General features: G+C 42.0%; 5 protein-coding genes and 3 long non-coding RNA genes across 13 annotated transcripts; 4 read left to right on the top strand and 4 right to left on the bottom strand.

Annotated features, from left to right (window-relative positions):
- Positions 1 to 1,755: 1,755 nt before the first annotated feature.
- Positions 1,756 to 24,715, bottom strand: LOC134174309 (dual specificity protein phosphatase 13B-like). 3 transcript variants are annotated; one of them, XM_062639203.1, is made up of 5 exons: positions 24,246 to 24,715; positions 21,338 to 21,537; positions 5,361 to 5,565; positions 4,017 to 4,237; positions 1,756 to 2,912 (listed from the first exon to the last, which is right to left on the bottom strand). In XM_062639203.1, exons 3-5 carry the CDS (start codon positions 5,516 to 5,518, stop codon positions 2,686 to 2,688), a joined length of 606 nt encoding a protein of 201 aa, XP_062495187.1. In that variant the 5' UTR covers positions 5,519 to 5,565; positions 21,338 to 21,537; positions 24,246 to 24,715; the 3' UTR covers positions 1,756 to 2,685. The 3 variants fall into 3 exon arrangements, with proteins under 3 accessions (XP_062495187.1, XP_062495204.1, XP_062495196.1); XM_062639220.1 differs by lacking the exons at positions 21,338 to 21,537; positions 24,246 to 24,715 and adding an exon at positions 17,050 to 17,289; XM_062639212.1 differs by lacking the exons at positions 21,338 to 21,537; positions 24,246 to 24,715 and adding an exon at positions 11,787 to 11,958.
- Positions 2,686 to 8,433, top strand: LOC134174344 (uncharacterized). The gene is made up of 2 exons (XR_009968613.1): positions 2,686 to 2,938; positions 7,585 to 8,433. It is a non-coding gene; the product is annotated as an uncharacterized LOC134174344 (long non-coding RNA).
- LOC134174337 (uncharacterized) lies at positions 19,314 to 24,183 on the top strand. The gene is made up of 3 exons (XR_009968612.1): positions 19,314 to 19,395; positions 21,092 to 21,210; positions 22,940 to 24,183. It is a non-coding gene; the product is annotated as an uncharacterized LOC134174337 (long non-coding RNA).
- A 3,646-nt stretch (positions 24,716 to 28,361) lies between the features above and the next one.
- DUSP13A (dual specificity phosphatase 13A) lies at positions 28,362 to 30,705 on the bottom strand. The gene is made up of 3 exons (XM_062639229.1): positions 30,387 to 30,705; positions 29,881 to 30,098; positions 28,362 to 28,576 (listed from the first exon to the last, which is right to left on the bottom strand). The coding sequence occupies exons 1-3, from the start codon at positions 30,545 to 30,547 to the stop codon at positions 28,377 to 28,379; spliced, it is 579 nt and encodes a 192-aa protein (XP_062495213.1). The 5' UTR covers positions 30,548 to 30,705; the 3' UTR covers positions 28,362 to 28,376.
- A 6,363-nt stretch (positions 30,706 to 37,068) lies between these two features.
- On the top strand, positions 37,069 to 55,491 carry SAMD8 (sterile alpha motif domain containing 8). Of its 2 annotated transcripts, none has more exons than XM_062639191.1 (6): positions 37,069 to 37,241; positions 45,174 to 45,778; positions 47,479 to 47,574; positions 48,309 to 48,426; positions 49,070 to 49,220; positions 50,104 to 55,491. In XM_062639191.1, exons 2-6 carry the CDS (start codon positions 45,201 to 45,203, stop codon positions 50,406 to 50,408), a joined length of 1,248 nt encoding a protein of 415 aa, XP_062495175.1. In that variant the 5' UTR covers positions 37,069 to 37,241; positions 45,174 to 45,200; the 3' UTR covers positions 50,409 to 55,491. The 2 variants fall into 2 exon arrangements, with proteins under 2 accessions (XP_062495175.1, XP_062495166.1); XM_062639182.1 differs by lacking the exon at positions 37,069 to 37,241 and adding an exon at positions 37,465 to 38,775.
- Positions 55,492 to 71,125: 15,634 nt separating this feature from the next.
- On the top strand, positions 71,126 to 83,733 carry VDAC2 (voltage dependent anion channel 2). 3 transcript variants are annotated; one of them, XM_062639343.1, is made up of 9 exons: positions 71,126 to 71,228; positions 75,258 to 75,329; positions 76,385 to 76,434; positions 78,600 to 78,752; positions 78,836 to 78,888; positions 79,324 to 79,551; positions 80,736 to 80,886; positions 81,866 to 81,923; positions 82,638 to 83,733. In XM_062639343.1, exons 1-9 carry the CDS (start codon positions 71,141 to 71,143, stop codon positions 82,727 to 82,729), a joined length of 945 nt encoding a protein of 314 aa, XP_062495327.1. In that variant the 5' UTR covers positions 71,126 to 71,140; the 3' UTR covers positions 82,730 to 83,733. The 3 variants fall into 3 exon arrangements, with proteins under 3 accessions (XP_062495327.1, XP_062495337.1, XP_062495319.1); XM_062639353.1 differs by lacking the exon at positions 71,126 to 71,228 and adding an exon at positions 71,276 to 71,403; XM_062639335.1 differs by lacking the exon at positions 71,126 to 71,228 and adding an exon at positions 71,710 to 71,938.
- A 6,519-nt stretch (positions 83,734 to 90,252) lies between these two features.
- LOC134174435 (uncharacterized) lies at positions 90,253 to 94,364 on the bottom strand. The gene is made up of 3 exons (XR_009968645.1): positions 94,173 to 94,364; positions 92,294 to 92,494; positions 90,253 to 90,834 (listed from the first exon to the last, which is right to left on the bottom strand). It is a non-coding gene; the product is annotated as an uncharacterized LOC134174435 (long non-coding RNA).
- Positions 94,365 to 98,004: 3,640 nt separating this feature from the next.
- On the bottom strand, positions 98,005 to 105,295 carry COMTD1 (catechol-O-methyltransferase domain containing 1). Its single transcript, XM_062639367.1, has 7 exons — positions 105,137 to 105,295; positions 103,690 to 103,820; positions 102,496 to 102,601; positions 101,596 to 101,714; positions 101,289 to 101,343; positions 99,145 to 99,278; positions 98,005 to 98,388 (listed from the first exon to the last, which is right to left on the bottom strand). The coding sequence occupies exons 1-7, from the start codon at positions 105,216 to 105,218 to the stop codon at positions 98,236 to 98,238; spliced, it is 780 nt and encodes a 259-aa protein (XP_062495351.1). The 5' UTR covers positions 105,219 to 105,295; the 3' UTR covers positions 98,005 to 98,235.
- Between the last annotated feature and the right edge of the window lie 16,601 nt (positions 105,296 to 121,896).

Here is a 121,896-nt window from a genome sequence, read left to right as displayed (position 1 = left end):
CCCCGTTCCCGTGCCTCACCACCTTCGCAGGGAAGAATTTTTTCCTAATATCTAATCTAACTCTCCCCTCTTTCAGTTTAAAGCCATTCCCCCTTGTCCTATCCCTACCTACCCTTGTCAAAAGTCCCTCTCCAGATTTCTTGTAGGCTTCCTGTAGGTATGGGAAGGCTGCTATAAGGTCTCCCTGCATCCTTCTCCAGGCTGAACAAAACCAGCCCTCTCAGCCCGTTTTCCCAGGAGAAGTCTTACCACGCCGTATGCATCACTGCGGGGTTGGGGTTACCCCTGGCACCAGGGCGGGGGGGGGGGGCAGTTTTACTCTTGACACATGCCGGTGGGGCCGCGGGGGGGCTGGGCTCGGACGCACGCCCCGCAACGACTGTTCCGTTTCCCTCGGGTTTATCCGCATTCGGAACAAACGGGGCGATGCGGGGCTGAGGCCCGGTGGCGCTGGGCAGCACCGCACCGCACCGCACCGCACCACACTGCTGGTGCCGCGGCCTGGGCGCCGCCCGTGCCGTGCCAACGGCGCCACCTGGCGGCAACATGCGGTGCCGCGGGCTGTGGGGAGGCCGCCGGGCCGCGCCGGGGCTTCAGGGGAGAACAGCGTGTGTCACCTCGCAGCGTGAGGCATTACGCTCTGTGTGTTATTGCGCAGTGTTCACAGTGAGTTACCGTCGGAGTAAGATGCAGATTTTCCAACAACCCGTGTTTTAAAACCGCGTTTTTATCGCGTGAAATGGGTTTAATTTGCACGTACTGTTGTACCCACAGCGACTGCATCCTCAGCGGTGCCCTTCACCCTACAGCTGAAAATGCCTGGTGGGCCTCAGTTCTGCTGCTGCTTAAAGGCAACGGGAGCTTTCCTATAGTGAGAAGCACAAGGGAATGGGATAGGGTTCCTGTGCTCAAGGCTGGTTCAGATCCATAGCCCCATCCATCGTTTTTTGTTTCTTGTTTTTTTTCCCCCAGCTTGTTCTGTAAGTTGAAATCAGTTTCCTAGAATTAATTGGTAACTGAGACACATATGTTAAGTTTTGATTTGGGTCTCGAGCATACCATAAGCTGACCATTCCTATTTGCTGTGGTTTTGTTGGCCTTGCCGAGCCACCCTTGGAGCTCATGAGCAGGTTTCCTTATGCATGGAACTAAAGCAAAGAAATGCTCCAGCACTGCTCTCCTGCTGCTCAGGGATGTCCAGTCCATAGGGTTAGTCCAAAGCAAAACCTTCTGAGATGCACCCTTGGGGTGAGGGTTAGGTCTTCAGTGCCACCTGCTCTGCCTTGTGCTCCCGCTCCTATAGCCTGGCCCCTGTGGCAGATGTAGATATTGCCAAAAAGCATTATAAAAGTCATCTGTCCTGGAGGTAAAAATTTGCCTTGTACATAGCACTAGGAATGACAAGGAATGTTTTCCCTTGTTGCTGTGCTCTTCTTGACTAGCCAGCTCACACGGTGGGGAGTATTCATGCCTCTGCATTCCTGAATTTGGTACTAGGAATGCAAACAACTGCAATCCCTCAGTTGGCTTTGTGCTGGAGTGTTTGTCCACTGGGAACCAAGAGCCAGATGTGCTTCACATAGTTTCCAGGCAGCACTGATCCATCAGATGACAGTAGCTATTGAGTGCTTTTATGGTGGCCCAGAGACACAAAGATGAAAGCCTGATGCCTGTCAGCACCTCCCTTGCCATTTCTGTGTCCCTTCAGTTTTCACTCGAGTCCCCTCCCAAAAGCAAATGCCACAGAACACGATGTTGCAATGTTAATGACCTTTATTCTGGGGAAAGAAAATCCCAAGTTTTATAATGTTGGACTGTCAGACAAATCTGGGCTAGATTCAAACTTGTTGTCAAATGCTTTTCTGCACCCCCTCCCACTGCCCATGCAGCTATTTGGAGCCTCAGCTGGGAACCCACCTTCTTTGTCTTTGGATGCATTTTCCACATAATCTCCATCTCCTGGATGATTTTTACCAGGAAAGATGAACAATATTTGAATGGTTTCTCAAAAAAAAGGCATTTTCATGGAAGAAGAAAAGAACAAAAAACCCCAAAAAATCCAAATCCAAACTGATGAACAGTCAAAGGAAAAAGACTATAGGGAGACCTAGAATAATTTCTTGGAGTGGCTTGTGTTGTTTCCCAGCTGCTCTGCCTTTAAACAGCCTCTTACCACTAAATCGGGGGCTCCACCAATTGTAAAAGCAAGAACTAAGCAGTACCAGACTCAAGTCTCAAAATACCAACCATCTTAGATATGGGGAGAGAAGGGTTGGGGGGCTTATTCAGAAGAAAACTTCTAAGCATTATCATAGCATAAATAATATGGCATCTTTCACCTCAAATAGCCTAACACTTCATAAAATGATATGAGCTTTACTAGTTGCTGAAACACAGCTATTTCTGAAGTGGAACCTGATATCTTTTTCTTTCTCTCTTTTTTTTTTTTTTTTTTTAACCAGCAGAGAGCAATGTTTTAAGGTGGAGAGTGAAGGATGCAGTACACAACCAACCGTAAGTATAGTCTGGAAGGCTTTGCAAAATGGACACATCAAGTAAAATCTACTTTCAATAATAACATGCATTCTGGTGTATCATAAAGTTTCATCCTCAATTTACAGATGAAATTCATTAAAAAGAAATACAGGAAACTCCAGTAACATTTGTCCTCTCAGCAATGCTCTCTTACAGCTCTTTGGTAGCAGATGCTCTGGTTCCGTTCCTCTCTTCGTTCAGTTTAATGTCCAAGTCCCGGAGCTGGCTGAGGAACCCTGAATTTGGGCAGATGTCTCTGTGAGCACTCACTGTTTTCAGAGCATCCACGATTGTCATGTTTTCATGGATCATTAAGAACGCAAGCACTAAAGATGCTGAGCGGCTCACCCCCATGGCACAATGAACAAACACCTTACCTGCCAAAACAAAAGAGGCAGAGCAGGTGAGTGGTCTTTAGCATTTCTAAAGCGAGGACAAAAAAAGCACTAGAAACACCGGAAAACAGCAGTGACAATTAGCGGATACTCAGGGAGGATTAGCATAAAATCATGCCATACATTTTAGGCAATTCGTACTGACCTCATGCATCTAATTTAGGCCTCAGATTAAAATAGCTGGAATTTTCTGTGGAAGGGAGAAGCTTTCTGTGACTAAACTTGTTAGTGCCGTTCTCTGTGGGAAAAAAAAATCTACAACAGTTCTGGCAGAAAATTTTGGCCCAGCCCTGGCCGTGATCACTGACAAGTCCCATAAACTCTGTAGGATAGTCTGCCTGTAAAACCGGGCTCATAATTTACAGTATCTCAGCAGCCCAGTGTGAGCTATAACTGGGGATTTAATAAAGCACTCCAGTGAAAGCAGCAGATCTCGCAGCCAGTCAGAGTCGGAGCAAACTCTGGAACAAATGGAAATTATGATAACTAAGCCATAATCCAAACTCTGCTGACAAAAATTCAGCAGGCTCTGGGTCAGGCTCGTAGTTTTTGACTTAGTTCATTAACTGCTGCTGCTTCTCTAGCTTAATAGACAGCCCGAATAAAGCTCCAATTCTGTGAAGCACTTAAGCATGTGAAGCATTTAAACCAACACTGAAGTGCCGCTGCTCCCATCTGAGTGCATCAGGAGCAAGAGCAGGGCTGCATTATGTGGGGCCAGGATGAAGACCCTGCCAGGGTGCGAGGTGCATGTGAAGGCACACGGATCCTGACAGTTCCTGCAGGAATAGGGCAGGAGTGGGAGCACCCACAGTGCCATAACCTCTGCCTTTGCCTCTCACTTCCTCCCATCGTGCTGGGCTTGAGGCAGCCAGCCTTCCCCAGCTCTCCAGGGCCTGGCTATGGCCACCTTCTCTGCAGTGTGTGGCACAGGTGCCCTTCTCCCACCCTGCATGCAGTGGTTCTGCTCGTGTAGTCTTGAACTGTGGGCTGAATATGAGCTTTGCTGACTGCCTGTTACTGCACTGAGATGCCATTTGGCTCGTGTTGAAACTTCCTCCCAAAGCTTCTTTGCCTCCCTCTTACCTCCTGTGGTGTTTAAGGCTTTGCTGATGAAATTGGCAGCATCGTAGAAGAAGATACTTAAATTAAAGGAAGGATCATCAAATGCTTCTATTCCATAGTACTCTATTTGCAGATCTTCGTAATATTTGGCTCCTGTGTTGATGTTATATGGCCCATCTGCTGCATTAAGGATATGAGTAATGTTGAGGCTTTGAAGAGTAGTTTTGCTCCTAGCAGCCCACCTGTTTAAAGACGCGAAGAGCTCATTGGCACCACTCCTAACATCCTGCTGACATAGCATGGTTTAAAGTTAGTGCCTGCTCCCACTAGGGAAGGATACAGGAACTGCATCTTGCTTACGGAGTAGCAGATTTTGAGAAGCCCATAGTGCTTCACACTTGAAAAACATGCTATGGTGGTGTGGAGAGAAGCAGGAGCACGGACTTGCCAGTGGGATACTGTTAAGAAAATGCCTCCCAGCATGTAATTCCTGGGAACATGGCTTAATGTATAAAGTGGTTGAGATTTTCCTGCAAACAGTTGTTTAGCAAGTTCTGATCTCTCTTTCATAGTGTGCATGGGTCACAAGGGTGAGAACAGATGCAGCAGCACCTCATTCCTGGTTCAGAAATGAAGTGGCTGCATCACATCATGTTTACCAGCCAGGCTCTCTCCTCTGCCCAACATGAAATGAGACTAAAGTTATTTCATAAAACTGTGATTCTTAACTAATGAATTCATGAGGAGGAGGAACTGGGAAAAAATGAGCTGATGAGCTATGTAATCTGCAGCAATCCAAATAGAAACAAATGGCAATAAATGGCAGTTGTCGCAAGAATGAGGTATTTGCATGAGAATTCCTGTTTGGTATTTTCAGTTTTACCATCCTTGAAAGAAAGTTTGGGTTTTAACTGGAAAAATCCCTATTATATAATTCCTTTAAGTTCTCCTCCATCTGGCTGCTGATCCTGCTACTCCTATTTAAATGTAAGGGCTACTATCCTCATCTGCTGTCTTAGAGCACAGTTTCCAGGGTAGATAGATAGTGCATTTCAGACTTTACACCAATGTGAGATGGGTTCTTTAAGACTTTTGTCTAGAATACAAACAATTCTTACCCTGCCAAATCCCCTGCAGTACACAGAATATGGAAAACTGAGATGCCATTCAGACACACAGTGAGTATGACACCATTTTGTATGTCATGTTTTTCATGACATACAAACTCCTTCTGTTACCAGTTTTGGAAGCCTGCATAGCAGAAGCATTCCTGCAGACCCAAAAGCTGCTCCCCAATGTACCACACCCCTTCCTCCCTCTCCCAGGGACCAATAATAGTTCAACAATAGGACCATAGGTTCTTACGCATCTCCTAGGTAAACATTCGGCCAGACTTGGTCCACGTGATTATCAGACCCTCCTCTAAACCAAAAGAGCCGCTGGAGGTCTGATAGCGCTGGTGTTTCATAGGAAGTGCTCCCTGCACTGCTCGTGGGAGATGAAGAGTCTCTGGTGTGAAGCATCTGGCTGCTCTCTTGCACGCACTTGGGCTATATCAGAGACAGCTTTTCTGAAATGAATTAAGAGGAGATTTCCATACAGAAATAATATTCCCTAGAAAGCAGTCCTGCCCATTACCCTCCAAATAGCATTACATTATTCTAACTAGTGTGTGTAGCAGGGCCTGCAGGTGTTGCTAAAAGCATCCAGAGAGCAGGCCTGACTCTGTGGTGGGACTACAGGCATGCAATTCATCCCCTGAGAAAGCAGCAGCAGCAGCAGACTATATGATTTAATTTCTTGACAAGTAATGCTGTTGAAAAAGAACATCCTGTGCCACCAAAATGCAGCACTGGCTGTATCTCGTAGGTGCAGGTATTATTTCTGTTACTATAGCGCTGATGAGTGTGTGCAGGAAAGCTCTAATACTTCATGTTGGAGAGTTACCAAAGCATTTGTGCACACTTGATTCTGATTAGTTAAAACTGGAAGTTTTTGAAAGAATGAACCATTGGACTGACTTATACTTACAAAGCTCCTAGAGCCAAGGTGAAAATCTTATGATGTGTATGTAAGACATATATTCATATAGTGTATATATATACATATATCAAATGTATGTGCATACAGTTTTCTTTCATTTATGGGGTGTATTTAACACATATATATGCATACATGTGTACATATAAATGGATTTTCACATGTATATATGCATATCTATATATGTGTCTGCACATATATAAATTGGACAAAACTTGAACTAGTTTTTTCTGTCTTTCAGGTGAATACCCCTGAACACTCAGCTATACTGGTATGCTTGCATCTGTCTGTCTCAGTCTCTCCTCTGGGAGCTGTTCTACTTTGTATAAATAATGTGATAGCTGTTTGCCTCCAGAGAGAGGCTGTTTCTCTCATATGAGGGTTATGGTCCTTACCTGGGATGTGAGAAAAAAGAGCATCTCAATTCTGGGAAATTATAGAGCTGAAAGTTCTGGCTTTGTTGCCCTGTTGAGAATCCCATCTAGGACCCCATACAGCTTTGTTCCCATACAGATCATGCAGTAGAAGATGAGTATCCCTTTTGCAATGTTGTTTGTTGGTTTAGATCCAGGAAGCTCGGACTAGTCAGTCCAGCCTAAAGCAGAGCTTCAGTCAAGAGCAAGAGTTCAATGATATCTAAGTGGTCCCTTCCCTGAGACTTTACGAGCATTTCTCATTATCCTGAGTTGCTGTTCTCACCCCCAGAGAATACTGATAAACTTTGTTTGGTTGCTTGTTGGTATTAAGGCTATAATAGCACTCTTCCCAAAGCGAGGTGGCCAGTTTATTCTGACATGGCATCAACTTTCACTGTAGCGCCTGAACGCCTACATCTAGAGTTTGGCTTTATTTTCCCAGCAATTCTAGAAAAGAACTGCAGATGGGACCTTCAGAAGTCATCTAGTCCGACCCCTGCCCAGCAGCAGCAGCTGCCAGATGGATGTTGCTCCAAACATCCAGGTACCTTACTTTGAACAGCATATGTTGATTTGGGGAATAGGCAGAGAGCAAGGGAAAATGTCTTGTTGCTTATGGAAAAAGAAGTAGAGATGATGCAAGGCATATTACTGAACACACCATATATATTTCTGTGACCTCAGCCTAAATTTGCTTCCTCTGCCCCCTTTTCCCTCCTCCTCCCCAGGAATGTTAAGAGCACTTACAGCTTTTTGTATGTTCCAGTAAAAAGGAAGTCTCCCTAGGGTAACTACTTAATAAGGAAAATATGAAAAGCACAATAAAAATGATGGGAGAGATGGAAAAAACCTGACTGGTTTTACTTTTAATGATGAAGGAAAAGAACAGCAGGGAAGTATAGAGCACTATATAGGTAAAAGCCTACAAATTTTTCAGGGCACATAATGCCAAAAGCTGTGGTAAAAGAGTATGTTGTGCAATCCCAGCACAGATTAGCATGAAGAGCAGCACAGGAAAAGGTACTGTGCCTTGCCCTACAAGTTTTACTGCCTTGCAGCAGAAGTCATGCACTGTGCTCAAGAGCTACTGCCAGCATTGTCATGATGACCTGTTTGTACTTTCACTGACACAGAACATTAAGCTGAAGCAGAAAAAGGAAACCAAGAAAAAGATAATAAATACAGCTTCTACATCAGGAGATTCATAAGATCACAGGCTCATTTTCAAGCAGTGTGGTTGACTCTCAATTGCTGCAGATGTTTAAAGGCTGAGGTTGTGCAGGTAAGCAGACGGATATTAAACTTGCAGTTCTCCTAGCCCCCGCTTCTTTAAACTTCTGTTGCAGCCTGTCAGCTAGTTACAGTAATGGAGATGATTAGCAGAGAGAGGGAAAGGGATGTTTAGCAGAGAGAATTACATTGCGAAGCCTTTTGTTCGAGACCCGACTTTGAGGGGGTTCTCCAAGAATTGAGTCGTTCTGGTGCCGGTGAAACTTAGCAGGCAACTCCAGCCTTTGTAGCCAGGGAGGTGTTTTGCAACAGAGCTCCCTTTCATTCAGCAGTCCTCTTTCCAAAAAGTGTGTCAACATCATTCGCTTCACATGACTAATGCCAGACAAGTGAGCTCCTCATGTCAACACCAAGAAGCATAGCTCCTCCCAAGCACACCGCTCAGTCCTGCGTTGCACTGGCTTTGAAATTGAATTGCTCTGCCGGGCCTTTGGGGTAAGCTTGGAAATAGCTATACCAGATGATTGAACTAATGAGGAAAGTAATATGAAATTTTTAATTGAAGGCCAGGGACTTTGCTAGAAGTGTCGTCCCCCCTGCCTTCCACTGTAAGATACTGCAAAGCTAGCAAAAGTGCTGCCACTGATTACATTTCTCTAAGCTTCTCCCTCCGGGTGGCTCCCAGAAGCTGCTCTAGTTGGAAAGAGCCAGTGACTGCAGGAGGGCAGGAGCCTCTGTAACTGGGTGGGGGGCTGGGGAGTGGGGGAATAATTCTATATTACAAGGTCAATAATGTTTCTGCAGAGAACTAAGCCATGCAAGTTGAATAGGATTACTTTTATTTTAAACTGTAGCCTGGAAGTACCTAAAGACCATCTCATTAGATTGTTTCTTTCCATCTTTCCTTTTTTTTTTTCTTTTTTCTGGTTAAAAACAAAACAACAGGAAACAAAACAATAAAATAAAGCCTTCTACCTATAGTAGGCATTTGAGACTGGATAGGAATTTTAAGGGCAATCCAGATGTATTAATCTCTTTGCTTCCCTGGGAGAATACAAGGTAGCACAAGCTCTAAAACAGCTCTGTCATTACACATCAGTTTCCAAACTGCACCCCAAATGGGCAGGGCCTGCTCAGCCTCCTGTCTGAGGTGTGGAGCCTGAGTCATAGGGGCTTGAATTTCCCTGGTGGGCATGAGAGCCAGGCTGGAGGCACAGGCAACTGTGGTGCTGGCATTGCTGAGCAGCAGGAGCATGTAGGGCTGTGGGTGAGTCTGCACCCTTGTTTGCATGCAGCTGTGCCATTCTGGGACCTCACCTACAACATCCTAGTTAAGCTTTGTATCTCCTGGTTATTACCCACCACTTGAATGCTACAGTCTGCAAGGCTTTTTTTCCTACACTGGAAACAATTGCTGTTTTCTACTGAATATTTTTCTGGCGAAGAAAAGAAGCAACCACACAACCCCCACTGACTTCAACTGGCTAAAGCATTTAACAGATTTGTGTTGCATTTGCAGATTCCAGTGAAAGAAAACTCAGCAAAGTTCTGTGAAAAAAGCAAACACTCCAGTATTGTAGGTTTGAAAATAGTTCAATAAAAATGACCATTTCTGGTTTTCTAGTCAAAGTTACTTCTGTTTTGGAATTTTACTTCAGCATTGTGTAAAATCTATTAAAATATTAAAACAAGATAAAGTGGCTTGTTCCTGGTTGAGAAAAACATGTTTTGTTTAACTGAAAATGAACACAAAATAACTGAGCAGCCACCTAAGTTTAACTTCTGTATCAGGTGCAAAGCCTCTCACCATTTTGCTGTGCTTGCTACCTTGTCGGCTGAAGACTGAACTGGGCTATAGAGAGGTTAATGACTGTCTGAAGAGGAGACAGTGGCAGGGCATTAGTTAGGCCCCAAGTCATCTTTCCTCTATCCCTTTTCCTAGCTGGCACAGCTCTCCTTGTGATTCTAATGATAGCTTGGATAGGGACAGGCATCTTTCAATAACAAGGTCTTACATGAGATTATTGATGGCCTTGGGCACAGCAGGGCACTAATTTTGGCTGGACCTGTGGTTACTACAATAACACAGACAACAGCTAACAATAACATGATACAGAAAGCTCCTGCAGTCAGACACCCTAAATTTCCCGAATCAAAACCTGACAAACTAAATGGTTCAAAACAGCAAAGCATGAGATCAAAATATAATTAATGTGGAAAAATAAAGAAAGAAAAAAGTAGCAGCCGCCTCTCGATGCATTTGAAATTGCTATCTACTCTGTTTTTCTTCTCTTTTCACTCAGCAAGCGTCTCTGCATTTATCTTCTACACTCCTTGCTCTTTTCTCCCAGGTAGTGCTTAACACTATGCCTCTTTGTCCTCCTGATGGAAAAATCCAGATGGAAAGAAGTGTGGTTCACAGGGAAATGATATGTAAGTGGAATTAATCTTTCAGATACTGTAATGTGAAATCTGATCTTCCTTTTTATTAAGAAGACCCAATCCATGTCTCTACATTTTGGTCAGAATTCGATGCTAAGAGAACCCAGGAGTCTCCTGAGGTAGAGCTGAAAGCCTCATGTGCAGAAACAGGCACATTTAAAAGCAATAGCAAAGTTAAAACAGCCAGATGGGAACCTAGCAGGCAACCGAGAGGGGAACTCTCTGTTTTCCTTGCAAGCCTACAGGGGCTTGTTTGCAGGAATTAGAATCTCTCACCAGCAGTTCACTGCAGCTCTAATACCAAGTGGTATTGAAAATGAGAAGCAGGTTATGGCTGATGGTTTAAATGAGGCACCTATGGGAATTCAGAAATGAGATCCTGGACTTGTCTCAGTGTAGACTGTGAACATGGCAGAGCAATATTGCTTTCTTGGCTGACTGCATCATATATTATGGCCTTTTATTTTGCCCACACTCAAACAGCAGGGAACAGTAGAAGTTCATTGCTCCTGCTTGCTGTTTAAACCCTGATCTGCCTCACCAGAGGCAGAGCCCCTGAATAATGGAAAGCAGAATCAGTCCCTCGGCCTCAGTGCGGGTGCATGTTCAATGCAGCACTGTATTAATGCCATTGCCATTATTCCAGAGTGAAGAGAAAAGCAGAATGTACAATTAAAGCTCTGTTTGGTTCGGGTTTTAAGAGAATTTACTACCCGGGAAAGATGCCAGATCGAGGGCTCTGGAAAACACAGCCCTCTCTTTAACCGCAATGTCGAGGAGGAGCGGGAGCAGCCCTGCACGCCTCCTCTGTGGCTACCCCCTCAGCTCAGCTCGCAGATGCCCCTTGCCCTATGCTGGCAGCCGTGTTTTACTGGGTGAGAGAAAATCTGAGCCCTCACACCTCTTCACTGCTTGGTCTCCCTCCTGACACCTCTCTTCACATCCGGCCTTGTACATTCATGATGGGGCCCTCTGACTCCTCCAAACTGAGCTGCAAGGTACCAACTTCTGCTTGCAAGGAGCCTGAGCTGGGCTGGAGAGCTAAAGAATCCTTCCACCGTGAGCTCTACAATCCCTACGCAGGGCTGCCCGTGGAGCTGGAGGAGCTGCTGCAGGGCAGAGGCAGCCTGCTGCTGCCCCACGGGAGCTGCATGCATCTAGGGATGGCAGGAACATGAGAGGCTGTTCCAGGAATGGAAGCAGTCAGAGGGCAGGGCAGGTGAGGGTAACCAGCCTCAGCCGGGGGTTCAGATAGCCGGGAGAGCCGGTGATGGTGAGGCAGGTCCCAGGTGGGGGGAGAAGATGTTATTGCAGCTCATGGGAGTGCTCCCGGAGAGCCTTTCCTTTCCTTTCCTTTGCAATGTAACGGATCTGCACATATTTTCCCAAGACCCTATCTTTCTAATGGGAGAGAACCTCTGTGCTGCCTCCAGCCCCCGACTCCCACCCTACCTCCCCAACCCTCAAACTGCCCCATTTAAGAGCCACAAAGCTTAGGCACAGGGCTCAGGGCTAAAGCTGCAGGAAAGCATGCTTGAAAAATGGGGGCAGTGGGTGGAAAACTGGGAAGTCCTCCGTGCAGTGACAGGCCATGGCTGTAGCAGGGCGACAGCTTTTACATCTGCAGCTTTCAGATTCAAAGGAGATAGAAAAAAAGTATTACCTTAGCAGCTGGTATTTCTGAGCTATTCAATGCACCATCCCCAGCAAGACAGCGCTGCCCTCCACAGGCTCCTACCATGATTTCCGACTCGTTGGTGAGTATCTGTCAAGCCTAGGATGACGATAATTCCCTTTTGGGGCCCTCTTGTCCAGGGTACCACAGGTAGGAATTACACCCCACACTACCCCCACTTCCCCCTGAAAAAATACTGGTTTTTGTGACACATCTTGACTACACTCATGCTTCTCCCTGAACTAAAAATAGCTGTAGTTCTAAGTTCTGCTGCCAGCAGCCATAACTGTGCTATATGCTATATCAGGAGAGCACAAAATCACCACGCAGCTAACTGCTTCTAATAGTAGAAACTTCACTCTAATCTTATGTAACGCCAGTAATGGAGCAGAGAGGCTGTGACTTGTGAGCAGCTTAGACAGAAAGCTTTCTTGGGCAGCCTGTGCCCTCAGGGCAGATGAGCTCCAGCAAGAGCAAGAAAAACAAAGTGACCTTGATATTGATAACAGTTCAGTGAGTGCTGTCACAGCCAGCGCTCTGCCGAGATTTCATCCGTGTCACAGGCTGTCGATAGGAGTGAGTTATGAGCAGCTCTGGTACAAATTATGTCAAAAAGACCAGACTGGGGGGGAGGAAGGGGTGCCTTGCAAGCTTCAGGAAAGACAAACAAGGATGTTAACATATTGCTATTAAAAGAGGCTCCAAAGCACTTGCCATTCTGCAGGCAGTATGGATTTGTGTGACTGTGGATTAAAGAGGTGGGGGTTCTCCTTGATTTACTCCTCAAATTATTTTTGTCTGACTGCTGCTGTCAATACAAAATTGAAAATGCTGTCAAGCTTGTGGGATTTCAGAATATTTGAAGGCACGAGTAAGGGGTTTTGATAATCCTCAGTCTTCGAGCTGTCTGTCTCAAAGTGAACATAAGCAGTGAAGTGCTCTCCTTGCCTTGCCTCACTTGAAAGGGTACATACAAAAAAGGCACCTCTTTCTGAGGTTGACAAAGCTGTACAAATTCTCTGCAGTGGAATCAAGTGCAAAAAGACTTCAAAATCTGCAGTGGAAGATCTGTTTTGTCACTTAAGTTTTTTTTCCAGCACATCACAGAGATTTCAAGGGACATTCTCAGCTTGGCTGGGGCAGAGTGGACTGGTTTTCCTTTACGCTTTTTTTTTTTTTTAATTGCTGACTTTAAAATCACAGTTTGTTTTTCAATTAAGTTGTATTTTAAGTAGGATGATTGTATGTCTCAAAGGAATTGACCAGTGATGAAGTGCAAGAGAACAACTGAGAGAAGATACTAAAACCTAGAACTGAGGTTTACTTTCTATTGCAAACTTTTGGTTATGTTTCTGATGACTATTTGCTCTTATCTTGAATTTGAAGAAATAAAAGTGGGGGTGATTTTCCTGTTGCTCCTCCCTGGTTTTGGGGTACCAGGTAAACCAGGGAGCTGCTCATCAGGGGATGTGGGTAAAGTGGCGTGTGCAGCCACCTCTCCAGGCTGTGATGGAGGAGGAGCCAAGGGCAGCTGGGGGGATACTGTTGGTGCACTGTGGAATATCCAGTCCCAAGGTCACTGGGAGAGCTTGTCCTGCCTTTTGCTAACTGGTGGGAAGTAGTTTCCCCACCAGGCCCTGCTGTGCTGTCACTGCGAGGAGCCGGCAGCATGGTGCTGCCCCACTTCCCAGATACCATGTTGGTGCTCCCTCAGTCTTGCAGTAGGTCAGGCTGGGCAGGAGCAAGGATTGTTACGTGCCAGGAAGTTTTTGGAGGGTCTTTTCACTTTTATGTCATCAGGTTTTATGTTGCTGTTTTTCTGATGCTGTTTCCTGCTGAGGCTTGGTGTGGCTGTAGACTGATGCCAAAGCTGGTAGGGTGGTGGAGGGAGGAAGAGCCTCCAGCAAAGCAGCAGCCTCATGGCTCCCGAGAAGGAGAGGTAACAGGGAGGGATGCAGCCTTGCTGGAGGTTGTGCCTGCTGCAGGAGGTTTATAATAGACAGTTTGAGAACAGGCTGCAAGTGCAACAATCCCTTTTCCCAAAGCAAACCTCAGTGCCTCCAGCTCAGCCCTGGGCAGGCTGTTCTCTGCTTGAGAAAGTTGCTGTAAGCAGGAATACGTTAAGGACTGTGAGCTTCTCTGGTACAATGGTAGTGGGAGCCACCCATGAGCTATAAATAGCATCACCATCGTTTCTCTCCAGTGCCTGGCATCCCAAGCAGTCATTCTTGCTGGTGCTAGTAAAAACGAACAAAGCTTTGGACAGCTTTTATTCATGTTGTCTTTGCAGGCTAGAATTTTGCGGATAGTTTTTCTTATTGGCTCTGAATTTTGAGTCTATTTTAAGTGAAAATATTGTGCTTTCTCCTTTCGGATTTTTTTCTTTTTTTAATTTATAGAATCATCATGTATCATGTTCTTTTTTTTAGCACAACTACGTGGGAAAAGCTATTGTGATAGGAGAGTGGGGATTACAAGTCACTGTTTACAAAGAACTTCTGTGTGATTGCAGGAAAAAGGGGGGGGGGGGGGGGAATTCCAGGACCTAAAATTTAGCCTTAAATAAATCTTATATACGTTTTTAACAAAATATTGAAAATGTTTTCTTTTAGTGCTAAGCAAATAATGCAAGGTGTTTTGGCACGATTTGTGATGTTTGTATTGAGACATCAGATAGAAATAGCTGCTGCAGTAGAAGGAAAAGCTTTACATGGCTATCAATCAGATGAGATCTTCCTGTGGTTTAATAGGAAACAAAAATGTCTTTTGTCAAGAAGCTATAAAGACCTGAGAGCAAAACTGGCAAAAAGGACTCTTCTCAAAATATTTAGGGTGTACTTGATGAAGTCCTGTTATAAAATGATAAAGCCTCACATGTTATCAACTCTCATTTGCTGTTACAGGCATTCAAGAAACAGAACATTTTGTCCTGGGATAACCACTGAACCACTGCTACGAGATCAACAGGTAGAGCTGGAAAATTAGATGATTTTTTCAGTATGCAAGAAAGGTTATACTTTTACCAATGATATCAACTGATCTTATTATACACTGCCTTTACTGACAACCCCTGCCTGAGACCAGCACAGCAACACTGCTGTTACTGAAAGGCGGTGATTTTTCTTGTTGCCAGAAGATGGCAGAAGAAAGCAATCTTGAATGGTTTAAAAATAGTGTACTCATGGCTGGCCTTTAAAGGGAGCTGCTGCTGATAGGCAAGAAACTGCAGTGACTGGATGAAAGATAAATGTGAAATGTACTGGATAAATTAAACTGGTATTGACCTGGGTGTATATATCAAATGATGGACACTGTATCGTTTCCCGTGCAGGTTCTCTGTATAAGAAATGCTTGTAACAGTGCTCATTTTTAATCTTCACAGTGCTGTTTGGCCTGGTTTGGGGCTACTTGTCACCTCAGACAGCGTCTCTCCTGCTTGCTCTCCAGGGGCAAGCTGACCCTTCAGCCATACAGGTCTCACAGAGGGGACATTTCCACTGCCAGGACTGAGCTGTGGGGCTCTAAAGGAGGGCTTGGATGGAGAAGTCTATGCTGTTTATGCTCTCTCCCCACCCGCTTTTACTTCAAACACTTTTCTTAAAAGAAATAAACCCTCTTCAAGAATGGAAATTCTTTTGGAAAGTGCATTCAGACTGGGGGGACTTTAAGTTAACCAAAGGCATGACTCCTCTCCCCCATCTAGCGCAAAGCTCCCCTTGCATCCTCTGAAAGGTGAGAGAAAGCTGAAGAGGACTTGCAAAAGGTCGTGGGGCGCTTATTAACCTTGTTTCCGAACGGCAGCACAGCGCGGTGGCTGGGGGTCCGGATGGCGGTCTCAGCCGCGCCGCCGCTCCCCACCAGGTGTCTCCGTGCCTCCAGGAAACGGGAGGGAATGCGGCTCCGGCGAGCTTTCTGCACAAGCGCCAGCTTCCTCACCCGTCCTGCAGCCTCCCTTTTCTCTGGCCCCCACAGCCTGCGTCAGCATCCCTGGAGCTGATGGGGGCAAGGTGCTTGATGGGGGCAATTAGGGAGGTTTGCACTACGACCAGCCCTTCTGCTCATTCTGCAGTAATTAAAAGCATCATGAGGTTTAGGAAGCAGCCAAGCTATTGAAGCCTAAAAGCTGAAAGATACACAGAGGAAGAATCACTCCACAGTTGTCTTGTTTCTTATGCTGTCTTCCCCTATACTCTGCTCTGGGCTGATGGAGAATGACTGACTAGCCAGGCCTTCAGGTCTAACCTGTCTTGCCACCTTTTCCACCTTATGCATTTGGTGTTCACAATATCCATAACTAGATATCAGATGAGACAACATGGGCACTAGACATCCAGCATGTGCCTCCCAGGCCAGGAATACATTTATCAGTATGAACCAACATTCGTTTCACAGTGGCAGCAAGGAGGAGAATGACAAGGGATAAAGAGTGAAGAAGAAGAATATTTAAAGCGACTTTCAGCTGTTGTTAATGATGAGGAAAAGCAACTGATGATATAGACACCCATCACCTGGGCAGGAACACTTTTGATCCTTGAGATGATGCTAACATAGGCCCCAGTGCCTTCCCCTCAGGATTCCAATCCTACTTGGCTTTTTAAGGTACTGTTTCTTATATTGCTGCTTTTGATAAAATGACTTTGTACCCAGCTGGGTTCTGCAATTAGCAGCAGAATCAGCTTCATTTTGTGAAGAAAGAACGGAAGCTCTGCAGCTTCTGGCACACCACAAGAACACTGCCAACATCCAGCATCTTTCCTTTGCCCTTTGGCTGCCTACCTATGAGTTACAGGGTTCCACCTCCTATTCAGAAATAGATTAAGCCTTCCTGAAAATGGGTAAGTTTAACAGAGCACAAGATGGCTTTCAGTCTGCCTCATCCAGGACATACGACCACCTCAGTCCTTTTGCCAGGCTTCCAGCAATGATTCATCTAGGTCAAAGGAGTGCCAGGGTATGCTTAATCCTGTTCTGGACATGAGGTGAGTAAGCACATACCCTTTATACCTTGAGGTTTTAGTAGGTATGTGTGTATAGGGCTATAGACACCTGTTCCCCTTCCATGCTTGAAAGCAGAAGCTCCTCTTTCAGCTAATTCTCTCTTTTTTTTTTTTTTTAAGTGAAGACTATGGCAAGAAACTGTTCTGCACAGGTTTATCCGCAAAACAAAGACAAATTCGGAGCTGCCCAGGAACTGAAAGTTCTGGGTAAAAGGGATTTTCTATTTCTATTCTACTGGGTGAAGTGTATATACGTGAGAGGGAGCAGTGTGCAGGTCAGCTCAGAAAGGAGGATGTTCCTACACAGGTGATGTATCATGGTTGTGGTGCTGGATCAGGGCTCGAGGGTTCTGCTCTGAACTCTGCTCTTCTGCTGCTTGCTCTTGACCATTGCTGCAAGTAATGGCTGAGATTGAGTAGGTTGGTCCTAACCCAAAAGGTCAAATCTGGTCTGAAATGCCCAGAGCTATGTCAGCTCAGTTGGGCTCCTTTTTTATTTCTGCGACTGTCAGATACAGGAAGAGGGTTATTGACTTGCTGACTATTGGAACAGAAAAACATGCGGTAGAGCTGAGGTGCTGTCTTATCCTGACTGACTGTATGTCTGTCCCAGGTTTTTTATCCATGGTGACAGAAGACAGTGCTAGGATCTGTTGATCATGCCTGTCCCATTTTTTTCCTTCCTAGGATCATAAACAATTGTGATTACCAAGTAACTCCATTTCATCCCTCTGTTAGCTTAAGCATCCTGTTGATGAGTCAGAAACTGGCTGATGACAGGCAAGACCTCTCTGGTTAAAAAGTTCAAACTCCCTCTGCTAGCAGAGGTGCTGGCATGGTGATGAGGCTCTCATTTGCACACGCACAGCCTGCCTTCTGCCTGGTTACATCTCTTCCATGTAGGATGCTGCATCTTGACTTTACAGCTCCTCTACATAGCTACACATCGCTTTCACAGCGGGATCTATTAGCATCATCAGCCCCCCTTGAAGAGGTCTGAAAGCATGCCACCTTTTGGCACAGGAAGGCAGCCTGCTACCCCCAGAGGAAATAACGACAAAATCCTGGCCAAAGAGGGAACCATGAGAACAGAGCTAGGGTTATGACTTCCTAAATTTGTATCAGCAGTCTGTATTTGATGTCTGGATAACAATAAGGGGACCAGTCTCTTACAGAAACCTAGGGCAGGTTAAGCAACACAGAGAAAAACAGTGGTTTTCCTGAGCTGCAGGACAGAGGATGTGCAGGGTGTCACTATTCCCCACTTACAACCCCTGTGGCTGAGGATTTCATGCAATGTCTCTTCCTAAGCCCTTCAATCTGAGCTTTAAGCTGCATTTCTTTTTATTTCTGAAGAGAATGACTTTCCCTTTGTACTGTTTACATTTTGTCATGCTATGTTGGTTCACTCACCGTTTTCCTGAGTTTGGTAAAGAAGCTGTCTGTGAAAACAAGACCAGAAAAAAAGGAAAATTATGAAAGACTTTATATATATATATATACGTGGGGGAGAGATTTTTCAAAGGCAGAAAGCAGAGTCTATCAGGTTATGCACCTAAGTACTGTTCATGCCCTTGAAAAAAATCTTACAGTGTTTAATTGGTCTGTGCAAATCCATTGCCAGAAGAGGTAATTGACCATTTTTATAGAGGGATTAGTAACAAAACCACTCCAGGCTATTGTTTTAGAAATTAAAAAAGAATTAGGAATTATGGAAAGAATATGTTTCAGGGCATCAGCCAGTCTCTCCTAAAACTATACAAATTCACTTGGTGCTAACAACAGCAGACACAATGAAATGAGTTGTATGTGAAGAACTGAGATCTCGAACATTATATTATGCAGAAGGTAAAGATCTGTACGAGATAAGTAACAGCTCAATGTGTTATCAAGGGTGCACTTCGATTTTGATGAATGTTAAAAGAACCTTTAGCCTTGAAAATAAAGAGGATAATTTCTCTCCAGGCAATGGTTGCTCATGAAAGTCATAAAATAAGAGCACTGGAGCCCTAATTTTATAGTGCTTTTTAAATGGTTTTCAAATGGTCCAGCTGCTTTGTGCCACAATAACACAAGGCAAAGATATTTACGCCAGCGATAACAAGCATGCATCAGCCTGCCTGAGCTGCTCTCCACAGGCAGCCTGCATTAGGCGAAACACACATGGAAAGCTGGTACTTGCCAATGCAGATTGATCACAATTACACCGTGGCTAGAGCGATCCTGGGAAACTGCTTTTTCCACCAGACAACTTGATTGTTTTTCTTGTCTATGTCTCGCCTGCAAAGCATGAGATGTACGTGGCCAGCGATGCTGGTTCTATTTTGACACTTGAGAGCCTGCCAGCTCTGTGTGCCTCTTCGGCCATACCGTCCTTGGCAGGCTTCTCTTTTCGGAAATAGGAGGCCAAATTCAGCCCTGGGTTCCACCACTGGTTTTGGTGGGAGTTTCCCCAAGGATTAATTTGCCCCCAGTGTTGGTGTTCTGCTGTTGCACTGTGTTGTCTTGTATGGAAATGTATGCATGCGGCAAATGAGCTCTGGGCAAATGCTACATAGTTCTGCTGAGATGCTGGAATTGCCACCAGCAACTTTCCCCAGGTATTTACCTCTGCATGTCTAGGACTTCAGTCTAAAACTACAATTGGTTTACAGCTCTAAGATGACCTGCTCTGAGAACTACCCCAGGGTCATGGAATCATAGAATAGTTAGGGTTGGAAAAGACCTTAAGATCACCTAGTTCTGACCCCTCTGCCATGGAGTTGTCTAGCTTAACTTGCCAATTTGGGCAGTCATTTCAAAAGCCTGAGTAGTATTTTATTTTTGCAATCCCCTTTCCTCTGTGAGATACTGTCAGTAGACAGGGTACTGGGAGAAACCTGTCTTCTGAGGAAGCAGAGTAGGGTTGAAAGACCAGTTCCTTTACGAAATATCTCTGTAAATTTAAGAAATTCTGTGTTCATTAGTGCAAAAGACAGATCAATGTTTGTGTAAAAAAATTTTGATTGGAATGGAGAATTCTGAGCATGAAATGAAGGCTCATTTATGGCTGAAAATTTATTACATTTGCCGTAAATCTCAGGTTTATAAAACTAGACAGAGCTGGGCAGAGGGCATAGTAGGAAGAAGCCACCTCTGGGAAGTCCCTGGCCAGTGAGCATCTATTGTCACCAGGGTGGGAAAATTCTGTCCCACATATGGGTGACTTCTTGTACATGCTGGACTATGACATTTTTTTCCCTTTTCATTTGCTGATCCCAATACAGCAAAACAGGTTAGCATCTTTTTATGGCAAGGGATATCTTTAAGACCTTTAACTTTAAACAGGGGACTGTTTTCTTCTGGTGTTGAGTTCTAAGTGTTTTATTGAGCAGAATGGACAACAAACTGGGAATGTATCCTAGAGGAGTATCTAGCACTTTTGTTGCCTTCATTAACCAAATGACTGAGGAGAGACTGGAACATATGGAATTTAGAAACCTTCTAGCCCCTAAACAGAGAGGAAAGTTAGGTTTGATGCCAAAGCTTTAGGTCATGTTCCTTTCATCTTTATCTCATATTCAGATTGTCTGTCTGATGTTCCTTCCTGTTTCTTTGATCTTTTTTTATGTCATAAGAGTTTAGAGCTTACATAGGTGTACACTGTATCTAAGTTCGATACGTAAATCCTGCAGTTTGATAAAATTGCTCGCTACTGGAGAACTCTTGGGATAGCATTGCCTAGAGGAAAGTAACAGAAGATCATAAGGTGAGCCAGCAAAAGGGAAGCAGATCTGCTTCTTCTAAGAATACAATGGACAAAGATATCCCCTTCAAAATAGAAATAAATACACGTAGTGCTGTTCCAGGCTGCATGGAATAATGCCACGGTCATAGACTGCAAAGCTCATACTCCTGCCTCATTCACATCTCATCTCATCTCATCTCTGAGAGATCCAATTTACAGCAGCTGAGATAAAGCAGCCTCCAGGGTATTACATTCATCCTTCCATAAATCAAGAACCACTTCTTGTTACTAGAGATCCAAGTCCGGAAAGAGTGGAAAACACATGCCATTAGGCTTTTTAAATGGCCAATTGGCATGTCTCTATGATAGCTCTTTGCAGCTTTTGGCTGTTTCTCAAACCTGAAAGGAACAATTCTTGTGTTGTGTATGCTGATGAATCAATACTGAAAAACTTAAGAAATCAGTGGTTTCTGGCTGAGAACTCAGAACTTTCTCTGCATTCTCTATAATACAGCATCATTCCCTTTTATAATCGCCTTTTTTTTTTTTTTTCTTTTCTCCTGCTACAGAAATACACTCTGATGATTCCCAGTAAACCACTGTGATCCTTGCCACTGATTTGGACATTGGCTGCTCCTAATCTTTCAGGATCCTGCTGTCCTACCACCTGCCAACAAAGACAATGTCTGTAAGTGGATAATTAGGCTTACCCATGTGGTTGAGTGAGGTTTAGTTAATGCTGCTTAAGTGATTTGTGATCGCTTAATGAAAATGCTGCATAAGAGCAGTGGTTTACCACCGGGAGAGAGACTCACCATTTGGCCTTGTGAATGCGCTCAGAGGCAGTACAGAAACGTGCACCAAGGTGAAAGCCGATCAAGTTCTCTGCAGGTATTCCATCATAATGCATTTCCTGGCCGTGAAATGTTTGATCTCATTTGCTTCCCTACATGCAGCATCCAATGCATGGGTGACACCAAGCCTCTTCAGGACTTTCTTGTTATGGGCTATGGAGCTGTGGAGAATCATATGTGAAAACTCACAAGAGAAAGCAATTCAAGGTGCCTTGTTATCTTGCAATGTATTCCTATCTCTAGAGCCTGGCATCCACCATGTTTTGAGACATGTTGTGTAAGAAAGAGTAAGGTAGTAAAAGAAAAGTAAAAGGTCGTGATTGCTGAATATATGCAAAATATATGCGGAAACGCAGGATTCCAAGTTATTTCACTTATGTAAAGACAGTTTCCTGCCTATAATTTCCTAAATTTTTTTAACAAGTGTTACAGGCTCCAGCTGACTATAAAGTCGTTGTGAATTATTGGCCCAAACACCTTATGGAAATTCAGTTCATGAAGTAGCTCAGGTCCTCCTACAACTGGACTTGAAATATGCATGTTGAAAGAACACACACAGGTTTTAGCATAGCCTGTAACCATTTTGCCTCAGCCTGTAATAGTATTCTTTGATTGTTTTGTGCAGTTTCTTTGAGCAGTATTAGCCTTGCTAATCTGGCTAAACTCCAGTTGATAAACCTGCCTGCTTAAGATCAGCATGAAGTTTGATTTCTGCAGGATATTTTAAATCTTTTTCCCTTAGATGCTTATCTATCACTTTAAAAAAATTTTACTTTTCAAACCCAAAGGGTTTAATTAATTAATTAAAGGCCTTGGCCTTTTGTATCAGCAATAGCTGATAGACAGACAAATATTTAATAATTGGTTTGTTCACAACTTCAAAGTCCTCCAGGATGAAACACATGAAATTCATCATGTAAAGTCAGCCATTCATACTTTATTTTACAAGAGATATTTAACTTCTTTAAAGAAAGCTGACCATTAAATTTCTGATAAAGTCATGAAGAGAAATATTTCGTATAAAATACAGCATTAATTCTAGCTTGAACTTTGATTTCCAGGTAGCTCCATATAAACTGCACTTAACTGGTTCCACAAAAACAAGCAGTGACAATTTACCCTACTGCTTTGGGTTATTTTAGCTCTGGCACAAGTCCTGATGTTGGCATAGGTTTGCTCAGGAGCAGAGGCTTCCTCTGTTTATTGACTTCACTGAGTATTGGGTTGGGCTCTAAATGCAAATACCCTATTTATTCCGCGTCTCTCCCTCAGGAAGATCCCATGAAACCTTATTCTCAGGTGCTGTTCTGATTTGTCTTATTGATGTTGGCAAAGAAAATTCTATCTATAGCACTTGATAAACTTCCAGTTTCACTGCTTGCAGTCTGTAACTCATTGTACTTAAGCTCAATATTAGCAATCAGCTGTTGCATTAGCAAACAAGCCTGTTTACAATTTTATTCTTGTGAGCTGAATGTTCTTGAAGTTCGTCTTTTCGTTACTACATGTACACACTGTCTTGTCTGTACATTTTTCCCCACCATTTTTTTTTTTTCCCCCAAGAGACAGAATGATATTGAGAATAAACATCCAAGAATGCTTTGGAACATATATACCCACAGGGATTAAATGGAGGTCTTAAAACTGCACTTGGAAGAATGTCTACAGTCAAATGATGGTGTTAAGACAATACAATTTCAGTGATCTTTATAGTCTTAAATCTTTGCTTTTACTACCTGTTGGGCTCAATCCTGCAAATCCTTATTTCTGCAAATGGTTCTACTACAGTAAAAAAGTCAATTTCCAAGTATAGTTACGAGTTTCCTTTAACTGGAAAGGCGAAGGTTGGTTTCCCACTCCCATCACCAAGGCAGTTCACTGAAGTATTGCATGTTGCTGGCTTCTGCCTTTCCACATCCAGGCCAGGCCAACACAACTGTGTTTCTGGGTGCCCACCAGTACCTACCAGTGGGCAGCCACCCACCTGCTATGCACATGGCTCATCTGCAGGGTGTCACATTCCTGATTAGAAACACAGATTAGGAAGCAGGCTGTAATTTCTAAAACCAAGTTTTGTAAACGGAGATTATTTCCCTGTCATCTACCTCATTTTTAGGCTTGGTTTTTTCATAGCTAAAATAATGACCAATTAGCTTGTAATGTCTAATTGGCCAAAGGATCGTTAGTTCCTCCTGCTTCTCTCATATAGGAATTACTGATTATTGATATTTCAACAAGTTTGCAACCTGCTGGTGGTGGAAAGAACTCATTTTCGCATAACATTTGGTACTAGGCTTGTTGAGTGCAGGTGACTGCATGCTTTCTCCATGCTCCAGAGCAAAACAACCATCTGCACATGTACAAGAAATAAACAGTGAAGTTGGCTGTCGTTCAGCAGACAGCATATATTCAGGAGAATAACCATACATTTTTTTGTCATCAATTTCAACTGCAAATCAAGTTGTCATACAAACAGCAAAAAGTAGAATGCTTTTTTTCTGTGAAAAATTCTATTCTAGTTAAAATTAAACTCAAAAAGTTAGACCCAATCATAGTTCAATTTTAAGTCTACTCAGGATCATGAGTCTGCCTTGTGCTTTATATGGTAAATGTTGCAGCATTTATAAAATCTGTATGTTGAATAATTATAATGCAAAGCAATAAAGAGTCTTAGTCTCTTTAATTAATTTTATTCTGTTCTGTAGGTTATTTTTTAATAATCTTTTTACTTTCTTCTATGATAATTGTAAGCCTATTTTAAGGCAACGAAGTCTAACAAGCTAACTAAATAAAGTATTTGGACAGCATATGTTAACCAGTACTGTATTCCCCAGCCCTTCAGAGCAGCACAGCCTCAGATAACACTTACATATTGCCTATGTAGAGATTAGGCCATTCTTCACCCATGTGATTTAACTCCACATCGCAGCTGTCCAAAATATCTGGCAGTTCCTGGGCAGAAGGAGCACCAGGCTTAGAGCATTCCTGGGCTGACAAGGTCTGACTGTCTTCAGGCACTGACCCCTTTGGTGGCCACACACAGATTTAGGCAGGGGGGATCCTGCTGGGTGCCGCTGCTGCAGAATCCACAGGGGATATTTTTTGCTGAAGCATGCTCTTTGCTGCTGCTTGACGTTCCCAAGCAGGTGGCTGTCTCTAAATACAGCTCGCGCCTTGACGCCTCCCCGGATTAGCTCAGCGCCTCATCCCTGATGCAATGGGGAACAGCCATGAAAATGAAGATTCTCTATGAAGCGAATCTCACACAAAACCCCTGCTACTGCCCTCCCCACGTAAGCTATATTGGTGTGCCTGCCAGCACAGAGCTTTCCCTGTGAAAGAAATGTCGGTCAACGCAACTGAGATGCAATCCCAAATGTCTCATGTGACCCAGTTCTAATAATAAGCTACCGGGAAAGAGGGGACAGCTCATCTTAGGGGGGAGTTCAAAATAAAGACCACGACAGCAGCTGTCCTGGGCCTTCTTACAAAAGGTCCATTGAGTGCACTATCCTGTGCGTGACTGGCTGTAAGTGGATGCCTACAGAAAATAAGAACACACAAACATAAATTACACTGCTTTCTAGCACTCTCCCAGCTTCCAGCTGGCTGCAGCTCATGAGCTTCTTGATCTGGAGGGAGTTTCTAAGTATTTGGTAACCCTGAATGTATTTCTATCCCATTAGCTCTTCTAGGTATCCTGTGAACATTTATAGGCTTTTACCCTCTGCAACATCCTGCAGCAAGGCATTACACAGCTCACCTAAACCCCCTCCTCTTGTTTTAGACCTGGCTTCTACTGACTTCATTTGATTCCCTGACTTCTTGTACTGGAAAATAAAATTAAGAGAAGTTTCCAGTGGGCTTTTACATGGTTCACTTCAGGCAACACTGTGGTTTTGTGACTGCTTTAAGCAGGTATATGTCAGCTGTAGTTGGGACAGTCCCTTTCACTGTGCTCTCTGCTCACAGACACACACTCGCAGCCTCTGCTAAGCTGGCACTAGTCCTCATTACCCACTTGGTAAGGTGGCTCAGGAATTGGGTCTCAATGAAAATTGCTCTCAAAAGAATAAAAACCTGATTTTCAGATTGTCTTCGGAGGAGGTCCAACTTTTTGTTCTGGCATGGTCCTTTCTCACAGGAAGGGCTCATTCCTGGATCATATGCACTCCTCTGTGGACTTTGTCAGATGCATTTTAAAGCTAAACATAAAAACTAAATGAAGAAACTTGAAAAGGGATAAAGGAATTAAGAACAGACAAAGGAAAGACCCCAGGACAAGGCAAGTCTGGGGTAGGAATGCCTGTGTGCCTGTTTCAGAGGAGATGGAAAGTAATCAGCTCCTGGCCAGGCTGGATTTCCAGAATTGGTAGTTTCTGTAGGCTCCTCGGGGGGCATGAAGGCACCGCTGCATAAACCTAGGTAGTTTGGCCTATTCTGCAGGTACCCAGGCTACCTTTAGGTACTTCAATATCTTTCTAAGGACCCTCCCTCAATTAAGAGTTAATATTCAATTCCTTTAGTCTCCTGGGTTGCTTAGGCCCTATTGACAGATGTACATTTTCTGAAGTGCCACTGGTGAAGCAGTATTTTCTCTTGTTTTGGTTCCTTAGTCTAACTTGCCAAACCAATAATTGAAATACAAGTTTTCCCACTGATAGTGGAAAATAGTGAAGTACTAATGTCACGTCACATCATGACTTGAACTGTGGGTAGTACAAGTGACAGGTGAGAAGGCCCTTTTCCTCCCAGCACATCACAGCAGACAGTATTTTCTGGTTTAAGAAGTTACAGGACTAATTCTACTGCTTTAGCTTATGTTGACTGGATTTTTTTTTCCTGAGCAGACCTTTTGCTTATGTTGACTAGAGTCTTTTTCCCTGAGCAGACCTGGAGCCAAATTTAAACTGTATATAAGGAAGAGAGCAATACACCCAGGCAGGAAATATAGACAATACTAACTGCACAGATAAAAAACACTTCTGTGATTTGCCAGTGTCCTTGAAAAGAGTTTCTAACTAATTGATTCCCTCCACTGGGGTAAGTCTTGCTGTACAAGATCACTACCATGTCACTGGTGGCATAGATGCTATATTGACTCAGCTTCGCTTTGTACTCTTCTCCTGATGAAACGATCCTCTCCCAGGATGAGCAGTATCTCTGAGAGCAGGTACTAATTTACAACAGAAGCAGCTTTCACAGCTGTGGCTTTGTGGGACAGATGTTCAGGGGCATGCAAAACATAATCCTGGTGGGGGGGTCCATTAATCTTGCTCACACATGTCTAATTTTGCCCAGCCTAAGGCCATTAAGATGCATTATTCCACTCAAGTGAATTTCAGATTTTTCAATGCCATGTCTTGAAAGGGTTTCCAGACTAAAACCTACTGTAACGTGAATAAAGTATAAATTATAATGAAATATTAGCTCATATAAGTCCCTATTAACTCTAATGGAAAACTTCAAAGCAAACCCACCCCCTCCTCCACCACTCTGCTGCTTTGTGAGGTACAAAGATTGTCTTAGCACTGTTGGGCTTTAAATGTGATTTTCTATTTGATCTTTTTACACTACACTGTCTTCTCTTTCTCTCATCAGTGGAGCTCTTTGGCAGCATCTAGGAAAATCTGGACCATCAAATAGACCTCTGAAAGGATCTTAAATCTGCTTACTTTGGAAAGCATTTGTGTACACTGAAATAGGGAGGGAATTCTACATTCCTATATGTGCTAGGCAGTATCAGTATTCATGTTATAATCTCTCCAAGAATTAAGGAGTATAGGGGTCCTGGGAAGGAAGAGTTTTAACTCACAAGTTATCACTATTTAAGTTTTCAAAGAACCTTGCAAGTCTCTCTCAGGGGAGAGGAAAACGATCAGAACTGATGCTTCAAATGCAAACAAGCATAAATGTATTTATTTAATCTTGCAGGGAAGGTTTAAAAGGTCAGCTAATCAATAAATCAAACCAGTAGCAAAGTGCAAAAATAGATTTGATTATCACTTCATGGTTCATCACAAAGTAACAAGCTAATTTTCAGGCAGAGTAGTAAGTAGCATGAATTTCAAATACAGCTGTTGCTGCATGAACCATCACATTGGTTTAAGTACCAATTACCTGGTGATAGGAAAAGTGACATCCTCAAAACAGCTTAAAACTAATTAGTATCAATTAAGCCTAGCCACTGACATAAGCAAAGTTCCTACCTGATGATAAATCAGGGATGATTCAAAGCCACTTACACAGAACTGATTTGGGATAATTGTGAGGGATAGTGAACTAATGAGCTTACAAAACGCTTTGAAGAGTTGACATCTTTTTTTTAAATGTCCTCAGTATACTGCATAATATCCACTATCATGCTGAAAACATATTTACACAAGGAAATGTTTGCAGATTTGCTGACCCAGAGACTGCAGAGAGCTGCACAGAAGTTTATTCTGCTGTTGTGGGTCTTCAGGCTGTCTCAGCTTTCTGTAGTAACTCTGTAGTATTTAGAAGGCCAGTGAAAGAGCAATGTTTCTACAGCAATGCCTGTGCTTTTAAGAAATTTTCCTCACCACATCACCAGGCCTGAAATGCAAAAAGATTTTCTTATGAAAACATGCACAGAAGAACTGTAACCAAACGGAGGAAACTGGCTGTTATACTCCAAAGTAAAGGGCATGCAAGCATACTGTACAGATACATGCAATTACTGAACATGCCTCTGGCACTAGCACAAACTAGGACCAAACTCTGGCCATCTTAACCACTCCAGTGGAGTCATCTGGTTGCACTGTGTTAGGCACTGCAGCACACAGTGCTTATGGTGCTGATCTTGGCTGTACTGGTTTTGGAGAAACTGAGCTATCAGAACGAATCAATTTACAGTTCTGTTGACTTTTTTCTTTGATGCATAATTTTCCTCATTTTTTTCAATATGCATCAAGCACAGGAAGCACAATGACTATGAAGGTTGAAATTCAGAGAAGTGAATGTAAATGGTTTTGCCCTTTCAGCAGTCCTTCTTTTGCCGTAGCTGAACATCCAAATTTTGCAGGTGTTTCAGAAAGCCACGATTGGGTGAAATCCATCGATGTTCTTTCACTGTTTTGATGGCTTCAACCAACGGGAGGTGGTGATTTATCATGAGGTATGCCAGGACGAGGGAAGCTGACCTGCTTACTCCAACTGCACAATGGACCAAAACTTTAGCTGGTTAAGAAAAGAATAAAATACATATATAACCAGAGAAGACAAGCAGTACAGTGTATGTAGTTCAATTTACAGGGAAAGCAAACCCCTTCTGCCTTCTCCAGCTTGGTCAGAGTAACACTGCATACATGGTATCAATATTTCTTCCCCTTCTGATAGATCACATGAACTGCTAACAATTAAGTCTAATTTGCAATTTTTATACTCCTTGCATGAGAAGTGCCATGAGATTCCAGCCTGATCTCAGAGGTAAATCAAATAAAATCCTATTGTAATGAAGTTGTTCTGTTGTGAACAAGACAAAAATCAGACCCATTGGTTTCACAAGCGCTTACTTTGGTGAAGAAGAATGCTAAAATCTGGCTTGAAAGGATGGCACTAACACATTAGCCACCAAGAAAAAAGACTGGCCTAGTACCATTGCATAATAAGGCAATCAGCTGCCCCTATAATACTCTTTTGAAGGCACACACTGAGACAGCTCCATTAATGCCAGTTTGCTTATGCTAAGAAATGCTCTTTTATGTAATACATGTTAATTAGTATTATACTGCACCAGTGCCAAGAAGCTCAGTCTGTTGTGCAACACACTATAAATCTCTTTAGGTAAATGTAAATCTTCTCCTTGGGGGCACAGCCCTTCAGGCCCTGCTCATTCAAGAAGCTCACCTGCAACATATGAGCCTCTTCATGTAGTTGGTGGCTGTAAAAATCAGGACTTCTGTCTCTTTATTCATTTGTTCTTACAAATACAGTTGCCGTAAGAGGGTCTTAAAAGAGGGTGTCCATTTTAAATGGAGAGAACCATAGAATGGTTTGGGTTAGAATGGACATTAAAGATCACCTATTTCCAAATCTCTCTGCCATGGGAAGGGACACCTTCCACTAGACCAGGTTGCTTAAAGTCGCATCCAGCCTGGCCTTGAACACCTCCAGGGATGGGGCATCTACAACATGCATGTTTTTGCTTCTCCGTTTTTGAACCAGCCTTTCTTTCTAGATATTTTCCTCTCCTCTCCTCTCCTCTCCTCTCCTCTCCTCTCCTCTCCTCTCCTCTCCTCTCCTCCCCTTTCTGCCCCAGTCTCTTTCATACACTTTTCTCACACCAGCTTTCTGAGACCTAGTTAGAGCTACATCCATGTAGCCAGCGCTCCCTCCTCCTGCCACCCAACATGCAGGTGACCAGCAGCTGGCAGGATGGCAGGAGACCATGTAGTGACTTGTCTGCCACCAAGCTTGTGGAGCTGACCTGTTACTAGAGACTGCCAACTTGCATGAAAATGAGACCAACAATAATTGCATACCTCCTGGTGTGTTCAAGGCGTTGTGGATAAATTGTGCTGCAGAGAAAAAGAACTGGCTTATGTCAAAGCTTGGGAGGTCATGGGCTGGTACACCGTAATAATCAATGGTCTCTCCATAGAAGTCCTGGCCTCCGTGGCTGTATGATGTGCCATGGGCAGCATTTAAAACATGGGTCACACCCATCTTCCAGAGAACAAATCTGTTTTGAGCTGTTACTCTAAGGAAAAGACAAAGACAAATTGAGATGTGCGCAGAGATAATCACGGAGCAGGAAAAGTGCTGTGATTGCATCCCCCAAGCCATTTGCTGGAGTGTTGGTGCATTGCTTCTGAGGGCTAACCAAGAAGAAAGTACCAGCTTAGTCATAATTTTCTCTCGGAAACTGTGCTGTCTTCTGTGTAAATGATAGCAATTAGCAAAACTATGAGCTGTCTAAAGCTGCACCTATGAGGCATACTAACAGACAGAATGTATGGCAGAGGTATGTCTGTAAAGCTGTACTTACAGGTCTCCTAAGAAGAGATTAGGCCATACTTCATCAACATGATTGCAAGAGGGCCGCCCAGTGTTCAGGAGCTGCTCAATTTCCTTAATGGAGGGGACATCCTCCATGCATGTCCCAGCGCCTTCGGGTTCCTGGGAGCCCAGCTCCTCCACCCCAGACATGCCAAGAGCCAGGGAGAGATCCCGCTCCCACCAGCCAGAGGCAGGGCGCTGTGTGCTGGGGTGCTGCCAGCCCCTGGGACAGTCACGCGGTGAGCCGGGAGATGGGCTGAGGCAGGTGCCGGGCAGCAGCTCCTGCTGCAGAGCCACACTGCCCCTGCACTGTGCTATCCCCTGAGCCCTCTCCCCAGGACTGGCCGCTTGCCTGTGCATTGCCCTGGCAGGCACAGCCACTGGAAACAGATGCCATGTACCAGATCAGGCATTACTGGGTCCTTACTGGTTCCAGTCTGCTCGTCCCCAGAGCCACACTGCTCTGCTGCACAGCAGTCTTGGTGCTGGGGGTGTCAGCCACATGTGGCAGCAGCCCCCTGCCCACAGGACACCCACCAACACATGGCCATGACTGTTTTCAATGGTAACCTCAACCCTGCAGTAGCAGACAGTGAGATCTGGAGGCTCATCACAAGCAATTAAAGGTCTGATCAAGGAAAAATGGAAACCTATCCAGTGCAAAAAGAGTGGCAACTCTCTCCCAGTAACAACTGTCATTTATTTTGAGGTTCTTAAAAACTTAATAGCTGTGAAAGGGTCTGAAATACACCAGTGGGTCCTACTGACATGACCACCAGGAGGTTAAACACCAAGTGGATGATGAAATCTTGCCTATCACCAGTAATCTAGATAAATGTATTTCTTGAAGGTAGTGTTTTTTCACCAAGTAAAATTATCTGAGCCTAAATGTAGGTTATACATCTAATCTGTTCTATTGCAGTCACTACTTTCATCACTGTATAAATACATCTGCCACGTATTTTATGATACCTCCCTCTGTTGAAAAGAGAACAAAGGAGGTGAGTATAATGGTTGTCAGGTGAAACTTGTGAGCCACTGAGTTAGCTTGAATAGGATGGTCTGGCGAGCCTCGTGTTGGAGACCCATCATATCAAATTGTAATACTAGTGAGCCCTTTCAAGTGCCTGTGCTTCTGGTCTGCAGGATATGTGATTCCTGGCAGGGGGCTGCAAAAGTGTCAGTGGTGGAGCTACAGGGTGAAACACATGAAATGCTGATGCTTTTCCTTTGTAAGTCTGGCTGCTGACATGCTGACAAGTCATGGTTCTTCTACCAAAGCAGTGCAGAAGAGAAGGTGACCCGAGAGAAGAAACTTGCTGATGATACTATCCCCTGTAGAAAAAAAGGCAGTGAATGGAAAGAACCTTTGGTCAGGTGTGAGCCACCTTTATTTCACATGCATTGATTTACTAAGATGGAGAGATGATTTGCTTTATTTTATTTTAACAAAAGTCATATTGTGGAAAGCTGCTTGAAACCAGGTTAAAGCCTGGACTAATTAACTATGCTTAGGAGTACTTAGGGTGAGAGATCAAGGTAACAGTTTCTAGCATCAGAGGGCAAAAGTTATATGCAAGAAGAGAAAAAAAAGAAGTGATTTTGTTTAGAGTCTCTCACAAAGCAGAAACTGCTACAATTCTGGGAATTTAGAGAAGAAACTGTTGAAGAGCCTCCTGTATAGAAAGAGACTGTTAGCTCCCACTGCCATATATGTTCTGACCTAAAAGGTGAAATAAGAGAAATTACAAGCAATAGTACTGCAATGCTTATCTAGAGGAGCAGTGGGGCAGGCCCTGCTGTGAGCGAGGCAAGCAGCTGGCTGGATCCAGCAGAGGAGACCACTGCAAAAATGCTTAAAGTTATACTTCAAGCACTATGTATATGTCCTTAATATGTCACACTGTTTTTCTGTTTTGTTTTTCCTTCGTTCTTTTTTCATTTCCCAAACTGGTGCTTTTAAAGCTGACTGATTTGTGCTTATGGATGAGGAAAATTAACTGACTGAGCAGGTGAAGTTGATTAATTTGGTTTACTTTTCCCAGGTTTCTGGGTGGAGGCTCAAGGTGAGGCTTTATAAGCAGGTTTTGTTTTATTTTAATGCAAGTCCAGCCCTTTTGTTGCCAGTCAAGTTCTGTCAGAAAGGTGACACTCATGGTTAAGCCTGGCCCTTTTCAGCTCTAAAAGTTTTATTGGCTTCTACCCCAAACACACTAAGAATTCAGAGTTCATGAAAACTGTGGCATGAAGGCTGTTGAGCAGAAAAGCATGAATGCCAGAAGAGTGATCTCCAAACCATGTGTGCCTCCAACATTTGTATGACGTACACCTTCAAAACCCTGGCCTTCCACACCTAGTAGCTGCTAAACACTTCATAGTCTGCAAACACGACTGGTAAAGCTGTTTACTGATTTTTTTCTTTTTGCCAGGAGTTGCCTTTGTAACAGACAGGAAGCAGAGATATGGCTTTCAGATGAGCTCAGCGAGAATAAAATCATCTCTTCCTGCCCTATGTTCTCCCCTGCTGCTGTTCTGTCTGTGGCACTGGGCTTGGATGTCTCGGAGTGTACACCTCCTTCCATGTGTTTGCACAGGATTTAGCCGTCAGGTCTGTGGGTCAATACAAGACAGTCAGGCTCTCTGCTATGGAGATGTGCTTTGATATGAAGCCCTCAGGAAGCTGGAGAGCCTTCTCAGCACAACTGCTAACTCCCCTAAGTGAAGCTGAAGGCTTTGTTCCATCATCTCCTTGCTCCCACAGTGCCTTATTCTGTCCCTGCTTTATTTTGTCTGCGTGTTAACATTCAGGAAAAGGCCACAGTTCTCTTTGTGACGAACTGTATTTTAGTTTATATAAATGCAAACGCTAAGAACTACAAAAAACATGAACTTAGCATTGTCCTCAAAGTTGGCAGGAGAGCCCTTCCAGGTGGAATTTTTTTGTCCAGATGGATTTGGCTCTCTATAGCTTTGCTTCTTTCCTTGCCCTTTTAAAGTCACTAAAGATTGATGTAAAAAGCAACAAACTGATACATGGTTACACTGAACAGAGGCAGAATCAGCTTTCTGTGCAGTATGGACTTGACTTTCTGAGATTCTGAAGAGTTTGGATATTCTCCTGACTGTAGGGATGGTGGGCAGCTCTAAGCCAAACATCTGTGTGCAATTATGTACGCTCTTAAATCAGCTCCTGTTTAAGTTGATTTCAGAATTCCCAACAGAAGGCATCCTTCTAATCGGACTATGCCTTTGTGATTAATTTGTAGGTAGAACTTGGTGCCATAATCTACTGCAAACATTCCCTGGATAATAATGTACCAGGTGGCAACAGTGTAAACTGCCATGGAGTGCTCTAGTAGCACACAGCATCGGCAGGAAATTGTTCAGCAGTCAAATTATCTGGCATTACCAGGAAAATGTTCAGTAGTCAAAACCAAGATGTTCATGGAGGCCCTTCTATTGAAAATACTGCTATCAGTACTAACCGATGCCATGCCTGTGACACCTCTCCATCTCTCTAGTGAACACTGGGCCGAAATCAGACTCATATACCTGAAAGAAGAAGGCTTGAAATGAAAACATTATGGCATGAAGTTCAGCTAGATTCTATAAATACAGCATCTCCAGCTGCAACAGATCTACTCATTTCCGTCATGAGCCTGTTTTGAGGATTTGATTTCTGGGATGATTAGTTATTGAAGAAGAATCGAACAGAATTCTGGTGCATTTAGGTCAATATTGAGAGAGAATTTTCTGGTGTTCTACAACATAAATGTACTTTTAATGTATGGAACAATTATGTCCTATTAGCACATAGAGTTTACTTTTTTCCTTTCATTTTTTTTTTCCCCTCTAATAAGCTAATCTTCTGCCTTGAAAAAAAAAAAAAGATTATGCTTCACTAATTTGATTAGTTCTTAGGCATTCAGTCTCTTTTTCTTCCATTACGGGGGTAAGAAATTTGAAGATAAAATAGATGCTTGAAAGCTCACACATGACTGATCTAACCATGCTTTAACTGAAGTGCAGAGATTACAAAGAAATTATAAGTAATTTGTACAAAAATGAGATTACAAAAAAAAAAAAAGCCCAAAACCCAGAAAAAGAAAAACACATGCTTTAGATCAGTACCACTTCTTGTGAAAGTTTCCCCCTCCTCCCTCTTTTATGTTGTAGTCTTTGCTGCAATAGAGTTTTCATAAGTCATTCTCTATTCAGGTGGGGCCTTTCTTTCCTCTCTTGGTATTTGAGATTGATCATTTCAAATTATTAAATGCTAACAGTATTACTTAATGACACAGTGTTTAAAAAAATTACAAAAGTATTACATTGACACATCTCATTTTCCTTTGCTATATAATATATAACTGGAGCTACTTGGAATATTTCAACATAAATTTCCTTTCATTTTTTTTTGATGAAGTGTCAGCCTGAACATTGCATCAATGTAACTATGTGAAGTGAATATCTTGTTTTAAATCTAAAGATATACCCAGTGTAATTACACATTTTAAAGACTTTTTTTTCTTGGCAATCCACAGTAGTTTTAAAAATATCTGTAGCATATAATTTGTCATAAATTCTCAGACTGACATGTCAGTATTGCCACTGCCTGTCAAACTTATATCAGTGCCTTCATGTCACATGGCATGAAGTGACATAACTCAGAGTGATGGAATGAGGTTTACTGGAAATTTCTGTTAAATAAAGCATAAACTATTTAGATAATTCACCCTGTTAAAGAACATCAAATGTTAGCAAGGAGAAGTAGTTTTCGGCTTTGAAGTGCAGTGTCTAAGCAGCTATTACATGTCTACTTTCATTTAAGTTACAAGTTTTAAATTGTACTCTCTATCACTTTTCTGTGCAAGCTGATTTTGGTCATTTTCCAAATATTTGTTAGGTGATGAAACTAGACAGAGCAGAAAAATGCCATTAGCAGTGATAGCTTCAGATAGAAACTGACCATCGAGGCTTCCTCCGGTGCTGAGGTTGCCAAATCACTGCTGCAAATCAACCCAGCAGCTTCCACAGCCAGGCGCAAGGCTCTCTGCAGGGACACATGGCCAGGCTGCATAAGTCTGCTCTGCTTTTACTGTGGATGCAGCTCTTGGCCAGGGGTTCACTGCATGGAAATCTGTTGCTGATATAACATACCTTAGGGCCGGTAAACTTCACATGCATATATAAATGCAGCTCATTTCCCAGCCTGAACTTCTAAAATCTGGAGAATGAATTTGGGAATTGTTTGTGAGTGGATTGTTGGTCTTGCTATAAACAGTGTAGGGAAACAGGATAAGGAAACTTTTCTTTCATTTTTGCTTCCTTCCAGCAACCTGGTGAGGCTGGCTGCTACCAGGGGCACTTGAATACAAAATCAATTTATTTCTGAAGTCATCTGTTTCTAATTTGCCTGTCTCCTTCTGTCCTCTTCATTTGTATTATTTATAGGTTACGGAGCTCCTGAAGCTACAGTACCCACTTGAAGCTTTCATAAATCATCTGTGCTGTTCACATCTGTGCTTTATATCACCTTGGATAAATGACTGAGTGCTGCCAGACAGCTGCCAGTTCTTATTTATTTTTTTCTACAGACATCAGGAAAGAATAATGGTGCCAAAAATGGTGCATCTAAAGAGAAAAGTAATCTCTTGCAATGACTGCTTGATATGAAAATTGACAGGACGAGGGTCCTGTAACTTTCCCCTGCTATTTTGTCTTGACAAATGTCTTTGATGAAGAATGGAGATATTTTCATTACTACACTACGGGGTTTTTAAATTATGTCTTGATCACTCTATGTGTTAATTCATCTCATTCAAAAATCAGTGAAAAATCCCATTTAGTGTGGTTAGAAACCTCTCATCTCTTTCTCACATCCAGGCTGTACTAAGGTACTTCACAATGATGGGCAGAAAGATCATGCTGGAAAAAAATAACAGTATCTTCCGGGAATAGTTTTATACCTTTAGCCTGGTTTAAGCATGTTCTGTTCTTTTTCAATTAGAAAAGTAAGATACCCCTGCTTCCTCTTCTATGAAGACAGGCTGAGAGAGCTGGGGTTGTTCAGCCTGCAGAAGGCTTCGGGAAGACCTTGTAACAATCTTCCAGTACCTAAAGGAGACTCCAAGGAATCCAGAGAGGGGCTTTTTACAAGGGCTTGTAGGGACAGGACAAGGGGGGATGGTTCTAAACTGACAGAGGGGAGATTTAGACTCAATGTAGGGAAGAAATTCTTCACTGTGATGGTGGTGAGGCACCGTCACAGGTTGCCCAGGGAAGCTGTGGCTGTCCAATTCCTGGCAGTGTTCAAGGCCAGGCTAGATAGGGCTTTGAGCACCCACCCTGGTCTAGTGGAAGGTGTCCCTGCGCATGGCAGGGGGTGGAACTGGATGTTCTTTCAGATCCCTTCCAACCCAAACCATTCTATGGTGATTGTGTAATTCTCCCTTCAGCAAATCTCTGTGGGGATTCGGAGTCGGTTATTTTTATGCCTTTTAAACCATGTGTTGCCAACCATCTACACACGTTAGGGGTGTCTTACACAGCCCGAAGGAGCTTTCACTTCACTTACACGTAACAAACACTTTCACCGCAGGAACGGCTGCGGCCCCTTCCGGAAGCTGCCCAGCGCAGTACCCGCCCTTTCCGCGTCCCGGGGCGTGCTGGCGCTGCCGGCGGCCACTTCCGGCAGGGTGATGGGGTGGTGCCGGTGGTCCCCGCCGCTGCTGTCGCCGCCGCCGCCGCCGGAGCGAGGGACGGCGCCCAGGACCCGCCGCCGTCGCTCTGGGGCTGGGAGCTGCGGCACTGCCACTTAGCGCTGCTGCTGCTGCGGCGGCGGCAGGTGAGCTGCGGGGCCGGGCGGCGTGGGCCGCTCCTCTTCTGTCTTCTCCGCGGGGATCGTGCGCCTCCCCGCAGCGGAGCGCCGAAATCCCCCGGGCCTTGGGAGGGAAGCCCGCTGCTGAGCGGTTCCGTCTCCGGGCCGCCTCCGCTGTGTGTGCGGGCTGCGGGCGGGCTTCGCGGGTCTCGGGAGGGGAAGGGCAGGGCAGGGCAGGGCTGCGCCGGTCCGGTGGCTGTGTTGCGGGAGAGCAGCTGGGTTTGCCGCAGGAGCTGGGGAAAAGCCTCTCGAATTGCCTGTTGTCGCTGAAATCCCGTTCAGCGTGGAGGTGCGATCGCCACCCCGGGCGGGCAGACAGGCTGTCGACCTCACAGCCCTGCGGTTTCGGAGCTGGCTTTTGAGGAAACCAGTTTGCTCAGACAGTAAAAATCGTGCGTGTTTCTCGCTTCAGTTACTTCGTCCGCTGTGGAGCGGATGAAGTGGTTTAGTCCTGGTGCCTGGTTGGGTCGGTGTCGTTCTGAGCTTTGTGTATTTTCTATTCAACCGTGATAAACAAGGAGAAAGCCTCGCTAGGAGACAGGGCGTGAGAGTGTGTGTCAGGGAGGAGGCAGGATCCGCGAGTGGGCCACACACCGGGTGGGTTCGGGCGTGCTGCTACTGTGCAGGTCTGGGGAAAGAGGGAAGTCGTTTGGGTTCTCGTTACTGCTTCAGCCTGCACAGGAAACAGCTCATCTCTGGGAGAGATGCTTTGTGTCAGTCTTACAGTTTGATAACGAAACAGTTGTACCAGGTCGAAACTGATATTCAGCTATCTGATTTTTCTCTGCCAATGGTAAAAAATTGGTGGGTTTCCTGAGAGCAGAGTATTTAGTTCTGAGTAAAAGATTTTCTGAGCATGTAGGATTTGATAATTACAAGGCAAAGTGCTGTTACCGTGTTTGCATGCATGCTCTGCGAGGTTCGGGATTAAATGGAGGAGTGTGCCTGTGTGGAACAGACTTTGTGTGAGTTTAAGGCTTGAGTGTGCTCAGAAAGTTGAAGCTCTGTGGGAACTGTTATCTGCTCAGTGTCTCAAATCTACATCGCTAACGCCTTAGGTGGCCTTTTGTATTAATGATTCACTTAATGATTGCTATTTAAAAAAAAATAATAATTCAAAAGGCTAGGGTTGTTCAGCTCTGTAAGTTAATGGAAGAAGAGGCAAAGGAGGGGCAGTTTTAATGTTCACGTATGTATTGGTTTGTAACTGAAGTGGTCTCATGGTTTTGTATTTGATATTTCAGTTAGCAAAATTTGCTTTATAAAAACCCAATGCACATTCTGCATTGTAAGGTGACCAGTCTGTGACCTGATGGAAGATTCCACTTGTATGCTTCATTTCCAAAGAGCTCCCATGTACAGCTGGACATGGTGTCTGTACCACCTCCACAGAGCAGCTGTTCACGCTGTGTTCTGGAGTAGCAAGAGCTCAGTGGGACATTTCCTGGCATTTAAGTGCCCCTCAGGTTTGGTAGGGGGTGCCTCTTGCTGGATATCAAAGGTAAGGAAATGCCTCTGGTCTTGTTCCTCCTTTGGCTTTCTGTGATATAAAAAAAAGGTGGAAATAACTCGCAGGATTCGGGTGAAGTGATTTTTATACCCAGTGGAAGGAAATTCTTTGGGAAGTTTCATAAGCTTTTTGTTGCACAAGTGCTACTTAGATCTGAAGAATACATTCTGTATATTTGTAAAAAGCAAGAATTTTGAATTATGTTGTTTGCTATTTTGTGTGATATTTTTGCCAGCTGGTTGGGGTCTTTTTTTTGTAGCATAGAATTAAGAACACAGATTAGCCTAAAAGTTGCAGTCTTTTCAGGCTCTATACTATCACTTTGCTTTGTGCAGAGCTCAGTTTTGCAGCCTGTTGAGCTGATTGAGGTCTGTAAACCATACTATTTTCTAAATGTTTATTTGATAACCGCATAACTTTTAAAACTTTTTTATTTCTAATTTATTTTAATGCCTCTAAATGAGGAAGGCTCATAGGTTTTTCACTAGACCAGAAAGGTCAGGTTGTAAATGATTGTGGAGATTAAGAACAAACACAGTTTCACTTCAGATACTGTTAATGGAGAGTTTATTCGTGTCCTCCTCTGTTTCAATCCTAAAATGAGGGTGTGGGAAGAAAAGAAAGCAATAAAAGGGGAAAAGCAGACTTGAATTGTTTCACTGCTAAATTGTATAAGGATAAAGAGCAGCAGACATTCTGTTAGGAGATGGATATACTATTTCTTGAAGTTGGAGGAACAAATACTTGACACTTGACATTTAGCATGTGAAATGTTCAAGGTCTTGTACAAATATTAATGAAATACTGTGAATTACAGCCTAAGAGAAGTGGTTGGAGTACTTGATCAGTTGTTTAAAAATCACTTGAGTGTGTCTTGAATTATGGTGGTAGGATAAAAAATTATTTTGTTAGGTGGTTAGTAGATTAGGAGTTGAGCTGCTCTAAGTGTTCACTTGAGTGTAGTACAACCCATTTGGTTTAATGAGGTGTAAAAGTCAGGGAGCGGTTAGCTTGCTGCAGTATGTAACTGCACTTAGTGGTTCTTAAGACAAATATTTTTAGCTTTCAGGAGGACTTTCTGTAGTAGCTGCTGTTGGTTTTGCATGGAGGCGTTCCAACATAAGGACTCTTCCAAGTATATGGAGCTCGTCTTTGATTTTTACAGTATCAGTTCTATATTTTCCACAATGCAGCACTTCAGTAAATGGTTCTTGAAAAGCATGTTTTCCTTGATGGTTTAAAACTTAAGACATGCTGTAAACTAAATGAATGTTACTATATGACATTTCTTATCTTGCCTTCATAAATAGCATTAAAACGCTTGGGTACAGATAAAATACTGCTGATAATCTCAGTTACTAGAAATGTTACTGAAACAACTTGACAGCAAAGTCACTAAAACTGAATGCAAGTTTTGCAGAGATCTTTCTGCATTTCAAATTATTGTATGCTGGCTTCAGGAAAATACTTCACCAATTTTTCAGTCTCATGCTGGGCATTGTGCTATATTGGTTAGTTTAACACATAACATGGTAGTTATTGTATTAAAAGCACTTGAAAAATCATATATTGTTTTCGCAAGTGTTCTTTTTTGTGTTTACAAGATACTGTACTATATATGGTGGCATTTAGAAGGTAAGGATGAAGTCACTGTATACTGTATAGCAATGAAACCTCTGGTGCTATTTGCTTGAAATAAGCACTGAAGAATTGAGAGTTTTCAGGAAGAGCAAGTGACTAGCTTCTGCTGCAAGTCAGCAGAGCGTCCAAGGCTTTTGATGCATAAAAGGTAGTGCTGCATGTTCTTTGTCCAGCACAGCATTACTAAGTTGGTATGTGACAATAGCCGCCTTATTGCAGGCTGGCCCAGCACATGTTTTTGTGTATGGCTTTTTTATTCTGGGGATCTCAAATCTGGGTCTCGCCCACATTGCTAACCAGCAGGCTTTGTACAGAAAAACTTTTCCCCTGAAATGTGGGATGTTGTGCTCCTAGCCTAGCAGACCCAGCGAAGGAGGGGCTGAGTTGGAGTTGCCTGTATTTGAACTTCAGCTTGAAACCTTCTGCAAAGAAATGTAGGTTAAATCACTTGATATCTAATAGTTTTTCCAGTGTTCTTCCTAAAATTCCTCCCAAGGATAGTGAGAATTGAGCCTGGGGGTGGGGGGGAAGACAAGAGGCACATCAGCAAAGAGAGCCACAGGTTTTCCCAGGCCCATGAGGGCAGGTGCTGAAGCAGCGATGGTGCTGGTAGTTTTGCACACATGTCTGGAATAAACAAATCCAGTCAGCATTCCGCTAACTGCTGCAGAGTAATGAGGATATTATTTAACCCTTCAGCTATGGTTCTGGTGTAATCAAATTTTGTTTCTGTAACAAGATTGCAGCCTAATGTTAGTGTGATATAATTGCTACATCTGCTTGGGTAGAGTAGTGCTAACAACTTTTCCCACATTTTTACCTCGGTATACTGACTCAAAGTCTGTATGCTAGGAAAGTTAGTACTTAATGGTTGACTGGCAGTAATTCAGTAGGGGAAAACATGATAGAATTACGTGCAATCATTTTGAGAGAGATTAATTTTCCATATTTAAATACAAATCCAAGAAAAATGTCGTGCTCACGACTAGGGTATACTCAGCCTCTCAGAAGCATCTCTTCTTAAAATGCCCTAACCAAATTGTAGAAATGTTCATGGCTTCTACAGTAATGTTTTTTTCTTTAAAAAAAATAAATGCTTACACACATGTGCTTTAAGTTCATGTTCAGTTGTGTTCATGGTGTTAATTAAAAGGCTGGGGAGGGAAAAAGGGAAACAGGACACATGATATGTACTGCTGATGAGCTGACTAAGTATAACGTCACAGTAATCAACTAGCTAGTTACAGATGTTGCTGATGTCAGGCAAAAAAAAGTGTAGTTTGCCTTCTGACACTTAAGTTTTTGCTTGCTCTGTGTTACTCATGCACGTTATTCATCATTAAGTAATGTTATCCATTATCCGGTTTCACCAATGAAACCAGTAATGTAGAAGGCCAAGCAGTTATCAGTGCTGTTTTCTTTCAAAAGACAAGTATGGTTTTCTAGGTGGCTTGGTCTCATCTGCTGTGTTCATCAGTCTTGCTTTGCAGGCTGGTGGTGTTGGAGATACTACGTAGCATCCTTAAGCTTAAAAAACTAATGGGAGCTGTCGGCCCAGAGATCTCTGTTGTATTCCAGGTGCAAAGAATGTGAGGATAAGTACTTTTTACATTTTAAACTACAAAAGTGGCACTAAATGAGTAGTTTGAAGGAGAACGCAGTTTCTGAGTTAAAAGAAATTGCCTTGTCATCAAAACTAATCTATTATGTTACTGTTGAGACAAAATTAGCTACCCGCTGTGAGCAATGGTATGTGTTTTTTTTGGTAAGTGCTTGTTTCTTCTTTTGATTTCTTTATCTTTTCCAGTTGGTTAAATGTTTTTGAGAGCATTAGAAAACAGGAGCAGGTCTATTCAGGTGCATCTTAAGGTTGATGTAGACTCTCCCAGGTCCAGCCCATTCAGTAGTGACCTTTGATGAGTATGCTCATTCAGCGTTGTAAGGTTACTTCTATTGCATGTTTGGTAAGGGTTGATTTTTATTCCCACAGTGCCAGATGAAGAAACACTAGGCTGGTTACCTGACTTGTGACAAATGAACAGAATTCTTCTAGGTTAGGAAGAGTTTCCTGCCTTTGCCCTTTACTTCAGTTAGAAGTCAAAATCATAAGCTGAGTGTATTTTTGGTGAGTCTAAATTCACTGTTTTTGTAGAAAACTTCTGATTATTACAGTGTTATAAAATACACCATGATTAACTTTTTTTCAGTATTCCATCTGTACTTCTGAGTAAGGAAAGCTTTAAATCCAGACGAACAACTCAAGCTTTGTTTGCTTGTTTTACTGGATGTTTTGGATTTAGTGTGAGAATAATGGTGATAACACACTGATTAGTTGTTGCTAAGTAGTGCTGACCCTAATCAAGGACGTTTTGGTTTCCCATGCTCTACCAGTGAAGAGGTACACAAGAAGCTGGGATGGAGCACAGCCAGGACAGCTGAGCCAAATTAGCTTAAGGGGTATTCCATACCATAGGATATCATTCTCAGTATATAAACTGGGGGAAGTTCAGCAGGAGCCACCAACCGCTGTTTGGGGACGGGCTGGGTATCGGTCAGCAGATAGAGAAGTGCATCCCTTGTCTTTCTTGGATTTTATTTGTCTCTCTCTTCTTTCATTATCTCCCTTTTTGTTGTTGTTATTGTGTTTTACTTCATTTCAATTATTAAACTGTTCTTATCTCAATCCATGAGTTTGGGTTGAGACTCTTATCCCCAGTCCACTGGGACAGGATGCGGAAGTGTGCAAGCAGCTGTGTGGTACTTAGTTTCCAGCTGGGGTTAAACCACAACACTGGAGTAAAGTAAAAATATGTAGTACCAAAAAAGGTCAATTAACTGATCACTAATTACAAATTAAACTTCATAATTTCTTTTGTTAAAAGCTCTGTGAGCAAAGTAGTTGTTACAGTTGTCTTGAGCCAGACTTTCAAAAATAGTAAAATAACATAGAAATGAAAAAATACTGTTTCATATGGAGAAGGAAAAGTGCAGTAAATGCAGAGATTCTAGTAGTGGTTTATGGATGTTTTGGTAACTGTTTAAATCAAGATGTTAAAGCTTTAGACATATTGACCATGTATGGAGCTTTGACAAATTAAAACTATGCATTAAGTACATGCAGTCAACTCAAGAGAGAGTATCTTCAGAAGTATCACTCCCATAAATCATTTTTAAGAGCAAGTTTGATCTGTGCACTTATTTTCTTCTGAACTATTTCTTTTGCACTGCTGGGAAATATCATTGGACAAATTGAATCTTCTCTAATAGAGAATAAAATAGGATGTGATCCTGTTATAAGCTGGAAGAAAAAGTTTCATCCAATAATTAGGAGAAGAGCTATTTCTAACAGTAAGAGGTACAGTATCTCTTTAAAGAGAGAAATGAGAGGAAAGAGCTCCTGGTTTTGGAAGAGCTATGCCCCTGAAAAAGATATACAACTGTGCTGAATATTCATGATGGGTTTGAGTACCTGTTCACTGTATACAGAAGCTAAATAATAGATTAAATAGATCGTTTCCTTCTTTTCAGTCTGAAAACCTTGAGTGATGTATGGGGCAGTGTGTTGTACTGTCTTGTATTTTCTGAGATCTGGTTAGCATGATTGAAGCATGCTAGTTAGTTAATGGGGCTTTTTTTGAGTACAAAAGAAGAGTTGTGAAATGGTAGCCGTTTCTTGGATGGTAGCTGTACATAAGCCACCAAATATAAATTATGCACAAATCCATTCTGTACTGCTGTAGGTCTTAAATATTGGATAAGCTTTTTATTACTTTGACATCACCACTTTCAAGTTTTTCTGTGTATTCCACATAAAGTTCTGTGGTTATATTTTTTTCTGGTGGTTGTTCTAAATTGTTCTGGTGACTTGACACCTCCAAGTAACTAAAATGTTCCTGAGATGTCTTGCCTTCATCAAACAATGTACTAGAGTCAAGAAAGCAGTTATTGAGAAATCTGTATCAAGACAAAACATATTTTCTCGGATTTGTGTGTTATCTATTACCACATTACTTTTGAAGATACTTTGGAGTTAAAGCTAATGCTTAATTTTTAGTAATGTTATTTGGAAAGCTGAATATTTTAAAGTATTTGCAATATAATAAGCATCTAAATTACTGAGATCAAAGAAAGATATAAATGTGATGACTGCACCATCAGCATACAACTAAGATACCTCAGATCCATATTATTGTAGGTATCTAGTCTTAGGTTTACTGGGGAGAGGCTTCGGGGGAAATGTCATGCCAGCAAAGCTTTGGTGTGTTTTTTAAAACAGTGGAATGTATTGGACCTGTAATGTATTATTTTAGCTTTAATTTAGTTTTATGTGGTTGCTGGCTATACTTTCTTGCTTAGTTTATGAACTGCAAACAGTGGAAGAGACTAATGATTAAGCTGGTATTTAAAAAGAGTAAGCTTTGTTTTCCATCTCCTGGTGCAATTAATAAACTCAGTTTATTTTAACAAAATAATTTAAAAAAAAAGCTTAATAAATTAAGCTTTTTGGTAGCTTTATATTTCTATTTAGGAACAAGTGAGATAATCTTAATGTAATCTTAATTTATTCTTGTGTGAATAAAAGATGTCTTACAAGCATTTTTATATTACTTTATATGTCTGTGGTTTAGCTGGCTTTTCTATAAAAAACCTTTTGCTAATTAAGCATCTGAAGTCGCACAAAATACACTGGCATTTTGTTAAGCTTTGTTAAACATTCGGGTCTTGTCTTTTTCTCCAATATGTAACAGGTCAATTTTATTGGCGTATAGAGAAAGATGATGGCAGGCAGTAGCCAGCTTTGCATTCAACGTTGGACTACCAAGAACGTGGCCAGGTGGCTGAAGGAAGAAGGCTTCTGTGAATATGTGGATGTTTTGTGCAATAGACACAGGCTAGATGGAATTACGTTGCTGACACTTACTGAGTACGATTTACGATCGCCTCCTTTGGAAATCAAAGTCCTGGGGGATATCAAAAGGCTAATGTTGTCCATACGCAAACTACAGAAGCAACATATTGATGTCCTAGAAGAGCTGGGTTACAACAGTGATAGTCATGTTGGCACAGGCCCAAGTGTTGGTTCGCTGCAGGGCACAGATTGGTTTTGTAATGGTGAAGTACCTCGGGACTATGATGGACCAATTACTGACTCAAATGGTGATCAGTATCAATATGCAAATGGAAAAAACAAGCACTCTACACGAAGACTGGACCCAGAATATTGGAAGACAATTTTAAGTTGTGTGTATGTCTTCATAGTGTTTGGCTTTACATCATTTGTTATGGTTATAGTACATGAGCGAGTACCTGACATGCAAACGTATCCACCTCTACCAGACATATTTCTAGATAGGTAAGAAATTTTCCTTTAAAACAAAACAGTAAATTGATAATTAAAATATAGGCTTTTTTTCATTCTTAAAATTTCATGTCCTCTTGAAGATGCCTCTGAGAAACAGTAATTGGACTATACTAAACCCTTCTACTAAGATTGAAATGTGCATCAGTTGGATGCAGAGATGTAGCCTTCCTTAAGGGAAAATAATTTGAGCTGTTGATCTGACTTATATATATTTAATTCTACATCTTTAGCTAATCACAACACAGGCATTAATTTGTTTAACCTCTCATTCTAGTAGAAAGGGTGATGGTCAGCTGGCATAGATAAGCAGCCATATGCTTTTTCTGAAATCCAGGTGCTGCTATGAAGCCTGACTTGTCTTGATATAGAAAATCTTTCAACGGAGGAATACTTTGGTCTGCTAGTGAGCAAGAAATTGAAAGAGAATAGCATAGATAGTGTATTTCTGCTGTTTCCCTGCTGTCAATTTTTTGAAAATGGTTTAGGGAGACTCTGAAGTAGACTGAATAGACCAGTATCTTTTTTTAACTGTAGAGTATCTGTGTCCTAAAACAGTCTTGTGACTTACGCACTAACCGCTCCTTTTTAAAGAAAATATTTCACTTCAGGCAAAAAAGAGACACAGTAGCAAAGTGAAATTTAGTCATTGACTACAGATTTAATAGAGGATAAATGCTTCCTTTGAGGAAATATACTTGCACCATAGAGGGCTTATTGCCTAGAGGGTTTTAAAAGACAAGACAAACTGGTTAAGAGTTCAGTCTTTGTGATCTTATTGCTGCCAGTAATTTCCATTTTCATTAATGGTTTTGATGATGCCAGTAGAAGTCTAATCTTTCAAGTAAGTGTGCAGAATCCCAAGTAAATGTAGATATAATTCAGCAAGAGAGAACATGAGCTATGGCATTACTGGATTTTGTTCACAGGGCACTACCATGGTATTCAGTGGGCAGGTCAGAAAACAGCAGCTAGCAAAACAATATGAGGAGATTACTACAGAGCTGGCATTTGAGCAGTACTTTGCTGCCCCTTTGTATCAGGGAAAACACAAAGCTAGGAGGAACAGCCTCTCTTGAAATCTGTTGGTCTGTATTTTGGTGAATTTGTGGAGTGGAAGTTGTTACTGGTGCCACGTGTGTGCAAGAAAGTCCTAAATCTCTTGACAAGCAACATATCACTGAGATTTAACTTTAGAAACAAATTTTATGTTTTCCTAATGCTTTTCTGTGTCATTTGGCTTTGTCACAAGTGTTTAGGATTTTAGACTTTGTAGCATTTCATTAATTGTGTTGACATGGCATTCTTGCAAACATAAGCAACATAATTGACATGATGCAAGTGTGTCAGAACGAAAAAGCCTGTTGGGAAACAATGGTAGAGGAGCACATCCTGTGAGTAAATCGCACATGTAAATTAAGAGAGCGTACTAGTGATTTTGTTTGACTTAGTGAATTATTTGTAAATGTCTGCTGAAAATAATTATTAGAAAGGAGATAATTAAAAATTAAGTAAAATTCTATTTCATTCTGTTTAACAAAATTTTTGGCTGTAGTTTAAACTCTTGTCAGATTAATGCAAGTTAGTTTTGTAGTTAGAAATTTATATGCTTTTATTCTCAATACTGAGACTAGAAATAAAAATTAAGCCTTTGTATTTTAAGTTGACTTCCTTGCTTCATTTTTTTTTGTTAGCGTCCCTAGAATACCGTGGGCTTTTGCTATGACTGAAGTATGTGGTGTAATTCTTTGCTACATTTGGCTGTTGGTTCTTCTGCTTCATAAACACAGGTACAGTATATAAAATTTGAATTAACTGGTACTTTAATTCAGAGAAAGGACTGTAGCAGAAACTTGTGATGATTGTTTAAGATTTTCCATTCAGTAGGGATATTATAAGCTTCTGATATGTCCTGGTTAAAAAATGGATTAGGGAGGAGTTAATGAAGAATGGTCACTTGTGAATCTTACAAAGGAATAATCTGAATTTACTTTTCTACCAAATTTCTATGTAGTTTCCTTCAGAACATAGATATTTAAGAGAGCTGCCAGTATATACCCTCATACTCTAACAATTTTGTATATAGGAAAATCCTGTGGGAATGAAATTCAGCAGGATGACTGAGCCAGCCTAGCAGCTTGCTGTCACAAAAGGGTAGAAAACCCTTTAGTGTGCATGCATATTTTTATTTAAATTTTTACCAGTTTGTTGATTTTTATCAGTTTGCCAGCAGAAGGTATGAGTGCCAAAGCTAGAACAAGTGTAGCTGCAGAGGAGTGGAGCTATACCTTTTGATGACAATAAGCTTGCTACAGTGTCTCTCCCTGTCATGTGAAACCGTTACAGTACTACTTAAAAAAAATTAAAACTAAACAATAAAATTACTGTGAAACTTGCAGCAATGATGACGGGACTGTATGGGATTAATTTGGGATGTGGGGAAATGTTTTCATCATAACCTTCCTGATTTAAAAAATACAGTATATTAGGATTGTTGCAATCAATTCCTATGCACTTTCCCCAGATCTATACTTCTGCGAAGGCTGTGCAGCCTCATGGGAACAGTATTCTTATTACGCTGCATTACAATGTTTGTTACCTCACTCTCTGTGCCAGGCCAGCACTTGCAGTGTACTGGAAAGGTAAAAACTTAAAATGCTTTAAATAATTTATATTTTTTATATACACATATATATAATTAAGATTGGTGTGACCATAATGTTGTATGTGTGTTTGTAAGAACAGTGATGTTCTCTCCTGTTCCATTCATTATGGAATGCCCCTTTGTTAATTGCCATTGTCCTTAGGAGTCTTAGAAGCACTTGCCACTTTGGAGAGGAGATAGTTACTCGGTGAGGGGTGTTGAGAATATTTTACAATGTGAAGTGGAGAGAGTACATTGGAGAAGCATGCACTTGTGGTACTGACTTCATGAAGAAAATGCTGAAAGTGGAGTAATTGCATCTATGTCATGTTGGATGCTAAAAAAAAAAAATCCCCTCAAACCCCTTTTATTATTTCACCCCTTCTAACCAGGGGTATTCTGTAGAACATGGGATTTTGTGGTTTTATCTGAACCTCTAGTTAGAAGAGGGTTGAGCTGAATATATTGGAAATTTGACAAGAACACACTGGGAGGTTGATAACCTGCATTTTAATGAAAGACCCATAATAAATACATGATAAATGTATTAAACAGGCATAGTGTTACAAAGCTAACTTTCAAGACAACTGCTCAGGAAGTGGGGTTAGAACATAGTAAATGTTAATATTGCTGTCTTTCAGTTGTATGGCAATGTTTGGGCAAAACTCCAGCGGGCATTTGCAATATGGAGTGGCTTTGGCATGACTCTGACTGGAGTACATACGTGTGGAGATTATATGTTCAGTGGCCACACTGTTGTCCTGACTATGCTCAACTTCTTTGTTACAGAATGTAAGTACAGAGCATCAATACTTAAATGTCCTTAAGTGTTAAGAATATGGGCTGCTTGCTGTCAACTAAGGGTGCAAGAGTACAAATACTTAAATGTCGTTAAGTATTAAGAGTATCTGGTGCTTGACCTCCTCAGAAAGTTCAGTGTATAACATTTAAGCAAACAAATAAAAGTAATATAGCTGTGCCCTTTCTCAGGTTTGAGACAGTTCACTTACAGGCAGGAAAGGAACAGCACCTAGATTAATGGAGAGATGAATAGGGCGCATTTGAAAGAGCACCTGAGCCAAGAAAATTAGAAAGGTTTTCTAGCTTGCTAATGAGACAGTACTAGGGAAGATACTTAAGATTGTCTGTTCATGTACACTTCCCTACGTATCTTGACGCTGACCCCTGTTAGGGAGAATACCTGGCTGTACATTTAGAGTAATCCATAAAGCCAAACTACCAAACCTCATAATGAATGAGAATATATGAAACAGTAGTGCTCTTCTGTAAATACAAAGTATTATTTGATATGTTTTGAACAGGGTTATGTGTTTTATGATGTTTTTCCCCTTAGTACATGGAGAAAAGGCGTGATTTTCATTAAAAGAAGTTGATTGAACAAAGAATTCTGCTTTGTGTAGTCCTAAACCATTTTAGGATACTCTGTTCATCCATAAATGCTTAATAGCTGTATTTATAAATGAAGTTATGAAGTGAAAAGACATTTGTGATTTATGCCATTGCTTTTGTTGGCTTTATTGGACCTGTAGATTTAAACAGTACTTCCATGTGGAGACAGTAATTTCATCACATTTTTGGATGAAAAAATCTGGATTTCATAATGACCCAGATTTTTTGAGACATTCAAGGTTAGTTGTTTTCTGTTTTCTTCTAGATACGCCAAGGAGCTGGAACTTCTTGCACACCTTGTCCTGGGTCCTGAATCTCTTTGGAATCTTCTTCATTTTGGCTGCACATGAACATTACTCTATAGACGTCTTCATTGCCTTTTACATCACTACAAGACTCTTTTTGTATTACCATACGTTGGCTAATACTAGAGCATATCAACAGAGTAGGAGAGCAAGGATCTGGTTTCCTATGTTTTCCTTTTTTGAATGCAATGTTAATGGTACTGTTCCCAATGAGTATTGCTGGCCTTTTTCAAAACCTACTATACTGAAAAGATTGATTGGCTGAAGAGTGTGTAGGTCAGTTCAGATTTTTATGAAGCGTTATGACTAAGATCCTACAAGGCTAGTGTGTGTGGGGGAATGTAAAGTAGTAATTTTCACTCTGTGATCCCCTCCCCTTTGATTCTTAGCCATAAGATGGTGTTACCACACTTCACAGGGCTGTGTTTTGTTTTCTTGTTGCTAAAATAGAAAACAGTGGGGACTGGTAAAGGCTATCAGTGAACCATGAATATAAACCAGAATACTGTTACCCTTAGTAAGGTTCTTTGTGAATATTTATGTAACTTTAACCTCAAATACCTGCTTGTACTGAATATAATGGGGTTTTTATTTACAGGTCCAAATAATCTGTTACTTGACATGCCAGCCTTTACATTTACTTACTAAAAAATTAGAACTTCATGAAGACTTTCTTTTAAAAATCATAAATGTAATTTTCAAAACAAACTCTTTATACTTAAAGATTGAGGAGTACTGTGTCATAATGAAGAAAGCAGTATCGTTTCTTGCTAAAAGGGTCTCTTAACTGTTAAGTAACAAGTCTTAAAGTATAACCAACAGTATAAATGGTCTGCATACAGGTTGCCAAAAATGAAAGTCTGCCTTGTGACTATGCAGTGATGATGTTTTATTTTAATGAGAGCTTATTAATCTAGTCTATCAATGTGTCTCTATGGTTATTCTAGCACTTGGAAGTTTTCCCTTTTGTGTTTAAATAAATGAGTGAAAGTAAATGCTACATCTACTGAAAGTAAAGTTAATTTAACGTTAGTGAGTTTAAAGCCACAAAATAACTTTTGTGTGGTTTTAATTGCTTTATACCCAAACCTGTGCATGTTTTTTAGGAGCAGCTCTTTTAACATTGGAAAACCAGAGAAGTTATATTCATATATCTTACTGTCCCGTAAATGGATGGGGAAAATGCATGTAGTAACTCTTTCAAGAAAAGTAATAATAGTGAGTATTGGAAATAGTGCTCATATTGATGTATGTTTTAGCACTCTGGTGTCAACAATATGGTGAATATCTCTGGATATATATACACAGTATATTTGCTTATTTATATAAACACACAGAGTATATGTTCTTCTAACAGGTATGGAAAGAGGCTAGTTCTTAAATTGCTCATGTACTGCACTGAAAGCTAAAAGTACCATAAGCAGTTGAGTTTTGGTTGTTAAAAAAAAACCCAAAACACAAACACACAAAATCCCAAACACACCAACATACCTCCCAAACCCAGTCTCTGAGTCAATAATGCATAAGCAAGGTTCACAGAGTTTGTAATCTCTTATTCAGTCATTTGTAAGGGGGCAATACTAATGTTGTCTGTAAAGGTTTGAAATCAGATTTATGCTAAATGAAAATTTCCAGGTAAACGGTGCAAATTATAAAAATGGTGCAGACCTTTTAATTTGGTCTTATGTTACTTTTTTAACCTAATTTAGCTCCTATTCCACAGAGCAGTTGTGCATCTTAGAGTATCTCTGTATTGAGCACACATACGTTGTACTACTCTGCAGACTTTTCTAACATTCCAATTTTTTAGCAAAATTTCAGGTTTAATACTATATTATTCAATCTGCCATAGACTGATGGCTCTTGCCATCCAAACTGGGGGAGTATGCTTACACTTAAGAAAGAAATGAGAAAATATTCTGAAAGATTTGAAGACTTTAAATTTGCTGTTCTTACCTTTCTGATTTCAGAAAGGCAATCTGAACATTCCCTTGAGACTTTATAGAAGAGCTCTATTTGTTAATTTATATTCACCTTTTCAATGCACACACAGTTATAAATACAGGGTTTTTTTTTTAACTCTAGGAAACATCTGTTCTCAGGAAGTGCAGAATTCTATCCTGAATTACAACATGTGGTGAGGTATGCACTTAAACTTGCAAAGCTGTTGATTCTGAAAAGAGCTATGGCAGTGCTAACTGGCATAGCCATGTCTAAACTGAAAAATTACTTTCCAACTTAGACACGGAGGAGAATTTTCAAGTACAGCCCAGTGTAACAATGTTTACATAAAGTAAAGCTATCATTTCAATATTATTTTTTAATGAAGTTCATACAGTTAAAGCATAAAACTTCTCTCTTTGTTCTAATTTAATTTTTCAAATTCTGTTAAGTAAATCCATGTTTTAAATCAGTATTGCCTATCAGTTCTTTTTAAAGGGAGCTTATTCTTTTGTGCTGAATCCCTTGATGTTAAATATCCGAGTCCAAGGTAAGTAATGAGACACTGGTTTTGTGAGCATTGAAGTGGGTTAAAAGATTGTCAGGATAATTGCCCTCTTCAGTTTTGGAAGTTCATTTGTCTGTCTGTAAACATGCAAGAGCAAGGCTTGAAATCGATTGATATCGGATGGGAAAATCTGATCTAACATGCAAAAGAGCACAGGTCAGTCTGTAAAGTTGGTAATGTAAGCTTTTTGTTAATGAAATGGAAACCAGTTGCAAGTAACTGACAGGCTTAAAGTTCTGTACCTCCTTTTTCAGGAGTCAGTGTTTAAACAGTGTTACTGCTTCTCTATTGCTGACAAGCGCTTTTAAGTAAAGGCAGCAGAGCATCATTTGGCCTTGAATTTAATGCTAAGTATGTTCAGGGCTCTCTTCCTCCCTTTTCTTCATGCACCAATCCTTTTGCTGCATGTATTTTGTGTAAAGTCATTTTCTGTGGCCTGTGGGAGCACACACATAATCTGAATTCAGAGTAATTAATGAATTGCTGCATTATGTCAGCAAGTACAAGCATTGAACAACATTAGTCTAGTACTACAAAGTGCACAGTCTAATCAAGTAGAAGAGTCTTAACTGAGTAACTGGATATAAAAAGGAAGGGGAGGATCACTTTATTTTTTTTTTATTAATTTAGCAAATCTGGTAATGTTTGAGACTTGACAATAGTCTTAAGCTTTTCCTTATTATTACCAGTTTGGGGATTTGTATACACATACCTGCAAGTGGTAGACACATAGGCACTCCCCCCTCCTCTTTCTTTTTATGTTGTGTCTTATGATACATCTTCTTATAAAGCTTTCCTAAACTTTTTGCCTGTAGTTTTTCCTTTCTAAAATATCTCTTAAACTAGTGGTTTTATGACATTACACCTGCATACAGAAATTAGACTTTTAATAGACGTGGTTTTAGCAAGTTGTGATTACACTGACAAAAGCTTGTGGAAGGATCTTTAAGCAAGGTTCCTCCAACTGTTCTTGAATAATGATACAGAAAGCTTCCATATATGCTAATTGACTTCATGTCCTCTGGCAAAAAGATAACACAAAGTATTGTTCCAGAAATGTTGATAGGCTCAAAGTATTTAAATGTCCAAGACTAGCAGGAATTGGATCCTGCAAGTATATTGCTTGTGATGAAGCAAATTATATGCTTAACTTTAAGCAATCACTACATACTCTTGACTTCAGTAACAGTTACCACTGTTGAGTGTAAGCATTTTCTTGGATAAGGGCAAGTGCGTGCTATATGTCATATACTCTCCATTAATAGGAATAGGTAGTGTCACTTTCTTTTGGGTCTTCCACCTTCCAGTCTGCTATAGAGGAAAACATTCCAGTAGAATTTCAAAGAAATTACTACTTAACTGGGTTCTGAGAAAATAAATCTGGGGAAAAGGATGGGGGGGGGGGGGGGGGGAGGCATCAAAATCTTGATAGCTGCTTGAAGAAGCAAGAGCCAGTTAAATGATTAAATAAAATGTTATTTTTTTTTAATGCAAGTATGTTAAATAAGGTTATTTAGAAGTATTGAAACTCTTCAGTGAGGATAAAAGCACAGGTTCCTGTGATCTTTTCTGTATGGCTGTGCCTCAAGTGCCAAAAAGTGTTGAAGGGAAGGAGGGAAGGTTGAACTCGGATGTCAGTACAAGTCTTTTGCAGCAGTTGATATCTCCTTGGGTTTTAAGCAGCGCTTGCATAGTGCTATGCTTGTTTGCTACTATTTAGCTAGTGGACAAAAGTTCACTAGGTTTTCAAGCACCAAAACTATTGTGGAGCTGAGTCCTAATCAATAAATACACATTTGAAGAAGTAGCAGGTATCTTGCGGTGGGGAAGAAAGTAGGTTTTGTGGACCTGGAGAATAACAAAATTAACCTGTAATGACTGATAGGTTTTCATCCTATCCATGTAATTTTTACTGAAGAATTTGCAGTAATCTACAGACAATATTGATTCTTCTGTTTTTTTTTTTTTAAGTAATTAGTATACTTTTGTAGGAACTTGACCTATAACTACAGAAACCATAGGCTTGTCAAGATGGAAATACATTTGGCAGAAGTCATAGCAGTGAATCATTTTACCCTCTGAATTGTTTTGTGCATTTAGACTTTATCAGTCAAGGGTTAGTTGATAGACCACTGATGATTATACAGATTACTATTTCTGATGTATCTTTGATATCATCGCTATTCTGATTGAAACAGTTTTTTTTTTGGGAAAAAAAAAAAGTGCTTTGGAGTGAACCTACTGATGTCTTGTTCATTATATGAAGAAAACCACCAAAAAGACCCTCACAAGCCCTCAAACCCTATAGTATTGTAAACACTGAACTTCCCATATAGCAGTATCCTGCATACTTAGTATTTGTATCTTAAGAAATTTGCAGTGAGTATCATGTATGTAATTCAGTGACATGGATGTTTTTAAAGCCCATTTGTAATAAAGTGTGTAAGAACTTCAGATGATAAATGTGGAGCACAGTAACCTGACCTATTAGCCCAGTGACTGTGTAGTTAGAATAAGTCTAATTTTGCTCTTTCAGTTCAGTTTTGCAAATAGAAGAAATTTGTCAAATGTAAGAAACCACTAACTGCATTGTACGTGGTACTTAAGATAATAGGGATGTAGAAACATGGCTTTCCACACTGAACGGTTACTTCAGTTTTGTTTTGACAGAGAAAATAGTATTACCTTAATGGCTAGAAGGTATGCCAGGGAAGTTTACTGTAAATAAGTAAATATTGTTTTGATTCTAAACTCAGATTGAATTAATATATTGTTTTATATCTTTGTTGTATTAAAACATATTTAAAAGTACTAAAATAAAATATTTGAAAGATGACAAGTGTTTGTTTTACGTCATGTCTAAAATGATGGCTCTTTATCTCTGTTAGCATTGTGACTGTAGGCATACACCTGAGTAATCTCAGATTCAGAATTGTTTTTCCTCAAAGCTCTGTTTTACTGGTGTGAAAATGCATTCTGCATAATGCCTGTATCAGGGTGCAGGATGTTTTTGCCAGTTGTAAATTGTTTTGGCAAATTACTTATATATTTTTGTTATTGAGATGTTGGAAAATGCATTCCATCTTGTAAGATTTCAGTTAAGTATGACAAGAGGGCTTTCAAAGACTCTTCAGCTGAAGTAACTTTAATGGCTCTGGGTATGGGTGCTGAATAGCGGTACAGTAAATCAGTCTCTAAAAACTGGTGGGAAAAACTGTGAAAGAGTAAAGGCAGCTTCTGAAAACTTACTCTTCTAATGTTTTTATGTTAGGCTTGTTTTCAGTCACATAGTTCAGTCATCGAAATATATGAAAGAATGTACACTTACTCCTATGGAGAAACTGGAACAGGATACCAGGTATGCTGTGTGCCCTGGAGCTGCATGTTTGTATTTGCAGATGGCAGTTTTTAAACTATTTTGTGATCTTAATCTAGCTGAAAGGTTCTCTGATTAGTGTGAGCCAGGCAAACTTACTGTACTGAAACGTTAGGAAGTTTTTCATTTACCTCCCTCAATTATAAAATCTAGGTCAATATATAATTTAGATGAAAAATTCTGAGTGTGAAGCCCTTCTTCAGTGTGACTTTTTTTTTGATAATCAGTTGTTAAAGACCAGATTCAAAAAAGAAATGTGTGTGTCAGTACATCTTACTCAAAGAAAGGCAGAGGGGGAAGCAAAAGCAGTAAGGTTCAGTGTACCATTTGCAGACTGTTGTGGTCTTTGGTCTGATACTCCGGGAAGAGGGTAAGTATGTGCTTTGTGTGTAGTAAAACAGGTTGGGAAGACTTACAGGGAAAATAGCTGCCTGCATCCCAGAATATGTTACACTACTGCCTAGAGAGACAACCTTTGAATAAAAAAAAAATCTTTCAGCAATAACTTACACTTCTCTGTGTTACTGCTACAGTCAGAGATAGAAATAGTTGCTGCTGTCTGTAATGAAGGCATAAAACAGGATCTGTGTAGATGGGCTTAAGTTTGGTGTTAAAATGCAGGTAAAATACCTCTCTCTATCCTACACTCTTATGTGATAGAATGTGGGGATAATCAACTTCAGATTGTCCTTCTTGGACCATTTGTTCTACTGTAATTTGAGACAATACCCCTAAACAAAAGGGGCAGAGGGCAAGAGTAGACAGCAGCAGACAGTATTTGCTATTTTTATTGTAGCACTGAAGGAGGGTCTTTAGTAAATGAAAAGCAGCTAATTTCATGGATCCTGTGAAGGAGAGTGAAGTATGGAGCTTGATAGGTTTACCAAAACATATTCAGGAGGTGACTGTGTCATCTAAGTAGTCTCTGGTGCTTGAATGGAAGCACTGGAAGAGCTGGTAGGGCTGTAACTTGCAAGTTTGGTCTTTTTGTAACTTTGTTACAAGTCTCACCACAGAGGCTCCTTGCAGAGCTGGAGGTTTTGGATTCAAATTACTTCAGGATGTTAGGGTTTTGGAGGCGGGGAGGGTTGGCAAAGCGAAGAGTTAAGATTTCTGTATTTTAACAGCACTTTCTAAAGGATTCCTCAGTGGGTTTGTTGTTTTTTTTTTTTAATACTGGGGAAGGCTTGTAATACTGAATACGTACAGAATAATAACCTGATATGGCTGTTGTTCATACATGCAGATAAACTGTTGCATATCACAAACCTACTTTGTGCATGCTTCTGCCAGAAACAAGGTGAGTGACGTTCTCCCCATCCTCCTGTGCTCTGAAGTAAGCACAAGCTGTACTTCGTGTTATGATGGAAAGCGAAGGAGGGTAAGTAGGTCCTGCCTGAGGAGCAGGGATATGGTCTTCAGAAGCTCACTTGAATTGTTGGCATGAAGTGGCAGTTTGACCTGGAAAGAAGAGCCAAAGTTACGGGGAGAGAAGGCAATAAAACCATGAAGCACTAGCTCCAGCTTCTGTAAAACCACAAATGTTGTTTTTTACCAGATCAGGCTCTGGCCAAACTAAACTGTAGTCAATGCCCAAATTGGGCCTAGACTGCAGCCCTTATTTTGCTTCTCAGTAGGTCTCAGTGCTATCTTAACAAGCTCTGCATTTTCTTAACTCTTGGTAACCTCATCAACAGTGCCTGATGCGGGACTGCAAGGTGTGTTGTCCTGCCCAACACCCCAAGATAAAACAGTAATTCACAGTATTGCAGGGGGAGCTGCTGGCTGATACCAGTGTTTATGAAGAGGAAAGCAAACTAAGTTTGTTAGTGAAATGCTTTAATGAGGTTGCCAAAAAGTGATCCGATCTGTGAGTAGCAGAGGGTTGCAGAGTACTCGGCTGAAGGCTCTACCTCGATTTGTGTCCTACCTACTAAAAATAGCCACCCTGGCTAATGCCAAGGGGTGTTACAGCCCCTCATGTGACAATGACAAGCCATCAGTCATGAGACTGGAAATACCTAGAAATGTTTGCTCTCCTGCAGGCTGCATTAAGTAAGCAAGAGGAGACTGAAGAGGAAGAGTGGTTTGCAATGGGCCCTGGCTGTTGCTGAGATGATGCCTTCATAAAGGGGGTATTCTGTGTGGTTGTTCTGGCTTTCTCTTAATCAGGTTGTTTCTCCAAGCTATGGGTTACAGTAATTGAAAACCAGGGCTTTAGCAAAATGCTGGTGTCTGCTTCTTTCCAGATGGCAACATGAAAGACCACTTGGGTGTCATTTCTTTCCCAGAGCTGCAGAAATGCTGCCTTGATGCTTCACACTGGGATTGTTGAAGCAAGGTCAGGCTGGTATGGCCGTTAAAGCAGCACTAAGGTGGTGTGCACACTGACTGGGAGAGGGATAGTGTTTATACACCAGAATTAACTGATTTTATTCCAGGAATAGTTGCCTACAAGATAGTTACACCAGTACCTAAATCCATAGACGAAATACTACTTCAGCATTGTCTCTACCATGTCCAAATACATCTGAGTTAAATTCAAACCTGCACTAGCTGGCATGACTGATGGATGGTTCATAACTTGTGTCATTTTCACTTTGGCTTTTCAGTGGGGATGTAGACTAATCTGGTGGTTATTGATTTGCCCTTGATGTTACACACACATATATATATATATATATATGCACAAATAACTACAATAGTTAGGGTTGGAAGGGGTCTTAAGATCATCCAGTTCCACCCCTTCCCCGCCATGGGCACAAACAACTTCCACTTAGACCAGGTTGCTCAATGCCCCATCCAACCTGGCCTTGAACACTTCCAGGGGTGGGGCAACTGCCAGTTTGCTGGGCAACCTGTGCCAGTATCTCACCACCCTCATCATGAAGAATGTTTTCCTAATGCTTAATCTAATCTCTCCTCTGTCAGTTTAAAGCTATTCCCCCTTGTCCTATCCCTACAGGCCCTTGTAAACAGTCCCTCTCCAGATTTCTTGTAGGCTCCTTTTAGGCACTGGGAGCTGCTCTAAGGTCTCCCCTGAGCCTTCTCTTCTCAACGCTTAACAACCCCAGCTCTCTGAGCCTGTCTCCAGGAGAGGTGTTCCAGCCCTCTGAGCATATTTGTGACCTTCTCTGGACTCACTTAAGCAGGTCCACATCTCTCTTATGTTGGGGGCCACAGAGCTTGATGTAGTACTGCACATGGAGCCTCATGAGAGCATGGTAGAGGAGAATCTCCTCCCTCAACCTGCTGGTCATGCCCCTTTTGATGCAGCCCAGGATACGGTTGGTTTCTGTGCTCAAGTGCACACTGAAGCTGGCTCATGTTGAGCTTCTCATCAGTCAACATCCCCAGGTCCTTCTCCTCAGGAGTTCTCTCAATCCAATCTCTGCCCAACCTGTAGCTGTGCCTGGGATTGCCCTGACCCAGATGCAGGACCTTGCACTTGGCCTTGTTGAAGGTCGTGAAGTTTGTGCAGGTCCACCTCTCAAGTGTGTCGAGGTCCCTCTGGATGGCATCCCTTCCCTCCAGTGTGACAACCACAACGTAACTTGGTGTTGTAGGAAAAATTGCTGAGGATGCACTCAGTCCCATGAACTAACTTGTCAGGTGTAACTGCAAGCACAGGCAGAATAGCCGAACTCTAACAACCTATTTAGACATAGAAACCTAAGTTGTGGTGTGGCTAACAAGACTGCTGAGTCCTGCACAATGGACTTGTGGGGAATCTCATGGAAAAAAAAAACCCTCAGACTCATGCTTTATGTTAGGCTGAAGACCCCTTTTGGCACAGGCCTTATATACTGCAACATCCTTTTTGCTGCTTGAGTATAGGCCAAAGGTGAAAGATCTTTGGAAGGCCTTTTCTTCTGACAGAAGTGATTAATGGAAAGCAGCTGGCCAGCAGATCGGCATAACAGCTGGAGTGCCAGGATCCTGCCAAAACAAGTATGCTTGTGCATTGAGATTACTGAGCACTGGCTTTTGTCACTTGAACATCTGTATCCTGCTCTGAGCACGTTTGAAATTCATCCTTCTGGAAAATGAAAGCATGGAAGTAGTCTTAGGCATGCCAAAGATTTCAATGAGCTTAATCAGACAAACCTGCATACCGCATCTGGCTTCTCAGATAATTTATTTAAAACAGTGAGAGTATCTTCAAATCATAGTCTCCTACATATAAGTTCCCTAAGCAGTAAGAAATCGGGATTGCTATCAAGGTAAATAAACATACTGTTAGAAAAACTGTACCTGCAAGGAACAGCTGAGTAAAACTCAAAAAAAGCCCAAATGCCCCCCAGACCACAACAAAACTCCCACCCCAACATGTACACAATTGTTCTTGGTCCCACTCGTCTAGCAGTCCACATAAGCCAGCTCACAAGAAACTTGTGAGCTGCTGGCAGTGCCAGTCATAGAACAGGGAAGGCAACGCTGTATACTGATTGGCATGTTGTATACTGCAGAGAAAAGCCAGGGAGGCATATGCATCAGAAAGCATCCACAGCATCACTTGACACTATTTTGAACATGTCAGAAGCAAGCTGCCAGGTATAGTGAAAATGGTGCTGGAAGCGTGAAAGCCTACAGACAGAATATATCTCTCATGGGAATGACCACAGGTCTACTGAGATCCCCCAGGATGGGTCAAGTTGTACACAATATAACACATGCTGTATTTGACACTTAGTGCAGTTAATCTTATGCTGTACAAATGCTGAACAAATGTTAACAGCCATATAATGGCACAAAGTTCAGATGTTCATCGGTCCTCCTAGACTGTGTTGGTGGAAACACAGCCTGAAGCTACAGTTTGTTAATGCAAAGGTCATCTTTATTTTAGGATTTTTGCTATGGTTTTTGGTTTTGTGGTGTTTGTTTTTTTTTGGGGGGAGGGGGTTGGTTTTTTTTGGTGGGGGGGAGTGTTTGTTTTGTTTTGATTGGTTGGTTGGGTTGTTGTTTTTTTTTTTGTTACTGCCTTTTCCCATCCTGAGACACTGACAGAAAGCTTGGATTCCAACGGGTTTGTCTTTCAAAGGGTAGATTATTCTGCCTTTCCTGGCCTAAAACAAGCTTGAAAAAAACCCATTAACTTCTTGTCTGATGGAGTTCACGTTTCTGAAGCGTTTTCTGTTTACTGCTGCTGGGTGAATTTTCAGTGATGGCATAACCCTGGATGATGATGTCATGCATGTTAAGCTGCTGCCTGATGGAGCTGTTTCCACAGATCTCTTTGTACATGCTTCTTGCAAGTTTTATCTTTGTCATTCTGTAACTTCTAGTGTACTGTATAATAAATCCTACGTTATTATCTTCTGATGTCATTACAGTTTTCTCCTATGAATAGCTAGTCTTGGTGGATGAATCTTGTATATTGAAGGTTTACTTCTGGGTACCTACTGATTTAATAATACTGGAAATGCAGGATTGCAAACAACAATCATAAGACTTCCTGCACAGCTAAATCTCTATTACTATTATTTGCAGCTTTGGTACAGCCTTGTGTTTTTTTTAAATCTCTGAAGAAATAACTATATCTAGGTTATTCTAATTAGTAGCTTTCTATTTAATGCAGAAAAAGCTTTAAATTTTATCCTTGTTGTCAGGGGAAATAGGGAGAGACTGTACTGATAAAGGAAGCATAACAGTTCAAGCCTTACTCAGAACTATAATTATGGTGGCTGATGGAATGTTGAAGCCTGTCTGTGAGAAGCATTGAAGTGTTGAAGTAAAATAAGAGAATTTTATTTTAATCCTTTCCAAAGGAATACCTGGGTTGGGATAACTTAAAGCAGTTTGGCACAAGGGGCTGAAAACTAGATACATGAGAAGCCAGATCTAGTGCAAATACACACCAGGAAGGAAAGCTGGGGTTTTAAACTTCTGGAATGCACAAAGTCAGATATGTAGTCACTGAAGCATCAAAACCATTTTTACTTCTCAATTTCATGAGTCCTATCAGACAAGTGGGTGGATTCATACAAGGTGGACCCTGGACACAGTGCAGAACTGTGATACTCCAACCTCAGTGGCATTTAGGCAACATTACTAAGCTGTTGCTGTTCACCTTGGCAATACATCTGTTGACAACCAGTATTCACCAGTAATTTTCTAAATTGTGGGAAGTTATTTTGGTAAAAATATTCAACTTGTGTCAAGATAAATTTTTTTTACTGCATACATAAACTTATATAGTGTGTACATAAGCCTTAATCAGCTGGTAATGTGGAGTTCAAATGTGTATAAAAATATATTGAATTGAATTGTAATTCTTTGTTATATTATGCTTCTTAAGGTTATATTTTCTGCTTAAATCATGAGAGTTATGAGGAAGCCTGGAAACTTTCCTCCTGGTCTGAAAGCTTCCTTCTAGAAAACGTACCTCTCCATGACAAAAATGGAGCAAAGGCTCAATTCTCTCTCTGAAAGGACTCCTTTCTTGTTAACCACTCCTTCTGATCACTTCCTTGTTAACCACTCCTTATGATCAATGAACCATATATTTCCTATATATGTACTAGGTAGCCTCTTAGTGTTTATGGCTTCCTTAATCTGTTGATGGGTTAATTGAACTGTTGGCTGTGTTCTGCTATGTATACCCATCGAGAGACAGAGGTCTGTTAGACTGCCAGTCCTCAGTACCATTATTTTTAAGAAATATGTATTTTGTGGGTCATTACTTGCAGGTCTTCATTCTGAAGATCTTTGTTTATTGTTATAACCAACACTGATGAAGTGAGTGATACTGAATTCTTCTACAACCTGCAGCTGCAAAACCATACTATCCGTTTTACCAAAAACACAGGCTTTTCAAGTCTCTGCATCTGAAGACAGTATCTGAAAGACAGTAATTTTTAGCAATAACTCCTTCTACTTAGTTTTATGTCACATTTGATATATCTACCAAATGCAAAATAACTTTCTGAAACACAGTTAATGCCCATTTGCCTTCCAGGTCATATAAACAATAACTTTGTGGTCATTAGAATTTTTCCTAGATTCATGCATACTGCTAGGCTAGTTTTGACAATATATTTATATACAAATACCAATATAAAAACTATTTCTTCCTGTTCCTCCATCAAAATACAAATTTTCAAAATTTTTCCTCTTTTAAAACTTGTAACATACTGAGCTTTATGCTCTTTGATCATAGCCACATGTGCAATAAAATTACTTTTTTCTTTGCTTGGGCAAAGTCTACCTGAAGTGTAGGCTGAGTAAATTTCAATTTTCACTTTATGTTCATGAATATTTAACTCAGAGTAGTCATGTGCATATTTCAACCAAAGCATCAGGTACAAAAGATGAGGTTGTCTATTTTGGTAAAAACCTCTAAGACATTACTCCTCTTTTATGTATTGTTTTGTTATAATGGAATTTGCAGTGAAATTGAGGTGGGACATTGACAGCATCCAAGGGTTAGCCTTCATATGGCATGTGCTTATGAATGTCCAGATTATCCATGACAGATTACCATTATAAGAACACCACAGTTTCTCTTCCAGCTCAGAGATATTGGAGCTCTTGGTGGCTCTGACAAAGCAGCATGTCTGTATGTCCATCCTCTGCTTTGCTTGATGTTTTGAATGATCTAAAATTTCTCTTAGCACTTCATTATTCTAGAAAGTGCTCATTTGTGCACTCAGCATTTGTGTTATAAACACTGGGAATTTATTTCAAATCAAGTAGGCAGATGGGCCAGACAAACATCTCTCCAAACCATAGTGTAGGAGAAGATTTTTAAATGCCTGAATTCTAAAAATGAGGTGAATGTATCCTCAGGGTATGAAATAGGTATGCCTAGCTACATTTTCCTTTGAAATGGAAAGAAAAGGGAACAGCTAAGAAGTTGTTTAGTTTTATTTAGAATGGTGAGTGATTTCTCTTGGTGGTTTGGTTGTATACAAATACAGCCTCTTTCAACTAGACAGGCCACATTTGTTGCACCTGTCTTGTCACTTTTGACTCTGGAGGATTTTTGTCTGTGTAGATTTCAGACAATATCTTACCTGTTTGCCTATTACATGCTCTGTCTGTTTTACACCTGAGCATGCAAGTTTTTCAATGTGGCATTTAAAAAAAGAAGCTGTAGTTATGTAATGGTTGGGAAACAGGACAATTATTTTTCCAACATTCACTGCGTGCTGGGCTCTACAAAAGAGGTCAATATCATTACTACCTTTTTGCAGAAGGGCAAAGAGTCTGAAAGAGAAGTACAATTAATTGCTGCAGGTAAATCTTCAGTAAAGCCCCAATTTCTTCGTTCTTGTCAACAGACACCTTTGCCCTTGTTCCCATCACAGTTCATTAGCCCCTGTGTTAGTACTTACTTGTATTACTGCTTTTGTCATGCATTTTCTTTCTATACACTTTTCTGTTCTTTGCTCCCCAGCATAGGAGGCATTTGGGGTCCTTATGCTCCTGAATGGTTACTTGTAGGGACATTTTACAAGGTCAAGTTTACAATACAGTTAAAATCATATAAAATAATCTCAGCGCACTTCTTCAGCTGTGGGATGAATTAAGCACAACTGTTCCTGGGAGACGGCTTAGACCAATTACATTAAGTGCAGAGATTAAGCATGCTCTATCAATACACTCTTTGGAGAAATCAATTGCCAAATTGCACCATGGGAGATCCTTATGAAGTTTGGATTGAACTGGTAAATTTCACTAGACAGCAAAAGGGCAGTCCTTCCATATGATGTCTGAAATACCTGTTTCAACACGAAAAGCACAGAACCTTCTCAGTTAAATCGTTATAAGAACAGCACATTTTTCCTTATAAAGCCTTGAACATTTATATCAAGATTTTTGAAAAACATTCAGGCTGATGCAGTTTTTCAGACTAGGACTCGCACCCTGAGTAAATATAAAGGAGCCAATGAAATAATGTAGTACTAAAATGCAACATTTTACTGGGGTTTGTTAGGCAGACATAATTACAAGAATCACTATCATCACCTTTGCTGCACCGGGCACCTGGCAACTAACTAGAGCATCATTGTCAAACTCATAGTCAAATTTCTGTGAAAGAGGAATAATCTTCCATAGAGAGAGAGCATATTAGCCCACAGGCCTTTTTTGTGTGTGTTTGTTCTAATACCTTATATTCAGATAAAAATGGAATCCCCTGAAGGACTGGAGAATTCATGTATGTTGGCAAAGGTTCCTCACTTTGCACATGCCCATGCCACGTGAGGGTGTGGATTACACAGTTTTCTAAGGAAATCATATAGGTGGAGAATGTAATTCCTTTGCTACTTTTGTATTCATTAGCATGACAGCTGTCAAAATAGATCTGTAGCTAAATCACTTCCTGTAGGTTTTATAACAGGCTTGTCCTATCAAGATAAGCCTCTCCTTCCAGATAACGAACTGTGTCAGATTGCTCCAGTGAAACTCTAGCTGATCACAGATCAATCGGTTTTAGGTTAACTTCGTTTACATTATGTCCCCATGGGACGTGCTGCTGGGTGGTGTGGGAGCTCCTGACAAGCACTCGGTGTAATACAGGATGTCAGTTTGCTTTTACAAAGACGTGGAAAGAAGCCCAACTCCCCCCTCTTTTCCTCTCTCCTGTTTTTAGGAGTTTGGGCTCTATCTCAGGATCTACACTTCAGTTTCCTCCTACAACCCGACCTGGCTGCGCTCAGCCAGCCGGGAAAGCCTGCCCTCCACTGCCTGTGCTCCTGAAAGGCAGCAGCCAGGGAACTCCTCCACAAAGTGTCTTGACTGCTGGGGCTGAGAACAGAGCAGACGTATACAGCAGGCACTTTATTCCTATGCGTCCACAGGATAAAACTGAGGCTGACCCATGCTCTTTATGTGTGGGCAATGGCTGGTCCTGAGCTTGCTCAGGGGTCACTGGCATCGCATCCAGCTGCTGCAGCTGAAAGATGCACCCAGAACCAAAAAGCAACCACTGCAGCACAGTGCAGGGCCCCACTGACCAGCTCGGCTTCGCCCTGTCACTCAGCACCGCCAACCTACCGCTAACACATCTGCTTCCAGAAATCTGCTGCTTTCTACCTGTTTAAAGAGCCATGTTCCACAGTGTGGCCCTACCCCACATCAACCTGCCTTACCTACACGGAAGGGATGCAGGCATTCAGCCTCCAGGAGCCGAGGCACGCACCTGTGTCAGACCTCAGCCAGCCTGGCCTCGGCTGCAGCTTCCTCAAAGTCTGAGGCCATTTGGGGCAGGAGCTCAGGTTACAGCCATCCAAAACCCCTGCAGATTGACTATTCCAAATGGCTTCCTACCACTTGCTGTGTTTGCAAAGCCTGCTACAAACAGGCACCCTAGAAAGAGAGGTGACTTTAGAAAGACTTACCCTCAGGGAGAAATTGACTGAAGTACAGGTTGGAATGACAGCAAATATTATTAAGATTTTTGTGTTGTTTAGGTAAAAGAAAACTTAGTCCCTCAAAAATCAAATGGCCAACAATATGTGCTGTTACCGTAGAGATGCTTTCAGGTTTGGAGCTGTGCATTCAGAGCAGTTTACAGTAAAGTTTACAATAAAGACCACAAGGATACTCTGAGCATAATAAGGATACCCTGTAAACAATGTAACAGGTTGTCATGCCAGGGAAGCACTAGATTTTTTTTCTCAGAGAAGGATTTGCTTGGGGCAAATTGTTGTCTAACCCCCCTGATAGCACTTCTGAACACTGTAACATAACTTGCAGTGGCTTGGGCACAGACCTCCAGGTGTTCCTGCTTCTCCCCCATGGCTTAGCTTGGCTTTGTTCCTCCCCACCTCCACAGTGTTTCATGGAGGCAACCAAATTGTTTTCAGTTAGGGAAGTAAAGTCTTGGAACCGTATTGCTCTGTAATGGTATTTCTTTGGTGTAAAATGCATTGAGTTTTCTGAGGTATGTAATTCTCATTCACCTTCTTACGGAAAACCTTAGAGAACCGAAAAATTTGTAAACTCTAAAACTGTCATGCATCCATCTGATACAGTAACTGCTACAGTCTACACCATGGGCAGAAATGTCAGCAATGTCAGCAGAAATGAGTAGTCATTCTCATACTTACTTCAGGTGAGAACTGCCACATTAATCACTCAGACCTGTTCCTCCACATGATTTAGGAACAGTGGCCATATATCTTTAAGTTTCAAAAAGTGAGTTTTGCATGAATGGTTGTATTTTCCTTACAAATCAGCATTTGATTGCTTGACTGCCCCTCCCTTTCTGGGTGATATCTCCTCCAAAGAATGAAGCCTATTAATTTACTTATTTCATGGTGTCAGGAAACCTGATGGTTTGTAGATCCAGCAGGTAGGAGTTAGCTTGGTTAAAAAGTTGCTTACTCCTTGAGCTACAGAGGATTAAAAAAATGATTAAAAAAAAAAAAATCCTGGGGTAATGAAAGCTGCAACAGAAAGAAAAAGGAAGGAAAAGAGTTTAAGATAAACCAATGATAAATACAGAAAGAGTAAATATATGCTCTTCTGCATGTGGTTAGTTTTTATTTCAGTTTCATTTCTCCTTGCTCTTTAACAGAACCTTTTCCACGTCACTCTAACTGCTTATTTGGGAATAGGGTGCTTTAGCATTGAAAAGTCTGCAGTGTCTCCATTGGCTATAACAAGAAGGACTGGATTTTTCATTTGCCTTGGCTGTAGAGCTGCGGGCAATTGGCTTTTGCTAGCTATGTAGCTGTAAGGTGCTCTGTGTCTTCATTAGCCTTAGCAGGGCCTGCAAACAAGTTGGTTCCCTTGTTGGCTTTCTCAGACTTGTTTTCTGTTTGCCTTCTCAGCTCTAAAGTCACAGACTAATATTTGTTGGTGTTCCTCTGAGCTAAGGGATTATCTGCATATGTATTTGTATCAGATGACTTAAAAGTGGTTTCTGTATGGGCCTGTTGTTTTAAATGTATGTTAGAATATAGTTTAAGTTAAACTTCCTCCTCATTGCTTAAACTAAACTGAAAGAAGGTTACCTAAAACTGCTTGGCAGGGGAAGGAATTAAAAGGCATTAAGTCTGTCACTCTAAAGAATGTTGGCAGTATGGGCCTCTTCTGGTTGTCCTCTTAGGGCTTTCCTGGTGCCTGGTTTGTATGAGGACAGTTGTATGGTATTAACCAAAAGGTGTAGCTACCGTAATATTTCTGCCTCCAAGACAACGAATTAAGTAATGATTTAGGCAACGTGTGCTTAAAAAAAAAAAAAAAAGAAAAAAGGGGTAAATTTAAATGACACCCCCATTTGCATTTTCAGGATTTTCTGACTCCAAAGAGGCTGTAGAGCCTATGAATGGATTAGTAATTAGTAATCTTCCACAAATCTGCCTAGTTTCCCTGGAGCCCATATAAACATTTAACTTCTTGTGGCAGGTCATTCCACTGAGTGGCACTCCTCTAGTGGAGAAACAAACTTTTCTTTGTTTGTTCTGAACTTGTTTCCTGCTAGCTTCAACTATTTTCCACCCTTTCCCTGGTGGTTATACTTTTATAATCTCTGTTATATCCCTGAGGTCAGACTGAGGAGTTCTAATTTACTTAGTTGTTTATTGCTACACTTTTGCTAGGGTTTCTTCTCCACTAAATCTTCAACTCAAAGGTTTGCATCTGGAGGGGAGAGGAGACAATGACTTCAGGCTCACCTTAGAAGTGAACATAAAGTTACCTAAGTCATTAGATGGATACTGTAGCCACTTGCTCTCTCTTTGTTGGTCACATACATTATCACTTCAGTAATGGTGAATATAAGGAGAGAGAAGCAGTTTTCATCCAAATGGCCGTAAACTGATGTAGTGATGTGTGTTTTTTCTCTGGTTGTTCTGGTTCCACTCCCCAACCCCAAGTGGCACCAGTAAAACATGAATCCATCAGTTATGTGTCCATATGGCCATATTCATATGAAGTGGTAATAGTTTAAATGCTAGTGCCACAAAAAAGTAAGAGCTGCTCAGTTTCAATGGAAACCCATCCCATTTAGAGTGAACACACGGGCACAGGAGGTGTGTGCACTGAATGGTGTGAGGCAAATGCTAAGAAGAAAGGTCCAGAATAATTTAGATGGCTTACTATTGCAGGCCTGAAGGCATGCCTTTCTTGGTGCGTCAAGCTTTAGCACATGCTGCAAGAAATAAGGCAGTTGTATGAGTAAGGAATGGGGAGAGTGAGAGTGAAAAACATTGGCAGGCGGAGGCTGTTGCTACAGAAGCATGGAACGTTTATGCAGAGGAGTTTGTGTGCTGTTGTCTGTCTGAAATGGTCTCTGCTCTGTCTCACAAAGCAAGTGATTCATTGCCTTTTTTTTTGCTTGGGGTGGGGCAGTAATTAATTTCCTGGATTGCTAAAAATAAAGGCGAACTGTGACTGAAATATTAATCTTTAAAAGAAAAAAAGGCAAAAAAGCTTATGTCTCATGTAAGTAATTGAACTTTTATTCAGAATGGATTTATACTATGGATATGAATAATAAATGCATTTCTTTAAATAATGAATAACTTATGCCACAATCTATTTTTACTTAATCAGTTATCTATTTATTCCTAACAGATGTTCCTGTGCACAATATGATGAGTTTTCTTTTCCTACTGCTATTCATTCTCTTGCTATGTGGTTTTCTTTCTTGACTCATCATCTTCTGTGGAATGCCAACCCATCTTCTATAAAAATATCAACATGAAAAATAATAACCTGTTGGGTCTTGTGATTTGAAAGTATTGGACTTACACCAAAAAAATCAGTTGCTTATCTACTAATATAACCAGCAGGAGGGGACTGGCAAGATATCAGGTCTTGCTGCTAATCTGCTCTTTGTAATAAGCTGGAACTGTTGTACCATGTGTTCTGGCAAATTGGTGGTGTTGGATGATAATACACATTTTTCATACTATGCAAATATAATTTGTATTTGTGAGTTTTACTTTTTTGAGGAATTTCAATCAGGTTGTAAAACAGGTTAGCAGGGGAGAACCATGAATTTCTTGAATGCCTATCCTGCATTCCTTGTCCTAGCAACAGTCTGCACTGGTGACTCAGTGATTCCTACTGCAGAGGTGTGCAGTGACTTCTTGCAGAACAGTCCTGTGACTGTTTTCTCCAAGAGGTTTTATGCAGGAAGAGGACAGCCCTATCTAAGAAAGCATTCTGAGGGTTATTGCTTCTCTTGACTTGAGAAATGCTGTCTTCTGGTGCTTGTGGGTCTTCTAGTGGGAGATGACTGGAAGGTAAAAATTTAGCTTAGGTGACTGGAGACTGCCACACAAAAGAGGTAGCAAACCTTGTTAGATGACTATCAGATAGCTATGGGATAGCTGTGCTGCTGGATGTTGCTGTGTACCTGTGGGTTTTGGGGTAGCATGTTAGGTGTAATGTGTTCAAAGAGTTGTGGGGAAAGTACACACAAGCATCCCGGTAGACAGATGCTAGCCAGTGTACCATCACCCCCGTGCTCCGCAAGGCCTGGCCATTATTATGGGGCAAAGGGTCTTGAGGGCTGTGAGGGGCAAGGGCTGCCTCAACAAGGTCTCTCTGGACAAACGCCACCGATGCCACCTTGGCGGGCTGAAGAGCTGTTCCCCGTGGCTGCTCTCGGTGAAGGACTGTGTGCCAAGTCGAAGCAGGCAGGCCCTCCCAGCAACACTAGTAGTTCCTCGGGAAAGGCAGTAGCCCTGGCACGGATCCACCTCTATGTACTGCAGAGAGCGCACTTCAAACACTCATCCCCACATGGGGGAGAACGCCCATTTAAACTCTCCTAAAATGCGCCTTGGGTGCGGCCGCCATAGGCCAGCTGCGGAGCCGGTACCTTGCGGCGCCTTTTGCCTCGCCATCCCCCCGAGAGGCGCTGGGCTCCCCCGGCCCTTTCTTGTTCCCTCCACCCCCCGGTTTCGCTCCCCCTGCAGCACCGCACCCGGAGGCCGCCACAGCCCGAGCCGCCGCTGCTTCCGCTGCGCCTAACCACGCTTTCCCCACCCGCCCCACAGGCGCCTGGCGCGGCAGCCACCACCGCCCCTAGCCACCCGGCCCCGCCCGCCAACGTAGGTCCCGCCTGTCCGCAGGACCCCTCTCCGCTACCGGGGCTGCCCCCCGTGCGCCTGCCGGGCCGCGACACCCTCGCCCGGCTCCCCGCTAGAGGATGCGGCGTTTCCCACCGCTCCCGCCTTTTGGCTCCGGGCGGCGGCGCCTCACGCCGGCCGGGCGGCGGCTCGGTGCGGCGGGCGCTGGTAGGCAGTATACAGGGCGGCCCCGGCTGGCTGGGGTCCTGCGCGGCGGCGGCGGGGCGGGCGGATCGGTGTCTCCTTCACTTCGCCCTCCAGTGCCAGCGGCAGCAGCAGCGCGGCCTCCTCACGGCGAGACCCGCCTTCGCCCCCGGCCCCGCCGCCCTCCCGCGCTAGCCAGGTGCAGGCTCCGGCCGCGACCGGTGCCGCGGGAGCAGGGGAGGCGGGCGGGGCTCGCCCGTATGCGAGCGGGCCTGTAGGTGGCAAGCGGGGTTGGGGGACGCGTGGAGTCCGGAGTGGCGGGGCCGGAGGCGCCTTCCGCAGCGCCCAGGCTAGCGGTGTGGCCGCCGGGGCGGGGTTTGTGTGTGTTTCTCCGCACGCGTTGTCTCCATCCGCCTCCCCGCATGGCCTCCACAGGCGCCGCACCCTCCTCGGCGTGCTGTCCGGGCCGTGTTACATAAGGGGCGGCGGGAAAGGCGCGGCGGGCGGGGGTCAGGCCGGGATGCCCAAGATGGCCGCGTGGAGGAGTTCACCTTGCAGCGGCAGCGGGCGCCGCTCGTCTTGGCGGCGGGCCTGGCAGTGGCGGTGGCGGGCCCGGGCGCGGGGGAGAAGCTGGCGCTGGGCGCAGCCGCCCGGGCCCTGCCCTTGGGGGGTGCACCTCTGTCCCATGCGTGCCGGCCTGTCTTTCCGCATCCCCTTTTCGGTGCCCTTCTCTGGTGGGAGGCTCTGCTCCGCCCCGCTTTCGATTTCTGAACGTGTTTAATTTCCTTTCGCTTTTCCGTGGAAGCTCTAAGTTGGCCTAGCCGTGGCTGCTAGACCAGTGTGTCCGCCTCCGAGGTACAAGAATGGAGTTGAAGCAAGGGCAGTGAGGTGGTTTTTTTTTTTTGTTTAAGCCCTGATAGCAGTGTGAGTCTAAAGGTTAGCGTGTGTCCGGTGTATTGGAGCAAAGAAATTTTTGATTAATACCGGTTTCTCTGTTGCGATTTACACTGTTGAATACAATTTAAGTGCAGTTATTGCTATTTTTCTTCATTGCATGAGTACGCTAGGGTTTTTTTTTTTAATTATAGCCTGATCTGGCCTGTATCCTGGTCTTCAATATTCAAAATTGCTAGAAATCCTCATAGAAGTCCTTGGCATTCGTTTAGTTACAGGGCACGAGAAGTTTTGAAATACTGCCCCTAAGGAAAACGGTGATGTAATAATTTTGATAGCAGTAAAACAGTTTTCTGTTCTTGAGATGTTTGGGGTTTCTTTACCTTTTTTTGCAGAAGATAAAAGGCTCTGAAGTAACAGATCAGTTAAGGTTTTTTTCTTTTTTTAAGGGTGGCATGAAACAAAGATCAGGGTGGAGCTCCCACTTGATTTTAAAATGAGGAATAAGAGTATCTGATAGTTGTTTTCACAGCAAAGCTCTTGTTAAATTGTACTTGTATTTGAGTTACTTTTATTGAGTAGTTTCTGACTGAAAGACACTTCAGAATAAGAGCTGAAGAAAATTACTTCTTATTATAAGAATTTACAAACCTAGTTAACTTGCCAGTATTAGAGGATGCAGGGATGATTTTTTTTTTTGGCCCTGTTTTCATTTAATGGACATTCTCATGATGGCAATGCTTATCAGGTAATTAGTACACCCCAAATTAACTCCATGTTTCCCTTTTGTCCATCCCTGTTGGTATGGGATTAGAATAGCAGTGTGACAGTTGTACTCTTTTTTAACTTTTTAGTGTAAAACTGGGATATGTAGGCTGGAATATTTGACAAATACTGGTTGGATTCCTTGTGATGGGAGGGGTGCTTAACTAGGCCAGATAAAATGGCAGCACCCTTATTACTGTAGTAATCCTTTGCACTTAGACACAGATACCGGTTTGTTAACTTCTCTCAGGACATTACTGCTTATCATGTCTTCTCTGTAATGGTTGTCTAGTCAGATTTGAGACATTGAAAACAGAAGTGAACAGCTCATTTATTTATACTGTAGAAGCATGTCTGTGGTAAAGGCTAGTATAAAACTTCAAAATCAGAAATAATTATTCTTCTGAAGATGTTAGTTAGAAGTAAGACCTATTCATTAAAGGAAAGATGCATAGCTAAACTTTCTCTAAGTTAAAGTGCTTATGAATTGTACAGTTGCTGTGTAGTGGAAATTTAGAGGGCAAAGAGAAGCGTTCCCACTTTCTTGTAATTTGGTCTACCACCTGCTTCTTTTTATTGAATAAGTAATAGGAACCATTTAATGTCTTGTCACCAGGATTAGTGTCTGTTTTGCTATAGATATTTTGTTTTTCTCAAGATGTATATAGTTATAGACTTGAATTTGGGCCAAGTCTTTTAATCTTCAGATGCTCTAAGTCGTTCTTATATCTTTTTTTTGTTTTAAGAGACAATTTACTTTAACTATGGAAAACAAGACTTATGTTCTTAAAGGATGTCTTGCTATAGTGACATGGTCGTAGAGTTTAGAATTCCTTACCAAAGAAGGGTTTTTCAAAAATAGTTAAGCTGTGAATGTAAATGTTTTTCCTTGAAGGTGGTTGAAGTTATTCTCTTATGGTTTAGGGTTGTGGAGTAAGGTACTCTGGAAGACTGCATTGCAAATTGTAGAAAGATCAAAAAGTCTTGTGCCTTGCCTTTGCTTGCTAGAAAAGTTTGGGTGTTTTTTTTTTAAATAGTAGCAGCTAACACAATGAGGCTGCCTATGGCAGGTGTAATTATTTCTGTTTGTATGTGTGTGTTGTTTTTCTTCAATGTGGATGCTGATCTGAAACAAGTGTCTAGTGGAATGGTGCCCTAAAGGAAATTTTTCTGATTTGGATGTTCCAGTAAAGTTTTTCCCATGAAAATGGGAAGAAACTTTTTGAGAGGAAACTTGAGAGTATTGCATTTGTTATTTTTGAGGTTCTAAAGATATTTTTCCATTTACTTAAAAAAATCTGACAAAAATGATAGTTATGTTAATCTGACTTTCTCCACAAAACAAATGTGACTAATCAGTTCAAAAAGATAAGAGATGATTTTTTTGTGTGTGTTTAGGCTTTGCTCTTATCTAGTTAGTTTCCTTGTCCATGTGTCACCCCCACACCCTCTCTACACAGCATGGGGGAAGTTACTAATTCTTAAAAATGTGCAGTTTTCTGTTCTTTTGCACTGTAACAGTGGCCTTTTGCTATTGAAATCTTGGGGTAACAGTTACCCAAAGGAAGGTACAGATAGAGTGTATCTTCACAGGGAGGAGAACCATACATGCCCATGTAGGCTGCTATCTGTCCATTGAGCCAGGGAGGCTGGGTCATAGCTGGTCTTGAATGACAGGTTCTTTAACAGCAAGATTGCCAGAGGCTCCTTGTCTTAGAAAAGGACTTCTAAAGAGTGCTTTTCTCACTGACCCAGCACTCCTACTACTTGCTTGTTTTAAGCTAACAAGACAGCCCCCCAGATTTCAGCTGCTGTATATTCTAGGGAGGGAGGAAACTTTGAGAGACTGATTGCTAGTTAATGGTACTAGATGTTCCCTTTTAATTTGTACGTCTGCTATTTGGAATACAAGGCAAACGGTGTTGCAGAACAGATACGCACTCTTGTTACATTTTGAAAATAAACCCTTGTAGGTCCTTACGGCTAATTTTCATAGGCATCTGTCAAATTTGACTGTGTGGCACAAGGACAGTTTGCAAATTTCCTGGTTTTTGGTGGTCACTTCCAACTCTGGAAACATGAGCTGTTAGTTGATTTCTGATAATTAAAGATGTATGGAGAAATCTACTCGGAAACTTAAGGATTGGGTGATCTTGTAATGCCTCTTCTGTACAAGCAGATTACTTAAGCCAAGAAAAACCCTGTTCACAGTGACCATCACTGTGAAAATCTATACATGTTTCAGAGAATACTGTAATTGCTTGAGCTTTCTGTATGTTAAATGCCTTCATATATGAATCTGCCTTAAAGAGTATCTTTAAAGAGTTGTGGTAGCATTTTTTGTGCCTGCGCAGTGATAAAAGGTTCACTACTAATTAGCCCATTACCTTTCAGCTCCAATGGCGATTCCTCCGTCATATGTAGACCTTGGCAAATCTGCCAGAGATATCTTCAATAAAGGATATGGTAAGAATAGTACCTTTTATAAAACGTGGCGTTTGTGGTGCAGCAATGAATTGCCTTTTTAAACCTATATGTGAAATTGAATGTTTGAATGCCTGAGTTTCTGGGAAGGGGGAGGCAGTGGTGTTCTTAGTATCATTACTGTCAACTAACAGATCATTGGTGTTTTTTTGTGGGCTGCTCTGGTGTGAAGTCTGTTAAATATTACTGCATTAGCTACATAAATGTCAGAGGTGTACAGGCCTGCAAGAATGTAAGTGTCAAGTGTAATTAAACTTAGGAGTACATTTTGTTTACCATCTGTCTGAGCCACAACATTTGTTGCTACAGAAAGGGGTACACACCGTTGCAACGCTAGCCTTTTTTGGAATAGAAAGAGGAATAGCTATTGGGATTAAGGATCCTTCAACGTTTTCAAATGTTTTAATACCAGGCAGTTGCATAAATAAATTCTGCTTTGTTACAGTGCTGTTTCTTTCTGGTCTTTGGGAAGGCATGTGGGGGCTTTCACACCAAGACTGTCCCTCAGCTCAGAGGGCAGCAATATGAATTGATATTCCCATAAAGCCTACTTATATTACAGTTCCAATGGCTGTGTATTTCCCAGTGACTTCACTTTTACAGCTGTTTTTTTTTTTTTTTATTTTGAGATATTTATTCTTGGTGCTGAGAGAGGAATTTTATGTATTGGAGTAGCTCTTCCAATGGTATTGACTACAAAGCTGATGCCATCCCAGAAGCAGCAAAGAATGCATTTTGTCTGTCACTAAATTTACTTTTGGAAGTCACTGGTAGTTAAATATGCAGTGTACGACTGAGAGGTGACTATCTGCTTTATGTAATGATAGCAGAACAGAACTCCTGGCTTGTTCGACAGTAGCTTTCTCTACCCACTGTGGCATCTAAAACTTAAGAGTGTTACTGAAGTCAGTCTGTGGTTGGTTTTATGTATGTGTGTCATAGCAGTCACACTGCTAAGACTGCTTGGAAACCAGCTTCTTGGAAAATGTGCATGGTCTTAAAGCCTTTTGGTGTAACTTTGACTTCTGTTTGTTAAGGTTTTGGGTTGGTGAAACTGGATGTGAAAACAAAATCTGCAAGCGGAGTGGTGAGTTTAAATACCTCTTAATAATTCTGTTTTTTTTTTTTTAATATGTTCTGGTATTCAATTAGAAAGGATACCTTCCAGATGCTGTTAGTAGTTTATAGATTATGTAATTTATACATAAATTATAAATAAATCTTGGTGTAAAATCATTTCAGAAGCCCCTAAAGATCTGAATGTATTCTGCATAAGGTTTATTATTTGTCCCTTATGTCTGAAGGTAAACAAATAGCTGACAAATATATGAAGTATGTTAATATAGCAGTGATTGTACACATAACTTATTTCTAAAGTATCTTGTAATACTATTTATGTTAGGAAATTTCTGTCATCTTCATGCTTGTGTGAAGTAGTTGGCAGTGAATTAGCATGTTGAATCTTTTGTTCCTCTTTAAAGATGTTAGTTTTGTAGTAACGGTCATACAAGGTGTCTTCGTCATCCAAGCAGTGATTCCTGTAACTTTTTTACAGAACTTGCAGGATGTAAAGGTTGATTTTTAGGGGAGTTTATATGTCTGGAAGCGTTAACAGTGTAACTGGCTGTTAGAAATAAGGTGCGTGGGTTATGTGGTGTGGTGGTGTGTTTTTTGTTTTTTTTTTTTTCCAGAAGTCTGTATCCCAACTGAAACAGTTTGCAAGACCTCTATGTAGTTGTTCTTATTTTACCTTACTTCTTTTGAGGACTACCAGTAATACTGATAAACCTCTGAAAAATCTAAGCCTTTGTGTGAATTCCGTATCAGTTATAAGCCATAGGAGTAATTGCTGGCATGTATACACCACAAATGAGATAAGAGATAACGTAATAATTAGCTGCTCCTGAAGCTATTACCACAAGGGTTGCAGCCACATATACCTGTGCAGTAGAAATAGCACAAGGCAAGAAATTAAAGCTGAAGCTATTAGGACTTGAATTTGTGTAGTCCCTGTCACTTGCCCGGTTATAGACCTTACCAGAATTATGCAACTGTGTGGATGGTTTTAGAGGTTCACTAACATGATAGAAGTAAATGTCTTGGCCATGATTAAATTTGATCAGCCACTATTAAAGAGCAGTCTCGTCCATGCTTGCGAGGTGCCGTATGTCTTGGGCTGTGAGAATATGAATGTTTAAGGAGTTGTAACTTCAAACCCGTATTTCCTTCTGGGGGAGGTGAGTGTGAGGAGTTGAAAATAATACTGTGTCTGGAGGAAGTTGGAGATAAAATTTTGATTTATATGTTTTAAGAAATTAAAAAAAATTCTTAAATCATAAGGGCAATAATATTTCAGTGGGAATTGCTCTTTAACATGCATTTGCAAAACAAATTGCACTTTTGCTAGTTATTGCCTTTAGTTTCTGAATAATTACTTGTTCTTTGTGAGAATCGAATAGAGACATTGCAGACTACTTAAACAGGGAGATGAGAGTGATACTGCTAGCTTTTATCTACTTTCAAGAATTCCAAGTAAGACTGTATACTTACTTCATAATTCAAATATGAATGTTCTTCCTGTGTGTCATTAAACCAAAGTGTCATGGGAATAGGAGTTTGATAGCTGCTAGTAAAAACACATGTGCCTATGGCTTGTGTGAAATGAGTGGTGCATCAGTTAGACTGAGAAGTCTTATAAAGCAACAAAAATCCCCAACAACCAGTCCACCACCCCCAATTTGAAAAATAATGGCATTCTATGACATTGTACAGTTGTACATAATTTATCTTTGAAGATGTTTGACTGGAATAATGGAAATACATATGTGACCTTCAAGGAATTTTACTGGAGTTGCATTATATGCCTTATAGTGTTTCTGGATCTTGGTTTGATGTTTAACTTGCTCCTTAGGAGTATCAACTTAACCTTATATTTCAAGAACTTGTTTCTGCTTTCAGGCAGACTCCTGTCTTGCTTCTGAGTTACGTTGCAACCCTGTACATTTTGTAATAGTGGCAGAAACTGCAGTGTGATGGGAAGTGGGGACAGGACTCCATGTGGCATGAGTTGTCGAGTTTTTGTCCATGTTGTTTCCCCTTCTCCCTCCTCAAGTTGCCTAATGTTCTTAAACTTGTAGCATAGAATAAGATTATCTTGGTATTTCTAAAGGAAAGTCATTTCCCTTTTGGCACTGTGCAGGGCTTTAAGGATCACATTAATCTTCTGTATAACATGAACACTGTCCTTTTTAGGAATTCACAACATCTGGTTCATCGAACACAGACACTGGAAAAGTGAATGGGAGCTTGGAGACCAAATACAAGTGGGCTGAGTATGGGCTGACTTTCACAGAAAAATGGAACACAGATAACACTCTGGGAACAGAAATTGCAATTGAAGATCAGGTAATAGATTAGGAGAGTATTTATTTGGTTTTTGTAACTAGCAGAACTAAATTTATAGCTCTGTCTTCTCCCCCTTCAATTAGATTGCCAAAGGCTTGAAGTTGACATTTGATACAACTTTTTCACCAAATACAGGGTAAGAATTGTTTAACCGTTTAACCTTATTTAGGGCTGTAACAACAGTCTGTCAGTGTTCATTTGGTCTGTTGTAATGACAGAAATGTTTGTATGGTTTGCTGTTGATCCAAATTAGCAAATCCCAATGATAAGGCTTCTGCTCTTGAGCATCACATCTTATTCTACAGAGTTAGTACTGGACATTTCACAGCAGCGCACTTTGTTTATTTTCTGTGATAGAAATATTTGTAAGATTGCAGGAGGTATGAAAACACCTCTGCATCCATACAAAATGCTTGTTTGCAGTAGCCCTGTGCTTTCTTGATGGCCTAGCTGTGCTTTGGCTCAGTCTAGAAGATGAATGTGGATGTGTATACATTGTGTAGAGTCATATGGCTCAAATTTGGCAGTTTAAGAAAGATCATACCTTAAGATAATTGTTTCTCTGTTTCAGAAAGAAAAGTGGTAAAATTAAGTCAGCTTTTAAACGTGAATGCCTAAACCTAGGTTGTGATGTTGACTTTGATTTTGCTGGACCTGCAATCCATGGTTCAGCTGTCTTCGGTTATGAAGGCTGGCTCGCTGGTTATCAGATGACTTTTGATAGTGCCAAATCAAAATTGACAAGAAATAACTTTTCTGTGGGTTACAAGACTGGAGACTTCCAACTGCATACTAATGTGTAAGTACTGACAATTGTGTCCAGATTTACAGAAGCAGGCTTTCTCTACTTTTCTTTCTTTTCCTTATAGTTAAAATACAAATGTTTGAAATACAAACAGGTGCTTGCAAGGCCATTAGGTGGAGTTCATTTTTCAATAGGAAACTAAATAAATGGTAAACTGGTTACTTTGTATCTCTCTCTTTCAAAACAATAAGTACCTGCCGCTTGTTAGCACTTACCGCATGATGTACAGCTTGCCAAATACTGAAGTACATCCAGATTGGAAGTGTAATAGCAGAGCTGATCATAATGCTTTTTCCAGCTTTCCCATTACATTGAGTTATATCTGACTAAGGGCAGTATATTTGTTAGAGGTAGTAATTAGTGGTGCACTGTGTAAATAGGCCAATAGTAGTTCCTGGAGCAGGACTAGAACTTGGTTTTCGGGCTTTTCAAGTAGATTCATCTTCTTGTGTGTCTGGGATGAAAAGTGCATTAAACAATGTAACTAAACAATTATAAGTCATCTTGTTTATAAACTTTCTTCAGACTTGCCACGTTCAGATCTTTAATGTTCCTCTGAGAAAGGTGATCAAAATCTACTGAATAACATGTTGTTTTCAATCCAAGTCAATTAAAATTGTCATGTTTCTAGTGTGTTTAGTTAGGAAGTGACATGATTTTTGAGGTAGAAGTTTGTCCTTTCGGAGGTGGAGTACGGGCATTGTGTGTCTCTGAGCTTTTGGAAGTCGAGTATGGCAAGAAGCTGCAAAACACTAGTGTGGACTAAATTCAATTTCAGTTTACTAATGTCAAATATCATAACAGGTATTTTTAAAAAGGTCATCTTATTCCTTAGGAATTTCGTATGTGTTCAATAACCATGCAGTTCAGAATGCCCATTTCTTAACTATTAACATTTATCCGTTAGTTTTTTAAGAATGTGATTTGAAATTACATTCAAGCACTTAATTCAGCATTAGTGCAAGAATTAGCTGTAGCACTCTGAAATACCTTTTTCTTCCATGAATTATTGCAGGTTAATTTTTCACTTAAGCCTTTGTTTGTCTCCTCTTCACTTGTTGAAAAATGTGAAACAACTGAGACTTTCAGAATTCACATGTAAATAAAAATTTCAAGTGGTTAAAAAAAGTTGGAGTTATGTAAATACAGGAAACTTAACTTTTTGCTTAATTTGGCAGCAATGATGGTTCAGAATTTGGTGGGTCAATTTACCAAAAAGTGAGTGACAGTCTTGAAACAGCTGTAAACCTGGCTTGGACAGCAGGTAGCAACAGCACTCGCTTTGGCATTGCAGCTAAATACAAGTTGGATTCCACTGCTTCTATCTCTGTAAGTATTGATCTAACCAGAAAGGTTACATTAAACATGATGCGCTTTCAGTTTCTGCAGATCTGTGTGTTAGTATAAAAGGAGGTAATAGGTCAGGAAGCTGCATAGGAATTACTCTTGCACTTCAGACAGTTATAATAAAATGTAATGCAATACAATAAATTTAAAACCAATATAACTTTTATTTAAATAAAGGTTTAATGTATTTAAAGTCTGTATTGCTGCATACAGCAAAGTCTTTTAGAATCTGTCAGATGTGCTACCCTAGAGAACTTAATGTATTTTAAAAAAATTGGAAAAAAGAACCCCAAAACCCTTCATGTCTAGTTCTGTAACTTCATGTAGTTTTTTTAAAACTAGTTTTGGGGAAGCTTTGTCATGTTCTGTGCAGGAACTCTGGTGATACTCGTTAAAAAGATGATATATATAGAGTTTTCTGTATGTTACAAAGTTAGAATTGAACCTGGTTTGTTGGAGTCATCCTGTACAGGAAGTAATGCAAAGTAAGATAAATAATTTTGCACATATTGTTTATGCTGATACTATGAAATGTTTGCTGCTTGACTGATTGGACCTGCAAGATGCCAATTCTTTTGTAATAATACAAATGTGGAGGATTCTTCTGAAGTGGTTTGTTTTGGGACACTCTGGTAATAAATTGCTGTGGTCTTCTGAAACGCGGGGAGTGGGAATGGTCTCCTGCCAAACTACATTCTGGTAACAGTTCTCCCAACCCTTATGTTCTGTCTGCTCTTAAATATGTTACTTCAGCTGTAAGCTGAGGGGCAAGGGCATAGCTGGGAGGAGAGAATCCAGTAAGCATAGAGACATTGAAAGCGCAAGTAAAGTTTGATTGAGTTGATAATGACAGTGTTGCTATAGTTATTCTAGCTTCTGAATGACGATAAAAAACTAATCAGTTACAGCATTTCAGTTGCTTTGTTGTTTATGTTGTTTTGTTTTGCTTTTTTTTTTTCAGGCAAAAGTGAACAATTCTAGTCTAGTTGGAGTGGGTTACACCCAGACCCTGAGGCCAGGTAAGGGTCATTCCATGAATTATGTCGTATACTTAACTTTTATTCATCACAAAGAAAATCTTTGGGATCTATGCATTCATATGCAACTGTTTCCCTCTTCAGAATAATTTTGTCTTGAAGGCAAAGTAAATGTGTTATAGTAGCTTATCTTGCGTGTCAAACCTTTAGCTAAGCAAGACAAATTCTGTTGCATCTGGTGGTGTTTCTGCAACATAGTGTATTGAATGATACCAGGTCTTGAAATAATCATTAGTTGCCAAAAGATGACACTTCCTGCTCTTTGTATTTAGTAAACCCTCCATAACTTAACTTCTTCTGATTAAATATGAAAACACCTGCTAATGCTATATTACTATTGGTTAACTCTTTATTTGAAAAACAATAAAAATCATAGTTTCATTCCATCCCTTCCTTGGTGCAAGTGTCTTTCTATGCATGATTTTTCTCCTTTGCACACCTTGATGTGGAGTAGAGGTCTTGTACTTATCAATTAGAGACTGTATGTCTGCTTTATAACATCTACAGAAAACATACAGCGTGATTCACATGAGTAGCTTTAAATAGGTTTAATGGGTAAATTTCTGTAGAAGTCTTTTGAGAAAAGTAATGGAATAGGAAAATAGTTACAACTGGGACTTGCAGTTATGGAGGTTGAGTTGCATGAAAGCTACTCTGATTATATGTTGTAAACATGCTGTTTAAAAAATCTTACAGGTGTGAAGCTTACACTGTCTGCCCTGATAGATGGAAAGAGCATCAACGCTGGTGGCCATAAACTTGGTCTTGGCCTGGAACTGGAGGCTTAAAAAAGGTGAAGAAACTGCTTCAGAGAAGGGATATCAGAAGAATTTGGCCTTAAAATGTATTTCCAATGTGACCAGCAGGCTTTTCTTTATTTCCACCACCCCCCCCCCCCACCCAAGAAGGATGACCTAGAACAAGAGCTGTATTTGAAGTATTTAGACAGTTACTTGTTAGCTGGTTTCTAGTTAAATTGGTTACCCGTCTAGTTAAAATTCTGCATTAGTGCAGTCACTTAAACATTATTTAAATGTATTTAACTGTTTAATGCGCTACCCACAAATAATGAAATAGACATCTATGGAAACCGTACAATTGTGTGTGCATGTTTGTTTTTATGTTCCTTTTAACATTTGATATTGCCATTGAATGAAAAATGGATCAGCGGATGTTTTGAAATGAGGTCAACAATTTTGTTTAATCACCTGAAGAAGAAATACGTTCGGTATCCCAAGACAAATTATGAATAAAGTGAGTACACACACATATTTGTGCCTCAGATATTTTAAGAGTTAAGATATAAGGGTAGTGCTGAGTTAAGTTTTAAGTTTTAACTTGAAATAATCCAAGAAGTTGTGCTCTGTACCTTTGTGCAATTAAGGACCCACACCCATGACAACACCTAATATAGATGGTTTTCATTGAACAGTTGGATTCCTCAAGCAAGTTGAATGTGTTTTTCTGTTGGTAAGATTTGTCATGACACAACTGTTTCATTCCCCCTGTGTTCCATGGGCAAGATTTCCTGTAGTACTAGTTGGCCTCTTGATGCAAAGAGTGCAAAGTGATATACTTGACACACTGAGATTTTAAGAACTGCTCCCTGATGCTGTTGACTGAGGGGTGAAAAACCTCACCACAAACACACCTTTTGCTTATATTCGTATGAAGTGAGACATATCTCTGCAACTGAATGTAACAGTGTAATGGTATTACAGCCTACTTATGCCAACTGCTGTGAGAGGTTTCTGCTTAAAATGACTGAAATAAAGGCTTCATTTTAAATGGAGATGGCAGAAAATGCATCCAGTTTTGCTTTCCTGTTGTCAACTACATCTTGGCAGATACTCATTTTAAGGTGAGAAACATGCCCGATAATGGTAAAACTCATCTTTTTCCAGGAAGGATTAAGAAAGAAGTATATGGGATAGTTGGTCTGTGAGCATAGTGTCTTTTAAGGTCAAATGTAACTAGCTGTGAATGCTTTTAACATGGAATATACATGTAAGAATGGGGCTTTATTGAGTTCAGGGGAGTGCCTGGAGCCTAATTCTTACAGTCTGTTATACCTGGGAAAATACTTAGTCTTGCAGTCTGCAGTTCACAGCATCTTCCTTTATAGGGCAGGTGGCTGGTTTATGATCAGGAAGCTTTATCTCCCGTTTGCAAGGTGTGTTCAGTTCATACTGAATTAGACTTCACCTGTTAGAAGTCTTGGTGATTTGCTGGAGGTCTTGAGTCATACTGCATTCTTGATTTAAGTACTCTGTTGTAAACTGTCCATGTTTAGGCTTTAGCTGTGGAAAAGCTGAGCCACCTTTGCAGAAGATAGAGTGGAGTTTAAGCTACCAGCTCAGGCTCTTGGGCAGGCTTGCTAGTCTGACTAGTTTTGTAATACGACTGTGACATAAGGTTTGACAGCCTTTGAGCTTGGGAGTTACTTTACTGCTCTCACTGTCTTTGTCTGAGGAGCACTTCCACCGCTTGGTGATGGAAGAGGAATGTAAGGTGCAATTCAGTGCACTCGTACTGCATGGTAACATTTGTGAACTGTACTTTTGAATTGTTTTCATGTACTAGACCTCTTAAAGCCTAGTGACTGTGCAGCCAAGCGTTTGACTTTTAGTGTGGGTTCTCCTTTTAGTATAACTGGTTTTGTTGCTTCACAGTGTTTCCAGGCTTCTTCTCTTCAACTCTTCATACATATTTGTAATAGAAAGCTTTAACCTATTCATTTTGCTCTGTTCCTATGTGCATCACTTTACTAGTCCTCACCCTATAAACCTTAATTAATTTGTCATAATGCTGATAGGCAACTGGAGAAATGAAAGGGCTCTGCAGTAGTTAAGACAACTGTGGAAATGCGATTTTTTTTCTAAAATATTCTGTCATAAATCACTACTTTGAGCATGAAAAGGAAAATCAGTGGCTATCTCTTGTCGTCTCTCAAGTGCGGCTTATAAAAATGGCTTTCAGACTTTCAAGTGTGTTAGAGAAGCCATGGTGTAATTGGAGTTTTGTGGCAAGGAGTGTCGGTAGTTTTAAATAGGTCCATTTTGTTAGAACATGTAAAAAGCCTTAATAATAGCTTTTAAGTGCTAGCCAGCCTTTTGTCAGGTGTCATTCTGAATACAACAAAAAAACTTGAGTTAACCAATGACCTGAGCATGGCTGTGCGTCTTGTTTGTGTGAACTGTAGCATTGCATTCCTGCCTGGTGCAGCTGGAGTAGGCGCTGTCTGTGTGCGTATCACAAGGAGAATTAATCATGCTTTCACAGATAAAAATCCTTTCATGTGAGATCATGGTCTGCTGCACTTGAGCACCTGTGTTCTCATTGTGGTGTCGGAATTCTCCAGGTTGTTTCAGTTAACCTTGCACTCTTCACGTGGTTCAGCTTGGTGTGGTATATTCTTAAATCTGCCTCTTGCACAGTGGTTTTTCAAAACCAGGACATTTGTTCGGAGCCGTTTTGGAATGGCCATGGAAACTTCGCCCCTCAGCACCATGGCAGAAGTTCTTTATCGCTGGGATAAAGCTAGGCGGTAATAGAGTGTGCTTACTGCCCTCTAATGTCCTGTTCTGGTGTTTGGCTTGTTTTGGCAATAGTCCGTTTCCTGGGCACAAAGATGCATTTAAATCTACAGTAACTGTGCTTCCGTGGGAAGTAGAACCTAGCAAACAGAAGGCAGCCCATGCATGGGTGATTCAGCATGGTTTATGTTAAAGGTCCTTGTTTCCTTATGGTACCACTCAGCACAGATGAAAGTAATTCTACGCAAGGTAAGCCACTAATGATGACAAATGCTGGGTCACGCCTGCTGCAGTAGTGTCTTAATGGCAGGTACAAATGCTTCCTGTGTACTGGCAGAGAGGGAAAACCCCCCCAGAAAGCTGGTGTGGTTGTTATGTGGGGCCCCATTTGTTGCAAACGGTGTTGTATTTGTCAGCCTCCCTTTGCAGTGGAGTATTTCTCTTCCTCATCTGGAACAGAAATAAAAACAGATTATATCAATCACTGTAGTCTGTACTCATTGTATCTTAGTTACATCTTCCTTCTCATGATTGTTTCTGGACCTGCCTTTTAGCTGTCCATTGTATTCATCTTTCCACATGCTTCTGGGTCAAATGGGAAGTAATGAAACTACTGGATGAGTAGTAGTGTGAGTGTAACATACGGCATCTTCTGTAGCTGTGAGTTTAATACTGATGCTCATATAAAAAAGGCAGTCTTTTTGTGCAGCAGTTTTTGAAAAATAATACGCAGTTGAAATTCAAAAATGCCATTAGATGTGGGGTGTTATGCACAGATTTGGTTTAAGTCTACACTCATTTACCTACTGGGGTTGGGAAGAGTGCTGACAGGCCTTTAGAGATAGCAAGCAGGCAGAATGCTTCAGATCCAAGTATTTGACCTTTACTGCAGCCCATGTTTTTGAATGAGAATTTTCTTCTGAAACCAGCACCATGGCAATACCTGCAGTACACCTTATGCTGGTTAACGAGCAAACATCAGAACTGTGTCAAGGCTTTGCGGGTGTTTTCATGGGATGTCTGTGGGGGAAGATCCTAATGCTAATTGATTTTGTTTAGTGATTTTGCATTGTTAACAACTCAGTACCATTTTTGTTTACTTTGCCTATGCTCCTATGAGCTCCTAAGGCCAGGCTGGTTTAGTGTGAGGTGTACCTGCCCATGGCAGTGGGGTTGGAACGAGATGATCTTGCATGTCCCATACAACCCAGGCCATGCTGTGACTGTTAAATGCTACATGGCTGTTACACAGACCTTGCTTAATCTTGGTGTCCTTTATAGGGCTGGTTTGGGTGTGCTGGTGTGAGTCAGCCACAAGTGCCCAGCCTTGCAGCTGTGCCTAGGGGCAGCTGGGGTGGCTGAGGGAGGAGGCAGCTAGTGAGGAACCAGCGAGCTTTGTCCTTGGATGTTTTACTGACCCGTGGTGACCCAACACTCCTTAACTGAACCTTCACTTGGTGCTCATAACTTCTTGAGTAAGAAATCGTGAGTTTTGCTAAGCTGTGTTTGGGGCTTGGCTCTCACCTGGAGGGTGGTGGTGGTGGTGGTGGTGGTGGTTTTCTCTGCGTAGATGTGACCGCGCTGTTTGCCCTTGCAGCTGCTCAAAGAGCATTCCTGTAAGGTCCTACTCCTAGTGCCCGTGTCCGTAACTGCCTCCGCAGCGGCTGCAATGCCCGGCTGTGTCGCACCGTCGCTACTCGGAGGCCCGGGAGCATCTTGGTGGGGGGGGCATCGAGCGGCAGCCCCGCGCCGCCCGCCCAGCCGCGGGACAACGGCGCCACCTCGTGGCCGCTGGCGTACTCTCACCCGTCTCAAGGGAGCCGCATGTAACTAACGCGGGTGTTTCTCGGGTACCTCTGCTTAGCTCACCGGCAGAGAGAAATCAGCGGGGAAATAAATGCGTCAAGGCTAATTCATTCTAAGGCTGATTCTGGGCTATAGGAATAGAACTCGAGGAGGAGAAACACTGCGTATGTTGGAATTTGAGTGCCCTCCTGCCTCGTGTCAGAGAGCCAGGCAGCGCCTGTCGGCCTCTAAAGGAGCAGTTGGTCCTGTTCTCTACATTTGGCTGCCAATAGAGACTCTAAACAAAATTAATTAATACAGCAGGTTATCTTCTCGACTGCTGCTGTGCTCCTGGCCTGGCAATACCATTATAGAAATCTCCAAACGCTTCGAGATACCGGGATTTTTAAAGAGATGTTCTGGCCTCCCTCAGTTTTGCAGAGTGCTTGCTGACAGGACAACAGGGCATACCAGCTGCAGAAAAACAGAAGACAAAGGGGAAGGATGCAAAATGTTGCCTCACTTGTGGACCTCCCATGTCTGATGGCATCAGGTACTGTGGTGAGGCTGGACCAACTGTATGGCTGTAGCCCAGGTGTCTTCCACTGCTACAGTCTAGGTAGTTCACAGACTCTTCCCTCATCTTTGCAATTAATTTGAGTCCCAGTCAGGCAATTGGAGTATGAGGACAGGGATGAGAGCCCAGCAAGTCTGCTCAGGGCCTGTCCCATGGGGATACTGTGGTGAAGCACAGGTACCCTTTTGCTTGCTTAAGCTGCTGGTGCTGTGGGGCACTGGCCTCCCCTGGGAAGCAGTAGCAGGGTAGTCAGCACTGCTGTAAGCAGTGGCTGTACCACCCTCCCCTTCACACGGAAGGGCTGTTAACAGCTGTTGTGCATGATATTTCAGTGGAAGGTGGGGAGTGGGGACAACTTTTGTTCACAGACAGACAAGGTTTTGTCTTTCCTAGACAAAACCAGAACGCTAGTGTGTCAATGATGCCAGGCAATGAGCCATGTGGCTGGCACTGCTGCCCTGAGCTCCCCACTGCCTGCTCCTGGAGGGTGCCTTAATGTGTCCTGCTCCCCTCTTTGGGAAGTTTGAGATCCTCAGGGCAGTAGAAGGGTTGATGAGGATGATCAGGAGACTGGAGCACCTCCCGGTGAAGACAGGAGGAGAAAGCTGGCGCTGTTCAGCCTGGAGAAGAGAAGGCTGCGTGGAGACCTCATAGCAGCCTTCCAGTATCTGAAGGAGGGCTATAGGGATGCTGGGGATGGACTGTGCATTAGGGACTGTAGTGACAGGACAAGGGGTAACGGGTTAAAACTTAAACAGGGGAAGTTTAGATTGGATATAAGGAAGAAGTTCTTTACTGTAAGGGTGGTGAGGCACTGGAATGGGTTGCCCAGGGAGGTTGTGAATGTTCCATCCCTGGCAGTGCTCAAGGCCAGGCTGAACAGAGCCTTGGGTGACACAGTTTAGTGTGAGGTGTCCCTGCCCATGGCAGGGGGGTTGGAATGAGATGATCTTAAGGTCCTTTCCAACCCTAACTATTCTATGATTTTTGTTGGTCTTTTGGGGTCTCATGTCTCTGACCAAGCAGACAAGCAAACACCTCTTTGCCACGTGCATTGAGCCCCTCAGGTGCTGCGCATGGGAGGAGTGCATGCACTACCAAGTGCCCCAGCAAGGGGCTGGGCCCAAGCCCAGGCCAGTTTTACAGTTCTAGGGATTTTTAACTTGCTATGTTTGGTGGGTAACAATTGATCATGGGAATCACCTGTTGTCATTTTCACTTCTCTAATTAGCACCATGTGCTTTGGGGAGCAGAGCAAGGAGTGTTTCTGGCTTCCCTTGTTGGAGATGCTTGATGTGTGTCCTTTAACCTGGAGAAAACCTGCCCACAGTGAAGGAGGGTATAGTTGTATTTGCTGCAGTAAGGATGCAGGCTGCTCGTTGTTGTGCTTGGGAGGTTCACCAGTTGGGCTGAATGGAATCAGCTCTGACAGACATCCCCACGATGTGACAAGTGAGGTGGTGGCCCTCCAGCTGCAGAGTCTTTGTTGGCAGAAATGGCACCAACTGAGTGGGCAACTCCAGTGCTTCAGAAATCAATGCCTTATTAAGTGTTTCAGTGAGCGGCAACTCACAAATACCTCCCCAGGGTAGGTACTGTGATTTAGCGTGGGTGTATTGCAGGCTCTGTAACAGAAGGCTGATCCTCCACCATATTTAAGGAGATACTTTATTTTGCTTTACTTTTTTTGAAGTTCCTTGGGAAATCTGGTGCAGCATTCAGTCCTGGTGCAAGACTGGTGAGCCTCCAGGTGAGACCTAACACTTTGTAGCAAAGGTCCTCTTTGCATTTACCGTACATCAGCATGCCCTTGAAATTGTGTGCAGCATACTCGTGCAGCCTGAAGCTTACTTGGTTTATCATGCTCATCACAAGGCAAGTCCATGAGCACGTGTATATGTTGGAGTCCTGGTAGGTCTTCCTTCCCAGCCAGTGCAACCCAACTAACACACTTTCTGCTTCAAAATTTCTCTCCCTCACGGCTGTCTAAACAGTTGTTTCAAAGTCCCATTTCGTACCCTTCTGTGGGAAGCTGTGGCAGAGGGGTGTACCACACATTCCCACCCCAGTCATCCATCAGCAGCCTCTCTCAGAGGTGCAGTTCCTCCTAACTCACAGCACACTCCCATCCCAAGAGGAATGCCATGGAGTTCGGCATTTGCTCTGGGTTCTCCCTGTGTTTGGCAAAGCATCACTCACTGCTGAGCACAGAGTGAGGTGCTCTGCAGGAAGCATGAGCCCACTGCCTTGCAAGGCTTTTGTGTTAGGTTTATCCAGTTTCGTCCTGAAATTAGGGATTTCTTGAATTAAAAATATGGAGTGTCACTGTAAGACTCATGCTTAGTTTGGTGTGGTGGGGTGCAGAGCTGACCCTTGCATGCTGGCCGTACTGCAGAGACTGATTGTATTGGTGTTTGTTGCAAGCTGGTACGTGCCTGCCTTGGCTGCACGAGCCGAGTTGCCTGCACAGCAGCAAATGCATACCCAGCATGCAGGGTTTTGGGTACAAAGACCTCAGCCTGGCTGACAGCAAGGGAGAGAAGGAAAGAGAAGCATTCAAAGTGCAAACTTTCCAGGAAAAGACAGGCTTTAATTTTAATGCTTTCCTCCACTGGATAACTCTTGTGTTGTCCAGGAATACCCACTCCTACCTCTTCTGTTTTTCTTCCCTTCTACTTGATAGCCTTTGATCCATTGGAGGAAAAGTACAGGGAGTTAGCTAAAATGACTTTGTGTTGCTGTAGCTGTTAGAGTTCAATTTTCTTTTCTGTAGATGAAGTAAGATAAACACAAAGTGCAAAGAAAAGATAATTAAACATAGAAAAGGCACTTACAGCTTCTGCTGGTGATTTCCTAATTTCATCCACCTCTTTCTCCAGAGAAACATGACCATGGCATAAGGCTGCTTGGCCCTTTTGAGATCTAGGAATCCTCTGCTGGAACAGCCTGTGTAAAGCCAGCTATTTACCTGTTTATAGGTTCTCAGTTTATTAGCCTGAAGGCAAAAGAAGTAAAATGAGACTTAATAAGGTCAGGAAGGAGCACGTAAGAGGTAGAAGGCAGAAATCATAAAATCTGTATCATAATGCCTATATGTAATAAGGATGGTCAAAATTAAGATTGCTTGTGCAAATTAAATTAATCTTTTGTAACCTTCTGCGTGCTTAGCTTTGCAGTTTTAATCATGTGTCTATAATGCAGTTTGTGGAGGTGACCATAAATGGTTCCCAAGTTCAGCAGGCAGACCCAACTGCAAGCCTGAACTTTTTGTTAGGAGTTTACCATGTTGTAGCAAATGGCTGAGGGTACCCAGACAAGACTTGCCTAGCAGGTGGTTTCTGTGCCTGAGCACTTGCAAAGTTCCAGTAAGGAAAACCATCATTGTGGTATGCAGAAGTGAGCAAGGAGCCAAAAGCCTTAGCCTGCCTTAGAATGACTGTCAGTTTATGTCTGGTACATGTCTGGTAGTTTAAATATACACTTAAAGTTAAGCTTGAGCTAAAGGTTATCACCCACATACTTGGTATGTGAGTTGTTATGCTGAAAATCAGAAAAGCAAAAGTTAGTAGCACCCATCAAAGTAACCAAAGATGCATGAGAGGGGAGTATAATGGGCTTTGTGGTACCTGGGATGCTTTCTGTAACCAGAAGGAATTTTGGGGCCCCAGCTCTCTGGGTGTTGATTAAATGTGTCTCTGCTTTTCTCTCTTTCAAGGTAGTCTTCACTGATAGCTTGGATCAGCCTCAGATTGCGAGGATAGGTCTGACCCCACGCAGCAGCCCTTGATGGGGGGCAAGGTTGCTCAGCTACAGTGCTGTGGCCCAAGCTCTCAGCAGGGCACCTTACTGGCTCCTTCTTGGTGACCCCCATGACCTAAGGAGAGGGACTGCTGCCTGTTGGTGGGAATAGTTCCCAGGAAATGACTGTGCCTAAAACCCACAACAGCTGTGGGAAGACCCAGAGGTGCTATATAAGCTGACTCTATACATATGTGGAGAAACTGTGGTTTCTTGTAAAGGAACCGCTGTGTTGGGAGTTCGACCTAGTGAGAATTGTTTTGCGATTGCACTTGGTTAGTGAATTAATGCTCCTTGGCAGTGGGGATGACTTTGAGGCTCACTGGAATATGGTCTAGCTCTGCTGTTCAAAGGAAACCAAGGAGGGCCCTGCAATTTGTTTTAGGTTGTATTAATCTCTTTGTTATAATATATGATGTCACAGTAGTTGCACAATTAACTGTGGCTTTCTGTTTCAGAGTGACCCCAGTAATTACTCTACATTGAAAAGATGGATTAAGTGTCTGGGAGAGCATTTTATAGCAGCTGACATTTAAAGGCTAGAGGACATTGAAGGTGACACTGCAGAAGTGGCATACCAATACCTTGCTGATGTGCCCAGGAGTCTGAGGAGACATTGTTGGGTGGAAGCACCTGAGGGTTGGATGCTTTGTTACCTCTGACAGTGCAGCTGGACCTTGTCAGAGGTGGAGGCTGACATGAGACAGAGCATTGTGGAGCTCTCGCTGCCTCTTCTGTGTCCCCACAAAGCCCTCATGGCACTGCCTGGACTGAAAGGTGTGCATCCCTATCTGATGAAACTTTCCACTTCTGCTGGTTGCAGGTATTAGTGCTCCTCTTGCCTTCCAGGCTTTAACCTGTAGCAGACATCAGCAATGTTGACTTGTAGTAGGCAAATGCAAAAAAACGTACCTTATAGAGAAATAAGGTAAGCACTGAGTGTCATGAGCCACAGCCTGTGTGAGTTTAGCTGTTATAGGGAAAAGGGTAGGACCTACAGGGTAAACAAGAATGCTTATAAGTCAGCAATTTGGACCTTTATATGTACATATATGTATTTGCATGAGTTTTGTAATTTCCTCCCCCCCCCCCCCCCCCCTTTTTTTTTTTTTAAGCTAGCCCAAGGAGCTGCAGGTTTTGCTTACCTTTAAATGTAAACTCCTACTGTTTGCTTCCTAAAAAATCATACATTTAAAGATACAAGTGACATCACGGACAAGCATGTAGTTCCTTACACATAAGCCTCAATTTTATCTCCAGCTGTTACTGGTTTTTATTTCCATTTAGATTTTCAAGCATCCATTCTGCAGATTTCTTTTATACCTGTTTTAGAATGCATTTGTCAGTTTCCATTTTGCTTCTTGTGGTTTGTTTGGTTCGTTTGTTTTTCTTCTCATGCTGGCAGAAGCTCCCTTTCTTTTGCTGGGGCTTCTGCTACAGGCCAGTAACATCTGGGCCATAACCCTCTGGACTCCTGTGGCCATGCCATGTGACAGGACACATAGAGCCTGGGTGTCCTGTGCATCAGTCCTCCCCGAGATCAGATTTCTTCTGTTGATGTTTTGCATTTGTAGATCTGATTCAAATGTTTGGTGTTGTGAATGTACAGCCAGGCTTTATCCTGGATACGGAGCACTGTGGCGTTGTGCATGTATGCAGTAGTTAGGGATTGCATTTGCTTGTGACAGCAGCAGTAATGCTTTTCATTAACTATTTTCTGCAAATCTAATTTCATGATGTCAAGAAGTTACTACTTTCGGCTCACTGACATAACTCAAAAGGTTGCTGTAAAAATGCACAGAGCCTCTTGGTTTTTCAGTAGGTGAATAGGAATAAAATTACGAGCCTTTAAACTAAATAATAATTTTTCCCTTGTAGCTTCAGATCTGTTCAATCAATAATCTTTCTGCTAACTCTGGGGAGAATTTTAGTTGCCTCCATAAAATGTTTTAATTATTTAAAATCATAAAATATAAGTAGGCACAATTTGCTTGGAACTCATTAGGGAAATATATGAATAAGAAGAAAAGATAATGTTTGCTTCTGCATTAATTTAAAGCAGTCTCTAAAATATGAAATCTAATCCTGGAAAGCAGTGACTTATCAGCAATGTTTACTTTTCCTATAATAGGAGTAAATATTAAAGCAGCTAGTTATGTGCTTATCCCTGCAGTATTACACTGAGCCAAAAAGGAAAATAAATAACTTGTCTGAAATCCCACATTAATTTTCCTCTTTTACAGGTTTTATGTTTGTTCATTTCCTTTTTCAAAAGATTGCTTTAAAAATTATTATTATAAAAGAGGTGACTTAGAAACCACCAGTAGATGCAAATGCATAAGACCAATTTGTGTGTGATTAGAATTATGCAGAGGTAATGCTTTATACTTGCAGTGCAAAGCCTTTCATCCCAGTGCAAATCACTGGCACAATATGCAGCAGCAGAGAAAAGCCACTGCCCAGGGGCAAGGCCTGACAGGCCAGAGAACAGAGCAGCTGATGGGTGAGGAGACAATAAAAGGAAGAAATTATTACCTTTAAGTTTTTCCAAGGGAACTTCAGCGCTCACTCTGTCAGGAAATGCTGGTTTGCACCTCTTATGTATGTAAAGAGGGAAGAATTGGCTTTGTCGTTCCCGCTAAGTACTTCTTGTTTGGCATTTCATCAGACATCCCTCCCCAAACGACCCTTCTCATTTTGCTTGTGGCTTTCCACATTTTCATTCGGGGGGGGGGGGGGGGGGGGTGGGATAGTGCTGCCGCTCCTGTGAAAATGAAATGAGTGGTAAAATCAAACGTGCTGCAAACCACCCAGAGTGGATGCAGATTTCTTGTGCGTGGGGAGGTCTTAGGTTATCCAAATGTGTTGGTGTACCCACCCTTTGGAACAGCAGATGGAGCTGCTCAGCATGGTGATATTCCTCATGGAAGTGCAAGGGTGGTGCAGGGATGCAGGAGGCCTTGTGCAGTTTCAGTAGATGGGTTAGATAAAACCAAGCTGTATGCATCTCAACTGCAGGGACGGCACCAGCAAGTCCAGAGGAGGGCCACGAGGATAAGGGGGCTTGAGCATCTTCCATATGAAGACAGACTGAGAAAGCTGGGGCTGTTCAGCCTGGAGAAGAGAAGGCTGCGTGGAGACCTCATAGCAGCCTTCCAGTATCCGAAGGGGGCTTACAAGGATGCTGGAGAGAGACTCTTCATTAGGGACTGTAGTGACAGGACAAGGGGTAACGGGTTAAAACTTAAACAGGGGAAGTTTAGATTGGGTATAAGGAGGAAGTTCTGTACTGTGAGGGTGGTGAGGCCCTGGAACAGGCTGTCCAGGGAAGTTGTGAATGCTCCATCCCTGGCAGTGTTCAAGGCCAGGTTGGATGGAGTGTTAGGTGACATGGTTTAGTGTGTGGCGTCCCTGCCCATGGCAGGGGGGTTGGAACTAGACGATTTTAAGGTCCTTTCCAACCCAAACCGTTCTGTGATTCTATGAGTCCTGACTGTTTCCCACCTGTAGATGTCTCTAAGCTCTTGCTGTCTTTCCTCTGGGTATACCTGAGAGGGCCAGCAAGAAGGGGGAGCATGGCAGCACTGCTGAATGAGTGTCCTCATTTAATCAGCTAGTAGAGATGGAAGGGCTGCTCTGAAACAGTCTTCTGTTCCTTTCCCCATTACCATCCAAATATGAGACAGCACCAGCATAAATGTGACATCTTTGGAGCAGGGACTGGGGTATCTGACCCTAGGACTACATCCTTTCTGGGAGTTACTGCACTAGGAGGATTTTTATTTACTTTAATGCACTATCCTTCAGCTCCATTTGCTTCTAAGCAAGTCCCAGCTGTATGTATGTCACCTGTGTTGGCCTCTCTGGGGTCAATCCTTGCAACGAGAAGAGATGATGGTGTTGCACGAACAGCTGGGCTCCCAGGTCGGCTCCTCTTTAGCAGTGGAAAATCCTGAGCCTCTACAGTGTGAGCAGGAGCTCAAGGCAGGCGTGTTACCTAGCAGGGGTGAGCAGACACACAAGCTCCAGTACATGATCTTGCCATTAGAGAGAGACAAAGACTTGTGCTACATTATTAAGTGGTCCACTCTCAGCACCTAATGAAGGCCTAAATTTCCATTGTCCCCACAAATTCCCAAAAGCTGATTCACCACTTGAATTAAACCATAATTATGTATTATCAGTAGTCACTTTGTAGTAAGGTTGAAGGATTAAATGCAGTTAGTGGTGATGAATTCCAGATGCGCAGGACAGAAGCCTGAAGAGAAGGCCAGCTTCTGAGTAACTACAAGATAGTGTAATGTATTCTAAATATTTGATTCAATTAAGCTTCCTTCTGCTCTTTGTTTCAGCTTACAGATGGCTCATCAATCTATAGTTCAGGGACATATTGCTATTCTTTCTAATGGTAATTAAGCGATCAGGATGGAGGCAGGTTTGATAAAATGCTCACTTTATGCTTTGCATATTTAAAACGGAGCAGAGTCCAAAGCAGGGACAAAATGCTAGCTGGCTGCACATAGCTTCAGCCTCAGGCACACGGCAGGTATTCCTCTAGCACAGGTGATGGGGACTTTGCCAGTTCCCACCATTCAAAGAACAAGAGTTTTTGAATATATGACCTATGATTGTTTATATCTGGTTTTGAATGTTGCTGAACCGTTATTTGGCAGTTTCTTGCAAAATGCTCGTGGTGTTGCCCATTTTTGGCTTGGTTTTGCTAACAGGATTCTTGCAACTTGGAAATTAGTAGCAAAACAGAGTCTGCAATTAATCTTCCAGTCACTTCTGTGTGTTTGGGAAAGGCCATCATGGTACTCTTATGCCAGGGTATGTATTCTGAATAACTTCTGGCTCACTCATGATTGTCAATCTATAGCCTCTGAAAGTAGGAATATTTGAGAGGCTGCTCCAGCTGCTAACATACCCACTTTTTGTTTGTAATACTTACAATTTGTTACCTACTTAAAAAGTAAAATTTCAGTATAGAACATGGCCAGAAGCTTTGCAAGCAAATGTATAATGATCTTGTATATTTCTTTAGTCAGTCCATCTAAGAGCTATTGCAGTCATTAAGACTTTAGTAAGGAGTTATTTCTTTTATGCAGATAAGAAAACTGAGGGACACAAAAGTTTGAAAAAAAGAAATTGGGAAACCTTTATGCCCTATTAAAAAAATCTCATTTGAGGGCCATACGCTCCTTGTCCTGTCCTTCTCCCAGATACAGATTTAACTTTACAGCAGCCAATCCTTAATTCAGCAAAGTACTTAAGCACATCCTGACATGCTCTGCTGAATCAGGGTTTTAAGTCGAAGTGACAGATGTAGAATCAGGATCTCCTTGCTCACCGCCCCACTCTGAAACCATCGTGTAATGCTTCCTTTCTTCATTACTCTACCACTGCAGTATACTACCATGAGCGTCTGAGACAGGTAAAACCTGTGCCTTGAATGTCTGTCCCTTATGCAAACCCAAGCCACCCAGCCGAAATGTCAAAAACATGAGCTGAGTAGTCAGTTGTAACAATGTTGAAACTTGAGTCTCTTTCCTTGTGCCCGGGTAAGGTGAGATTTTTCAACTAGTTTCTTGGACAAATATGTTACAGAATGAATCAGGGTGAAACTAGAGTAATGAATGACACAGCAAATGAAGTTAACTAGGACTTAAGAATACTGAGGAAAAATACTGTGCTAGGGCATGGAGAAAGCATAATTTTGTCACATGCTGCTTAGGGAATGGAATCTCTGCTTGCAGCAATGATTTATATAGCCAGTTAACAGCCGTATTGCATCGTCATGCAGTCATCATTTTCCTTCTGTAGACTTGCCTCCAATGCTCTGTTTGCAGCTTTCTAAGAAACAAGCACTAGCAAGTTGCTTCTTTGGGGGCAGGCGGGAGGGAGAGAAGGAACAGGAAGAATTCTTTTGGTTTCCTCCTTGTCCATTTGTTCTTCCTCATTCTGACTTCAGAAGAATCTACCTGCGCTGTTGCTTAAGTTAAAGAAGCCCAGTCCTTGCACACAAAGGTTTCAGGGAGTGCTCTGTATTGGAAATCCCACTTATCCTTTGACAAGTGTATATTTGAGGCTTGTTGTGTAGTACCCATCAAAGATTACTAGTGACTTTCACTATTTTAGAGAAGGCTCATGATCTCCCTGATGTCATGTACGTTTCATTAAAAATCCCTTTTTTATAATGGCTATTAATATTAGTAAACTCCACTTCCTTTTGATAGTAGGACTGATTATTCTGCTACTCAATAGCCTATTTTAGGATAGAAAACTACTTTGTTGTATTGACTTGCTGGGAACTGTCATTCTACAGAGTGAGATGTTTTTCAATCACCGTCTTACAAAGGCAACAACATAACTTTATTTGCTTTATTGCAATTAGAATAAGAAATTGTAGTGGATCTCAAAATAAGTCTCTCTTCTCGACTTAGCTGTGTTTAGGATCCTGCTGCTCCTAAATTCTACTTTCCCAGACTATGATACCCAGTGGAGTTACAGGTTATAAATGACCATTTTTGATGCTGCCTGCATTTTTCCGTATTATTTGATGCTACTTTTTGTTTCCCATTTGCTGGGCTTCCTTCAGTTACAACTTGAATGCTAATGTGACTCCATCCCCCATTGGGATCATGCTGATATTGACTCGTGCATCTCTGAGAAGCTTTTCATTGAGGTGGTGGATGCTCTGGGTTGCCAAGTCATCCTTTCTTGGGTTTAGCACCTTTCCGTTCCATAGGACCTATTGAAAAAAGACATGTCATGCACCTAATTTGTCCCAGTGTGTTCCATGGGCCACAAAGGTCCTGCTTATTTTCCAGAAATCAGTATTTATTGTGTTTAAGATTTCTAGTCTCAAATATAGTTCTCATAAGCAAGTGGGATTGGGAGTCCACAGATTTGGTTAATTGTACCTCTGCTACAAATTAGAAGCCTAAATGAAAAAGATGTGTTTAAACAATAGGTATTTCTAAAAGCCCCTATTCAGGTGCCACCATAACCCTGAAGGTGCTTCAAGTTTAACATCATTCTTTCTTTCTAGTAAAAATTATTAATTGGTAACTTATTAGTAGTTACTGATTGCAAGTGCTACATTGATCTCGTGTAAGTACTATATATAGTAGAAAATACTATGACAAATCAGACAAATACATTTGTAATATAAATATAAATAATATGAATATATTCTATAATATATTACAAAAAATTTGATAAGTTTCTGCTATCGCAGGCTGTTTATGTACTAACATGTATTTAGCACATTAGTCCTTTCTTTTAAAGGGTTTTATCCCTTGCTTATATTAGTGTTCCATACAGCTTACTTTAGGAATTTATATTGAATTTTAAAGCCTCTGTTGTATAATATAGAACAAACACTGCAATTGGCAACCAAGTTGCAGGTCAGAAATGACGTTACTAAAATCCCACTGTGACTTTCTTTCCCAGAGGCAAAAGCAGTAATGCCGTGTGCTACTATCACTACCACCCCAGTACTTACGTTATCAATAGCTATTATTCCGCCTTTTTTTATGAGGCGCAAACATTTTTCATAGTACTCATTGTAGCTTTCTTTATCCGCATCAATGAAAGCAAAGTCAAAGCTTTCTGCTTCTCCACTGGTCAACAGTTCATCTAGATGAGCAACAAAGTGAGTCATTGCACCCTGGTTAATGCTGTGTGGGAGGAAGTCATCCATTTGTGTCAAAGTTCTCATTTAATAATGTTTGTGGTGCCTTGACCAGGCAGTTTATTCCTCTACAGCTAATTACCAGAAAAGCCTATCCCACAGAAACCAATTTAGACATAATGTATGCCATAAAACACTCAGTTACTGAGTTCTGCCTACTTAGAAGTTCATGGAATAGTTCTAAAACTGCAGCATACAGCTAGGGCTGCTGAAAGGTGCAGTAAAACCAGGGCAAACAGTTTGAAACTGGACACACTCTACACCTTCAGGTATTTTTTTTTGAGCTGATTGAGGAGAGTTGTTTTCCTAAATGAATTAGGATTTTTTGTGCATTTATGAAAAAGTCCTAAATGCGAATCTCTCTTTGCTTATCAAGTACCATGATACAGGTTCAGCAGTAGCAGTCGTTTTTCTCCTTCTTAGTAGCTGGTGTAGTGCTGTGTTTTTGACTTTCGGCCTGGGAACAACGCTGATAACACCGATGTTTTTACTTGATGCTCAGTAATGTTTACTCTGACCAAGGACTTTCTGAGCCTCATGCTCTGCCAGGGAGGAGGGGAAGCCGGGAGGAAGCAGAGACAGGACACCTGACCCAAACTAGCCAAAGAGGTATTCCATACCACAGCACGTCATGCCCACTATATAAACTGTTATAAGCAGTTACCCGGAAGGGTGAGATCACTGCTCGGGTCGGGATGGGTATTGGTTGGCAGGTGGTGAGCGGTTGTATTCTCTTCCCTTGTTATTTCCCTTATCATTATTATTATTGGTGGTAGCAGCAGTGGTTTGTGTTATACCTTAGTTACTAAACTGTTCTTATCTCAACCCGGGGGAGTTACATTCTTTTGATTTTCCTCCCCATCCCTCTGGGAGAGGCGGGGGGGGGGAAGCGAGAGAACTGCTGCGTGTCTGAGTTGCTAACTGGGCTTAAACCACAGCAACAGGTCATGAACAAACCCTGTCGTAGATCTTTATCACATCAAAAGACTGCTGTAAGAAGACCTTCTGTTGGCCAAGGCAAGTGGAATTTGGTTTTAAGTTCTCAGAAACTGACTTGTTGACTGAGAACTCCAAATCACCACTTATGGAGCAGCTGACTGCTACCTTCCTAAGGTTCTTGGCATCCCCTCTTGCCAGCCCCTGCCCTTATCCTCTGTCAACATCATCTGTCAGGATCTTTTTGGCTGAAGCACTGCCTAGACAAAGCTCTCCATCAGACTTCAAGGACAGCAGTGCATCCTAGCAGACTGCTTATTTGCCCCTTCTGAAAGGATGGATGAATTTGGAAGTAATACAAGGTTATTGGTGGATCTGGATCCTTTCCTGGAAAATTTCTTCTACCTCCTCCACTCCTAGCAAATTTCTTGCATTTTCAGAATATTTATTAGTATTTCCTCTGCCCTGCATCTTATTTTCTTTAATGATAAAAGTTATCGCCTTGCATGATATTATCAGATCCTAAATTTGAACTCTTCTGGACACAATTCAACTGTTATACACTAAATTTTACAATGGCTTGTGTTTTTTTCTGCACCTCAGCCCTTTCACAAAACTCTTCCTGTCTATAACAAAGGACTAGTTGCTTAGAATGGACAATGGATAAGAGAAATTGGGCTTTGTCTAATTAATCTGTGTAAATCAGCTTTCCCAGAAGCAGCTGACAATTGTACTTTATAGATTAAACAAGGTGATGGACAGGGCAGGTGACTGACCAGTATAGCCCACTACATAGGACAAACGTTTTCCTCCTCTCTGCTAGCATGCAGGAAAACTATGAACTTCCAAAGTTATGAAGTTTTCTGATTTATGTATTTTTTTTTCATATAAGGGAAGCCTTCTTACTGTTAGCAAACAAATCACATACACAAGCATATTTGGCTTTACATTTCATCAGTATTATATTCACCTTCTATTTCTAGGAAAAGGTAAAATCAGAAGTATTTTAGGATACTTACCAAGTGTTTGAATTGCTGGCTTAATCCGTAGGTCAATTTTATGCTCTACTCCTGCCTAGAATGAAAAGAATAAAGAGTTAATGAAAGCGGTCAAGAAAACCCATGTCACTAGGTTGCACCCCAAGAGTGACTGCTGTTCAGATACTTTTTCTATTATCTCTAGGTTCCAGACATCACTCATTTATCTTGCCAAGCTGAAGTGTCTCAGCCTCCTTTAATGATAGGAATGCTTCTAATGGATATGCAAGTCTAAGATACCAAAATCCCTTGACATGCAAAAATGAGTAACAGAAGAGATGCTGCTTACCTCCTTCCACAGTGGCTTTCCAATTTTGACATAGTCCTCATTTATATCACAGGCAACAACTCTGCCGTTATCTGGCAGGACAAGTGCCATATTCAAGGTATTATAACCTGTGAAAACACCTAGGAAAATCACAAGAGTCATGAACATTTAGCATAAATAATAGAGTAAAACCCCCAAAGGAGGCAAGGATGGTAATTTATTAATGGACACAAAAGGCTTTCCCCTTCATTTTTAATGTAATGGTGGGTTGGCAGGAATTGTTGCTTCAACTTTGTTGGTTTTGAACCAATATTTTAGCAGACCTTCATGGTGGCTTTGTCCAAAAGTCTCCTGGACACGCAGTGCAAAGTCGTATACTGCATTGTAAGGAGCACCCTTAGTTAAAAGTGGAGCTAGTGAGCCAAGGGACTGGACCAGCAGCAAAATAACCGTAACAGCCAGGTAATAACCAGGTCAAGAATGAAGATGGTGAGACCCCATACTTGGCTGCTCAGCATCAGTCTGGCTTTGTGACATCCTGCTAATACAGGTGCATCAAGCAAAGTGGATTGGATGCAGGGCCTGTGCAGCAAAACATTTCCTTGTGGCAAGAAACTGACACAGGAAGGAAAGAATGCACCCTGTGCTGCAGCTGGTGGAGACCCAGGTGATCTCTTATTTTTCCAGATTGCCTCAGAGTTGACAAGACATCCATGTTGATGCCGGAATAGCTGAGTGCAAAGAGAGACAAGCAAGTGCAAATCTAATGCTACTTTTCACATTGTAGTTTGCCCACCTGTTTGCTGAGATGGGTATGCAGTGCCTTCCTGTATCTAGATACTTATGTAAACACAGCTGTATTTGGAGCAGCACAGCCAGGAGCTTTATTCTATTATAAAGAGAACAAAGTAACACTCTTACCTATTTCAATAACTTTCTTGGCTTTAATGAGTTTGACCAAATTTGCCATAAACTGTGCCTGGTCACAGGATACCATCATTCTACCCCAAGGATGATCAGCGGTGAGCTAGAAAGGGGGAAAAAAAAATAGCATGTCAGCAAAAAAAAACCCGTAACTTCCAAAACAATGTCCTAGCGAAAATGCACAGAGAAAAAACAGAAAAAACAGATTCTCCTGCCTTTCTCATTTTAAATGGCTTTTTGCTCTGTCTGCGAGCTAGAAATTGGTTTTAATTTAACAGGAACCAAGGAGGGTGGGCGGTGCATGTCATAAACAGTGGCTAATCACTCAAAGCAGTAATATGCCCCAGAGTTACTGTGACTGTAGCAAACTGCAATAGTTACAGCTGATGGAGAGCCATAGAGGAGCCTTGACTGTTAAAGTCCTTTATTTCTGTGAATTTACATAAACAGATGCACTTTTTAAAATTAACTATAAGCTTTGTACTTTATGTCCTTATTCCTCCAAGACATGTAGGATGGTTTTATGAACTGATAGGTTAAAGTCTGTTGCCAAAGCTCAGATCACATGGTTCTGGCTATGCAGCACAGAGCTGGAGAAGCGGTACCTATGCCAGTGTGGAAGGGGCCCTGGCATTGAGGAGGGGGAAGCAGGGCTGTGCCATGACAGCTGAACAGTCCACCCACTTCCTTTCTTCCTCCAGGGCTCATTCTAATCAACCAGCTCCAGTACTTGGTATTTAATTGGTTTTATAGAGGAGTAGTTTGTTTCACTTGAAATGACTTAGTCCTGAGTCATGAGGTCTGTTCTGAGCTCTGATACTGGAGCCTGCTCCAGTGTCACCTCTCTGAGGTACCATTTCCTTACGTGCCAACTGAAATGAACAGAAGTCATCTGTTCAGGTCAAAATCAAGCATGGTCCAAACACATGGGCTTGGGAGCCATAGATGAAAAAAATACAAGTCTAAAATGTGTGGTAATATTATTAGATACTCATTTAGGTAGCCTGAACATTGAAGAATCTGGCTATTACCCGTTCAAAACAAAATCTAGTGTGTACACAAATAAGATGGAGGAGGGAGTATCACACAGAGTCCAGCTGTTCAGGATGAAGTCTGGGCAATACCAAAAAGCCCTAGGTGGAACAGTAACAATACTAAACAGAAAGCTGTGTTAGGGCATAAAATACTGACCAGTCGCAGCTTCTTTAGAATTGGATGTTCCCGCAAAGAGTGATCCAGTATGTATTGCCAGATAGGACTGCTTTTCCCAATAGTACTCCTGGGTGATTTGGGTGTCCCAAAAATTAAAGGGAATCTTTTACCTACAAGAAACAAACAATCATTTATCTTTTTCAGTTATTGCCTGCTTAAATAAAGCAAACACTCAAGTATTACTAAAGGCTAAATAGTTCTTCGCTCTGAAAAGTCCAGTGAAAAGAAAATGCAACATAGCTAAACAGCTCAATGGGGTATATATATATACACATATAATTTTATTCTTTTTAACCTCTAAGATGTCCAGCCCAAGCCTGCAAAGGCTGAAAGGCAAAGAATTGAGTATTGTGGTACTCTGCATCAGTGGCTGATGTGAAGGTTATGAGCTGTCATGTTCTTACAGCACAAGTAACCGCATCAAAACTCAAAGGGCAAGTGTAATGAGAGAAGCATGAATGAGGCACACTATTTGCTTACTCCAGGGACCTTGTTTTGCAGTTGATGGAGGCTGCTGGTCTTTAGGGCTGTCAGCTGATGCATCTTCTCAAGCCCTGTGGTCTCCCGAATACTTCCTGGCCTTTTTGCCAGAGGAAATATGGCATTGCTCAGTGGCTTGTTTAGCATGAAACCAGTGTTCAAAGGAAGTAGGTGCTGAAAGCTGAAATTCAAGGACTATTGCTTGTCTACTTAAATACAGAACTGATCACAGCTTTGATGCCCAATGTTTCTTTTACTAAATGGGCCAAATATTTTAAAGAAATAACAAAAGAAAAAACAAACAACCAAAACAGAAACAACAAAAACCAACCAAAAAACCCCAACCAAATCCCAACAAAAAAATCTCAGTTCCACATCTCCTGACAGTTGCTTGATTGAAGAACACTATTATTTCGAGATTTTTCTTTTGCTTTGTTAGTGGCTCTATTTTACAGACGATCACCCCGAGGTGTAGATTATTTCAACAATTTGCCTGAAGTCAAAGGGTAAGTAAGTACCCGAGCGGCTGCGTTGCAACACCAGCCTCCGCCCCCTGCCTGATGGTGGGTTCACTCTTCCCTTGACCCCGGGGAATGGAAGTAAAGCTGTTACCAGAAGAGAAAGCTGTGGTCAGGACACCAACACAGCGTTTTCGGGCTTCGGCCAAATGAATGCAACCTGGGGCAGGGCTGGAAGCGTGTCCTCCCCTCTCCTCTGCTGGGCCCGTGGCCTCGGCCACAGCGCTGCAGTAGCTGGGTTACAGGAGAGGCTCTGGCTCTGAGCGCACCACCGTACCTACCGCCGCAGCTCAGCGGAGTCCCGGTCCGCGGGGCAGCCCAAGGTGGAGGGATGCTGCCGGGACTCCACGGTCCCGTCCGTTCCCCGGTGGGGACACGAGGAGGACGCAGCCCCCATGTGCATGGAGGGGTGCGTGGGTGCCGCTTACCTGCGAGCATCCCCGTGGCAAAGGCGACCCCCAGCATCGCCGTCCCGACGGCCACTTCTTTGGGCACGCTGAAAAGGGGCATTTCGGGGCCGAGACAGGACGGGAGCGGCGCGGCGGGTGCGAGCGGCGCGGCCCGGTCATACGCGGGCGTGGGGAGGGGCGGGACGGGGCAGCGGGAGGGGCCGGGGCGGGAGGCATGTGGTGCGGCGTGCTTTGGGGCGGCCCCGGGCTGCTGCTGCTGCCTCCTGGCAGGGTGATGCTCGCGGTGTCGCATGTGCCCGGAGTTACCCGCTCCCCGGGGTGCCCGATGCTGGGCCTTGCTGGCGGGAGGGCGAGCATCCCGCGGGAGGTGCGCGCTTTCCTTCTCCTCCCGCTGGCGTGTTCTGTAGCGGCGTGTGAGGTGACAGAAGCAGCGCCTGGGGTTTGTACCACCACCTCCTCGGAGGCTCCCTTTATGCCTTTGGTGCAGACTTCTTTTCGAAACACAAGTTTTGTGAGAGCTAGCAATGGGCTCTGATGGAGGAACTCCGCAGAAACGTGCTTGTGAGAGCCTTGTCCTCCAACCAGCCTAGGAAATGTGCTCCCTCCCTCCCTAGCACAGCTGGGTTTCGTAGCTGAGGTGTGAGCAGATTCATTACCAAAAGGATGTAAGATTGTGGGTGTTCAGTTCTGTGCGCAAAAGAACTGTGAGTTTCCAAGTGAAAGGGATTAAGGAAGATCTTCCACGAGAGGGGGAATGGGACTCTGTTTCCTCTGCCGCTGTTTCAGCCCCCTTCTGCAACACCTTCCAGGCGAGGTGCAGCAGTGCCTTTGCCACTGACAGCCAGGTTGTTTAGGAATCTCCTCCCTGGTCTGATCTGTCATTGAGGGAGTTGATACATAAACCAATAGCGACTATGCCATTTTCTTTTCTTAGGAAGGAGGCTAAAAGAACTTTTCTGTTTCTTTTGTTGCATTACATAGATAGACACTGAAAGGCTCCTGCAGTGCCTTTTGGAGGTGGGCCAGGGTTTTGATTTTCATTTTGTGGAGTGCTGGCAGTATCTGTACTTTGCAAAACACAAGCAACATGTGAAGATCTATCATTTTGTCTCTCTAAAGGAGATGGAATTAGCAGTGTTGCGCAACGACTGGGAATATGCAGCCATGGAGTGGGTTGCAACTTGGCCTCAACAGATATGGGATGAAAGCAGGTAAAAATTCCCTTCTGGCAAATAGCTAATCTCTAGAAAGGCAGGTGAATTGTGTGCCAGTGAGTTAGGATGGTAACTTTTCAACTGTGGTCCTATGGTAGCAAAAATATCTAGTGTTAAAGCAGTTAGCAGAAAAACATTCTTTCTTCTTAAGCACACCCTAAGTGCAGGATTAAATATTTCACTGGGGCATTTATGAGATATGGGTTTGCCTATCCCTGTATTTTTAGTATGTGCTAGGCTTTATTTAAAGAGACTTGAGCTCGGAGCTTTTGTATTTCCTTTGCAGCAGCTAATCATGTCAAGCACTAAGGAGTTTACTGTGCTTTCTGACTTGCAGAACAAAGAAAGTTATCTGGTCTGTCTTGGTAGATAAAATATCTTTCAGTTCACTTATAAAATTTATTTGATTTTGAAAGCTGTGAGTGTTGTCGGCTTCTTTTTCTCTTGTTCAGTATCTCATCACTTTCTCTGTGTACATTTTGCTTTTTTGTTATATGAAAACCTTTCATCCCATCTTTCAGAAGATGAGTTATCAGGAAGGGCTGCAATGTGTCAGTTTTAGGCCGAACAGAACTGTGGGAGACAGCAAACTCTTCCAGCGGCCATAAATCAGATTTGTGACTGTGCAACTCCATCTAGTGAGTATTCTCTACAACTGCAGCAGGAGGGAGAGAGTAACTGTGGGACTTGGTTTTTCATGGAGCACTAAATTTGTGAGCTTCCGATGCTGTGTTTTCCTCTCGACTCTCAACGTGCTGCCTCACGTGAAGCTCTCTGGAAACTTCAAGTTTCTGAAATCTCCAAGAGAACTGGTGAACAGAATTGCTAACATACTGAACAGTCTCTGAACCCCCTGCCCCACAAGTTCTTCTACAGTAATAGCTTAGCTGGGGTGGCAGTGTCAGGGGGTGTTTTACTGTCTCAGGGTATTGGACAGTGCATTGTTTCCTTTAGACAACTGGTATGTGAGTTAAGATGAAACACTTTCTTAGAGTCATAAAAGAAGTAAAGTCTTCCAACCAAATTGAAAGGAGCCAGCTGCTTCATTTTACATAGGTTTGATAATATTACTGAATAGGAAACTTTGAGGAATCAGATTAATTAGGCACATGATAGCAGTGCTGTGGTTACCTGAGCATTTAAATGTTTCGGTAGATTTCTGCCTACTGCTCGTGCTGACTAAGGTGAAGGCTACCTAGAGATGAAAACTGAGTGTGAAGTGGACATGGGTACAAACCCCACTGCTCCCTATATCTGTAAGGTAGATCCAGTTGCACAGACTTCACAGGAGATCAGGACTGTTCCCAGTGTTATAGTCAGTAGGTATATTTGCTGTGCCTGAAAGTGCCTTCTCCCTGGAATAGCATTCTTGAAAGGGTAGGAGGCCTTTGGCAGCATCTTCAGTCTGAAGCCAGAACATGACTGCTTTTGTGAAACATAAAGAGTTAGGACAGACAGTATTCAGACTGGCTAGTCAGTAGCTGGCCTCAGTGTGTGCAAATCCTCACTTTATTCATATTGGTAATGTATTCACTGCTTCACAGTCACTGGGTGTCCTGGTTTTGGCTGAGATAAAGTTAGTTTTCTTGTTAGTACAGTGCTATGTTTTGAATTTAGTATGAGAATAATGCTGATAACACACTGATGTTTCAGTTGTTGCTAAGTAGTGCTTACTCTAAGTCAAGGACTTTTTTTTTTTTCCCATGCTCTGCCAGTGAGGAGATACACAAGAAGCTGGGAGGAAGCATAGCCACAACAGCTGACCTGAATCGCCAAAAGGATATTCTATCCCATAGAATTTCATGCTCCATATATAAATGGGGGATACATTGGAAGCAATGGCATTTTTCTTCCCAGGTAACTTGTGTGTGATGGACCACTGTTTTCCTGAAGATGGCTGAATACCTGCCTGCTGATGTGTGAATCAATTCCTTGTTTTGCTTTGTTTCCACATGTGGTTTTTGCTTTACTTATTAAACTGTGTTTATCTCAACCCATGAGATTTTTCACTTTTACTCTTCTGATTCTCTCCCTCATCCAACTGGGGGACAGCAAGCGAGTGACTGTGATGCTTAGCTGCTGGTGGGGGTTAAACCACAACACTAGGTAATTGATACCTGCAATAGTCAGTAGTTCTGGTGAAACCTTCCTCCCAGGAGTGTTTTGTATGTGGAAACGTTACACACCAACCACCTTGGTGTCATTTAGCTCTGTAGAAAATGTAGAAATGGGACTGGCAAAGCAGACCAGCAAGTTATCCACATCGACGTGGTGCATGAAGATGTGTATGGATGGGGCCAGTTAGAAAAAACAGGAAGCCATGAATTCCCATACCTTTTAAGCTACTCACAGATAAACAAACCTGTAAGCATTTTATTGTTTGTATTTATGTAATTTTAATGGGGTTTTGCAATCTCTTTGATTAAAACTGAAACAGAATTTACTTACCATATTTACATGTTCATTCATCTGTCTCAGGCATTGTAGATGAAGTGTACATATTTAATAATTTTACACTCCACAGTGTATATCCCTTTGCAAAAGCTGGAGAAATCAGATTATGTTGGAGTATTTTAAAGTATTTTGAACTCCATATAAAACTACTATTTTTTTATTCACAATTGAGACTCCTTTTTTCTTCCAGTTGGTTTTGCTATTGTATTTGTCTTTTCCATCCCTGTTATCTCTCTACTATAGTGTACACTTAACATTTCATTTTATAGTTCTGTAATGCAGTGTTTGCCATTTACTGCTATAACCACCTTGACCTTAGAGATACTCATTCCACATGTAGCTGTTGTAGCAATATTTTGCCATGAATGTTCATACATCTTCTCAAATGAAAATCCTGGGATTGTAAGAATGGTATAATCCTTTTTTTTTTTTATCTGTGATAAATGAAATTTGTCTCTGAAATTTTCTTCTGATAGTTGAATTCAGTAATTTGAAATAAGACAAATAGTTTCCCAAATACTCATCATTGCTTCTAAAGTCATCTGGATTTTTTATCAGACAAACTGTAAGTATCAAAGCTTCCTTTAATGTGATTCATTGTCCAGCTGGAGGGTAATCACTAAAATGGAACGCAGACATGAACAATGACTTTAGGTAAGTTGGTTCAGTTACTTTCGTCCTGCTCAGCTGCTTCTATCACATTCAGTCTTCTGTGGGAGCTTTTAAAATATGTCTTTCAATAACAGCTTGTAAAGGCTGTGGTACCTTCACATCTATTTCAAGGCTAAGGTATCAACATTTCGAATGCTGCTGCTAAGAAAGCTGGTGATTCATGAGCCCATAAGCCTTAAGCCATTAAACTTGCAAACAGCGAATGGTTTAGAAACAGTTTTCAGCTAGAAGCATTTTGACATATTGGTAAATATTTTTAGGCCTTTGTGGCTTACAGGCCAACATTTTGAATATATATGACTACTTTTTGCCATCTCATTACAAGACTAGGTTCAGCTTTGGACATGCAGGTATCGTGAGGAGAGATAGCCCCTGCCAAGCAGCATAATTCCTAGTGCAAAGTAAGTTAATGGCTTCTATGAAAATATCCCTCAAGTATCAAGGACTGTAAAACTCAAACTGAGCTTAACTGTGGGAGACCCAGTGAAATAGCTTGTTCAGTGGCTCAGCTTGACAGATAAAATGATAGAAGCAGTTCGGCTGACAAAGAGAGTTTGCCACTGAAGGATGTGGTTTGGAAGCACATTGAATTTCTCAAAACAGGCGGCACACTGTTCTGAATCATCTCCTTCCAGGCTGTGGCCCAGCAATTGCACACACAGTGATGCAATGGGTGCTTGCTACCAAGGAATAAAGCTTTGTACTATTTTGCTCCTGCAAACGGTCCCCATGTGATGGAAATGGGTACAACCTGAGTGGAGCATTCTGCTTTACATACACAGCCTACTGTAATTTTCAAGATATTGTTGCATTTGAGCCTTAAACTGCATAGTGCATAAACAAAACGTGACAAATTTTGCTCCTTATCACTCTGATATGCAAAATAAAATGAAAGAAGTGGTGAATAAATCAGCCACAGCTGTGACAGACACCTCACTAACAAGGCTCTCCCATACCATTAACTTTTGCCTCTTCTGACATCTGAAGAATTCAGTGTCAAAGGCCAGCAGACTGAATTTGTTTTACACCAGATGTGTGAACGCATGCCAAAAATGAAGGCTAGTTTTGGAAGCCCGGTGGTTTTCTCCTTCGATTAAGCTGAAGGGCAACTGTCCTAGAGTTCCCAGTGCAAAAAGCAGAACTAAAGCAACAGCATGGCAGCAGGAGAGGTGCAGGATTGGGATGTTCTTAGATAATCTGCCCCAAGCATATTAAAGAATGATGAATGATCACCAGGGTAGACCTGGTTCCTAGGGACCTTTAGGTAGGATTGCTGTTACACAACTAAAAATTTATCACAACCATGTGAAAACCATGCCAGGCATGGTTTGGGGCTTAAAATCAAGAAGTACTAGTAGACTGTTAGTTGGGAAGAGCAGGGGAGGGAATGTAAGTCAGCTGTGGTTTTCTAATATGAAGAAACTCTTGAATTTACCAGGTAAAATATCTCTGCTGGAGAGAGCCTGATTAGGCTAGGCTTGGCTTGGCTAGGCTAGGCTTGGCTAGGCTAACCCCGGTTAAACTAGGCTAGGCTAACACAGGCTAGGCTAGACTAACCCAGGCTAAATTAGGCTAGGCTAGCCCGGGTTAACCGAGGCTAGGCTAGGCTAACCCAGGCTAATCTACCCCAGGCTAGGCTGACCCGGGCTAATCTGACCCGGGCTAATCTGACCCGAGCTAATCTGACCCGAGCTAATCTGACCCGGGATAATCTGACCCGAGCTAATCTGACCCGGGATAATCTGACCCGGGATAATCTGACCCGAGCTAATCTGACCCGGGATAATCTGACCCGAGCTAATCTGACCCGGGATAATCTGACCCGGGCTAATCTGACCCGGGCTAATCTGACCCGGGATAATCTGACCCGGGCTAATCTGGTTTTGCATAGGCTAAAACAGGCTAGGCTAGGCTAACCCAGGCTAACACAAGCTAGGCTAGGTTGGCCTGGGCTGGGCTAGGCTAGGCTAGGCTAATCTAACCCAGGCAGAGCTAGGCTAGGCTATGCTATGATAATCTAACCCAGGCTAGGCAAGGCTAGGCTAACCTGACCCGGATAATCTAATCCAGCTAATCTAACCCAGGCTAGGCTATGCTATGATAATCTAACCCAGGCTAGGCAAGGCTAGGCTAACCCAAGATAGGCTAATCTGGTTTTGCATAGGCTAACACAAGCTAGGCTAGGTTGGCCTGGGCTGGGCTAGGCTAGGCTAGGCTAATCTAACCCAGGCAGAGCTAGGCTAGGCTATGCTATGATAATCTAACCCAGGCTAGGCAAGGCTAGGCTAACCCAAGATAGGCTAATTTAACCCAGGATAATCTAATCCATTCTAATCTAACCCAGACTAGGCTATGCTATGCTAATCTAACCCAGGCTAGGCAAGGCTAGGCTAACCCAAGATAGGCTAATTTAACCCAGGCTAATCTAATCCAGGCTAATCTAACCCAGGCTAGGCTATGCTATGCTAATCTAACCCAGGCTAGGCAAGGCTAGGCTAACCCAAGATAGGCTAATTTAACCCAGGCTAATCTAACCCAGGCTAGGCTATGCTATGCTAATCTAACCCAGGCTAGGCAAGGCTAGGCTAACCCAAGATAGGCTAATTTAACCCAGGATAATCTAATCCAGGCTAATCTAACCCAGGCTAGGCTATGCTATGCTAATCTAACCCAGGCTAGGCAAGGCTAGGCTAACCCAAGATAGGCTAATTTAACCCAGGATAATATAACCCAGGCTAGGCTATGCTATGCTAATCTAACCCAGGCTAGGCAAGGCTAGGCTAACCCAAGATAGGCTAATTTAACCCAGGATAATCTAATCCAGGCTAATCTAACCCAGGCTAGGCTATGCTATGCTAATCTAACCCAGGCTAGGCAAGGCTAGGCTAACCCAAGATAGGCTAATTTAACCCAGGATAATCTAATCCATTCTAATCTAACCCAGGCTATGCTATGCTAACCCAGGCTGGGCTAGGCTAGGCTAATCTAACCTAGCCTGGGCTGGGCTAGGCTGGGCTAGACAGGACTGGGCTGGGCTGGGCCACACCTGAAAGAGGTCAGTGGTGAATTTTTAAGTGGCAGTCATCCTTTTGATAAAATCCTAAGGGAGCCTTATTCTGACAGTTATTTACTGCTTCCTTTACATGCTTTGAAGTTCTAAATATCCTTCTGCTTTATTATTCTCAAATCATGTTTTCACTCTTTAATTGAACTTTCTCATTATTTTGTGTTTCAGAAATCCCTTTCTTTCCATTTCTTTATAGACCGGGCATGACTTCATGGAAATGTCTAACTGAACTATAAACTGTCTTTATAAGTGTCATTTTTTTCTTGAAAGCTATATTTTACTGCAATGACGAAAGTTTTGTCATGTGTTAGATGAAGATGTCTGCCTAAAATCAATAATGTTGAGGTAACAACATTGGTTTCTGCTAGCTTCTCAATTGCTTTCTCAGTTGTTTGTCATAGGAATAATATATGATCAGTTGTTTCCCCTGCAGGCTATAAAACCAGCCTGTTCTCCTTTGATCACTTCTGCATACTTCACTTTTACTCTCCTAAGTGTAACACAGATTTTTAGAGCCTAAGACCTGTGAAGTAGCAAAATGATTCTTCTGTAGTCCATTCCAGGGGATAATAGCCTCCCTGTATAAAGCATCATAAATATACCTGGATAACAGTTGGCTCTTTCTTGTTACATTGCACAATCGCTATGGAATCCATTCCTGAATTTGCCATGCTCTTTGAAGAGTTGTCTGGGAGAAATTTACTTTGCAGTCTTTCCTTTGCACCTCCTGCTTCCTGTCGTCCTTTGCACCTTTTGTTCCCTGTTGCCCTTTTCTTCTTTTACAGGTAGCACCTTGTTCTTTGTATCTGTTCGTGTAACAAGTACAGCTGTAGAATTGCTAGGTTTTTAGTGTCTCCCTTTCCCCTCACCGCCCCTCTTTTTTCTTCACCCTCCTAATCCATTGTGTTAAGGATCGTTTCTGACGCCATTTTGTTCTTGAAGTTGCTACGCTTTGCCGCAGAGGGGAAATGCAATCATGCTGTGCTCTTCACTGGGAGCTTTATTTTTGCTGTCTCTTGATCTCCTGTATCTGAAATAAATTACACTATACCTGCGTGATGTCAGTAAAGGCTCTGCTAGGCAAAGGAGTACTTGAAACAGTATAGTTTTTTGTGAAAATGGGAGCAGCTGTAATGGGGCAATTGAGGCAGCAGCTGCTTGTTACTGTAATTGTTCTTCCCTCAAGGAAAGACAAAGTTTTCCTGAATGAGGCTTCAGAGGTAACCGGGAACTTGAAGAAGGTAAATTGAAGTTCTGGTCCCATCACATCATGGAAGAGAAGCTGCCTTTATTTGCCTTTGTTTTTTTCACATGTCCTGTGTTGTAAGGGCACAAGGTAGTGATACAGAGCAGAGAACACACTATTTTGATTTATTATTTTTTTTTTAAATGAACCAAAAAAAACAAAAAAACAAAAAGGGGGGGTGGGGGGGTGGGGCGTGAAGACACAAAAAACCCCAGAAAGTAGAAATTGAGTCACTTCACTTTCTCATCAAGGGAAAGTATGTGAGAGGCCATTCAGACTTGGTGGCCTGAACATTTTTTATTTCAAGGACATGCAGAACATCTAACATCGTTGTAGCCTGGCAGAGCCTTGCTGACATATTTCACAGGACAGAGCAGCTCTGCAGTTAGAGAGTTGTTATGTTTCCTAACAGGGTATTTGTAGCATGTTGTAAATGGTAACTGTTGTAACTGAATTCTAGGCTGTGGTCCTTAAAACCCAAAGTGCTACCCAACTGGCAGAAACCTTAATGCAGTTTGCCTTTGTCTTCTAATTCATGTAAGCAACAGTGGAAAATGCCAGAGTGCTTGGGAGTTAGGCCAGGAGGAGGATAGGTATGCAGCTGGTCATCCGTCTTAGTGCTTTTGAGAACGTAGGTAATTACTGTGTGCCATACACCTTCTTGATGAAATGCCTTTTGGAACATCAAAGCTGTTTGACCGGTTCCAAGGCAGAGACCATTTTTCTGACCAAATGGGGTTTAGTAACTCTTCCAGTCTAGTTGCAGTGTCTTTCATGGACTGTTTAGCTTCTTGATGTTTATGTGCCTGCAGAGTTTTTGTATATCTAAAATAAGGCAGAAAATGTGGACTTGGTGTTTATTGTACAATTAGCTTGGACTTAAAGGCCAATGGCATTGCAGGTGGATGTGGCGTGTCCCCGTAACAATCCTAGTAAATGCGAGGCTGACTGCTTCTGTGCCTTTTCCATGGGTTTTGTATTGCCATGTCTTTAGAAGTAGTAGTAGGTCTTCTGGTGCTAAAATAAATTTCCAGACCCAAATATTTGCTGCGCTTGAAAGCCTGGCTCTAATCTGTACCATCAGACTTATTTCCTGCCTTAAAGAACAAAGATGACAGCTGATCTGTTCTTAATGGACAGTCCCTGATGGAGTGTGGGAATCTGGGAGTATCTGGGTATCCTCTGGAGCTCCACTCAGAAGATACCAAGAGCTTCTGTTAGGCATTAATGCACATAAAACATTTGACTGAACACATGTCCCTGGCAAAGATTCCTGCTTGCTGGTGCTGTTGCAGAATGATGCCACATATTGTTCTGTTTTGTTTTCTAAAGCACATTGAACTCGAGCAAAGCCAAAGGATGACTTGCTTTCCTGCAAGTCATCCTTCACTTCTGTTTTCCTTTAGGTAACACATTTTTAGAGCCTTGAATCCATGAGGTAGCAAAATGATTCTTTACAAATACTTTCTAAGGCACAGTAGTTTCTGTGAGTGAAATATTGTAAGTATCCCCAGCACAAACCAGAACCTGAGCAATAAAAATGGTAGTGGCAGGAAGACTAGAGAAAAATCCTGCTTCTTCTTACTTTCTGCCATGGTAAACGAACTTGTCTGTTACGTCAGTGCACAGTATGAGCATTGTTCAGTTCCTCCCAGACGTTTGTAGAAACAAAATGTTAACTTTCATCATTGGTTAGTCTTATGACTGGCATCATACAATCTGTTGGTTGTAGGGGTTGCTTCTCCCTGCCTAATCTCCCCATTATCTCCTTTCCTTCTGAGACTGTGAAAGCCATTTAGACTATGGAGCTTACTTCCCTTTTTGCCTATTCTAATGAAACACAGTGTGTGGCAAAGGGAAAAAAGTCCTGGACTTCATACAGAATGACCAGAAATTATTTGTTCATTAAATACGCTCTTGGATAAAGAAAGAGCTATAGGTTTTTAAAGCCTGCACTATCTTCGGATCAATCTGAAGCAGAGGAGGGCCTGAAGATGACTGGAGATTTGACTTGTTCACAGGAAATGCAAGAAAATTTGTATATACAGGGCAGCAAAGGGATACTCTTGTCTTTGGCTCAGAGCTGAGCTCAAAGGCTGTGAAACTGATAAGTAAATTGAGTTGGGAAATTAATGTGAGGCTAATGTTATTTGAAGATGTACTTCTGGTACCAGCTAAGAAATTAGAAATTTTTTGTCTTTGCTCCAACAACTGCTTGTCTCTGAAAAAGCGCTCTGTAAACCTGAATTTAAGGGGGTTCAAGTTAATATCTTTAGGCACCTGCATCTGAGCAGGTTGTCTGGACTCTTGTGATCAGTGAGTTTGCCCAGCAGTTCCTTGTTTAACCATGCCGGTCTCCTGGCTCCCCTACTTGACTTCCTACTCATTGGGACACTCTGATCCTGAGCTTTGAAGAAGTGGTCCTTGAATGCTGACCAACTATCTTGAGCCCCTTTACCACCTAGTACCCTTTCCCATGAGACTTCCCTTAGCAATTGATTGAAGAGGCCAAAGTTGGCCCTTCGGAAATCGAGAATTGTGGCCTTGCTAGGTATTCTATTCCTCCCACACAAGATCCTAAACTCCGCCATCTCATGGTCACTGCAGCCCTGGCTGCCATTGACCGTCACTACTTCAACCAGACCCTCCTTGTTAGTGAGTACTAGATCCAGCAGCGCTCCTCTCCTAGTTGGTCTGTCCACCATTTGCATTAAGAAGTTATCATCAATGCACTGGAGGAACCTCCTAGACTGTGAATGACTGGCTGTGTAAGTCTTCCAGCAAATATCGGGGTAGTTAAAATCCCCCATGAGGACCAAGGCATGTAGTCGTGAGGCTGCTTTCAGTTGCCTGTAGAAAGCCTCATCAACTCCTTCGTCCTGATCAGGAGGTCTATAATAGACCCCCACAGCTGTATCACCCATACCAGCCTGTCCCTTGATTTGCACGCACAGCCTTTCCACTTGCTCCTCATCTGTCCCTGGACAGAACTCAATACATTCTAGTCTCTCTCTCACATAAAGAGCGACTCCACCACCTCGCTTTGCTGACCTATCTTTCCTAAAAAGGACATAGCCATCCATGACCACATTCCAGTCATGTGAGCTGTCCCACCATGTCTCTGTAATTGCCACCAGGTCATAACCTTTAGACCACACACACAGACTTCTAACTCCTCCTGTTTATTCCCCATGCTGCGTGCATTGGTGTACAGGCATTTCAGGGAGCGAGCAGAGTACGCTAGTGGCACCCTTGGAAGGCGGGAGGCCTTCTGGTCTTCATTCATATTAGAACATTGCCCCACTAGTTCAAACCCAGCTAGAACCCCCTCGCACTTTGAATCTAACCTAGAGCTCTGTGAGTGAGCTCTACTAACTCTTGCCCAGGTACCCTTTTTCCCCTGCAGGACAGGGTTTAAACAACTACCCTTTCCCTCAAATGAAACAATAGATTGTTTCCATCTGATCTTTACTGGTGTAATTGCAGCCTTGCTAAGGTGAAATTATGACATTCTCTGACAGTACTATTGAATGTTGGTCAACTGGATATGCCAGGATAGCAAAAGAGCTTGGTCTTGGTTTTGTTTGTTTTGCGGTGACTAAGTGGAGCATGTTGTTAAAGTTTTTATTGTTCTGATTAGCTAGAGCAGCTTAAAACATTGGTCATTCCTTTAACCTTTTTGAATACCCCACTTACAGCCTGACTTTGAGAATAAGAAGCAGCTCCCTGTAAATTTCTGTGAACAGAGGAGAGGAGCTCTCTAAGAAGGGTATAGATACTGTATTAAGAATCTGCTTGGCTTAACTGTTCTAATGAGCTTATTAATAGCACATACAATTTACATATATTTTATTAAGTAAATGTGCTGTTAAGAACAGATCTGTAAATAAACCCTGCTTTTAATAACTTGAGTGTCCCAGTGGCTTTAAATGCAGTTCCTGAATTGAAATTACAACGGCTGATTAAATTAAAAGTTTTAAAAAACTTTACCACTGGTGGATTTATCCAGTCAGTTTACTTGATATTGTATGTAATGCAGGAGCTCTTTCTAAGCAGACAGATGTGAAAATTGTATATCCTTGGCTTGCCAGTTTTTGATGGATTTTCTAGAAGGTGGTGAGTGTATCAAGATGCAAGCATCCTTTACTTTTTCAGGATGGTAGTTCTGTGAAGCATCTCCTTTGTATATTTGTTCACACCTCTATTGTCTCTGTTTTGCATGGAGTCTATCTAATAGCTGCTACAAGCATCTCCCTCATTTTGCTGTTTTATAGTGTGGTAAGATGGGGCAGGTATTTTACTGTTGCATTAAGCAGCAAGATCACTTTTTTGTTGATGCTTTATTAAGAGAGATCTCATTTAAGGGTAGGATTGCTGCTTGCAGATCTCTCTATTGTCTGCATCCTATTTCTCCCCAGCACTGATTCAAGTAGAGGCATGAAGTGAAACTCCTTCCTTCCTGCTGTCTTCTTCATTATTTGTGATCACAGTACTTTTTCTCCATGCTGCATGGCCAGGTGGAGCAACTTCTCTCCACAGTATTTAAAAGAACATTCTACTTAAGGAGCCTGCTTCCAGGTTTAGGATACTTCATTGCATGTTTTACTGCTTCAACAGGGACGTGAATAAGCAGGGTATTTGTAAGGGGAATGTTGGAAGTTTCATATGGGCTGATGGTTCTGTGGTGTCTCAGTCCTATGTGTTTGGTGTTCCCATGTGCTGGGCAGCCCTTTTAATCCTGTCAGCACAAACCCTCCTTGCTTGATAATTTTATTTTTTTTATTTTTAATCCGAATGTCCTCAGCTTCCTGGATTTTCTTACGGAAGAGAGAGATATTAAAGGGATTATATTCTTCTTGACAGATTCCTGGTGGCAAAGCATAATGTGGGAGTAGCTCCAAAAAGCAGAACTTTCAGAAAATCAGTTACTTTTGCTGATCTCTGTTGTTTCCTTCTCTGGAGCTGCTTTTGCTGTCCTTGAGGAGGTCAGTGAAGGGAAAGATGCCCATTTCACATCTGCTGCACTGCCAAGCAACCAAATGTACCTTTTAGCTAGTGGCTGGCGTTTTGGCAGTACAAAGCTTCCAACTCCCACCCTTCTGCAATCGGATGGGATGAGTAGCAGAGCTGTGCTATATTGCTTGTTGGCATACAGGTTAAGTACATGGGCTGCATATGAGTCTATTCATCTGAAGTTATCTTTTCAGATCACTGCCCAGTTTTCTAGCATAATCTTCTTGGAAAAGAGCTTGGCTTGTGCATCTCCTTTTGTCTTGGCACATGCATAGTTTTGTTTGGTTTTGGTTTTTTTTTTCATTTTTTTCCTGGTGTGCAGTAGTCATCCTAAGCAGCAGCACTGAAAATGAATGGGCATATTGCAATCTGGAGGAAATGTCGTGTCCTTCTGGTGTGGATGGATTCTGAGTGATACAAGCTGTGGAGCCGTGTGTATAGTGGGCATGCTATAAATTAAATGTTGCCTTTGCAGGGGTAAGAAGAGGGATACTCCCACGCTTTCTTGTCCTTTTTAGGCACCTGAGAATGGAATAAGGTACATATAAAAATCAGGGCCAGATCACGGTGGATAAGTACCTCCACCTGTTGTAAAATTCAGAGCAGTGTTTAAATCCCTTCCTCCCCTAACACTCCTCTAGAGAATAACTCTATCACTTGGAATTGCTTGCTTGAAAGTGCATTGGAACAGCTGAACTTCCTTCAATTAGGATAGCTTTATGCTATGTTTCTGCCCTTTTCTGGATGAAAAATAAAAGCTTCAACCCCCAGCTCGTGATTTCAGCCTTTGTGGTGTGTTGGTTGTACTCAGCTGTACTCTGAAAAACAGGAGAGGGGTAGAGACAGTCAATGTAAACACCTGTTCATGTGATAGCTTTTCCATCCTGTTACTTGGCCCTTTGTACTTGGTTCATCCCTCTCATTGCACCTTGCTTTAAATGAGGACCACATTTAGTAGCAGGAACTGTTTTTTATTATGCATGTGTGCTGCATTTGACATCATGGAGTCATCCTCTGGTTGGAGCCATTGGTTACCACAGTAGTACAAATATAGATATGCTTGAAGGGCAGGGCAAATGCATCCTTCAGAGCAGGGAGGACTGAGAAGTTATGTGGCTTCAGCAGCATCTTGGAATATAGAAGCACATAGTTGGTGCTCATGGAGTAGTCAAAAGGCTTATAGCTTCCCTCAGTTCTTCCTTTCTGTCCATCTTGGATCATCCACAAGTGGAAATTAAGCTCCATCAGGAGGAAAACAAAGAAAGGATACTTAGGATGGATATAAGGAAGAAGTTTTTTTACTGTGATGGTGGTGAGGCACTGGGAACAGGTTGCCCAAGGGTGTTGTGAGTGCTCCATCAGTGAAGGGTAGTGAAGTGAAAGTCCTGGGTACCCATATATATATATATTTTTTTTTCCTGGGCAAAGATTAGACATTAATCTTGACATTCACTTTACATAGTATAGATGTGACAAGATGTGGCAGTTCTCAGGACAGCCAAGATTTGTGGATTTCAGCAGGTGAAAGAGCTGTTAGCTGTAACCTGACAGCTTGTATTGAACAAGCTGATACCTCTTTTAATGGTGTTCTACTTACTAAACTTTAAGGAACATTGTGGTCCATAGCCAATGTAATCAGTGCTTAAGGGAGAATATGTATGCTGGGTGTCAAAAGAGTTACACTGCTGACTTCAGTCAGTGTTGAGTGCTTTGGAAATTTCATCTAAGTAACTGCACTCTCCAAATGACTGGTGAAGCAAAGCTAATATTAGTCACTGCAGACTAAACCACCATGTGTTTAATATTGATCTACATGCACCTGCAGAACCAATAGCTCAGACCTTTGCTGACAAAGCATTTCGGGGCAGGGAAAGGGAAGATGAATGCAACACAGAGGCTGTGGCTGATTTGTAAGTGCTGATTTATTGAGTTACATACATACAAGGAATTCACGAAGTGCAAAACACAATGTATACATTACTGGATGAGAAGCTAGCCTGAACACAGGGATGAAAAAAACAAGCCTCCAGTATTTAGTGTTTTACACATTTATATATGTATATAAATAATGTAAATATAATATTACTTATAATATACATATTATATTTACATATAATATGTAAAGCAGTATGTTACCTGTCACCCAAATGTTACTGATCTTTGAGCAGTGAAACTACAAGTCATTTGGCTTTCAACTTGAAAATCAGGCATCCTAGTTATTTTGAATCATTACTTGCAAAGTGCTGACAAATTGCAAAGGCTGACCAACTGAAGCAAATAGTAATACTTTGTCAGAAATGTATGGAAGCTTAAATGAAGCAAGAGTGGCATGCTGTCATCCTGTGGACCCTGCAGGGGATGTGATGTAGAGAGGCGTGGTGTGGAGACAGGTAAAGATCTGAAGTAATCTACTAAGACATTAAATCACATGAAGTAGTAAGTCTCCTTGAAGATATAATGGGGAATTTCTGAAAGGTAGGAACATCTGGTTGTGCTTCCTTGGTTTACATTCTAAAATAACCCGTCTTGTCAAAAAGGAAAGGTTTGTGCTGGTGTAACTCTTCTTCAGGTCTCGATTCTGTATCAGCTGTTCTTGGTGAGCCTTGCAAGCCATAAGAGAGATCACATTTTTGTGTCATGTGAACATAAGTCATTACTCAGCTTTTGATTCCAGGATCTCTAATAATTCTAAAGATAGAATAGCTAGTTTGTATTTACTTTACATATTAAATATAAATCCCAGAAAGGGCTAAAAATTTCTGAAAGAGCAGTAAGTTACTATAGTACCTCTTTCTCCCTGTGAAGCACTGGAATGACGGTACTCCTTTTTTCTTGTCCTTATGTCTATTCCAAGAAATCAAACTTGGTAAAATTCTCTGTACAAGTCAGTTGTTATTGGGCAGCTGTTGCTATCACAACTTGGAGTAAAGATACTCAGAGAGCAGAAATGGCTTAACCACATTGGCATTTGTTCACAATGCAGTCATGACCTTTTTTACAAAGGGAACTCCTTACTGCAGTGTGTGTCAGGGTTTATAAACTGTAACGCAGCATCGGTGTTCTGGTCTCCTTATCTGCTTAAAGCTTTCCATAGATTTATGTCTCACTCATA

The sequence above is a fragment of the Pezoporus occidentalis genome, unplaced genomic scaffold (genome assembly GCF_034315485.1).
Source record: "Pezoporus occidentalis ecotype Australia unplaced genomic scaffold, CSIRO_AGI_Poc_V1 ctg116, whole genome shotgun sequence".
NCBI lineage: Eukaryota > Metazoa > Chordata > Aves > Psittaciformes > Psittacidae > Pezoporus > Pezoporus occidentalis.
This window is presented reverse-complemented; position numbering and strand designations above follow the sequence as displayed.

Excerpts from the sequence above, each read along its gene's own strand:
- SAMD8 (XM_062639191.1), top strand. The coding sequence starts at position 45,201 with ATGATGGCAGGCAGTAGCCAGCTTTGCATTCAACGTTGGACTACCAAG. Across the intron at positions 45,779-47,478 it reads CCAGACATATTTCTAGATAG|CGTCCCTAGAATACCGTGGG; the intron begins GTAAGAAATTTT and ends TTTTTTTGTTAG. Across the intron at positions 47,575-48,308 it reads CTTCTGCTTCATAAACACAG|ATCTATACTTCTGCGAAGGC; the intron begins GTACAGTATATA and ends CACTTTCCCCAG.
- LOC134174309 (XM_062639203.1), bottom strand. The coding sequence starts at position 5,518 with ATGCTTCACACCAGAGACTCTTCATCTCCCACGAGCAGTGCAGGGAGC. Across the intron at positions 4,238-5,360 it reads AATGTTTACCTAGGAGATGC|GTGGGCTGCTAGGAGCAAAA; the intron begins GTAAGAACCTAT and ends GTCTTTAAACAG. Across the intron at positions 2,913-4,016 it reads AGCCTTAAACACCACAGGAG|GTAAGGTGTTTGTTCATTGT; the intron begins GTAAGAGGGAGG and ends TTGTTTTGGCAG.
- DUSP13A (XM_062639229.1), bottom strand. The coding sequence starts at position 30,547 with ATGTCTGGGGTGGAGGAGCTGGGCTCCCAGGAACCCGAAGGCGCTGGG. Across the intron at positions 30,099-30,386 it reads AATCTCTTCTTAGGAGACCT|AGTAACAGCTCAAAACAGAT; the intron begins GTAAGTACAGCT and ends TCTTTTCCTTAG. Across the intron at positions 28,577-29,880 it reads CGCCTTGAACACACCAGGAG|CTAAAGTTTTGGTCCATTGT; the intron begins GTATGCAATTAT and ends TTTCTTAACCAG.
- VDAC2 (XM_062639335.1), top strand. The coding sequence starts at position 71,725 with ATGCCCAAGATGGCCGCGTGGAGGAGTTCACCTTGCAGCGGCAGCGGG. Across the intron at positions 78,889-79,323 it reads ACTTTTTCACCAAATACAGG|AAAGAAAAGTGGTAAAATTA; the intron begins GTAAGAATTGTT and ends TCTCTGTTTCAG. Across the intron at positions 80,887-81,865 it reads ATTCCACTGCTTCTATCTCT|GCAAAAGTGAACAATTCTAG; the intron begins GTAAGTATTGAT and ends TTTTTTTTTCAG.
- COMTD1 (XM_062639367.1), bottom strand. The coding sequence starts at position 105,218 with ATGCCCCTTTTCAGCGTGCCCAAAGAAGTGGCCGTCGGGACGGCGATG. Across the intron at positions 103,821-105,136 it reads TGCCACGGGGATGCTCGCAG|GTAAAAGATTCCCTTTAATT; the intron begins GTAAGCGGCACC and ends TGTTTCTTGTAG. Across the intron at positions 101,344-101,595 it reads GAAAGCCACTGTGGAAGGAG|GCAGGAGTAGAGCATAAAAT; the intron begins GTAAGCAGCATC and ends TTTTCATTCTAG.